At 34.2% G+C, this 119410-nt stretch overlaps 13 protein-coding genes across 32 annotated transcripts; 7 read left to right on the forward strand and 6 right to left on the reverse strand.

Annotated features, from left to right (window-relative positions):
* Positions 1-8407: 8407 nt before the first annotated feature.
* On the forward strand, positions 8408-11957 carry LOC108329400 (protein BIC1). 7 transcript variants are annotated; one of them, XM_052872454.1, is made up of 3 exons: positions 8410-9064; positions 9899-9967; positions 11274-11957. In XM_052872454.1, coding segments are annotated over exons 1-3 (567 nt in total). In that variant the 5' UTR covers positions 8410-8567; the 3' UTR covers positions 11275-11957. The 7 variants fall into 7 exon arrangements, with proteins under 7 accessions (XP_017419067.1, XP_052728411.1, XP_052728414.1 ...); XM_052872452.1 differs by lacking the exon at positions 9899-9967 and adding an exon at positions 9300-9412 and having other exon boundaries at positions 8411-9064; XM_052872453.1 differs by lacking the exons at positions 9899-9967; positions 11274-11957 and adding exons at positions 9300-9412; positions 9803-9817 and having other exon boundaries at positions 8411-9064.
* Positions 10046-16186, reverse strand: LOC108329399 (protein CIA1). The gene is made up of 10 exons (XM_017563577.2): positions 15652-16186; positions 15383-15529; positions 15065-15283; positions 14869-14933; positions 14622-14687; positions 14458-14529; positions 12998-13060; positions 12442-12511; positions 11029-11112; positions 10046-10359 (listed from the first exon to the last, which is right to left on the reverse strand). Exons 1-10 carry the CDS (start codon positions 15823-15825, stop codon positions 10294-10296), a joined length of 1026 nt encoding a protein of 341 aa, XP_017419066.1. The 5' UTR covers positions 15826-16186; the 3' UTR covers positions 10046-10293.
* A 10974-nt stretch (positions 16187-27160) lies between these two features.
* LOC108327962 (ribonucleoside-diphosphate reductase small chain) lies at positions 27161-28688 on the forward strand. The gene has a single exon (XM_017561714.2). The coding sequence runs from the start codon at positions 27578-27580 to the stop codon at positions 28565-28567; it is 990 nt and encodes a 329-aa protein (XP_017417203.1). The 5' UTR covers positions 27161-27577; the 3' UTR covers positions 28568-28688.
* A 1023-nt stretch (positions 28689-29711) lies between these two features.
* Positions 29712-33080, forward strand: LOC108328931 (cytochrome b-c1 complex subunit 9, mitochondrial). The gene is made up of 3 exons (XM_017562842.2): positions 29712-30659; positions 30744-30791; positions 32816-33080. The coding sequence occupies exons 1-3, from the start codon at positions 30540-30542 to the stop codon at positions 32864-32866; spliced, it is 219 nt and encodes a 72-aa protein (XP_017418331.1). The 5' UTR covers positions 29712-30539; the 3' UTR covers positions 32867-33080.
* A 134-nt stretch (positions 33081-33214) lies between these two features.
* On the forward strand, positions 33215-35788 carry LOC108328929 (glucosamine 6-phosphate N-acetyltransferase). 3 transcript variants are annotated; one of them, XM_017562840.2, is made up of 2 exons: positions 33215-33349; positions 34467-35100. In XM_017562840.2, exon 2 carries the CDS (start codon positions 34473-34475, stop codon positions 34938-34940), a length of 468 nt encoding a protein of 155 aa, XP_017418329.1. In that variant the 5' UTR covers positions 33215-33349; positions 34467-34472; the 3' UTR covers positions 34941-35100. The 3 variants fall into 3 exon arrangements, with proteins under 3 accessions (XP_017418329.1, XP_017418330.1, XP_017418328.1); XM_017562841.2 differs by lacking the exon at positions 33215-33349 and adding an exon at positions 33837-34379; XM_017562839.2 differs by lacking the exon at positions 33215-33349 and adding an exon at positions 35501-35788 and having other exon boundaries at positions 33845-34967.
* LOC108328927 (pentatricopeptide repeat-containing protein At2g36240) lies at positions 35381-38514 on the reverse strand. 3 transcript variants are annotated; one of them, XM_052873426.1, is made up of 2 exons: positions 36462-38514; positions 35381-35655 (listed from the first exon to the last, which is right to left on the reverse strand). In XM_052873426.1, exon 1 carries the CDS (start codon positions 38390-38392, stop codon positions 36944-36946), a length of 1449 nt encoding a protein of 482 aa, XP_052729386.1. In that variant the 5' UTR covers positions 38393-38514; the 3' UTR covers positions 35381-35655; positions 36462-36943. The 3 variants fall into 3 exon arrangements, with proteins under 3 accessions (XP_052729386.1, XP_052729387.1, XP_017418326.1); XM_052873427.1 differs by lacking the exon at positions 35381-35655 and adding an exon at positions 35926-36145; XM_017562837.2 differs by lacking the exon at positions 35381-35655 and adding an exon at positions 35926-36247.
* A 39-nt stretch (positions 38515-38553) lies between these two features.
* Positions 38554-47011, forward strand: LOC108328928 (heme-binding-like protein At3g10130, chloroplastic). Its single transcript, XM_017562838.2, has 8 exons — positions 38554-38938; positions 39030-39116; positions 39215-39285; positions 39950-40051; positions 40193-40297; positions 41027-41162; positions 46420-46529; positions 46625-47011. The coding sequence occupies exons 1-8, from the start codon at positions 38719-38721 to the stop codon at positions 46697-46699; spliced, it is 906 nt and encodes a 301-aa protein (XP_017418327.2). The 5' UTR covers positions 38554-38718; the 3' UTR covers positions 46700-47011.
* A 4854-nt stretch (positions 47012-51865) lies between these two features.
* LOC108328728 (uncharacterized) lies at positions 51866-52546 on the reverse strand. The gene has a single exon (XM_017562622.2). The coding sequence runs from the start codon at positions 52452-52454 to the stop codon at positions 51987-51989; it is 468 nt and encodes a 155-aa protein (XP_017418111.1). The 5' UTR covers positions 52455-52546; the 3' UTR covers positions 51866-51986.
* An 11206-nt stretch (positions 52547-63752) lies between these two features.
* LOC108328046 (uncharacterized protein At3g28850) lies at positions 63753-65304 on the forward strand. Its single transcript, XM_017561822.2, has one exon. The coding sequence runs from the start codon at positions 63878-63880 to the stop codon at positions 65057-65059; it is 1182 nt and encodes a 393-aa protein (XP_017417311.1). The 5' UTR covers positions 63753-63877; the 3' UTR covers positions 65060-65304.
* Positions 65305-68390: 3086 nt separating this feature from the next.
* LOC108328230 (uncharacterized) lies at positions 68391-69729 on the reverse strand. Its single transcript, XM_017562063.2, has one exon. It carries the CDS (start codon positions 69602-69604, stop codon positions 68738-68740), a length of 867 nt encoding a protein of 288 aa, XP_017417552.1. The 5' UTR covers positions 69605-69729; the 3' UTR covers positions 68391-68737.
* A 13511-nt stretch (positions 69730-83240) lies between these two features.
* On the forward strand, positions 83241-87132 carry LOC108329320 (F-box/kelch-repeat protein At1g57790). Of its 4 annotated transcripts, XM_052872827.1 has the most exons (4): positions 83259-83399; positions 83501-83558; positions 84339-85455; positions 86676-87132. In XM_052872827.1, the coding sequence occupies exon 3, from the start codon at positions 84382-84384 to the stop codon at positions 85435-85437; it is 1056 nt and encodes a 351-aa protein (XP_052728787.1). In that variant the 5' UTR covers positions 83259-83399; positions 83501-83558; positions 84339-84381; the 3' UTR covers positions 85438-85455; positions 86676-87132. The 4 variants fall into 4 exon arrangements, with proteins under 4 accessions (XP_017418975.1, XP_052728785.1, XP_052728787.1 ...); XM_017563486.2 differs by lacking the exon at positions 83501-83558 and having other exon boundaries at positions 83241-83399; XM_052872825.1 differs by lacking the exon at positions 83501-83558 and having other exon boundaries at positions 83254-83399; positions 84311-85455.
* A 1571-nt stretch (positions 87133-88703) lies between these two features.
* Positions 88704-93984, reverse strand: LOC108329773 (heterogeneous nuclear ribonucleoprotein Q). Of its 4 annotated transcripts, none has more exons than XM_017564143.2 (10): positions 93852-93984; positions 92557-93020; positions 92360-92476; positions 92005-92145; positions 91682-91855; positions 90271-90478; positions 90002-90168; positions 89439-89524; positions 89134-89300; positions 88704-88920 (listed from the first exon to the last, which is right to left on the reverse strand). In XM_017564143.2, exons 2-9 carry the CDS (start codon positions 92992-92994, stop codon positions 89162-89164), a joined length of 1470 nt encoding a protein of 489 aa, XP_017419632.1. In that variant the 5' UTR covers positions 92995-93020; positions 93852-93984; the 3' UTR covers positions 88704-88920; positions 89134-89161. The 4 variants fall into 4 exon arrangements, with proteins under 4 accessions (XP_017419632.1, XP_017419633.1, XP_017419630.1 ...); XM_017564144.2 differs by having other exon boundaries at positions 92557-92994; positions 93852-93972; XM_017564141.2 differs by having other exon boundaries at positions 92557-93378; positions 93852-93866.
* A 2801-nt stretch (positions 93985-96785) lies between these two features.
* Positions 96786-114449, reverse strand: LOC108329116 (replication protein A 14 kDa subunit B). 4 transcript variants are annotated; one of them, XM_052872828.1, is made up of 7 exons: positions 114184-114437; positions 111816-112632; positions 111420-111706; positions 111218-111287; positions 111076-111138; positions 97254-97511; positions 96786-97104 (listed from the first exon to the last, which is right to left on the reverse strand). In XM_052872828.1, the coding sequence occupies exons 6-7, from the start codon at positions 97507-97509 to the stop codon at positions 97040-97042; spliced, it is 321 nt and encodes a 106-aa protein (XP_052728788.1). In that variant the 5' UTR covers positions 97510-97511; positions 111076-111138; positions 111218-111287; positions 111420-111706; positions 111816-112632; positions 114184-114437; the 3' UTR covers positions 96786-97039. The 4 variants fall into 4 exon arrangements, 3 of the variants coding, with proteins under 3 accessions (XP_052728788.1, XP_017418640.1, XP_017418639.1); XR_008246865.1 differs by lacking the exons at positions 96786-97104; positions 97254-97511 and adding an exon at positions 110355-110671 and having other exon boundaries at positions 111218-111706; positions 114184-114449; XM_017563151.2 differs by lacking the exons at positions 111076-111138; positions 111218-111287; positions 111420-111706; positions 111816-112632; positions 114184-114437 and adding an exon at positions 98625-99231 and having other exon boundaries at positions 96786-96931; positions 97044-97104.
* Between the last annotated feature and the right edge of the window lie 4961 nt (positions 114450-119410).

Consider the following 119410-nt stretch of genomic DNA (forward strand, 5'->3'; position numbering starts at 1 on the left):
CGACACACATCCTCAACCAGAATTCTTCCCAAATGAAAGAGTTCAACTATTTCAAAGGAGTTACTGAAAATACCGATCGGTCAAAGACCGTTTCGATAACAAACGTTTATTATCATAGAATTTCATATTTAAATTCAACTTACAGTAACACATTTTCAGTATAAACTTTCATACATTAAATTACTCATATCATAGCACAATCCATACGTTTCGTACATTATCTCATCATCAAAATCATATAGTAAAGTCTGATACCATAGATCATACTCAATAAATTCACAGAACATGCATCCGACACAGTATAACTCACAGAACAGTCATGCATCACAGTATAACTCAAGAATTAAATTTAATAAGCTTCCCTTACCTGGATCAGAAGTGAACGTCCTAACTCAAGATGTTTGGTTCGTACGCTAACAGTTCTCTACTCTCACAGGATCACTTAACTCTTCCAACCCGATCTATCCATAAAAACCAAGAAATATTAAGAACTTAACCCTTCATGCGACCAGGATCTGGCTTTGCATGAGACAGAAAACGTTCGACAAGAAGAGAGACTTACCAGTATCAGAACGTTGAGGTGATCGGTTCAAAACGAAGCTCACGACACCAGGAATGGTTCTACGGTTTCTGAAACGTGAACGGAGAAGAGAAAGAAGAAGTTTCAGTAGAGAGAAGGTAGATGTTTCTAGAGAGAAGGTGAAGAATATGAAAAGTTAGAATCTGAGGAAGAAGAAGAGTGCATGCAAAGAGTGATGCGGACTTCAGAAAAAGTCATTTTTGTTTAAAAACCAACGTCCGTTCTCTTGCTGCCACTTGTCTTCCACTACTGATTTAGGAACATTCCATCACGACACCTGGCAGGAAGGCAGTGAGTCTAGAAGTGTGTTTTTAATGCACACAGAAGGATTTTTTAGGGCAACTAATAAAGATGAGACAGGGAATTAATGGTGCTCGTTTTTCTAGGGTCTTACAAAGGCCGACTGGTACATTCCTAATAATCGGAGGTCAGCTGAAGTGTGAACCTAGCAAAATTGATTAAACTATATATTTATGATATCTGTCACATTTCATTTGCGTTTTATAACCAAGAGTCGGTCAAAATTGTTCCATTAAGCCTTAATCCAGGTGAGCTAAGGTAAGAAAAAAAACATGCTGAGCTAAAACCTAAATCATTTTGAAAATACTTTTTAATCGAAGTTGGGTGACTGATAATATAATTTAAGTTGAGTTGAAGAGATGTTGGTTTACGTCAAGTTAAATATATTTTTATCAAGTTGTTTGAGATTGACATGAAGATGATTTAATCAATAATGTCCTAATAAAAAATTACTTGTTTGCGATTGAAGTGGAGGTTATTTAGTCAATAAAGTCCAAGTCAAAACCAACTCAAGTAAAGTAAAACTCAAATTTGACCGGATTAAGAATAAAGTAAAAAATAATATGTTGAGGTGAATTAATAATTTAGTGAAGTTGAAATAATAGGCTTATATAAAATAAAAACTATTTTAGTGAAGCGGAATTAAAATTATTTCGGATGATTGCAAATTGAAATTTTAAAATTACTTTGATTAAAATCTTATTAAAATTAGTTTGATCAAATTGAGTTTAAAATTATTTTTAAGAACTTGAAATAAATACTGTGAAAAGTGAATAAATATAGGATTTATATGTTTTATGTTGAAGGAATAAAAAAAATTATATATTTTAAAGGGAGTGAAATTGAACTTTTCTTTATTTAAAAACTAATATAGAATTTCTATTCAAAGGTAATATTCAATTCAGAGAAAGAAAATAATGAATAATATTTCAAGATAACTTAACAAGAAACTTACCATTAAAGAACATTCCATCACACCATTGAAATCTTGAATTTTCAATCATCAAATGTAATAATAATGATTATTCTTCTTTTGAGATTACTTGATGCTTTTTCATTCATAACATATTCATTCTTAATTGAAAACTTGGACGATCTAACTTTTATCCCTCTTCGACAAGAATAATGTTGAAGTTTTTTTTTACTTCAAAATAAATATAAATATTTTTTTTACTTCTTTATAAATGATTTTGAAATTAAATGAAAGTTTACTTTTTTATTAAAATTAATTTAACCTTTCAATGTCAATTCTTGAAATTTTATGGGAAGTATTTTTTTTCTTCTATTTAGTTGTTGGTTTTAACTTACATATTTAAATTCTTCTATATTTTTCTTATTCTAAACTATCTTGTTGCTTTCTTTTACATTTCGTCTAATGAAAATAGGTTTTTCTTAAAGATTTTCGTTATCTTTACTTTTATTAGGAAAAAAAATTAAATGTTGTATTAGAATTCTCTCAATTCATTGACACATGTTTCTAGGACATCTCTTTAAAATGATGACGAATATGACTTTGAAAAAGAGGGGACTAGGTGGTTCCAATGATATATTTATCTCATTGTAAAATATACCATTAACTATATGGTGTAATCATTCACGGAGTCCCTATTTTCGCGTTAAATCTCAATTTAGTTCCTTTTTTTCTGGAAATTTCAATTGGATCCCAAATTTATGAAAATTGCAACAATTGGGTCATTTCCGTTAAATTATCTCTAACGGTCTTAGTGTGTGTTTGACATGGCACTCTGTAGTCAGTTTCTTAACTGACGTGGCTGATCGAGCAAGTGGAACCCCATCACAGTTGTCTGGCTCGGCGGTACTGGGTTCTGCCCGGTCCATGGCCGCGGCATGGTTGGCGGTCCAAACGGTGCGAATGGCGGCTCGCGCAATTTCACCAGATTCGCTTTCGGGGTCTCCGTGTAACTGAACCTGAAGTCGAACGGTGCGCCTTCGACGACGTAAGAGACTCCATCCTCACCAATTTTCACGTTTTCCGGCCCCGGTCAAAACTCAAGTCTCTCGACTCGTGAAACCACGGGATGCCAATCAAGCAAGGATTTCGGTTTTGGAGGTGGTTTAGCGCATTTCGATTTTTTCCCCAGAATCGAAGGTTGCGACGTGCAGAGGGGGTTCCGAGAGATTTAAAAGTTTCGGAAGTGGCTGAAACAGCGGCAGTGGTGACAATGTTAATGATGTTATCTGCGGCGATGTTGCGGCGAGTGCGGCAAATTTCGTCTTCGATTTCATGGAGCGTCCGGCGGCGCTGGTTGAACTTCTCTGCGTTGGCGTTGTTCCAATGCGAAAAACGTAACTCCGTGGAACAACATTCGCGGGTCGGGTTGTGGTTGACTAGTGGGCAAAATATGGGTAATTCGATTGCCACCTTCAGTAACACATCCATCTCTTCTCACGATTCTGCAGTGTCGTAGACCCTTTATAAAACTCAACCACCAAGGGTGTTTTGGGAAATAAATCTCACTTAGACGGCGATACCTCCACCCTCTCGTCCAGACCCCATTCTTCCGCCAAACCCAAGAAGCCTCAAGTCCCCAAACTCCTTAGCTTCGCCGACGACGAAGATAACGAAACCCTCGTTCACGATCCGCAAAACCTCAACGTTCCACGAAACCCTCTTCCGCTCACAAAATCACCACTCATAAAGACCGAATAGCGTCTTCTTCCCCTTCGGTTCCTTCCAATGTTCAACCCCAAGCTGGAACCTACACAAAAAAAACCCTTCGCGAGCTTCAGAAGAACACCCAAACCTTGGTCACCAGCAGCAGCTCCTCTCGGCCCGAGCCCAAACCCCCCGCCGAACCTGTCATCGTCATCAAGGGCCTCATCAAACCAGTAGCTTTGGAGCCCCAGGATCGGGAATCGGACTCCTTGGGGATCACAAAGAGGTTTCTCAATTCTGTAATTACTTCCACTTTTAATTCTTTTGCTCCATATTTTCGTTTCATTTAGCTCAAATTTACTTTCTTTTTTCATTCAAATCATGTCTTCCACTTTGTAGTGTGGTGATTTGTTTAGCCTTTGTTTGAATTTGTTTCAAGGTTGTATTTGGTTTGAAGATAGAACATGAAGCGCAAGCGTGGGCATAAGAAAGGAAAGTCAAGAGGTACCACTAACCATGGAATGAGTGCTAACGATAACCTAAGTAATGGTGGGGGTCAAAACAAGGAAGAAACCTCTGGTTTGGATGAGTTTGGTTATGATAAAGATAACTCTGGAATGGAAGTTGACATTCCTTCCCTGGGACGGATCAACATTTCAATCTTGCTAACATAAATCCTGATGGTTCCATTGCTAACATAAATCCTGATGCTTCCACGTCAGTTAAGAAACTGACTACAGAGTGCCATGTCAAACACACACTAACACCGTTAGAGATAATTTAACGGAAAGGACCCAATTGTTGCAATTTTCATAAATTTGGGACCCAATTGAGATTTCCAGAAAGAAAGAGACTAAATTGAGATTTGACGCGAAAATAGGGACTCCGTGAATGATTAAACCTAACTATATTAAACTATTCAAAATGGGTATATTATTACATCAAAAATCAAGGATATATACCAATCAATGTTTTTACATTAATGTAAAAGTGTCATCCATAACAAAACAAATTGTGTTTTTACATTAATGGAGATTGGATGGAACTTAACTTTTGAAAGTGATTTGATTTTCTTTGTTTGAAGTTGCTACCCATGCCTCGTTCTTTGCATTAGCTTTACTAGGTTCTGTATTTACAAAATGTTTTATCATTCTTTCATGGGATTAGGCAGTTTTTTTTTTCTTATCCTAATTTTGTTTTCTTAATTACTTAGGATTATGATTAGAGTAAGTAAATAAATAAGTGGTCCTCTATGTTTTATGAACATAAATGCATTCATACATTATAATACATTTCAATTATTTAGTTACAATTTTTTTTTCTTGTCACTTTTTTTCTTTCCATGTCTAAATTTCCATAATCCAATCATTTTTTTTAATTACACTCTGCTCTTTTGAGAGATGGGAGATAAAATGTGTTACTATTCCTTTAAGTCTTCTCATTTCTTTCACAACTTTCAAAGCGTCCAAAAGTTAATTTTTAGCATTATTTAGTTTTTCAAGAGTGTAAACTAAAATTGCAAACTCCCCACCTATATGCTTCTAACTTAAAACATGGATCTCTCTTATGAGATTTTTATGTTAATTTTATGCTACATACGTTTTCATACTAATATTGTGTGACTTATTTTCCAAATTTATCATGTAATTTGGTTAAAATAAGTTGAGTCTAATCACATTTAATTATTTTTTTAATAATATTATATTGTATGACTGTTTAATAATAGAGACCAAATATTTATATAGTTAAACACGTTAACAAAATAGTCATCATTATTATCTTAAGATTGAACGATTGTGATTTATAAGGACTGTGATTTATACGTCAAACTGTCAATCAACACATTTAACATCTAATGTTAATTAATTTGTGATAAATTATAATTATTATCAATTGGGTGATAATTAGATTGAACTAATTTAAAATTTATTCTGAAATTTATAATTATAAATTTGAAGTAAAAAAATGACGTTGACATTTAAGAATATATTATACAAATAACCTTTAAATTTGACCAAACAAGCTGTAACGAAAAAAGAAAACATTCATATCTTCAAAACATTTACAATGCAATAATTATTTGACTTCGACCCAAAACAAATATTAATATCAATATCTACATATTTTTAAGATTTAGGAAAAGAAATAATATCACATATTAAAATTATTCGTATACTTAATAAAATTAATACAATTTCAGATAAATATTCTTGATTTCACATAAAATAATTATGAATTTTAAGCTGAAATGGTTTTAAACAATTTAACCTTAAATAAAAATTTATATTAAATTTGGATATATATATATATATATATATATATATATATATATAAATTTAAAGTACAAATAAATGATGTGACTTATAAAGCAAAATTATTGTAAACAGAGTCATGTGATTGGGAGGATAAGATAAGGAAGGTCCACAGATTTCACCATCTCAATTTCAAGCATTCATTCATGTTGTGCCTCCTAAACTTGCTATTCTCACCTTCTTATTTCATAATCCTATTTTTTTAATTAATTATTCTTGGAAAACAAATATTAACTTTCATCATTAATTTTGAAAAACGGCGACTAATTTAAAATATTTTTTCTCTAAAACATCATACTAAGTTAAAAAACCTGTTCTATTTTGTTCCATAATAATAGTCTTTTATTAGTTTTTTAAGCTTTTGTTTTAACCATGCCTCTTAATATAATTAAAGTAATGAAAGCATTTCAATGAGAACCTTTTGTAGTTAATATTTCTTTTTTGTAATAAAAAGCATTATAAGCATTAATCCAAAACCACAATGAAACTAATTGGAGTTTTCGGGTTTTCTAGTTGATTGGATCCTAGTTGTGAATAATAAACAGACATAATTGCAGTAAAATAAATAAATAAACGAACATAATTGCAGTAAATAAACAAATAAACGAATATGATGAAACTTTTTCTGATCATACAAGGAGATCTACAAATGTACGTTGAATTGGATGAAAAGATGTCTTTGTCCATAAGCAAGCTACTGTTTTCTGATAAGGAATTTTAAGTTTCAAAGAATTTAATTATTTAAAATTTAAATAGATCTTAACTTATTATATATTTTTTTTTCTCTTAATTTGAATTACTCTTTTAATTTTTTTTCTATCTAAATTATTATAAACTTTATTGAGATAAGAAAAATTAAATTGTTTCAAAATTGAATAGTTTTTTTTTTCTGATTTTATTTTATGACATATTTTATTTTAATTCCCGGGGTGCAAATAACGAGTAAAACGAGACAAGTGTTCTACCCATGCATAAAAAAATATATTTAAATATTATTAAACTATATTATAACTTTAATTTTTTTATCATTTTACATAATTAAAAATAATAAATAATTATAAAAAAAATAATAAAATGTTATTAGTATATATAACAGGATCGATTTATTTCAATTTAATTCAAATTCGTTTATCCCACAGATTAAATTAATTAAGTTTAATTTAACTCACGTTTAAAATAATTGATTTTTTTTCAATTAAATTTCATAATGAGTCAAGTAAAATCATAAATTTAACTTATATTGACATTTAAAATCTCTAATTTAAACCCTATATAAAATAAATTATTCAGTTTTTTTATGAGATAATTATTTTGTAAGCGCTTTATAATATATTTATATCCTATTTTAAGTTTATTTTAATAAATTCTTCAAAAATAACTTAGATTTTTAAAGAGGCATCAGTCCAGAGCTCAATCCATAGTTATTTAATTTTCTTTACATTATTTGTTATATTTAAAAATTTTCTCTCTAGATCTTTTTTCTCTTACACTCATCCACAAGTACACATTAATAATTTTTTTCTGTATATTAGTCGTATCTGTCCTATATATAATTACCCTGTTGAAAAGACACAAACATGATGTGCATCTCAAATTTCACAATTGAATTGATGTTTTTCTCTTGTCAAAAAAGAAAATCACAATCAATATAAACAATATTGTGGTATAGATAGCTCAAGGTATAAATTTATTTTAATACTTTCAACATTACTTAAGTTAAAGTTAAGAATAATTTTAATTTCTAAAACTTCTTTAAACACAAATCTGAAAAAAAATCAAACTTTAAAGTGAATAATACATTGTAATCAATCTAATTCCAATAAATGAAAACATTAACTTCATAGAATACTTATCTCACCGAAAAAAATAATAATTTAAAAGCACTTAACACTTAGGAGTGGAGGCAATAATTTTATAAAGTCAATTTATAAGAACAGAAAACACAGTGTTCTTGTGAGAAGTCTGTGTTAGAATAAAAGATATTTTAATTTATGCGGTAACCATTTTTACAGTCATTATATATATATATGGTGTTTCATCTGATATTTTTGGTGTGTTGAGGAAAAGAAAAATCGTTGAATTTGTTGTGTTTTAAAACTTAATAATAAAGAAAAGGTTATTATGTGATAGGAAGAGCTGAGAATAATATTGTCGTAAGGGAAAAAGATTGAAAAGAATAAGAGAAATATCTTTTCCGGCATCTAAAGCGTATCTGTCTCATCAAAAGGACGTCAGAAGAGAGAAGTGTATAGTATAGGAGTGAATAATGATGAAAATGAAAACTATTACCATGGGAAAAAAATCAGATAGGCGAAGGTGATTGGTTGAAAGGGAAGAATGAAAGAGGCATAGGCATATGTAGATGAACGTCAACCTCACAATCCTCCAAAAATCAATCAAAGGAATGGTGCTTATAGAAGAGGCTCTTTCTTTTTCTTTTCATTCCATTTTGGCATACTTATTAACAGTGAGGGGAGTGGGAATTGAAACACCACACAAATAGAATCCCATCTCAAACAAGACACGTACGTTTGTCACTTACCATACAAAAGAAACTCTGTGGGCGACGTGTAATCTAATTTCCCACCCACTCCCTTTGCTTTATTCCCCACACAACCTTCTCCAATTTCAAATCTCTTCTACACAATTCAAACTCTCTCTCTCTCTCTCTCTCTCTCTCTCTCTCTCTCTCTCTCTCTCTCTCTCTCTCTCTCTCTCTCTCTCTCTCTCTGCATGAAAAGATAACAGCCAACCCTTCATGGCTCACCGATCCTCTGCTGAATCTCATGACCAGATTCCTTCAAAGTCATTGGACCTTAACACTCCCCATCCAAGTAAAGATATCATCAACATGGAGGAGCAACAGCAACAGCAAGACCCCTTATTCTCCCTGAGCAAAATTAACCGTGATGGTATTGATAGAGATAAGGGTGTTACAGAGGAAGACCCGTCTGCTTCAAAATCCCTTCTTTGCGAGGAGGAGAAAATGGCATTGCAGGAGGCTGCTAAGGAAAGTAGTGTAACAGAGGGTTTAGAAGAGGATAGTGGACGCGAGAGGCTGAAGCGGCATAGAGTTGAAGTGGCTGGGAGGGTTTGGATTCCTGATATGTGGGGTCAGGAGGAGCTATTGAAGGATTGGATAGATTGCACAGCATTTGATGCCCCTTTGGTTCCGAGCAGAATCTCCACTGCGCGAGAGGCTTTGGTTGAAGAGTGTACAAGAGCAAATGCTGCAGGACTAAGAATAGAGAACAGGTGTTAGATTTTTCGTTTCTGTGATTCACTTTAACGACAACCACATATTCATCACGGATTGTTTAGTAATCATATAATCTTTTATATAATCCGATTTGTTTTTTCTTTATGACAATTACGTTTTCGGGGATTTTTATGATACATGTGAAAAACTCAACCAACATTTCGGAAGTTAAAATTTGTAAACTGTCAAGTTCTTATATTTTATTCATTGTGACTGTGTTTTCGGTTTCAGCACTTGTCTTTCTTTCGAGAAAAAACAAGTCATTAGTTCAAGCAATTTCCCAAATGGTCTCTCGCTCTGAACAAACCTTGACCCTTAAGTGCCTGAGTTGAAGCTTCCAATGTGTAATGTACATAACTTTCAGCCTTCGAGAAATAATTACGCTTGTGTTTTAAAAAGTTTAGTGCATTGGAGTTAAAAGATGCATCGTTTCTAACTCAAGCATATTTTATTGCAACAAATGCCAACGATTTAAACGAACCCAATTTGGATAGAAGAAATTTTATTTACTAAAACAGAAGTGCATCTGTTTAGTCACGATTCATCAAAACTCTTTCAAATTGTATGGTCAAATGTCAAATGTTCCAGTACTCATCACAATTAATATAACAGTTCTATCTACAAAAAAAGTGAAGGAATAATTTGCATTTGGACCCTCATGTCATCTAACTCTGTAGTGTATATCTCGATATTTATGATGCTAATTTTTTTATACACTAGTCCTTCCTGTGCAGTATACATTGTTGGCCTTTACAAATGACTTACCGGGGGCATACTAGTGAAAATGTGAAATTTACGGCTAACAAAATTTAGTGAAAACTCAAATGTAGCTTTGTGACCCGTCAAGAAATTGTAGGCATGGAAATCAATTCGAACATCAAGTTGCCACACCGTTATTAGTGAGTATCCTTACTTTTCACTCTATCGTTATAACTAACGAAAGTAAAGCATATTTACGATCCCAGTTCACCCTAGAGTAAGAAAATTTTAGCAACTCTTAAGCAAAAATGTAAAGTTTAGTTGACAGTAATTACAATTTACAGTCACACTCCTGACTTCCCTAAAAAATACAATAATCAATATCTGTTTCAAATTTGTAGTAAATATAACTTATGATAATAGAAAAAGAACTATGAGGGTGCCTGGACATCTAGCACTTCTATTGGCACCAATGTAAATTTTTTGTGCTACTCATACAGCAAATGAGAAAAAACTATCATCATCATTATGATATCAACTCCCACACCTTGATTGTCCCATCATCGCTTGCAGAGGCTAGCAGCGGCTTCTCCTATTTAGTAAATAAAACTGTTACCAATTGCAGAGACAGACACAGGTAGGAAAAAATGCTAATATAGGTCACCATTCTCTAAATATGTAAACGATTGTTTGATTTAAGAAAAAATAATCGTTTCTATTTTCTGTTTACTTTTAATACAGAATTTACTTTCTAGTTTGTACTTGATTCTTTGAAAGATTTGAGCACGAAACAATGAAAAGAATAAAAAGTTATCTTCATTGCTCCTATACAAATCTTAAAAAACAGGAAACAAAGTTGTATTTATAACTAACAGTGAAAAAAGAAAACTTTTTTCTCAAATCAAATGGCCCCTAAGATTTTGTAAGTTATTAAGTTGTCCTAAGCAAACTACATTTTATTTTTAAATTTCTTTTAACACGAATGAAAATGTATTTTATCCTTCGTGATGCAAAGTCTACCAATGCCTGTCAGTTAAACACATTACTGATAATAGATGCCAACAAACCACGATTACTTCATTGATCATGCAAGTTATCACAATGATATTAAGAGGGCATATTCAGACACAGACACGATAAGCTAAGAGCATTATCTAATTTAGCAGTGAAATCCACCATTCCACCCACTCGATGTGTGTGGAAAGAGATACTCATTGCATTATCAATGCGTTTCCATTAGAGTAGCGTCTGAGAATCTTACCCCAGGGCTCCACTGCACAAAATTTACATCCATGTCATGGGCCTTCTCTTTCTTTAGCAGCAACTTGTAGAGAGGACCACCAACCTAAACAACAAAATTGTCAGTTTTGACCTTTTTTTTTCTAGATAGTGGTATGCATCTACAATCTACAAAGACATAGTCAATTATTTAAAATCCTTGTGTTCAGTTTTGGTCATTATTTTACCACACAATCATAGAATCTCATAGTAGTTTGAATTTTTCAGGGACTTGGATTTCAATGATTTATCTCTTAATAACAGCACAACTGTAGAGGTTCAAAACACCCCAACGTTCGCAGACACCGAGAAGAGCATCTAAACAAAAGGATCCGATGCAAGTACGAAAATATACATTGAAATTGAGAAGGGAGATTATTATATTAAGAAAAAATGGAAACCAGCTGCTCCAGCTTGTCAGTAAACTCAAACAGTATGCAAGAACATCATGCTAATCTCTTCAAAATAAAACACTGTTCAAATAAAAACTAGATCCAGATAAAGAAAGTTGCGAATACAGTTAATATTATGACTGAGTGACTGGGCGTTGTCTGCATCTATGTTGTAAATAAAGAAACATTTGGCATTGGTTTGTCATGTCTTTTGCTACTCTTGTCCTTGTTAGCAAGTACAAACAGATCAAGAAATTCCAGGCTAATGATATGCACAAATAACCAATAGCACTATAGAATCACGAAGTGTCTGATTTAAAGTGCGTGATTTTACAGCAGAAAGGAAACTAGTAATGGGCACAAAGAATCCGGTGCTTCTCCTTTCTGTGCAGACTCTTCCTACACTTTAGAATAAACATGCAAGGATAAAATATCGATATGCTCCCACTGGCATCCCTACTGAGTTAAAGTTACAAGTCATGATAAACAGTGACACTTGCTCTCCCCACCAGAAGTCAGAATGAGGAACAAAGAGGTCCTTAGGATGAGGGACCAACAGCCACAGTTGATCAGCAGATTAGATTTTCTTATCTTTAAAACCAGTAAATTCACAGCATAGGTTAGCTGGACATTTAAACTTTAAACCAAACAAAGTCTTTGCAATTTATTGTGCAGCACCAACTAAGTAACTGATATTCTCTTCTTAATTAGGATACCCAATATATGAGAGAATTCTCCAGTAGGAGAACACGTGCACTTTTCTGAGTTTGAGACATGAATATTCAAGTTAACATTCCCATCTTAGTTTCTAAAATATTCAATTAATAAATTAGTCCCAATCATAAATACCTAATTTTTTATAATTACACACTGCATCCTGACAACCGAATTTATCCATTAGGCAATAAGTACACAAAGTACATTAGGAATGAATAACCACAATGTGTCATTTGAACTGCTTATGTTATTGGGTAACTGCGGTAACTAGTAAACAATAGGCATACCTGACTTTCATTGTCATCCACAAAAAGGCGTATAGCATCATCAGCGGCTCCACTGGCAAAGATACCTTCTCTGTCATACCAGCACACAGGGTACATAAATGTCAGATTTATAAAAAGAAATGAAATAAGATGATACATCTCACATCTGATATCATGATAACAAACAAGAAGTAAATCATTATATTCATCTGGCTATTAATTAAGAAAATGGAAAGCAATAAGTGATGAACTAACGTTTGATCCACAGAATGTTGCATAAATAAAAAATCATTCATACACTTCTCAAAATATCAGTGACCCAAAGACTGAAAGAGGGTAATCCATCCACAATGTACGAAGAAAGTCAGCATAACTTTTAAATATGGGGGTTGACCATAACATAATAGCTCCTTTAATCCATAATAATGTTGCTTAATTTGACATCATCAACATCGGGAATAGACATAGATAAAAATAATGGCATTCTCAAAGGCACACATATATTATAGATAGAAATTTCGTTAACAAAGGCAGCAAGTTTATGTAAATGCCCAGTGAGACGCAAGTGTCATTTTACCTTGACCAATGAACTGAGAAAATTGTCCGATCATGATACCCTGTAAGAGTGCAAAGATGTCTCCTGAAATTCCAATAAGAAAAAATAAATAAAATATCCGGAAAGGAATAGAGTATATTAATATGCCTTCATTATTAAGTGATATGCTATAGTAAAAAATAGTATTATGAACATAACCAACCTATGCGATTGATTTTATAATATTTGAAAGAAACTACCGATGGTGTTTCAATCTATTCCAAACTATTATATGAATATAGCAGAATTGATAGTCAGCTATAGTAAAAATTAGTATTATGAACACAACCAACCTATGCAATTGATTTCATAATATTTGAAAGAAACTAACGATGGTGTTTCAAACTATTCCAAGCTGTTATATGAATATAGCAGAATTGACAGTCAGATTACAACTTCAAAGATCAGATATATCAAAATTAGACATTTCAAAATATTGAGTTTAAGATAAAGTAGGCAGGGGAATCGTGAGACAATAGCAAGCAAGCAATGGGTCATGATGTAGCCACTATAGTTATCAATCTCAATGGACACAGTGCAATGCCTAACTCTAAACTCGCTATAGCAGGATAACAAGATGGACACTATTTTAAATAATATAATACAAACTAAAAAGTTTATAGTGCGCATATAAATCCTCAAAAACAAAAGAAAACCCAAAACTAATGAAATTCAAAATAAATAATAGAAGTCACAGTTTAAGCAAACAACCACCATCAATCTAGGTGCAATAAAGGCATAGTAACGAAGTCAAAATTTGAAAGAAGATGACGCAATTATTAGAAAAAATAAATACAAAACTATATCAAATTATGATAATGTGAACTGGAAAGTTGAATGGGAGAATAAAGGATGAAACAAAGGAAAAAAATATATCCTTAAAAGTCTGAAGGAAGAAAGGTCAAAACAGAGGTAACTTCATAGTAGCCAGCTATGCTATTTTTGCCATTATTATGACCGAATGACAATTATTGGAAAATCTTCACTATTTGAATCCCATAGCAAACCAGGGCAGCTCCAGTCCACTACAGCGTGATATTGATTAGTGTGGAGGGATTAGAGAAGAGTTCCTAAAATCAGGATGTTAAGAAGGGAAAGAATTAAGCATTAAATATTCAAACAAAATCTGGTTTATGTACTTCTATTGTTCCACTCGAGACTGTTAAAGAGCTACAGGTTATGTCATGATACACTCTACTTCCAGTCCATACGCTTTATCCCAAAAGGTAGGTCCTCTACCACTTTACAATGTTCCTCTGGAAAAACCAGTTTCAAGATTTAAAGCAATAACCCATAACAATAACATCCGTACATAAATGTGAATGGCTAGCATCAAATAACTTCTAATAAAATATGAGATGTCAAATACATATTCTAGTGTTCTATAGAAGGGGAAAAAAATAATGTAAGAGATGCAAAAAGGAAACTAGTGAAATACTAACCAGGGTGCAAACCCACCACCAGATTGAATCTCTGTGTTTTCTGTTCCCCAGACCTTCACGGTAAGATCATCGCTGCCATGAAGGTTTGCCATAAAACAATGTCACAGAAGTTAAAGAAAATGATAAAACAATTAAACACGCGAGCAAAATAAATTTTGGCATACCTACACGAAACCATTCTGTCACCACTCGCATTGAAGGAGAGAGCCCAGACAGTGTAAGTATGTCCGCTGATAAATAACAATGTTTAAAATAAATAAATTAAATTAGAATTAACAATAACGATAATGGCCAACATATATGCAAACTACATTTTACATAACATACGGAAAAAAACACTCGTTGCTACAAAGATAAGAAAACCAAGAGTCTATAGACTTGAAGGTGATGGAAGAGATCAAGAAGTAGTACTTATTAGGCACCCCAAGGGTTTGGACGCATTGCCAATCGTCACTATCACCTTCATCCGCCCAAACCTGAAAGAAATGCAGTGTTAATTTTGTACATTGCTCAATCATTCATCCACAAAGGAAGCAACCACAAGTAACAAATAAAGAAGAAAAAAAATGAAAATAAAATGGCAGAGCGACTTTAGCCTCAGCGATACCTTAATATTATTATCATAACTACACGAAAATAAGATATCCTCTGTGGGATGCCACTTCACCATTTTCACATCCTGCGCATGTCCTTGCAGCACAGACACGCACTCAAACTCATTCCCGGGCAGAACTTCCCATATCCAAACAGACTTATCTCTACTACAAGTCGCAAGCAACGTGCCAGACGCATTCCAACACACACTCTTCACTTCATTTTCATGTCCCTGTAGTAAAATCGCATTCACCTCAAAGTAAAGTTCAACTATCAAAGAATAAACATCCTAATTCAACAAACAAAAAGGTTGAATTTAGCAATAACCTACCTCCAAAGTAGAAACACACTCAAAATCGCCACCAACATTTTCCCAAATGGCAGTGGTGGCGTCGAAACTTCCAGTGGCCAAAAGCTTCCCCGACGGTGACCAAGCACAAGATCGAACAGTTCGAGTGTGTGTTTCTTCCAAAACCGCCTACATTCCATTTCCACAATCAAAGTAAACTATAATACACACACAATTTTCTTCAATTGTAAAATACATCAGAGAATTGAATTTCACAACGATTGAGAATGAAAATTGATATGAGAAAAGACCTTGCAAGCCCATAGACCAGAGGAGAGGTTCTGCTCCCAGATTCGGACGGTTTTGTCGCCGCTGCAAGAAGCAAAGACGAGCGGAATACCGGCGTGTCCAGTGGCGGGGTTCCAATCCAAGCTCCAAACCTTATCGGTGTGACCTTCGAGTCTCTGAATCTCTTTCAACTCCATCGTCACCAATCGCCTTCACTCTCAGCATACACCGTAAACACTGACCCGTTTCTTGATTCTCAACTTTCTACTCTGCTATTTCCTACTTTCTCACTCTTCTCCACGCCACGCGTCAGAGAAAATTAGTGAAAATGATTTTAACAAACAGACAAAAACAAATCACCAATTGGGCCGCCGCAAATTCACCACGGGGTGAGCGCACGGGAAAACTAGCTACCTACTGATGCACCGTTTTTGGGTAATCCATGGGTACCGTATCAAAATTATACCGTGGTTTTAGACTTCGAATATACAATTCCTATGAATCATACAGAAAAAAAGTGCTTTGTAATACAATCGCATTCGAAACTAAAACGATAATTTCCTTTTTCTTATACTGAATTTACTTCCTATAAATAATAAAACGTGTTATTTAATCCTACTAAAATTGGGAGGGATTGAGGCAAATAATAAAATTTAATTGAGCATTTAGATGATGTTCAAATTTTGCAAAAAAATAAAGTCCATTATTTTAGAAATTTTTAAGGGATCTGTATAAATTTAGGTTGCGCTTAATCGATTTAAAGCAGCTTATATTTATTACATCTAAACTTTATATTTCAGCAAGTTTATTTAGAGAGATTAGATGCATTTTATTACTTTAAAGAGTTAACTTACAATACAGGTAGTTTCGTATTAAAACATTGTTTACTTATATAGGTGTTTTGGTTGAAAGATGATAGTAACCATTTTTTCTCTTTCTAAATTATAGCCTTTTGATATAATTGTAGATATCATTAAACAATTAGGAAAAAAAATTGTGTTGTGGAGTAAAGTAGTTGGGAGGATGGAGCTTATGATCAATAGTAGCAAAACTTATTTTGTTGTTAATATTCTCTAATTGTTTGTATCGTTCAATATAATAATTTATTAAGTGTATTACTAAGGTTAAATTCTATTTTACAACATCTCAGTTCGTATATGTGATACTTTATAAATTATGTCATAAGAGTTATAAAAATCATACATAATAATAAATAAACAAAATTAATCATAAATATATTATTGTCAATGGATTATTGATAACCGTAATTCAAAATCTTTTATTTTGTTTAGTTTTTTTATGTTCTTTTCATGTGGTTGAAAAAGACATAATGCAATGTTTTTTTAAGTTGGGTTACACCGATCAAGTTATTTATGATTTAAAATGATTAAGGATTATGTTTTACTTTTTATGATTTATATATTGTTTTAGCTAGTTTAATTGTTTTTTACACTGTGTAGTATTCTTTTGCCTTTTATATTTATTTTACTATGACTGGTGATAAAAAGATTAATTAAATGTCTTCATCTTGATGAGGTGATGAGGTGAAGGATAGAGGTGTCTCTCTTAAATGTGTTCACTTGAGAGACATGATTTGAATAATAGAGAATTGATGAATTTTAGAAAAAAAAATGTGTTGTCAATGGATTATTTGTAATTAAGAGTACATCTTTTGTTCAAATTTTATTTATCTTTTATTTTGTTTGTCTTTTTTTATGTTCTTTTCATGTGGTTGAAAAAGGCATAATGCATTGGTCTTTTGAAGTTGTGTTACACTGATCAAGCAAGTTATTTATGATTTAACATGACTGAGGATTATGTTTTACTTTTTATGATTTATATGTTGTTTCAACTAGTTTAGTTGTTTTTTACACTATGTAGTATTTTGTTGCTTTTATATTTATTTTATCACAACTGGTGATAAAAAAAATGATTAAATGTCTTCATCTTGACGAGGTGAATGATGGAATTGTTTCTCCAAACTTGATGGAGATGTTTTGAAGAATAGAAAATAGATAAATTTGAGAGAAAATTATGTGTTGTTTTTTTAGAGGGATCTAAGATGGAAAGTGGATTTGAAACTAAAGTTAATGAGGAATTTGACTGATGTAATAAATTAAAAAAAAATGGATTAAAAATTAAAATTATTAAATTATTCCTAGTTATAAAAGTAATTTAAAATGATATTTATGGTTAATATATTTTTTTAAACACAAAGTTGGTTCTCTTCTTCTCCAGACATTGAAAGATTGTTTGAAACAACTTACATATCAATGTCTTTGCATGATCTAATGTTATGATTATTTGTCTTACCTTCATATGATTCGTTCTCTTCACATTTGGTATCCAACTTAACTTCACTGCCACTTTTGTAAAATCCGCAGAAAATAAATAAAATAATATACATTTTATTTATTTATTTTATACTAAGATAAATTATTTTGGTTGTGTATTTACGTGTTAAAAGTGCTAAATTAATAGATAGAAATTAATTACAATTATATTATTTTGTCTTATCTCTATATGATGCATGAAATATGAGTTAGATATCATTGTTTGCATTTATATATCTGTCAAACTGAATTGGTTTAGTGGTGATTCAATTATGTATTATGACGTGGGACGTTCATGCCTTGTGTCCAAAAGAGAGAGAGAAGAATTGGCAAAAGTAGATGTTGGCATTAAATGAAGAAAGAAGTTTTTTTGAAGGAAGGCAACGTTTTTGGTTAAAGGTGAGATTTTTGCATGCAAGAAAAGTGAAGTGAGAGAAGAAAGAAGCCAAATTCTTCTTCTTCGTGCACGAACCAGGAGCACCGGAAAAATATGCAACAAAGGGTGACTCTTGGGCTGAGTAATGGGCACCTCTGAGGCCCATTTTTCTTCAACGTTTGGGTCTCTAAACAAACTTCTTGTGCACGTGAGGTTACAAAGATAGAAGGGGGAGTTAAATAGGGAAACCTAAACCTAGGAAGAGATACATCTTAACCTAGAAAAGAGAGGAGATAACGGCAAAGATAGAAAGAAGGAAGACCGAAAGAGATAAGAAGGGAGACCGCTGTCACGAAGGAAAGACTTTCGTCTAGGAACTATAGTAGACGCTTGCTGGAATTCCAGGTAAGGGGAACTAACTTTGCTTGTTTTGTTGGTGTGTAGGGATGATAACCATGAAGTGAATGAATGTAATCTTGGTGCTGTGATATTTGTAATATGTTTTTGTTTCGATAATTCTTATGTGTTGTTTCTTCATGTTGTTTTGGGATTGCTTTTGGTGTGAGAAACCATGGGTACACTTAAGGGTTGGGGTTTCATTCGTGGAGTTCGGAAAAGGAAGAGGGTGGCTTTGGGTTGGAGAAGAACCATGTTTATGGGCACCATAGTTAAGGAATGAAAGTCCAAGTTTTAAAGTTATAATTGTGTGTGTATGTGGTTAAGTTAATACTAGTTGAAGAGAAAGGAATAAAAGACGAAGTGATAAAACAAGGGTTGATGTTAGGGTGGTAGTAACGTGAACCTAAGTGATAAAATAAGAGTGCATGGGTGGTGAAAAGTAGGTGGGCTGCGACCCTAAACTGTGTTTGGGTTGTGATGGTTGAGATTAGGCGGAGGTAGCTTTTGGGAGTATATGGAATGTGTTTACGTGAGAGAGAGAGAGAGAGAGAGAGAGAGAGAGAGAGTTACGAGTGAAAGAGGAAGAATATGGGGTACTGGTTATGTAATTGGAGAGAGAAAAGATGCATTAAAATAGAAATGGAAGTTATATAAAAAGGAGGGAGAGATTTAATAGTATGGATGCAGTGGGTAGTCTTGAATTCACGTGAAAGAGAGAAAGGGTTTTGGAGAGAGAAAAAGAAAGGGGTTTAACTCACTTGATGTTTGATTTGCATGGGCTTCAGGAGAGGGAATGGTTTAAAATGGGTGAGAAATTAGTAGCAAAGGTTACTGGAAAGAGAATAAAGCTTACTTTATTGGGTTGTTGTAATTGAGTTTTTATTTCATGCATGGTGCATCCTTGTTCTTGCGTAACAAGGGAGTGTGTTGGCTCTTCGATTTCTCTTTGATTAAATGGGTGGACCAGGTAGGGCTGCCTACGGTTTTGTGGGAATTGAGTTTTATGTTATGTGGTGCCCGATGAAGCTCTTGGAAGAGTGATGAGAATAACATTAGTACTTATTTAGTGAAGCTCTCTTGAATAGAGTGGTGGGTATATACTTGTCCGATGAAGTCCAAGAGGGTGGTGGAAAGCATATACTTGCTCGGGGAAGCTCTAAGAGAGTGGTGGGAAGTGGTGTACTTGCCCGGTGAAGCTCCTGGAAGAGTGGTGGAAGTAGCACTGGTACTTGCCCGGTGAAGCTCTCTAAGAATAGAGTGGTGGGGTGTATACTTGTCCGGTAAAGCATAAGAGGGTGGTGGAAAGTATATACTTGTCCGGGGAAGCTCTAAGAGAGTGGTGGGAAGTGGTGTACTTGCCGGTGAAGCCTTCTAGAGAGTGGTGGGAAATGTCTTTGTGTAACAATGTCGTAAAGTGTATCGGCTGGTGAAATTCTTTAAGAGAGTGGTTGGAGGTGACAATCGACCTTATGTGTATGTGAGCAACTTGGTGATGATTCAATAGACATAGTGAATGATTTTAAATGAATTGGGAGAATGAGTTGGTGAGTGATCGAATGAGTTGAGTATGATTTGATTACGTTGACGAAATATTTGTATGATTATATGCTGGTAACTTTGAATTATGATAGTGCGGTTGTTAATGATTTGATGCAATGTCATGTGAAGATGTGTGTAGGAATATATAGATATGTACCTTTCGGAAATCTTATTTTAATTCGATGCTTAATATTTATGTATGTTTATATGACTTGTTTCTCTTAGCTCACCCTTGCATGTTGTGGTTGTGGTTTTCACCTACGATAATCGTACTTGTACGAGAGTAGATGTTGTTACAGATGTAGCTAAAGCAGAGTTGAGCAGCGAGATTTATGGGAGAACTAAGGGATTTTAATTTCAGTGCTATTAGTTTTGTAATGAGATTCCATGAACGTTTTATAGTTGCATTTGATTTATGAGGTTTTTCTTTAATTTAGTTATAATAAATAAAAGTTTTATTTAATTTGTATTTCGCAATGGTATTAGAATTAAAGTTTAAATTTTTTTTGTAAATCGTGGCATCCCAAAATTTGGGGTGTTACAACTTTCATGCTCAAGGTGCATGGAAACCATTTGAAGCTCGAACATGCAAATGGTTGAACTTAGAATCGATTACGTAAGTGTAATGGGTTGAAATTGATTACTCATCCATGGAATCGGTTACGGGCAGTGGAATACACATATTTGGAATCGATTTCATCTTTATGTGGAATCGATTACGCCTTGTGGTAGAATGAATTATGGCAACAATTGAATTGATTCCATCTACATGTAGTTGGACCATGGAATAGAATACACCCTTAGTGGAATCAATTACAACACGTATTATGTCTTCAGATTCTAAAAAAATGGAAATTATGGGAATTGTAAAGGGCAAAAGTGATATCTCATGTTAAATCCCTTCAAATCCAAGTAAATCACCCATGACTCAAAAAACCATCCATTTCGTAAATCATCGCCTTGTGTCACTTCCAAATGCCTCAAATCAAACACGAAATCCTAGCCTTTCCCCTAATCCATCGTCGGACCACCAGCCGCAAAGCTGCCGCAAATCGCCATGGGAATCTTTCATCACCTCCACCACAGATCAAAATTGTCGGACCACAACACTCATCTTCTGCACCATCAATAACTAAAATCGTTCATTTCCACTGCAGGGATTTCTCCACAAAGATAGCCATGAATCGCGCTACCTCAACGCCAACCCCAATCCTGCAAAGTCAAAACTGTGACCACCTGGTCTCCATGAACGCGGAACCCTGATCATAAAACTGCTTCGACTTTGCCTAATCGCGAAACTTAATTTGGGGATGCAAAATGAAAATGCTCACAATCTGGGTTCTCTAGGTGTCGCAATTAGGGCTTGTGAAGGTTGTTGGCTTGATTTGATTTTCCTGTAGGTTTTCATGAAAAGATGATCAGGAGGAACGAACCTGGTTCTAGATTAGGATTCCATGGTAGACTCGTGGTTGTGGTTGATGCTCGCACAACTGTTGCGACTTATACGAATTGGGTTTCAAGTGGATTTGTTTTTGGGTTTTCTTCTTTCTTTCCTCTCTAGGTTGATGAAGATGGAGAACAAGCAATGACGCAATGGAGATGAACTGCACGAGGGTTTTTCTACTTCGTGATTTTTTTGTGTGATTTGATTCACAATGGTTGCAAATGGCGAGGATTTCGCAGAGGAAGTCGATGGCATTTGCTAGACTCGCAGTGGCTGGCTAGTGGTCGTGAAGGTCTGACAAAGATGGTGGCGACACGTGGAGGAGATGACAGCAGCGCAACGATGGTTGCCAATTTCTTTTGTAAAAAAAATAAATAAAAAAGACATGTCAGAATATAATGAACTCCCGTCATCTAAAAACCAAAATGACAATGTCACGTCAACCTAACAATAATGCGGATAGGGGTGTAATTGTTGCAATTTTCACACAATAAGGACCTAATTTAGAAGTCGAAAAAGAAAATTACCAATTTAAAATTCTCACCCTAAATAGGAACCTCGTGAATGATTAAACCTAAATTTTATGTGATTTTTATTTTTTTTATTTTTTAATAAATTTTAATATAATGATAAATAATTGATAAATTTAATGAATATTAATACAATTAAGGCTTAATAGCCTCTTTTGTCCCCAGTTTTGCTCGATTATGTCAATTTGGTTCATGGTTTTAAAAAAGTGTCAACTTGGTTCTCACTTATTAAATTTTGTATCAAAATTGTCCCTTCCGTTAAATAGAAACAAACGACGTTAAGGATGGATGATCTGGCAGAAGACGTGACATTTTTAAATTGTATGCGTGGTGACGTATTTAGTATTTCCTTTAATTATAATTAATTTGGATTAATCTTTTTCTTTTAATTACTTTTAATTATAATTAATGTGACAGTTAGCGTCCCACTTCTCCTTCTCCAATCAAATCTTCTTCTTCCAAAAAGAGTGTTGCAGGCAATGGCGTCCTACTCCTCCACCCAATATCTATCCCGCTTGCTCCCTCTCTCACTTCCCCTTCTGCCCAACTCCGCCTCCCACACCCTATCACCACCCCACCCCCCAAACTCCTCTTTCTTACGCCCCTGCCAACCCAAAATTCCAAATGGTTGCGTTGCGATTTATCCATGTTCTGGTTTGGTTCTCTTGCTTTGCAGGTCTGAGGAGGCATGATGTTGATGCGCGATGAGGATTCTCGCGGTGGGGATGGTTTCTACGTGATTAGGGTTCTGCAATTTGGAGCTTTTTTCGATTGGGGTTTTGGACGACGCTATGGTTGTTGTTCTTGTGCGTCAATGGAGGTTGGGTTTTCCGCTGGCATGTACGTTGGGTTTTCCACTTCCAAAACGAACTGGATCGAGGCGTAGAGGGTTCTAGCATGGAGCTTCAGCGATCCAAGGCAAGCGATTCAGCCTGAATGCCAGGAAGCAGAGCAGAGAGCAAGAACCATTTTCTTGGATGCGAAAAGCACAACAGAGCAATGTGGGCAAGAATTTCGAGGTGCGCGATAAGTCTAGGTTTCTCGTCGACTGGTTCAGTTTCGGAGCAGCGGGAGGAGCTTCGGCGACGCTTAGAGGGAGGACAATGAGGGGAGATAGGGTTTTGTTCGAGTTGGACCCTAGAAGGTTCTCGAAGGATTGGATGGAGGCGAAGATGGAATCAGAGAGGGTGGAAGGGAGAGAGGTACACAGAGGAGAGAAGGGTTTAATGGAATGGATTAGGGTTTTGAATTAGGATTTTGAAGATTTGAGGTTTTGTTTGGTGGATAAGTAAATGAATTCTTCCGTTGCGGACGAAGTCTCTTCTCCATCGCACTTTCTCCACTCTGTTGAGGAAATGCCCTAATTTCCCACAAATCAAAATACTCTGAATCAAATTTTTCTCAATTAAAAAATTCATATCTTTAATATCCATCTCAACGTGTAATGACACGTTATCATTAAATACTGCCACGTCTTCTGCCAGATCATCCATCCTTAACACCGTTTGTTTCTATTTAACGGAAGAGACAATTTTAATGCAAAATTTAATAAGTGAGGACCAAGTTGACACTTATTTAAAACCAGGAACCAAATTGACATAATCGAGCAAAACTGAGGACAAAAGAGGCTATTAAGCCTACAATTAAAATATCAAACTTAATAATAATAAGTAATATGAATTATTTAGAACCATAAGAATAAAATACCTAAGCTTCTTTCATGTTATCTACTTACCAAATAACCTAGAAAGTATATCACTGATATCACGCCTCATTTATCTTATTAGGGGAGAAATGAAAAAAAACAAATAGATCATTACAAATCAAAAGCAAATACTTTTCAAAATGCATTGTAAGAAAAATTTTAAATTACATTTCTATCCATTTTTTTTCTTTATTTATGGTAATCAATAATTATAAGTCATTTTTCTGTGTCAACGACGTTTTTACATTTTTTTTAAGTTGCATTTAAATAAATTGTTAGTTTAAAACATCTATACTTACTAATAGATAAAAATATACAAATTCTTATCACTATTTTTATCAATAACTTTATTGTATCGTATGAATATCGGCCTGGTCAATGAACTGAACAAACAAACAAACAATTAATAATTCACAATTTTTAACCGATCGATTAAGATAGTCGTTGGGATAGTTACAACTAATTGACAGTTAATAAAATAATTTATTGGTAATGGGTCAGACCTAAGGGTAAGCCATTTTAATATATATAAATATATGTTTGACGAGAAAAGGTCAGGTAACTATTTCTGAGTACTCATTTTTCTATTAAACATTGTTACGCAAAGTCACTGACTTGTGTCTTTGGCAGGTACCCTTCCATACAACTTGGACAAAGGAGAGAGAGAGCATACAATGCAATTTGGATAATGGATGATCATCACGAAGCTTATCCAGTCTTCAGAACAACTTGGAGTGTTTTGAGTAAGGAATCTCAGTCCTTATCAACATTTACTTTTATTATTTATTAAATATTGTTGTAGATAATTGTTTTATATTTCTATACTAATATATCAATTCATAAACAGGTATAAACCTTTTTCAAACCATGCAATTGTCCTAGTTTTGTTTCCCTTAGTGTTGTGATAAATAGTGTAAACACATAAATTTAGATTTTGAAGTAAAATGAAGAAAAAAAGAGTTCCATTTTAAAATAAAAAGTTGCATTTTGTATTTTTTAATTTAATTGTATTAAATTTATGTTTTATTTCATTACTCACTAAGTTCATAAATTGAAATACGTTATATTTTTATGTTTGTATTCTTTAAATAACGAAATAATAATAATAAAAAGATTACTTGTTGTATCTTAAAGTAGAATCGCGTTTTTAAACAAGTTTTTAACTAAAATCGTGTTTGTATGTTTCTATACAAAGTTAAACACGTGTCATTTGATTCAAGATCTTGAATGTAGTAATAATAATAAAAAAAAAAATTCACACTTAATATTGTGAATTTGGACAATATGAGTAATTAAATTAATTTAATTAAAAATCACAATGAAAAGTTAAAATAAATTAATTTGTTGATGTATATACCTTGTCAAATATAAGAGATATCGATTCAATTTTACTAATATAAATTTATAAAATATTTGAGATATATTTATTTTATAAATATATAACTAAACATCGTTTAAATATATTATCATATTTTTTGATATTATATATTTATTAAATATTTGATATATAAAGTAAGTACAATATCACGTTGTTATTATTTTTTCGCTAATTATTATATATTTAATAAATTTTTATATTTGTTAATATTATTTAATATTTTTTTGACATTATTCATTTTTACATAAAAAAAACTCATAAGGTTATGAAAACTTATAAATGTAAATGGTATTGCACTAAAAAAATATATATGGTTGTCTTTTTTTTTACTCATATATTTATATAGATTTTAAAGTTCTCTTGCTAACTTAAGCTACAGAGAATCAAATAGATATTTACAACTAAAACTTTGCTACTTATCTAAAAATTTGAGGTTAAACATGTTTTTCGTCTCTTAAGTATCACACAATTTTGGTTTTAGTTCATACTCGAAACTTTGATGGTTTTTAGTCTTTATAGTTTTGAAACTTTTACTATTAGTCCTTAAAATTGGACGGCGTTAACTTTTAGTAGACGTGGCTAACGGCCAGCCCACGTGTGATGCCACCTTCCCTGACTACTTTTAATTGATGTGACAGTAAAGGTGTGGTGGTCGGTCGGCCTGGTGGGTGGTTGATCACTCGGTCTAGTGGTCGGCCGGCTTGGTGGGTTCTATTACAATCAACATAACAATGCAATAGAAGCAGACTATATAAAAGACCGAACGGTTATGGTGACGGGGGGAGTTCAATATATGAAAGACCAAACAGTGTTGGGCAAAGACCGAACGGTTATGGTGACGGATGGAGTGCAATATATGAAAGACCGAACGGTGTTGGAAAAAGACCGAACGGTTATGGGTAAAGACCACCATGTCGACCACCAAACCGAGTGGCCGACCACCCACCAGACCGACCAACCACCACACCTTTACTGCCATGTCAATTAAAAGTAGTCAGGTGACATGACACGTGGGCTGACCGTTAGCCACGTCAAACAAAAGTTAACGTCATCCAATTTTAAGGACTAATAGTAGGAGTTTCAAAATTATAAGGACTAAAAACCATCAAAATTTTGAGTAGGGACTAAAACCAAAATCGTGTGATACTTAAAGGACGAAAAACATATTTAACCCAAAAATTTGTGTTTCGAATCCTGAACCGTTGATCAAATATGATAAACAAAATATAAATAAAAAAGAAAAGACAAATATAAAATGAGAGTTTTACAAAATACATACAAATTAATGTTAATCATAATAATTTTAGTATTAACAAGAGTAATTATATTGATTATTAACTATGACAATGGATTGCATCAACACAGATAATGTTTATATATTATCTTACCTATAATAAAAAAAATTCACTTCTTACCGGTTTAAATAATACTTACGAACTAAAACTTCTAAAAATAAGTAATTTAGAAAAAAATATTTTATAAATTTTTAAAATAAAATCTAAAAAAATAAATAAAATTAAGTATAAATATAAATTAAAATTTAATGTTAATTAAATTTAATCTAATAAATTATAAATTAATTTTAATTTTCACTAAATATAATTTAATAAAATATAAATTAAATTTTAATTTTAATTTTTTTTAATAATAAATATCCACAAATAAATAATATGATATCGCTTTTCATCCATTTGTAAATAAATATTAAAATACCCATTAACCATAAATAATAAATATAAATAATTACTGAAAGCTGTATAATTATTTTTATCATCTTAATTATCATAAATTATTATATAAAGTAATAATAGTAACTATAGTAATGAAATTGAAAACAAAAATTAATAAAAATGATAATATGATAGAATTTAAAGTTTTTGCTAAATCACTTTAACCTCGGAAGACTCCTTCAACAGTTGTAACTTAAAACACTACTTTCTCTCTCCTATATTCTTCTAGTATTTGTCTTTCCAAGGGCAAGTTAGTAAAACAACGCCAGGCGGTCACGGGATTTTTCTTTTCCGGAAATACCTAAATTGCCCCGTCCCTCCTTTTAGTCCTTCTTCTCCCGCAAGATTTCTCAAAATTTTAAAATCACCCGCTGCCTCTCTTTTTTTCCTTCAAGAATTTCAAAAACTGAAACCCAAATCTCTCCCTATATAAACCCCTCAATCTCCTCCGTCAAGCGCCAATTCTCTGTTCTCTTTTCAAATTTGAAACCAGCTTCAATTCAAGAACCACGACAATGCCTGCAATCCCCGAAGAGCCACTCCTGGCCCCGAACCCCGACCGCTTCTGCATGTTCCCAATCCAATACCCCCAAATCTGGGAAATGTACAAGAAAGCCGAAGCTTCTTTCTGGACCGCCGAAGAGGTTGACCTCTCCCAAGACCTCCGCCACTGGGACTCCCTCACCGACGGCGAGCGCCACTTCATCACCCACATCCTCGCCTTCTTTGCCGCCTCCGACGGCATCGTTCTCGAAAACCTCGCTGCCCGCTTCATGAAGGAAATCCAAGCCGCCGAGGCTCGTGCTTTCTACGGCTTCCAGATCGCCATCGAGAACATCCACTCCGAGATGTACAGTCTCCTCTTGGAAACCTACATCAAAGACTCCACCGAAAAGAATCACCTGTTCCGCGCCGTCGATACCATCCCCTGTGTCGCCAAGAAGGCCCAATGGGCCTTGCGCTGGATCGATGCCACCGACTCCTTCGCCGAGCGCCTCGTCGCCTTCGCCTGCGTTGAGGGAATCTTCTTCTCCGGCAGCTTCTGCTCGATATTTTGGCTCAAGAAGCGTGGCTTGATGCCCGGTCTCACCTTCTCCAACGAACTCATCTCGCGAGATGAAGGGCTTCACTGCGACTTCGCGTGCCTCTTGTACTCTCTCCTCAGGAAGAAGCTCACCGAGGAACGCGTGAAGGAGATTGTGCGCGAAGCGGTTGACATAGAGAGGGAGTTTGTGTGCGACGCGCTTCCTTGTGCGTTGGTGGGGATGAACGGGGAATTGATGAGTCAGTATATTGAGTTTGTCGCGGATCGGCTACTGGGTGCGCTTGGATGCGGGAAGGTGTACGGTGTTCAGAATCCCTTTGATTGGATGGAGCTTATATCTCTCCAGGGGAAAACTAACTTCTTTGAAAAGCGCGTTGGGGACTATCAGAAGGCTTCTGTTATGTCTAGCTTGAACGGTAATGGAGGGGCCCATGTATTCAAGATGGACGAGGATTTTTAACTTTTTAGAATCTTTGCTAATTATTTTGTTAGTATTTTAACTTCACTCATTCTAATACTGCCTGTATTTCACTGTACCATATCTCCAGTTTACAATAAAGTTGTCGAGTTGATAAAGAAAATTGTGTTGTTGGTGCCCAAAAGGAATTTGATTCTGTTTCTTTGTCAACTTTTTACTCTGTTGATTTTTAATTTTCTTTGAATTCTTTACCATGTGATAGTTAGAGTTTTCTTCTTAGTCTTCTTTACAGTTTTGTTTCAACTCCAATGAGTGTCTTGGGCTCCTCCAATTCTATGTAGAGATGTATTTTGGATGGTGGATATATCAAAATAATTGAGTTGGTTTAACAAATATCCTTTTGTCAGCAGCTACCATGTTGTATTTTCTTGAAGTTGTATCTGGTCTCTTGAAGTGATAACTGATATGTAGGAAGCTGTTGCTGTGGTAACTGCAATTACAAGACATATACGGAGATTGTTGTCGGTATATTTCCGTGTTTAGTTTATATCAGAGTCTCATATTTCGTATAATTATTTAATCTGTGTTGTCGTTAGAATATCTGTGTAAATTCAGCTCAGCTGCAAATTGCAGGGGCAGCAGGATCACCACCACCAATGTCATGTTTGAATGTGTATGTCGGTTTGTCTCACAACGCAGCCTAATTGAATATTTATGTTTTCCTTATGCAAAAATTGTCTAATGCTTTTTAGAGGTTTTTTCATCATTATGTAAATCATAATGATATAAATTTTTTAAAAATTTCGCAGATGAAAAAGTTGTGCTGAAGTTACCGTAGATGAATTGAAATTGTGCTAAAAACAACTTTAATTTTAAAATGAAATGAATGAAAATCGTATGAGTTGTGATGACTTTTAATTTTGAATGAAAATGAATCGAAATTGTGTTAATATATCATTATTTTAATTTTAGATTATTTTTTATATAAGTGGTCGTAACTTGACACTCTTTCAGTTGATAGGATACTACTTTATTTCATGTGTAATTAAATTGTTTCGTTTAGCATGATTTCTTCTTTATGAAATTGTATTAATTTAACAAAATTCTTTTAAAACCTGTATTATTTTGATAATTTCATAATAAAATAACATTAGAAAAATTACTTTTCAATAAATAGCAATGATGAAAAGAGAAACAAGCAATATTATAATAATAATAATAATATTATTTTATTACTAGACTCTTGCGATAAAGAGTTTTGGACATGTATAAGCAGTTTTGTAATACTAATTATTTATGCAGTTCTTCTGTTTCTGTCTGTCTGTCTGTCCATGATGCATCTAATAAATTCCCTGAGGTGATAAAGATGATCACACTGCAAAAACTATTTTGTATTCTTTTGCATAACTGTTGGTGAAGTTAGCAATCCCGATTGCTAAGCTAGGAAGCTAGGCTTTTCCTCTTCTTTGAAACTTGAATGCCCTTATATAGACTTGAAACAAGCGTTGTCGTTCTTATAAAAAAATACAAACATTTTATCCAATAATTATTATTTTAAGTGCGTACTATGATAGATAATTGAGGATTTCATGATTTTTCAGTTTTAACACTGTTTTGCATGTAAAATATTGAATTATTAATTACTAAAAGAATGTTGCAAAATGATGTAATGTAAGAAGCATAACGGCAAGTAAAAGAAAAACAATACCAGAATAAAGTAATACCAGAATAAGAAAAACAATTAAAGGCATCGTGGAAGTTTAGTTGTGGGTGCAGGAAGCAGCCTGAACTGTCTAAAGGACTTCAACCCAGCCCAGCCCATTAAGAGCGAATTGGGCACACAAAGCGGTCCGAGTGGGCCCGAAAAGTCCGTGTGAAACTGGGATACCGATCTCAGCTCAGTTTTTCTTAGCGTGGTGAAGGAAGAGAAATAGAACAGCGAGAGAAAAAGAGAAAGGTAACCTAGACCTAGATTGGTGAATCGAAGTGAGGTGCATCTGCAAACTCAATCGCCATGGAAACTGTTGCTAGAAGAAGAGGTGGAGGAATTTTCGAAAGCCTTTACAAGGTTGTTATGCGTCGCAATTCTGTCTATGTTACCTTTGTCATCGCTGGCGCCTTCCTCGGAGAACGGGTCCGTTACTTCCTCTTCTTTTTTCAATTTAGGTAATTGTTGTTTTAATTTTCTTTTGCTGAGGATTTCAATACTTGGTTGCAGGCTGTTGATTATGGAATCCACAAGCTCTGGGAGGCTAATAATGTTGGGGTAATGAAGCTTCTAGATTCTATCTTTAATTTAATTGCGATCTATGTTTCATGCCCTGTGATATGCTTTTTGTTTTCTAAACCGTAAATTTGGCCGCTCAAATTTTGTTGGATTGGGTTTTGTATTATCGTAAATCTTAGGAGAGCTTTTTTTTTGGTGTTGATGTTGGTTTTAAGATATGTATAGGTGTAACGTTTTAAAAGAAACTAATCTTCTAATTTTTATAATGATTTGGTTCCCAACTTGCTATGATCATAGATAGTCCATGATATCTTTACGCTTTCTTAATAAATTTCTAGCTCCGGTTTTAAATAGTTTTCTGTAGATTTCGGATTTCCTATAGCTTCGTGTAGGATTATATGTTCGTTTTAACCTAATCAATTGTAGCCAGCATAAAATAGGGCCGATCTTTGTGCCTACCCTGGTATGGGGTTGAGACCTGGTTGTATTGTGATGTATTTCTTCTTAGACTATTGGTTATGTAGACCAGGGTTTTCGATCAACTCAGCATTTCTTCTTATTGCAAAATAATACATGATTGATTACATCATAATTGGTTTTAGAATTAGATTATGATTTATGTTGTATTTAGTTGGATATTGCTCTTAAAGGATTTTGATTAGAATTAGAGCTCTATAGGCAGATTCATAACTGGTATAATAGTGATAAAATTGGAAAGGTGTGGAAGTATTAGGAGGAATGGTTTTTATTTGACTGGTTCATATTTGGTTGTAGATTATAGTAATTACTTCTATGCCAAGTTCTAGTCAAATAATTCTGAATATGTACTTGGTCTGTTGAATTTTGGTAGTTTTTCTTACTGTCACATGTAAGTACTGCCTATTAGGCGTGACTATGTTCGCTGTTTCCTGTATTTGATGCTACTTAACATGTTGCTGTTGAATTCAATCTATATCAATACCACTCAAAGGCAATTTGAATAGAGTCTAACATCACTATTGGACAATCATAGTTTTGGTTGCACCAATCCATATCAATTGTTTTGTTCAAGTTTTGTCAGCATAATTATCAATTTACCTTTCCCCAAGAAAAAAGAGCATTTAATAAATGTTTTTCTCCCTATAATGGCAAACCCTGTCCACCTCTTAGCCTCTGGGGTTACCCTTTTTCATTTCATCTTCCTTGTCTTGAGAACTCAAAATTTATCAGAGGGCACAAGTTGGTCCTCGCTACCAATTCTGATTTCCCTCCCCTCATAGCTAGTTCTCTCTTTTTCCAGTTAGCTTTCTTCTATGTTTGACCCGTCTTAGCAAAGGGAGATGTTGTAAATGGTAAATCTATTTATCAAAATAAGGTAGCATAATAACATTTGATATATGTGCAGAACAGAATATGAGTTCTATTTCATATTTGGGTCGTTTAAAAATATTTTAGGACAACTTAAGGTTAGAAAATATTACATTTTTGTTCTGCTTAAAAGTGCACAGAACAGAATAGGATATTCTATTTTTGTTTTGTTCGTGCACCAAATGCTACGTAAGTGTTTCATTATAATAATAATAATAATTTGCTGAAACAGGCAAACTGTTTACAAATCTTGTTGCTGATCAGGATTGATGTCTCGATTAAAACATATGCTGTGGTTGATATTCCATTAATGAGAACGAGTGTTGCCACTCCCATGTTTCCGTTATCTCCAATTCAAATGATTATTAGATAAAATACATGCCGTGGTTTATATTCCATTTTTATATTTTATTAGTTATAATATGAATACTCACTATTTCTGACTTGTGTTTTGCTCTGCCTCATTTATGCAATTTCGAAGGTTAATCGTAGTTCATGATTTCACTTAAAAATAGATGGGATTCCTAACTATGTGTAATTTTGTATTGGCGATCCCATCTATGCTAGCAGTAGAAGTATGTTATTGTTTATAGTGTTAAACCAATTGCCAACCATCAGTTTTCAGGATTGTGGTTTACAATGCTATTGTGATCGCTTACTATTTAAGCTGTTTGGTATTTTATCCTTGATATATATAATTATATTTTCTTGTGCAGAAACGATATGAAGACATTCCTGTGCTAGGGCAAAAGCTGTCAGAAGAATGACCAATTTGTTAGCTTTTTTCTAGTTTTATTATATTCTTGAAATTTGAAGTGAACATTAAGAGCTGGAAGCCGTTTCCATTTTTACAATAAATACCTTATGCTTGTATCTTTCAGGCTTTAACTCTAATGCGTGGTTTCATTTTCTGGCCTTTGAACCATCGCAGAATTCTGTATTTTTTTGAAACCATTTATCTGGAAGCATTGGTTATGAAAATTGCAGACTTTCTACTTGTCCCATTCTCTGAAAGTTGAAAGATGGAAAATCTTTGATGCTCAATATATTTTTGAAAACATTAACTAAATGAGTAAACAACTGTCGAGTTTATTGTCACCAATTGGTACAAGTGGATGAAAGAAACAATGAAAAGTGCTAAGCTTACAATTACAAGTCAAACTAGCCTCGGTTAACTAAGATTCTGCGAAGCATACATTTTAGTCGTACAGAAAGATGACGACCTACTGCTAGCAGCAACATTACTCGAGGTAATAGATCACACATCTACTATCCAATTGCAATCTTAAATTTTCAATCATTGGACATAATGGTAATAATTCTCTCTAATTTTGAGATGATTTTCTTGACTTCATTTGTTTTTCATAAAAATAAATCATTATTTTCGTTAAAATAAATAATATCCCTTTGTATCTGGTAAATAATTTTGGAATTAGATGGAAGTGTTGCTACTTTCATATTTGATTATATGAAAATAAGTTATTTTCCATTTCTAAAGATATTCATTATCCTCACTCCTATTACGAAGACAGAAAAATATTTTTGTTATATTTAATTTTCTAACACTTCATTGCTAAAGTTAGCAGAAACAAGAATTCAAATTACCAACTAGAAATACTATTGAATTTTAACTATTTCTATTCTTGGTTGACAATTTTTATATTTAGATATATTTAATATTTTTGTATTTTATTTTTTATAGTGACCATTTAACATACATATGTAATTTAGTTATGTAAAAAATACTTTAACTATTTGATAGACAAATTTTTATATGTAAAATTTACATGTGAAAACAAGATCTTACCTAAACTATTATTTCAGTGCATTTTACATTTTTCAAACAATTTTGTGCTAGTAATACATGGTAAAGGGCCAACTATAAAGTAAATATTTAAGAACTAAAAAGTTATTTTTGTATTAATAGTGTACATTGAAAATGTAATTTCATTTTAATTTTATGAGATGGCTATGGTTTTCCCAATCCTAACCATTTGCTTTAATTGAAAATATAACCTTTACTAGTACAGTTTTAATCAATAAAAAAAGCTTTTTCTTATGAAAAGTAAACTAATTGTAATTGTACTTTTAGTTAAAAAAATGGAGATACCCTTACTCAATAACACTTCGTGATAGAAATTGATCTCAGGAGTTTCAAATACATATGTATAAGAGGCTTTCTATTGCTTTCCAACATAAATGGTTGAAAAGTAGAATTGAGGAGAGAAGTGAAAATCGCAGAGATAGTGTGTTCGAATATTAAAATTAAAGCGTGAGAAGGTGGGAAAGAAGCGGAATCTCTCTGTTGCGATTTGTTTTAAGTTCAGTTTTTGCATTTTGTTTTGTGATTCGGCTTGGGTCTCACAGGAGAAGATGGAAAGCGGTGAGGAACAGAAGTACGGAGTTCGGAAATTAGAGATCTCAGACAAGAGCAAAGGCTTCATCGAGTTGCTGCAGCAACTCAGCGTTTGCGATTCCGTCTCTGACAGAGACTTCGAGGATCGATTTCGAGAGCTCAGTGCCGTTGGAGATGATCACGTTATCGGCGTGATTGAAGACGAGGCTTCTGGAAAGATCATTGCGACGGGGAGCGTGTTTATTGAGAAGAAATTTTTGAGAAATTGCGGCAAAGTTGGGCACATTGAGGACGTTGTTGTGGATTCCAGCGCTCGTGGGAAGCATTTGGGAAAGAGAATCATCAGCTTCCTGACGGAGCATGCGCGTTCCATGGGATGCTATAAGGTCATTCTTGATTGCAGCCTCGATAATAAGGCGTTCTACGAGAAATGTGGCTTCCAGCATAAATCTCTTCAGATGGCTATGTATTTTGCTCACCACTAGTTTTCTACTATCTCGCCTTCTCGTTTGGTATGCAAATTTATTTCTCATATAATTCCCTACTTTTGTTTCCTTTTACCTTCAGAAAAATTCCAGACATTTCTGATTACAGTTGTCTTTGTTCTTTTTCGACCTTAAACATGTGTTTTGTTTTTGGAGTTAATTTTTTCAACTTTTGTGTGTACTTCCAAATAGGTCATAATGTAGATGGAATGGTGCATGCTTCATTTTTCATTTACAAGGTTTTAGAATTTGTATTGAAAATTGTTCGTCCTCCCGTATTGTGAATATTTTTTTAACTCAAGTCTCGTTATACATATCACGTCCAACCTTCCACCGTGCTTACAGCTCAATCTAACTTAAAATTGTTAGAAAAACTATACAAGTATAAATCCTTTTTGCCTATTACATGAATCTTTCTGTGATGATAAAACTACGCATAATACAAAACTGAAGCTATTAGCAATTTAAAAATGAACTTCCAGTAGCATACATGGAACGGACAACATATGGCAGTTCATTTGATATAAACTTAGTGATGAACATCTTTGCAATATTGACAGAAATCCCATCGACAAGATTGAAGAATCCAGCCGCATTTCACCAGGGTCACAAATGCATCCAAAGGAGGCAGCATGGAGGTTGCACTTATGGAGACAAGAATTGAGCTTATGCAGCGGCTGTCATAGGATTTGTCTCCACTAAAGCAAAAGGTGCACTTCAAAGGATAAAATATAATCATTGGTTAAAGAATTAACAAAATAATACAAATAACTTTGTCATATACGTTCATGTATTTGGTCATTATCACAACAGTTAATTTTCTAAATTTAAATTCATTATCTTCTAAAGTGTGTTCTTCACTTTATAGAAGCCAAATATGACATACAAACCAGATAATGAAGTGACAGACAGCAATTTAAACTACGCATAGCATGACCAAAATTGTCACATGAGAATATGAAGCATAAAAGAGGAAATACAAAAGGATGAAAACAACGTGGTGTATATTTAGCCTTACATCCTGCTATGTCATTTTTGGGATGATATGTTTCTGGAAAAAAAACAAAACACTAAAAAGCAAATTCCGGCCTAAAATTGGCCAAAACTGTGGGGATATCTCCGAGTTTCCCTAATAAACTACTGTCATCATACAAACTGTATATACTTTCTTTTTTCTTTCATCCTGTACGTCCGCCCTGTCGATTCTGCGAAGATGATCCAATGCTTATTAATATCTGTTAAAAAAATCTACTAAAAAATTATACATCTCTTTGATTTGTCAAAATATGTTGAAGGTGTGCAAGGATCTGCAGACAAAAAGGTTGAAAATTAAGTAATTTCTTCACTGTTGGCCCAAAACATAATACGATTTCGTAAGAACTAGAAAAAAATAGCAAATATGCAAGGGAAAAGAGTAAATGACGACTTAAAATTATTTCATGAATATGCCTTTAGAATTTGACACAATACAGTAGGCACTAAATTGACCCTTCAGAAGTTTAACATGCAAAATTTGGATACCTTTGGCCTCAACAAAAGTACTGCAATTGTCCAAGTACTCAACAACACTGCTTCCGGCTTGGTTTTGAGTTCTTAACTTTAACAACACTCCTTTCTGAACCGATCAATGGTGAATAGATCAAATGATACCACTTCTGGTATTTAATCAAGTGGCTTTAACACAGCTCCAATGGCATATGTCCCGGTCAAAATCAATGGGACAGTACTACAGCTCCCATGACACATCTCTTGGGCGAGTGCAGATTATCTACTGGTTTTTTGGTACTACCGTCTACAGTGCCTCCAATTTACACTTATTTTGCAGAGAATCCAAATTCCTCCCATCAAGAAGTTGCAGTTATGAGACAAGGAGTTTCGTCGTTTCAATCCTCCACACATGTTTCCAATTCCCTTACCAGTTCAGTTCACAATCATTTCACAATCACCTTGGCCCATCAACACTGTCAATTGAAATCCAAGTTAATTCTTAAATATTTGCATCTTCATCGATCAAATTTGTTTACTTGACGGCATGTAGAGGGCCTGCAATTAGACAATCCACTCATCAACTTATTATATGAAGCAAGATTAGGTATAAACCCCCTATCCAACATTTCATTCACCAGAAACTCTCCTTTCTCCCTCCTTCCCTCCTCCGTATACCCTATTACCAAAGTCCTATAAGTCATGTCATCCGGTTCCAAACCCTTGCTCAAAGCAAGTAACACCAATCTATTCGCCTCATCGGTTCTGCGTGCATCGCAAATATCCCGAAGAACATAATTAAAAGTCACAACATCCAGCACCATACCCTCATCAAGCATCCTTTCCACTAATCTCTGCACCTCATCGGTCTTCCCCAACCCCCGCAACCCATCAACCACAGCAATACAAGCAACCAAACTCGGAACACTCCCCCCATTCCACAACTCATAAACAACTTCCAACGCTCTCACAGCACACCCTTGCCCACACAAAACCTCCACCAAAGCAAAACAATCAAACCCCTTAGGCAAAACCCTCTTTTCAGAAAACTCCAGCAACAACTCACACGCCTGCAAAACCCTCCCTTCCTTACAAAGCCCTTGAACCAAAATCTCACAAGTAACACACGAAAGCTCACACCCTAATTGAACCATCTCGCGAGCCATCTCAATGGCGTCCTCAACCCTCCCCTCTCTAAACATTCCCCTGATCAAGGTATTGAAAGTAACCACATTGGGCTCGCACCCTATTTTCCCCATCTCTTGAAACACATCCAACGCCAACGCGAACTGCGAGTTCCGACAGTAACCACTTATCAAAATGTTGAAGGTGAAAACGTCAGGCTTAACGCGGTGGGTAGCCACCATCTCGCGGTAAAACTGGAGGGCTTGGTTTAGGTTACCGCGTTTGACGAAGGCGTGGATGAGGACGTTGAAAACGGCGACGTCTGGCTTGGAGTCGATCAGTTTGGTCATGGAGTGGAATGCGGAGAGGGCGTGGTGGAGTTGGGAGGATTTGGAGAAGGCGTGGATGGCGTGGGAGAAGATGGGTTGGGTGTGGGGGCAGCAGAAGATGGAGGGAGAGCAGGGGCAGGGGTGGGTGGCGATGAGGTGGAGGAGGGCGCGGAGCTGGGGGAGGCGGTGGGTGGCGGCAAGGGTGCGGGCCATCCAGTGGAACGTGGCGTGGGTGTGGTGGAATGAGTCGAGGGAGGAGGCCCAGGTGAAGAGGTGGAAGTCGAATTGAGAGAAGGAAGGGTGGTGGTGGAGCTTCGATTTTAGGAAGTGGAGGAGGCTGTCGGGGGTGAACGGCGGGGCCCAATGGGCCTTCAAGAAGTCCAGGAAGCGGGCATAGTGAACTTGGGACACGGGTGTGTCTGAGGGTGGAGAGGGAAGAGGGAGGTTGGGGATCGCAGAAGAAGGTTTTACTGTTGCCAATGCTCTCGCTTTCATCAACTTCTTCGTCGCCATTTTCTGTTTCTCAATCAGACCTAATAATTATCTTAAAATGTTCTTAAAGTGAAAAAAAAAATTGTCCTAATTTTTTTGTTTATTGTAAATTGTAAAAATAATTTTAAAATATTTATTAAAACATTTTCGCAAGAGGAGAAAATGACAGAAGCTTGTAGCAGCGGTTCGGGGGTAAAGTATCTGCAGAAGATGGACACGTATAAATAGTCCGTGCCGCGAAAAATCAGAAGGACAACAAGTGGACCGAAATCACGGAGAGCAACAGAAATTCAAAACGCAGAAGTAGAAGGAAGAAGAATCGTGAATCAAATTCGATTGAAGAAAAAATGTTTCCTGTTTGCAACCTTTCTCCTGTTTCTCTGCAACCGGGCATGGTGATTCCGGTTCCCGGAAAATCTACCGGACAGTCTTCGTTTCTCTCTGTCACCAACTCCTCGTCTTCCGGCGAGAGAATCAGCACGCGCCCAAGTACTATTTCGCCATTCGAATCCCGAATCTCTCTCGTTTTCGCTCTGGCTTCTCAAGCCAACTCTCTCAGCCAGCGACGTAAATGTTTTTCTCTATCCAACTTTGTGATTTCTCTCCTTCTCTTTCACTCTTGAATCTCCCTAACTAATAACTAATTTTCGTGCCGCAGTTCTAGCTGACGTTGCTGCCGAGACTGCCAAATACTTGTTTCCGAAGAGATTCGAAAGCCGTAATCTCGAGGAGGGGTTGATGAGTGGTACATAATTATTTTTTGTCCTATAAAACGCAAATTGCTGTTATAATGTTCACTTTTCTTGCGTAATTAATTGTTTCGGTGTTGGAGCTTCGTTGCAGTTCCGGACCTTGAGACTGTCGAGTTCAAAGTTTTGGGCAGAAGGGACCAGTATGAGATTCGGGAAGTTGAGGTGTGTGTGTGCTAGCTCTCTTTTCTTTGAAATAAATTTTATACTTCAATTCATTTCTTTTATAATTCTACATATATGTGCTTTCTAATATTTAATGCTAGAGTAAATTATACTTATCATCTATGAGATTTTGTGAAAATGTTTTCAAACTGCCATTCAGGACCTTGAGCCATTCGAGTTTAAACTCTTCTTACTTTTTTAACATTTACAACAACCTCTCTTGTTGGATAGCAAGGCGTAATGTTTTTCAAAGAAGTAAGAGGGTTAGTTTAATGTATAAGAAGTGTCCGTTCGCGTAATGTTTTTCAAGCAATTAAAAGATGTTATTGTAAGGGTAAAAAAACACTGAAGTTGTATAATTTCACGAAAATCCTAATAGATAGTTAGCGTATTTACGCATAATTTTTTTAAGCGTTGCACTTAGACAATTGTCAGCCAAATATAATAAGTTATTGCATTTAGTGATGGAACATTATAACGTATCACGTGCTGTATCTTGCTTCTGTATTTAAAAGACTCTCCTTTCTTGATTTTCGTAGTCTTTAGAGGTTATATGTTGTTAATTAATTCCTTACATTTCCATGCCACGCTAAGTGCGTTGCTGTCACTGACAAACCATCCGGTCTTGGTAATGTCTTCCTTGATCTGATGATTATCTTTGCAGCCTTACTTTGTGGCTGAGACAACAATGCCTGGGAAGAGGGGATTTGATTTCAATGGTGCTTCTCGGTCCTTTAATGTCTTAGCTGAGTACCTTTTCGGTAAGGTAGTTATATTTTAGAACTAACGACATTCATACATTTTAAAAATTTACTGTGTTGCATTCGATCACTACCTCCTTTTGTTTTCCCCTTTTATTTTGAGAGAAGACATAAGTTATATATGTGTGCTGTTGTTTTCATGGTAGAATACAAAGAATGAGAAAATGGAGATGACTACACCTGTTTTCACTAGTAAGAATCAATCTGATGGGGTTAAAATGGATATGACAACTCCTGTGTTAACAACAAAGGTATTATGTTTATTTTATGGATTTCGTGAAATATCTCATTGACAATCTTTATCTTATTTTTTTTTATATGCATTACCAGCAAGTTTAGCATAATTATATCCGTTTCAGCAAACATAACTTTAGCAACGTACCTTTATATAACTATAGCAAACATTGTCAATAATGGCAGTGAAATAATTGCATCTAACTTATTTTCATGGTCTGAACTTTTATATACTATAATTCACAATTTAAAATCCATGTTTCTGTAATTCAGGTTCAATTGAAATAAATCTTTCATAATGATTCAGTAATGTCTAAACTACCCTGGCATATATTTTCAAGCTGATTTTTCTTAACTTTATCCAAATACTTAGTTAAAGGTGACGCCTGAAAATTCTATCAAATTCGTATGTTCTTTTAACACATGGTCTAATTAATATGTAAAGTTTAAGTGTGTGAGATTGGATAAATTGATACTATTTTCCATTTTATGAATTACCTATATCTATCCCAATTAGACGGCGTTATAACATAACACTATTATTTTAACCATTTAGTTCACAGGTTCCTCTTTCGTTGTTTTTCCCTTTTTGCTTCTGTTATGATATAGCCAGTGTGTGGATTTTGTGATATTATTTTCTGGAAGTTCTGTATTTAATAATCAATACAACTATTCGATTAGGAGTTACTTTTTAATATATATATTTGTAATTTATGATGTTCTAATTTATCATTGTATTATCTTAGATTGAAGATCAAGACAAGTGGAGAATGTCTTTCGTCATGCCATCAAAGTATGGTGCTAACTTGCCACTGCCTAAAGATTCCTCTGTGACAATTAAAGAGGTGCCCAGAAAAATAGTTGCTGTAGTTGCCTTTTCAGGTGAGTTCTTGCCTTGGACATATTTCAGTAATTTGATTTCATTTCCCCCTGTTGTCTGTTTTTTAGGTTTTAATTGCGGAAACCCATTACTACTGTAAATATTTAACTACCGGACAATGTACAAATACAACACAATTGGTTTATTTCAATTTTTCAATCACATGTATATTTCTATGTATTTACGTGTGTATATGCATCTCGACGTGTTCCATTTTATTTTTTGAGAAAATGTGTTGCATTTTTATTTCAATTGAATAATGGTATGCCTGGGCATGAACCATAGTTGGTTAACCATAAAGTTATAAAATAGTAAACTAGACCTGTTTTTTGGAGAATTAAGAGAAAGAAACTCTCTTTTCATATTATTATCTTCACACTAAACACATACTTATACAATAATGAAAAACAGTAATCAACAATAAACAGTAAACAATAGGCTCCTACAGAGCCTATATCTAAAAACATATTACATTTCAACACTCCCCCTCAAGCTGGAGCATATAAGTCATATGCCCCAAGCTTGGAACATATGAATTGAATTCTAGGCCCCCTTAGAGATTTGGTCAACATGTCTCCGAGTTGTTCATTAGAATTGACAAATTCAGTAACCAGTTCCTTTGACAACAACTTCTCTCTAATAAAATGACAGTCAATTTCTATGTGTTTCGTCCTCTCATGAAACACAGGATTGGAGGAAATGTGTAGAGCTGCTTGATTGTCACAGTACAGTTTCATTTGCTCATTTTCACAAAACTTCAATTCTTGAAGAAGTTGTTTAATCCACACAAGTTCACATGTAGTCAGAGCCATAGATCGGTATTCAGCTTCAGCACTAGATCGAGCAACAACGTTTTGTTTCTTACTTTTCCAAGATACAAGGTTCCCACCAAGTAAAACACAATATCCTGTAGTAGATCTTCGATCAATTGGACTACCAGCCCAATCTGCATCACAATATCCTTTGATCCGAGTGTTTCCCTTGTTCTCATACAATAGTCCCTGTCCTGGACTTCCTTTTATGTATCTGAGAATGCGAAGTACTGCATTCCAATGATCAACATGTGGATTTTGCATAAATTGACTCACAACTCCAACTGGATAAGAAAGATCAGGTCTTGTTATGGTAAGATAAATGAGTTTTCCAACTAGTCTTCTATATCTCTCTGGGTCTGAGAAAGGTTCACCCTGATCTGTCATTAACTTTTGATTTGGGTCCATGGGATTGTCAATGGGCTTGCAATTTGTCAGACCTGTTTCCTCTAAAATGTCAAGAGCATATTTCCTTTGTGAAATAATGACACCTTCTTTTGACTGTGCCACTTCAATACCAAGAAAATATTTTAGACGACCCAGATCTTTAGTTTGAAAGTGATTGAACAGATGATTCTTTAACTGATTAATTCTAGTGATGTCATTCCCTGTAATAACAATATCATCAACATACACCATGAGATAAACACATTTGTCAGGAGAATAGTGACCATAAAACACTGAATGATCCGCCTCACAACGTTTCAGTCCAAATTTTTGCACCACCTGACTAAATTTACCAAACCAAGCTCGAGGTGATTGCTTTAAGCCATAAAGGGAACGACGCAACTTACAAACTAATCCAGACTCCCCCTGAGCAACAAATCCAGGAGGTTGCTCCATGTATATCTCCTCTTCCAGATCACCATGAAGGAAGGCATTTTTAATGTCTAACTGATAAAGAGGCCAATAACGAATGGCAGGCATAGCAAGAAAAATACGAACGGTACTGGTTTTAGCCACAGGAGAAAAAGTATCACAATAGTCTTGGCCATAAACTTGAGTATAGCCCTTAGCTACCAGTCGAGCTTTAAGGCGATCAATTTTACCAGTAGGACCAACTTTAACAGTATAAATCCATCTACAACCAACAGGCTTCTTATCAGGAGGAAGAGGGACAAGATCCCAAGTGCCATTGTGTTCAAGTGCCTTCATCTCATCAACCATGGCTTGTCGCCATCCAGAATGAACAAGTGCCTCATGAATATTATTAGGAACCTTAGTCGATGATAATGAGGAAACAAAGGAGAAATATGTAGGAGACAAGTTATGATAACTCACAAAATTATAAATAGGATATGGATTGCGAGTAGAACGAATACCTTTACGGAGGGCAATGGGCCAGTTATCATCTGAATCAGTAGAAGGTGAAGATGATGAAGGATCCATGGTCTGAGGATCTGATGCAGAAGGATCTGAGTCTCGAGGATCGTCAGTGTTAGGAGTTCGAGATTGGGTTCGACGTTGATATGTGATAAGAGGTGGAGGAACAATGTTATTTGGATTTTGATTTTGAGGTACTGAATCAGGAATAATTAGAGGATCACATGTTGGTAAAGGAAACATTTGTTGAACAGAGGAACGATCCTCCATGGAGGAAGAAAAAAAAGGTGTATCCTCAAAGAATGTGACATCAGCTGACATATAATATCTCTTTGTGGAGGGAGAATAACATCTATACCCTTTCTGAAGACGAGAGTATCCTAAGAAAACACACTTGATAGCTTTTGCTGAGAGCTTATCAAGACCTGGAGAAACATTATGAACAAAACACATACACCCAAATACACGTAGGGAAACATGGTATAAAGTGTCGTTGGGAAAAATGACAGAGTGAGGAATTTTATTATTAAGAGAGGAAGAAGGCATCCTATTGATAAGAAAACAGGCAGTGAGGACTGCATCGCCCCAATGATGTACAGGAACATTAGTATTCAACATTAAGGAACGTGCAGTTTCAATGAGATGTCTATTCTTTCTTTCTGCAATGCCATTTTGTTGTGGAGTGTGAGGACAGGTTGACTGGTGTAAAATTCCTTGGGAAGATAAGAATGAAGAAAATGCTAGAGAGAAGTATTCCTTAGCATTATCACTTCGAAGAATTTTAATTGTCTTCCCAAATTGGTTCTTAATTTCAATAAAAAAGGACTTGAATATGGACAAAAGTTCAGATCTCTCTTTCATTAAATAAACCCAAGTACATCGAGAGAATTCATCAATAAAGGTTACAAAATAATTAAAACCAAATGAAGTAACACGACTTGGTCCCCAAATATCTGAATGAATTATTGAGAAAGGAAAATCACACTGTGTCTCAGATCTTTTCGGATAGGAAGATCTAACATGTTTTCCTAATTGACAAGATTCACAATCTAAGACTTGGATGTTTTTGAGACTTGGAACCATCATCTTCAACTTGAACAAACTTGGATGGCCTAGACGATCATGCAGAAGTTTGGGGGATGAAGTGGTAAAGCAGGAAACTGAGGAATGAGGTTTTAAGAAATAAAGTCCTTGAGACTCATGTCCTTCTCCAATCAGACGACCTGTCCCATGTTCCTGTATAACAAAAGAATTGGCCGTAAAGGTTATGGAACAATTTAAGGTACGAGTCAACTGACTCAAAGAGATTAAATTGTATGGACAATTGGGAACATATAACACAGAATTTAAACTTAGTGAAGGAGATAAGGAAATTGTTCCAATTCCCTGAGATTTCACTTTTGATCCATTGGCAACGGTAATGAGATGAGGAATTCTTGGAGAAGACAATGAAGAAAATGAAGGAATGTTACCAGAGATATGGTATGAGGCACCTGAGTCCAGAATCCATGGATTATGACCTTCCACAGATTGAGATAGGCTGGCTATAGGCACACTAGTCATGATAGAGGATTGGCCAGGATTAGACGATTTTCCAGACTTGTAACGTAAAAATTCTTCATATTCTTCATTTGAAATTCTGGATTCTAGATCACCAGATTTAGACACATGAGCAACTTTGTCTGGATATCCATGTAGAACATAACATTTGTCTCGAGTATGGCCTAGTTTCTTACAGTATGTGCATTGAGGAGGAGGACGTATGCTACGACCACCACGTCCTCGGTTGCTTCTGCCTCCTCCTCTTCCTTGTGGCACTCCTCTTCCTTGTGGCATTATCATAGCTGATGTTCCAATAACATCGATTGAATTCTCATCTTTCACCAATGGAGGTACTCGAAGAAGTCGAGTAACCAAACCATCCATTGAAGGGATTTGATCACCAGCTAAAACTTGATCACGTACATGATCATAATCGGAGTGTAAGCTTCTCAGAATTAGGACCATGTAAAACTTGTCAAGCTTTTTATTGATCCCTTCTAATGAATCAGCTACAAAGAAGTTCTTTAATTCTTCTACAGCAGCCCGAGCCTTTGCTATATGAGAAACCATGTCATGGTTGACTTGTTTTAGAGAAGCTACTCTTTGGGTTGCATCAAAAAGACGTTGTACATCATTAGCAAAAATATCTTCTGCCCTCTTCCAGAATGATGAACATGTTTTATAGGGTCTCAAGATATCTAAAACCTCTTGCTCCACTGACTGCCACAAAATTGCGCATAACTGAAAATCCAATTTTTGCCATTGAGATTTTTCTTCATCTGGAACCATAGAGATATCTTGTTCTAGATGATCATGGTGTCCTTGACCAAGAAACCATAATTCCACTGCAGAAGACCAAGATAAATAATTTTTCCAGTTGAGTTTTGCAGATGTAATGATAGGAGTTGCAGATCGGAAAATGAACCAGACTTGGAGAGATATTCAACTATTGGGAGAGAGAAAACCCTAGGTATCAATTACACCCACTGAAACAGGGAAGTAAGATCAGATATAGGCTCAGGAGAGTGAGGCGAGCGGAACCCTAGATGCGCGGTGAAATTCCGACCAGCGTAGGGCGGCGCGTGAACAGTACGCGCGCGAGATCTGGCGGGCTTCGGCGGCGCGTGGTAGCGCGTGAGGGCGTTGCAGGGACGGCGACCACCAGGGTTGGGTCGCGCTCACGGAGGCGCACAAAACCCCTAAATTTTCCTGAGAAAATGGGGGTACCGGCGGCGGCGCCAGCGACGGCGAAAACGGCGGCGACGGCGGCAGCTGGTGGTTGATGGCGTCTACAGAAGAGAGCCCCGGTGCTTGGCTCTTGATACCATTTTGGAGAATTAAGAGAAAGAAACTCTCTTTTCATATTATTATCTTCACACTAAACACATACTTATACAATAATGAAAAACAGTAATCAACAATAAACAGTAAACAATAGGCTCCTACAGAGCCTATATCTAAAAACATATTACATTTCAACACTGTTAAATGTTTTTATTTCAGCATAAATGCATATAATTTTGTTCAAATTTAATTTAAAGTGCTCGATCAAATAAATAATTTTCTTGCCTTTGAGAATCAGGTTTTGTGAATGATGAAGAAATTAAGCAGCGCGAACTGAAACTACGAGAAGCTTTAAAAAGTGATAGTCAGTTTAAGATTAAAGAAGGAACTTCAGTAGAAGTTGCACAGGTTAGAGAATCTTAATGCAATATTGGGGTTAAAGGGAAGTTTACCCTTTGATATTTTTTTCTTCATATGTAAATTGCTTTTTTATTTGCTTGCAGTATAATCCACCATTTACTCTTCCATTTCAACGCCGTAATGAGATTGCATTGGAGGTGGAATGGAATAATAAGTAGTAATAGTATTCACCAATTTGAGGTACTTCTGAATTTCCATCACTGATGCTGTAAGCTGTAAAGGTTGACCAGTTCAATATCATGTATCGGATTGCAATAATAGATTTTTTGTTCTCAATATTGATGCATGTCTTGTATTTTATACATACACACACACAATATCAGAGTGGGAATTGTACAATCAATGATGGAGGATGTACCAATTAATGCATGTTTAAATCTAGCATTGTAAAATTACATTTGGATGTTTTCAGAGAAATTACTTATAAAATATCTGGAAATAGAAAGACCTGTCAATATTAAGATTCCCCATCTTTTTCTGTTATATATGCATACACCTTTTGCTTCTATTTCTTTTAACTATACTTCTCTGGTGGTGTGAGGCGGAAGTTATCTAATAATTTGACACCTTTGTTTTTCTCCCTTTCGTTCGTTGTTGTGCTTCTAAACTTGTGTCAAGCGGAGGTTTATTCTTCATTTGAAGCATTAATGTTCCTTGCTATGTGATGAAAGCATAAAAAGAACAGCTAAATCATCCATTCACAGTGTAGAGAAAGATTATATTCTGTCTGAAATGATCAAGAACTGTTCCGTATCTGATGCCAGACTGACACCTGTCTGATTCTCAAGCAGTGCCTAAGGGACACCTATCTTATTCCCAAATGGTTCCTTAATGCCTTTGCACACAAAAGATTAGATCAATCTACGTAGGATTAAATAGTTCATGATTTTATTGCTTCATAAAAGATGTGCTTCGAATGCTGAAGTGAGAAAGTATTTGAACTAAATCAAAGACAGTTCCTAAAACAAATCAAACTCCACCCAACTTGGCTATATATTTAGTAGGTGTATGTGTAACTCAACATTTCAATTTTCTTTTTTATCCTGGTTCTGTTCTGTTGATATTAAAACAGAGTAGAAATATGTAAGGTGGGCAGTGACAAACTCTGTGTCCACTTTTTATATAATGATGGATCTGTTGAAATTTAGCTTCAATATTCTAGATGTGTAGCTCTTTCTACGGCTAAAAAATATCTGGAAACCAATAGTTTATTATTATGTTAATGACTAAGAGGGAAGGATACCCTCTAGGAGTTAGGCATAGTGCTAAGCAATCTTTGCTCCTAGTCCTAGGGGAGGATAAAGGTTTGTGCCCTGAAGATGTAACTTCTGAAGAGGACTAAACCTTATTGCCCCGTACCTGAAAGGACTAGTCTTACACTTGAAGGATGCGTGAATACCTGTGAAACAAATAAATAACTGACAGGAAAAGAGTGTGAAATACTGCATTTTAAGAAATGGCATTTTACACAAGGCAATATGTTGGTACGCGTGTCAATTGTGCTATAACTGAGATTTGAAACATCTAAATTTTGATGGTTTTTGTAGAGTCTTTTTAGTTTGTGGATATTATATAAAGAGAAGATTTCTATTCCATTTTTGTTGCCTTTATGATGGCAGAATATAAGATTAATGAAAACTTAAATATAATGTTTGTGAAATTTCCTGGACTTCATGATCTCTTCCTTATCTCAAGTGTCATATATCAGTTTGGGAGGGTTGGATTGAATTGTTTATGTATGTATTGACAAATATCATCACACACAGTAGCAATCATTGCTGGTTTTTGTTTTTGACAATAGTACCTGTTCTAATAAAGAATTGATAATTGGTAACTTTAGAAGCCTACCACGTTGCCATGGTTGTTATGTATTAGATATTACATTTTTTTAAATTTATTTAAATTCAAATAAAGTATACTATAAAAAAGAACAACCCCTTTCCCCCAAGTGAGCTGCCTTATGACAAAATTGATTGCTCATTAACCTTCCCCACCTTTTCCTTCTCTTTGTTGTTTTCCTGTTCCTCTTAAATATATGATTCTTTATGCCTTGTCACTTCCAACTTCCTTTGTCTTTAGTGCATGACTAAAAAAAAAAACACTTCTTATTCGTCCTGAGTTCTGCTACCTTTTTAGGCTAGTGACTATTCCTCCCATAAGTGTCTAATACGGTGGCTTTAACAAGATGGTGATTGCAATGGGATTTGAACAACTGCACTGCAAATAAAGTCTACCCAGATGGTAACTTGAGTTGCCTACTAAGTCACACTAGTTGAATTTTCACAAAACCAATTTAAAATGATAACTTTATTCTATCTTTTAGAACGTGATTCTGTGTCCTCACGTTAGCTTACTGGTATCGAATCTAAACATTGCAATCTGTTGCTGCAAAACAGTAGCAGAAAATTCTATCAACTGTGTTGGTACAATGGTTATTGCCAAAACATGTCTCATGAGAAGGCAACCTTCAGTGGTCTCTGTTGTTTCTCACATAAATGTTGAGATAGATTAATTTGATACTTAAGTAGGAAATTTGATTAATATTGTACGGTTTTGATAATTTGAAATAATCATGCAGATCTAAGTGGTAGAGATTAAATATATATTCATTCACCATAAAAAATAAAATGGCTGTGGTTGAAATGAGAAGTTTTACACTTTCAACGAATATAGACGTTTTATCAGGAGTTGACCCGTCTCATCAGATTATGTATGGACTATGGAGTAGTGGCAATAATGGGAAATTGATCCAATGCAATAACAAGGAGAGCAATATAGCATCATATTTTCGCCATAAACTCCAGTGTGAATGGCAAACATAATCATATTTTCTCCATTATTTATTCCTTTCATGGAACTTGTATTTGCATTTGAAAATTCCGTGTGAATGCACACTTTACCTAGAAGGCTGGGTGGTAATAACTAATAAAAAAAAATCAGTGATTTCTAACGAATTCATCACCATACGATTTACAAGCATGCACAAAATAAAAAAAATACATTTTATATTATTTTAGTTCATATTTATCAGATTTAACTTGCTCTACACATCCAACCACCATTCCACATCTTTTCTTATTTCTTGTTGTTGATCCGTTTTTATTTTACTTTTTAATTTAATTTAAATTACCTTTTGTCCGTTTACATAATTCAATTGATATAATTAAAGTTGTAATAATTATAAATCTACATAATTATAGTAGATTACAATAACTACTCCAAGAGTTTAAAATTACATAAACATTTCATGTCATTTTATCTTTACAATTGTCTCTCTTAATTGTTTTAAAAATATTACACTTGGTATCTATTTTACATTACATAACATCCTTAATTATTTGAGAAACATTATAGTGTATCTGCAAGGAGGTTGTTATAGCTGTTAAAAAAAAGTGAAGATGTCTGTATAATTTCACGAAACTTCGACGTAGTTAGTACAATTTACTTGTATTATCAAATGTTCGTATCATTATTAGGAAACATAGTGACCATATCTTGAGAGATACTCAAACGGGTAAATATAGATTAAGAGTTGATAAAGGTGATGAATATTTTTGTACCAAAGACATAATTATAAAAAAACAAATTACACAATAGAAAGGACACTGTAGAGAAGTAGAAAATACATGCGAAAATAAAATGATCCATAGTTAATTGCAAATATTAATTTTCTTCGTGTAAATGGCCATTACCCCTTTATGTCTGTCTCTCTCTCCATCCGTAATTTTATAATTATTTTTTAATAATATTTTTATTTTAATAAATTATTATAATATCTATAATTTATTTTTATAAAAAATAGATATTCATGCTCGTGGTATGTATATATAATCTCATTTACAGGGGGATATTAAAACATAACCTTAATTTATAAAATGAATAACTGAGAGGAGTTTGAGCTTTCACTTGAGTTTGTAGTTAATTTTCAAGTTAAAAATTAGAAAGATAAGTGATTAGTCATCTCAATTTAAAGCTAGAGTAGTTTAGTTCACAAGCCATATCCTAGTCTGTGGTTATTATCAACAAAAAATTAGCCTCATCAACATTAATTGAGAAAATTTTGACAAAAATCAAGTCAGAAATATTTATAATTTGCATTAGTTGATAAATAATCTCTACAATATTAAGCCACAGATAATTCATGTCAACAACAGCTAAAAACTATGACTTAAATAAGCTGAAAATATTGTTTTCAACATTGATAAAGGTCCTGGCTTTCATAAATCAAAAAATAATTCTCTCACTGTTAGTAGAGAAAATCTTGATTAATTTTGCTTTGAGAAAAATAGTTTTGTTAATGTTGATGGATGTTGGTGGAAAACAACATTAACTGACATCAACCCTGAAAATAATAAATATTAATATTAACTAAAAAATTTATATTTAACATTAACTAAAAATCTGTAGATTTCCATAAAAACAATCATAATTTTCATCAACTAAGGAATAACAGTAACTTTGAGAATAATGACTCAAAAATAATCATTATCTTTAGAGAAATGTTCATCAACAACCGTTTAACAATTATATTGAAATAATAATACTTTAAACTAAATTGAAATGTCAACATATTTACCAAGTTCAATAAAAAATATCCTTATCGAAATTAAACTAAGACAGAATATGAAAAAAAAAAGATTCAAATATAAAATTTGGAGATCTATAATTTTAAGTAATTAAATTTTTTTCCTAAATTTAAAAAAATTAATTTGTTTTAAAATTTATATCAAAACCATATTATTTTGTCATAAAGTATTTTAATTATTTATAAAAATAGACCTTTTAAAAAAAATTCTCAGTCAAAGTTAAAATAATCAAACCACTTATTTGTCATTCATTGGATCTTAGCAGCCGAGTTGAGCCTCAAGCTTTTGCAGTACTTTACTATCTCACAATCACATATAACGTGCTTGCCTCCCTATTTTTTCTGCATATAACTGTTCTTAATTAGATTAAACTTAAGGTTAAAGATGGTCAATTAGATTTTATGTAAGAAATCAGTTATCAAGAGTGTTCACTTAAATAACATTAATTATCCAAAAACATTTGCTAATATGCGTGGACCCTTATCTGTTTCTTCATCATCATATATTTTTCTTTAATTAATCAATAAATTTAAATTACTGATAAATTTTGTTTTATTATTGACAGATAAAATCTGTCACTAACATGCGTTTTTTCTTGTATAGTGAATCTTAGTTTCTTGATTGATGATATAGTTTCCATTGGCAATATCAATCAAAAAGCTACATCTCACTGTTCTGAATTACTTACGTTTTTGGTTTGATTGTAATGAGAACAGAAAGCTAGCCTTGAGGAGAAAATACCAAAAATAAGTCTAAAGTTCTTTCCTTTTTCATCAATTGTGTGTTACACTGTATAAGGCAAGCTAGAAAAAAAGGGAAAATTGATGCATGAAACTGTATTGGAACTTGAAATACATTGCTACTTTACTTCAGGTATGCTTTCCAACGCTGGTTTCCACCCTTGTGAGACATCATCATTCTTTTGAGACAAATCTTCAACCTTAACCTCATCAACTAGAGACAACATATTACTAACAGAAAACCCTCCATTCTGCAGCATATCCTGCAGTTCTTGCTTACTAATAACAAGCTTGATCCTAACCACGTTACTTTTCTGTACATCTTGAACTTCTGGATCCGCGAACCTCACCTTCTTGTTAGTTTTTGGTGATGGTGGTGGTAGAGCCACAAGGTGGTATAACTGCCCTCTCACCAACTTTGTCTGAGGCTCCAGATACCGCACGACTGTGAGAGATTCTGATACTGCATGCCCAGAAAATTGTAGCAAAACCTCTTCCACTCTGATGGGTGTTTTGTATTCAAGAATTTTTCCATCTGTTTTCATGATTCTGACAACCTTCTCTTGCAGCACTAAGCAATTTCCCATGGCTTTTTCTGTAGTGGTTTTCTTGGTAAGCAAAGATGGTGGATTTGTAGTACCAGGCAATTTGGTTTTTGTGAATGCAAGAAAAGGAGCTCTGAAACGTGCAATATTTAAACCGATGGCTTCTGGAGAATACCCTCGTGTTGCAGCAAGTATTACGAAAATACCTTCTGCTCTTTTTCCTTTTTGTCTTCTTTTGGAGTTGCATTATCTATCTCCTACCCTCCTAGCCTGTTAGTTATTATCAGATAGCGTGTGGATTAATTAATAAGAAAAACATTTTATTTTGTTTTCTATTTAATTAGATTTCATCATTTATCTAGCCCGAGATATTCAGAGTTAACTATGATATATTAGGAGTTGATCTCAAGATGCTTGGATCTTTACTTAAATGTTCAAAAAATTCTATAAATATGTTACTATGGGTTTATATGGGTACGGTGACAAATTATGCACTTCACATGTCAGAAAGCATCTCATGATCACTCCGTTCTGATAATCGTTGAGTAAAGTTAAGGTGTAATTAATGTCACAGCGATTATTGTTAAGTAGTTAAGGTTTGCATTAATAATCATTAAGAGATAAATTAATTGGTTCCTATAAACTCTATAAATAGGGGATTAATTTCGAGGTAAACTCACTTTTTACTCACTATAAAATTATAAAAAGCCTACAGAGAAAGATTCTCACTTGAGCATCAGAATATATTCTGCAGGTCACCCCTATACCGATCAGTCGCGTGAAGCAAGAGGTCAGGAAAACACTCGGCACACAGGAGTAACACTTAGGGGACATCCTTGTCCCATTTTAGCAGAAACAAAATACAATATATAATAAAAGATAGTATTTTTACTCATTGTTTTGTATTTAATTGTGTTGTATGGCCATAGGTTAATTTAGTACGAGACTTGTTCACATGTTAACGAAACTTTTTAAGTGATTAAAGGGATGTAACATACAAATTGAATAATTATTTTTAAACAATAATTAAATTTGATAAAAAATTAATTTATTGTAAAACATGATTAATTGTCGATAATTTAAAATTTACTTCAAAATCTAAAAATAATTATTAGAAATAAAGAGATAAATAATTATATTTATTTTAGTATCCAACTCGTTAATTTTTTATTTTATTTTTAGTATTAAAGTATTTTTTATAAAGATAATGATACTTTGATAACATTTTATTTTTACAACATTTTAACATCATTGTCATTCTGTGATTGGTCCAAAATTACTCCACAATAATAAAAATTATTATAAACACCAATATGAATCAATCACATAATGAGACATAGATGGTGTTAAAATGTTGTCAAAAGAATGTTATAAAAATATCATTATCTTTTTTATAAATAAATTTTTAATAAATAATTTTTCAATTTGATCGAATGGTTTAAAGAAGGAAAAAAGACAAACATCAAAATACACAAAATTTAATAATCAGATAGCCTCAATTTTATAACTGAAATAACAACCATATACATTATTTTATAATTTGTTATTAAATTAAGCGTTAGAGGAGGTGAGATTTTGTGACATGATGAGTATAATTGTGTTGTGTTGGAAGATTTGTTTGGAGAAAATAAAAAAGAAGTGGAGTTTGGGCGGTCGAAGGTGCACTCGAGCATGTTGGATGGAAGTGGGGTCCCGAAAAGCTCAAGTGGTTGACCACTTGTGCACTATGGATTTAGTTGTGTTGACTAAATCTCTGCCACACAGACTATTTCCTCCTCTCCCATCTCTACAGATTCATCAAACAAAAAAACATGCTCAGAAAGTCGGCAACAGTGTTGAAACTTTAAAACATGTTCCAAACTTTCCTCTTTCGTCTTTTTCCAAAATAATTATCAAAATGTTGTTCATTTTCCCAAGAGATGACCATATATATTGGGTCGACAAAAACACAACAACAATGTAGTTGCTTATGTCAAACAACAAAAAGAATATAGAATATAAAAATTGCATAAACAAGAAAATTATTACAATATTTTTTTAATATTTGCACATTTTGTTCTGCAAATCTCGATGATGATTGTGAACGTTGGACATATCTCTTTCGTAAGTCAGGATTTTCTTTTTCATTTATCTATACTCTTTGTCTATCTATAAACAGGTATTCTTTCTCACCTCGAAAATAAAAATTTATATATATATATATTCTTTCAATCTCACTTATTTTTTCTTTTCTCTTTATCTTTGATTTTGGGTTTATATTTATTTTTTTTAAAAGGTTCTTCTTACTAATTCTGAATTTTTCAGTACAGAGACATTTACGTGAGATTTACACACACGCTGAATAAATTCTTAAGGATATTACTTCTCATGAAATCAATTTAAATTATGTTATTATCAAATTTTCAACAAAATTAAGTTAAACTTAACATAGCATCACATTTATAAGTTAGAGAATATTATAGCAAAATTTGTTGTTAGTTTGTCAATTAAAATCTATTTCTTCACACTTCTTAGTTCTCAATTCATAATACTTAAATTCAAAGTTTAAGAAAATTTCGGTTACTTTACAGGTTGAAATACCAAGTATTGATAACGTAAAATATCATTATGGTGTTAATAAAATAACATTTAATCTCGTAAGAAGCTAGAATGATTTTACCTTAACATAGTTGAGTCATCCTAGTACATATTAGGGGAAGTTAAGGCTAAGAACTACCACAAAATTTACAATCTTGTTTGGGTTAGCAAAATTTATTCAAATTCAAACTTCAATAAAGGTTATGATTGTTTTGTCCCAGCATTTAATCGATGCTCGTTTCAAAAACGAAATTGAAATAAAGACTATATATATACCTTCTTTATCCTCTTATTGTGATAACAGTTTCTATTGCTTGTGGTGTATATTCTTATAATGCACGTTTAAAAATAGCAACACCTTCTTCCAATAGAAACGTTGCTTTTAAGTTTTGATTTGGTATTGTTTGGAAACATTTGGTACAGGAATCTAACACCACTTTGGATTCATACACCAACGTCGTTATCTCCGTCCATTACATCGTCCTATATATATTCCTTCCTATTCATTATCATTAACATGCTTTGGTTTGGTCTTCTGTCATTTTAGCTTAGTGTGGTGGTCCAGCTCACAATTTTTTTAACCAAATTAGTCACTGCCATGCTTCAACAGGATGTTGTTCCTAAAATTTATTCGGTACTTTATAATTACAAGTTCGGATATATCTCTTAAATTGTTCGTTACTGGGTTTGGCGCATTTAGTATAAAGTGTACAACTTAAAAGATTTTTTTTTTTCTAACATAATTTTGATGCATTTCCAACAGTATTATGTTAACAAGGATAAATATCATGATTTTCTAAAAACTCATCAACTTATTCTATAAATAGGTTTTTATTATGATTATTGAAATAAGAAATAAATCCTATATAGTCTCATGAATTTAAATTACATATGATTTTAAATATGTATTCTATGTGGTCAATTACTTTTCGATCGATCCTATCAATTATAATTTTGAAATGATTATTTAAGAGACTAACATGATATTGTTTATTGGATATCTAATTTTAGATACCTTGTAACTAGTAGAACTAATAGGATGATTACCGAATACGTTACAATGGATGAACTATCTATCAAATATCGAGGGTACCGATGACCGAATATCGAATATTATGTTTTTCGAATCAAAGGTTACACTCATTCTCTTATAAGCACGCTCTTTATTAGAACAATATGTCGCCTACCAACACCTACTCCTGCTTACCAAAGACACTTTCACATTAGGTAACTTATCCAATAGTTATTGCAGTTTATCACAAATAAGTTGACTATTAGGCCTATAAGCCAATGAACCCATAACTGAGACCCGTTGGTAAACAAAACACCCATATAACTATTATTAAATAATATTTTGATGTCACTTTTACATTAATTTAAATTTGACTAAAATTTCTTATCAAAATACTAACCGTGTCAGAATATCTTGTATAGATATCTAACCATTCAATAGAAGATGAAGGAAATTTAGAGAACGAATATCAAATAATAGGAGTTCGTAGAATAAAAAAAAAACTTTACATAATACGTTCAACTCCATAAAATTAAAATACATATATCTAAATCATTAATTTAAATAATTCATAATAATCTAGATTTATATCTCATATCTTACATTTTAGAAATAACACATGTAAATATATATATATATATATATATATATATATATATATATATATATATATATATATATATATATATTTTGTGCACATCACTATATATGTATTATATAGATTATTATTATTATTTTATCCTCTCAACCAATTCTTCTATTGGTAAAAAAACATTATTTTGTACATTTCTAATTATAGTACTGAATTGAACATTTTATGAGCCAATTTTACATGTTTAAGAGAAATGTTTAATATTTTCGTGAGAGTATTTTGAAAAAAGTTAATGAAAAGGCTTAAGATATATAGAAAGCAAAAGTAAGGTAAAGTAGTGGAGTGTGATGTTGTGAAGACGCATGGTTTAGAATAATGAAACTTCTGGAGGCTGTTGTGATAGTGGAGGTAGGAAGTAGGACTATTCAAATGAAAAATCTATGGAATATTAGAATTGCATAACACAGAAAAGGAAGTGCCTTTCTTACAACCTACTTTAACATCATTACCATTCATTCATATTTATTTGTTCTTTCTTAAACAACCACCTTCCTTAAAATAACATTTAAGGATTCATACAATTTGTGTCAATTTAGCCTTTGATGGAGTGGAAACAAAAAGAATAAACAAGGGGAAAAATCTCATTTTTATCAAATTATTTCCTTTTCTATTCTCCTTTTTCTCTATTCTTTCAAAGATCTCATTTATATATTTTCTCTCTTTCATTTTTTCTATTAATAAAGCTTAATGCATAACGCTAATCCATTCCATTTAAATTATTTAATCATTTATTATTTAAAATAATAATTGGTTTGACCATTTAATTTTTTTTAGTTAGATCAACTCAATTTGAATGGATGACATGAAATAAAATACGATAAATAAAACATTTTATTTCGTTTATAAAATATTGAAGTTATTACACAGTTAAATTTAATTTTTTTTAACAAATATTGTTGCCTTTTATCAAGTAAATGGTATCTTGCAATTAAAGATGAAATATATGATGTATTTATGTACAGTATATGGCGGAGATCATCTTAATAATCTTATTCAATGATTCAAGTCAATCGAGTACATATCAATCACACAATCCGTTTTAGATTATAAACAAATAATTACTCTTTAATATAGAGTTACAAGAAGATTATGCACTTAACAAAGTTCATCTAAGATAAATAATTATAAATAAATATTTCAAAAAATTTATCATTTAATTATTATACACTTATTATCTCACTAATAATTCATTTAATTTATATTTTTTCTTTCAAACAAAAAGTTACAATTTTATTTTCTCTTTCACTCCATTATTTTCCTAAAGAAGCAATACACAATAAGGATAGAAATAATAAATTTTTTTATCTAATAATTTTTTCCTCAACCAAATAAATATATTATCCTGTTCCAACTTTTTATTATCACTAGAATTTTTTATATTCTATGGGATTTTTCTTGTAAATTTGTTATTAAATTTTTTAAGAAAGACTTTTTTTTACCATTTTTTCTAAGAGTTTTAATTAACAGGTAATTCCTTCATGGATAATTATTTCTTACAAGATTAATTTGCAAGTATTTTTTACAAAATTTCCTGTGGAAACTGTTGCGTACAAAATATTTTGCCAGATAATTGATAGAAATTTCTTTTAAACTATTTTTCATAACAAAATTTGTAATTATTTTCTATAAAAAAATTCTAAAACAAATTGTCAGAAAATACGTGTTTTTCTAGTACTGTATGTTTACATATTTATCATGAAATTAAAATAAGGAGAAATAATAAATAACAAAAGATATTACTAAATATAGGCTATAATAGAAATCTATATTTTAAAAGAGGTTATTGATTATATTTTTTTTAGCCCCATCTCACAATCTTATAAACATTACTTAAAAAGGAAATTAAATGGGAAAAAAAACTTCACAAAAAGATGAAAATTACTGAAATTCACAGAAATTGAAGCTAAAATTTATTGAACTCTAATGAAAAAGTATTACTTTAAAATACTTAAAATCCAATTTAAAAACTGATCGTGTTAACATTTTCATATATATTGAGTTGCAAAATGTTTTATGGCGTATTCCAAGTTATATGTGTGAGTGATTTAAGCAGGTGTGAAAAGAATCTGTAATTGGCATAACACTGGACCCTTTCACATGTGAAAAAATCTGACAGAATGAGATTTCTACACTCGATTGCTTAGTTACAAAGATGTTATGTGATCTATGGCAAGCTGAAAACTTTCATTATTAAACCATTGAAATTTTCCAAAAAATCTAACATGCTTTTTCCTTTTTTAGGAAAAACAAATGTGCTTTTTTGTTGATTAAATGAAGTGTAAAGTGAAAGACGCTTTGATGTCAAGCAAATTAACCAAAGATATTTATGTTTTTGATGGAAAATGATGAATATCATTCTGATAATTGTGGTAAACTTGGCAAACTTTCACTGGTATTTAGCCTGATATATGCTGCACCACTTCAAGCATTAAGGATATATATATATATATATATATATATATATATATATGGATCTATCATTTTTAGAATAAATATTTTGTTGCCATATATGTCACACAAAATAATATCTAGTAGATATTTCCAAAAAGAAATATATACTTTTAGTTGTGATGAAAATTAGGTTTGAAGATGGTGCAACCAGTTACGTTGGCCTGATGCATGCACTTTATTTTTTCTTGATCTTATCAGTGCCCCACTTTAGTTCTATTTAGAATGATTGTTGATTTATTGTAGTTGATGGCTATAGTAGAAGATGATTATTACAATAATGCTAGTACTGCAGCTTTTCTGGAAAAAAAAAATTATAAATTCAATTATGATATATTTGTGCACCATGATGTAGCAAGCAGTAAGAATTTAAAAGTGAATAACCAAGCAACTTGTGTTGAGTTGGACCATTTCTTGAATGTTTTACACATTTAATAATTTAGTATTTTTGTGTAATAGTTTTATTATTGTTTTAGTTATTAAATGAAAATGTTAGGTTTATATTGCATTAAATATGTTTGTTTTTGTTTGGTATTTTTATAAGAATATTGGTAGACTAATTTTGTGGAAAATAGTTTTAATAAATTTGTGAGAATGCTTAAGAAGCATAGTTATCTAGCAATTGTACGGGTTACTGTGAAAATATTGTAGAAAAAATACTGTTTAAAATATAATTTTAATTCAATAAGTTACTGTCTAAGGATATTTTATACAACAATAATCTATAAAGTGTTGATCATGAATCGGTTCTCTTCAAATCTGTTAAAAGTAAAAGTAGTATATTATATTGATTAGTTTAAATTATAAAGTCAAAATTAATAATCCAAAATAGATGACAAATACCATTTTACTTCATCTTTAGATAAATGAAGCTTAATTATTAGCTTTTTATGAGTAACTATTACATTTTATTTTTGCCTCGGTCATATCAATAGAAACTAAAGCAGAAAAGCAGACTTCATTATTAGATAAAAGACAAAACTAGCTGAATAAATTAGTTGGTGTAACATTTTCTTTTACTAATGTTTCAACCTTTAAAGGAAAAAGACCAAGATTTATTAGCTTTTACATATATTAGTTATTATCATGATTTTATTATTTTATATATAGTGGGTGGATTGTTTCCAGGTATTTGTATTTATACTAATTTTTATCAGATAGGTGACTCTTATAATATTTAAGAACAGGAAAAGTGAATAAAAATAGGAAAGAAATTGAGTGAAAATAAAGCTGTTTGCCTTAACAGAAACGTGAAAAAAATATAAAGAAGTGAATTTATAAATGAAATTAAGTAAATAATTGAAAGAGAATAAATAGTAAAACTCACACACTTTTTTAGTTCATCCTCACTCAGTTATTTATATATGGTAAAGTGTCTGTAATAGACAAAAATGATCATTTCATTACATTATTAGAGTGACTTATCCAACTTTATATATAACAACACAAATTTGGTATAATACAGAGATGTTGTAAGGGAATACAATGAGATTAAAATAAAATAATTATATAAGGGACAAATATTTTTATTTTAGATACAAATTTTATTCTATCACAAATAATCATATATTTTATTTGACTAAATTCATGGTAATTATTTTAAAAAATATGTGGAGGATATATATTAATTGAGAAAACATACGTGAAAAAAAACTTAGAAGAATTGTTTAGTTTGGCATGCAAGACATAATAATGAAGGAAGAAGTGAAGAAGATTGTTATAAGTATTGTGATTATCCAACCTTTTCTGTGTAGGGGAATGCAAAGTTGGGTTTTGCAGTTGGGCAGTAAAGCATGACTTTCTTCTCCATTGTTGACGTTAGAGATGAAGGAGTGAAAGGGAAATATCAGAATTTTGTAAATAAAAGCTTCATCATTTGCCACACCCAAGACATAGTTTTCTCCAAAATTCCCTCTTCGTTTGGGTCTTAATAATAATATTTTGTTTGTACATTGATTCAAGACGAAGATGGTGACACTTTCTTTTCACTGGTTAGACGGCACCACTAAATCCTTCACTCATACATTATTTTATTCTCTCTTTATGAAATTAATATAATTTAAAGTACGTGGTCACGGGGCCTATCTTTTTTTCTTTTTAATTTATTTTTTAATAATAATAAAATTAAAACATAATATATTTATATTTCTAAGGATAGGTCATCATCATGTCAGTCTAGACACTCTAGAAGTTTGCCAATTCGATCAATTTCAACAATAACGTCAATTCCATTAAGTTCGATCATCACGTCAATTTATCCATTTCGTTTAATATGATCATCTTGTCAGTTTGGTCAGCTCGTTCATTCTAGTCATTCTGTCAGCTCGTTCATTCTAGTCATCTCGTCAATCAGGTTCATCTTGTCAGTTTGTCTATCCCTGCCAACACGCTAGCATATCCATCTTGTCAACACAACCATCCCATCAGCTTGTCAATCATGGTCATCTTGTTAGCACAGCAAGTCTGACAATCTGTCTAATCTGGCCATCTAGTCCAACCTAGTCACCCCGTTTATCCTCGGTCATCCCATCAACCAATTTCATCTCGGTCATCCCAACTTTTCCATCTCAGCCAGCCTAGTTTATCCAAATCATCTTGTCAACCTCTTCATCCCATCCATCCCATTATCATGTTCATCTCAGTCATTTCGTCAATCTGTCCATCACGGCAAGTTGGGCCTACTTGATCATCCCATCAACCTGATACATCTTGATCATATTATCAACTTGGTTCATCCTCGCCATATCATCAGCCTAGTCCATCCTAACCTTCACATTAGCTTGTCCATCTTTGTCAGTCTGTCCATCCCTACAATCTCATCAGCCCGTCAATCTTGACTAACTCGATATATTCCGTCAACCCTTCCATCATGTGTATCCCTACAAGCCCGACCATCGCGTCCATCTCAATAAGACTGGCATCCTAGTTCATCTCGTCCATCATGTCCTCCTGGCTAGCTCAATCCATCTTCATAGTGTTCAATTACAATTTTAAAATATTATCATAAAACTCATCTTTACAATTTATATATGTCAATGTTGGGCACCAAAACAAAAACCCTCAATACTAGAAAATAATCCACAAAAATGAATTGAAACAAAAAGTCCACAAATTAATTGAAACAAAAAATACATATATAACCAAAACACACGCTCAATTAAATAGAAAAATAGAAGTGACTAATATTTTCGTTTCATTCATATAATCATTCCCAATAAAAGCAAAAAACACTTGCGGCCGAAGATTTTAAGTTATAAAGAAGCTTCACAATTGCTTAAATTTTGTAATTTCATAAACATGGACACGGTTAGAGAGTCAAGGTCATGTTTATAGATTTTGAAATCTAGCTCGTCCAACTGGTCACACTAGTTAGACCACTTCACCCATCCAATCAATTTTTGTATCTTTTTTTGTCATCTAAAGTATAATATTTTGGTTTTTGATATTTCTTGACTAAGCTACGAGATTATGCATTTAGATTAATGTCGAACTTTATAGAAAAAAGATTGATGTTGAATTGTTTGTTGTGGTGGTATATATTGAGCCAACAGAAATGAGATGAAAAAGATAAAATAATGGAAAATGAAAGTGAAGTAACAACCCATTTCAATTTTTTTAAAAACTCATAAATTATCCCCAATCTTTAAATAATATAAAATTATTGTAAGTTAAATTTAAAACATGTTCTTGTTTGCATTAAAAATCAATAATTCCACCAAATTACTCAATTGTAATATTATATTATATATTTAAAATAACGAATTACTAAAAGAAATACACTCTCTTTATAATTTAACTGTATTAATTTTACAATACAAACATACATATGTGCCTCTTTGGTATTGCTTTGTAACTGGAGTCTATTATTCTCACAATACATTTTTATTTATTAAAATATTATAATAAATTTTTATTAAAATATTATAACAATTTTATATTATCATTGTTAATGATAAAATTATATAGTTTGTTAAAATTACGAATATAAACTTGTTATATAAAATCTTATAACTTTTTTTTATCTCACAACTTTTTATTACAGAATATTTAATATTTTTCATTTTAAAATATTTAATAACATTTTAAGACTATCTAACACTTTTATATTAACAAAATCAGTAAAATCTTGTTTAAACAAAATCACAAAATATTGATTTGATTTAATTCTGATTTCATATTACATTACAATCAATTAAAATTGAATGTTCAACCTCTACAATAAATATATTAAAAAAAGGACGTTTAATATATTTTGGACACTAACTTTTATAAGCATTTAACATAAACGCATATTGACTATTAATGTTTTGGAGGCGTTTAAAAAAAAGTAAAATGTCTTATTAAGAAAACAAATTGATTTTTGTATTGAATAATGTAATAATTAACAGAACTAAAATGAACAATTTTGGAGACAAAAACAAATTCTTATATTTGGAAAAGAAAAATTTAAGAACATATTGAATTTCTATATTTCCATGGTCTTATTCTCATAAATGCATTGTCTGAAAACTCTCTTAAAATGGTATTTTTGTAGTTATTGAAAATAATAGAAAGTAAACTGGATGTGATGAAGGAAATGAGAGTAGAAATAGAATTGCTCCAGATTCGAATTTTTGACCGTTGGGCCCGTTGAGGACAACGTAACCGTTGGGACAAGAGAAAACTTCCAGAGCCGTTGCCTTCTTCATCTTTTCGTCTTCTCCAATACCTTAAAACCAACAAAGGAATACTGAGACAAAGAGAGAGAGAAATAACCCCACTCCCTCATCACCATCTATGGGCTGCGTCTCTTCAAAACTCGTAAAGAAAGAAATCGAGCAAGAACAAGTCACTGTCACCAATGGCGGCGGTTACACCAATCACGTGGTATCCCTCACTTCATCCACCTATGGAGCACTGATGTTGGACAAGGAGAAGGAGCAGCACCTACCCACAGATGAAGATTTCAAAACCGACAAAACATCTCCTCCCAGGAACCGCGAAGAACCGGAAGTGATCAATGCTTGGGAACTCATGGAGGGTCTCGAAGAGGGAGTGCCCATTTCAAATCACCCAAAGAAAAGCCCCAAGTCCACACCTTTCCTTCGTGGGTTCCTCGCTGCTGACACCAAAACCCCATTAAAGTTTCTCAACCAATTTGGATCACCCAAGAGTCTTAAGAAGTTCACAGGGAAGGAGAACAAGGCTCAACAAGGTCAATCCAATGGCGGTGTAAGACGCTTGGATTACAATTTTAGTCCAAAGGGGATCCTCAAACCCTCTAATTTTTCTTCTCCCTTAAAAGGGTCTCCAGTACGTCCTCGAAGAAACAGTTTCGGCAGTGATACGAAGAGGAGGAGTCCTAGCCCTCTGTTTGACCCAGAGCTTCTCGCCTCCTACGAAAAAGAACTCACAGAAGAGGAAGAACAGATCAAGAGAATGGTGTGGGCCACCCCCAAAACCAGAAGAATCAGAAAATCTTTGGACGCACAAACTTTTGTTAACACCTTTGAGGAAAAGTGTCCTCCCAAAGGGGAAAATTGCGTTGTCATTTACACCACCACACTGCGAGGGATCAGAAAGACGTTTGAGGAATGCAATAAGGTTAGGTCCATTGTTGAGTCATATTGCGTGCACGTGATTGAGCGAGACGTGTCAATGGATTCGGGGTTCAAGGAGGAGTTGCGGAAGCTGATGGAGACGAAGCAAGTTAAGGTTCCGGTTGTGTTTGTGAAAGGAAGGTTGGTTGGTGGAGCTGAGGAAGTTGTGAAGTTGGAAGAAGAGGGGAAGTTGGGTGTTCTCTTTGAGGGGATTCCTCAGAAGACTATGGGTGATTGTGAAGGGTGTGGTGGAGTGAGGTTTGTGATGTGTGTGGAGTGTAATGGAAGTTGTAAGGTTTTGGATGAGGAATGCAAGAAGAATGTGAGGTGTGGTGACTGCAATGAGAATGGACTGGTTCAATGTCCTTTGTGTCGTTAAGGTTGTGTGTTCGTTGGTTTTGGTTTTTGGTATGATTTCTTTCTGATCTTGATTTCTAGGAAAAGAGACAGAACAAACATGGTGTGCGTGTTAGTCGTCTATTTCAGTTGTCATATTTCTAGAATAGGAGTTCTAAAGAGTGTTTTAGTTCTCCCTTCTTGTTTGATTCTTTTGTTGTTGTAGTCTTTTATTTTGGGACACTGGTTGTTCCTTCTCTAATCTAATTCTAATTTACACGTTCTGCTTTTTTTTTTTCATTCATTCAATGCAAATTCTTATAGCAAATCTTTAGGGGAAAAATCCATGAGATGGATCAGACTGAAACGATTTACTTAACAGTGTGCTCAAGAATGCAGAAGATCAGAATTAGATTCATTGAAAAGAGAGTCTGAGATTTTGTATGAATGAATAACAGAACTTGTATATATGATCCCCTTATGACATTTCTTGATCAATTATCTCAGTTTCAAAGGAGTTGAAAATGGTAAGGCATGATTATTGAACATATAAAATGGTCAATCATTGAATTTTTCTTTTTTTTTTCTTCACTTGTGCCTTCTGCCTGAAGTGTTAAAATAAAATGATAGAGAAAAATACACACCAAAATATGCTTCTCATATGTTGATTTCGAGTAAGCTGACCAATTTTACATTGTGAAGTTGACCAAATTGCATCATGAGTGCATGATAACATCGACCTTGGGCCTTCTCAGGCATAGTTTGATTATACTTTTTGGGCTCTAAACTGTTACCAAAAGTTTCATAAGTATTTTTTTGTGACTTTTTCTAAGCTCTATACATTTAGCATGATATAGTAAAAACCAATAAGATGTGTTGGTATTCTGAATTTAGAGTCCAGTCGAGTTACTTTAAAACCAATGTTGAAGTTTGACTGAAAACAATTTTGCCAAAATGCTAACATGTACTTAAAATTTAGTATTTTAAATTTAATTCATTTGAAGTGAAAAATATATAAAATAAAAAAGTAAATATTTCAGTTAAAATAAAAATATTCTTATTTTCATAATTTACACGTTTCATTAATTTATTATAATGTAGAAAACATTGAAACCAACGGTAAAGTCATTAAAATCTCATAAAGGCAATGTTTAGGTTATTATTTAAGAGAATGCCGGATCTCATTGATGATATTTGTCTGTTTTCATTATTGTCCGTTGGTGGAATCATTTGCTCACATATTATAGAGAAGGAGAGAACATACCAAAGACAAAGTGAAATAAAAGCAGATGTGAATTACAATAATTTTTTTTCGAACCACCGTAGGTATGATCCATAGGACACCTGGTAGATCTCAAACAATATTTCAATTCATATATTTATATTGTCGACAACTACTAATGAACATAACAGAATAGATACAAAATGTCATCCCACAATTTATTTTATTTTATATTTATATATTTCCCTTACATGTGCTCCTTAAAAAAAATTCAAAAGAAATTTTTTTTCACAAGTTAACTTGCGTATCTGTGAAAAAAAAAACATTATCGTTTTATTGTATAATATTTCAATGACTTTCATTTTCATAGACATAAATTTTATCAACAAAGTTATAATTTTTTTTTTCACGAATCTAATATAAATGAATACGAAAACGATATTAGAATTGATACTTATTTGGGTATGGGATCAAACATGAATAATATTCTAAACATGTATGGAGAGGAATATTACCATACCTTGTCTAAAATTTTCGTATTGTCATTCCTAGATTTATTTGGTCATGTAATAATAACAAAATCACCAATAAAGATTGGGATCAATAATTTTTAAAATCACACATTTTTTCCATCTTATTTTAATTCAATTTAAAATGTTTTAATTTTTAGTGATTTCAGATTAAAAACAAGTTAGTTGGAGTGGTGAAAGCAAACCTTTGAGGCCAGGAGGAGGCAGTCCAATTTATCCAGAAGGAAAAGATTTTGGGCGTTACTTCTTGCACGCCATAAATTTCTTTCTGCACCCATAAAGATTTTGTTGGACAGCACCGCTCTTCATAGTCCACACAAAGAGTGGGTTAATTGAACAAACAGATAAGAAGTCAATCCAATTTCGAAACATTAAACACATATTTCCCAAAATTATAAGTCTGAATTGGACGAATTATGCACAAAGATTCCTTGAACTTTGAGAGCTTTAACTTGTAAAGTCAAACAAAAAGTGGAGATATATTGCAACATATTTAAACTCTGGAGACTTATTATTGGTGGACATAATAAATTGTTACAGCACCGACTACAAGTTTAATTGGAGTAGACATTTAAGATATTAATTGTAGAAGATGAAAGTCATGCTCTGGTATGAACCGCGTGTACACGCATTACAGAACATAATCTAGTCTCCGACGCTTTCGCTTTCGGTCTTGTTAATGTAATGTTACGGTTGGTTTTAACTGTTGATTTATTTTAAATAGTTTCAACAAGGGCGTCTAAAATTATCTTATTGAAGAATTGCGTGTGTGAAGGGAAGGTTTTTCAACCTTGTGGTCTTCTTCAAGGTTCTTAGTCACCCCGGTCAAAACCTGCAGAGTCTAACTTAAACAAATATAAGAAACCAAAAAGTTTGTTTTAAGGTGTAATGTAGAAAATTAGGGCAGCTACAGCTAGAAAGCATGATTGAATGGGAAGTTTGGGTGGAAAAGCGTTGAATTGAATCACGTGTTATGGGGTTTGACATTTGAGCCATTTAAGATAAGAGAGGCTTGCCAGTGCCTCACCATATCATTCTCCTTTGACGTTATTCTAACCATGTGGATCGATATTTCCAAATTCTAACTCCAGTTACACCTTCTATCACGCTCATTCTACCATAAACATTAACCTATCACTTCATGCTGAGATAAGATTTCACCTTCAACTCTCATATTTTCCGTCCCATCCAATAAAAAAATCACTACACCTATCATGCATTTGATTTCAAACGCAAATTCTAGAATTGCTACGACTCCAAACACGTTCTCTTAATAAAAAATAAACGTATTTAATAACATTCTCTTACAGGAGATCTTCTTAATCTATAGCAAGTAAAAAAGATTTAATAAATTAAAAATGGTTTCTTCCATTCGTAGTAAGGTTATTATTCAGACAGTAATAGGAAGAATTAATTAAAAACGAGAGGTAAAGATTCAAACCTTGGAATATATATCCTCCGTGGACGATGATTGAATTCAATAATTCATGAAAACTCTGCATTATGTAGCGTGTAGTCTTCCTCAACAACATGGGATTGAGAACAGTAAAGCTACACCCATGCTTAATAATTTTGTTTAATCGCAAAGTGGAGGAAGCCTCCACGCATGCACCGTTGGACGATTCATACAATTATTGAAAATATACATAATCTGCCCAATTCAAACAGACAAAACCACTCATGACTCGTGTGTATTTACAGAACTTTGTGGCTACAAAATAGAGTGAGAAAAACACCAACCAACCCAGTAAATTCATTCAACCACAGCAGTACAAAAACCAAACAGTAGAAGTAACAACTGAAAACTTTTCCACGCGCCACGTCACCCCCGGAAGCACTCTCCACACGCCTGGGTCCCGCACAAAAAGACTCACATTTTTATAACATTTTTTTCATCAATTGCTTACACCCGAGGGCATAGGGCCCCACTTCGTGGTTGCCCCCGCCGGATGGTTTACTCCGACCAATCCTATCGCGGCACGTGGCCTTCGGAATCACCTACTCCCCATGACTCAGACCTTCTTCCAGACGCGAACCGCATCATGCCACCCAAACCGGGCGGTTCGCTCTCCGACACGCTGTTTCGCGACACGGTGATTGAGTCCTCGAACGATGCGTCGTTCACGCTCGACGTGCTGTCCCGCGCTTTCAAATTAACTGCAACGCTCTTCGTCACGACATTAGTATCGGGTTTCCGGTCCGGCTTTTCCTTTCGACCGGACCGAAAAATCGCACGAAAGCTCTCGAAAAAACCGTGTTTCTTTCCGTTTCTGTTCGGTTTCTCTTTTGTAAGCGTACCCTGGGAATCCTTCCGGGGACATACCAGCTTGCGATTTCGATCGCGCTTGGATCTGACTCTTCCCATGCAAGAGACTTTCGGCGAAGACGGTTCCACGAACCCGGACTCCGACTTTCCGACGGAAACGCTGCGTTTCGGGAACAACCTGGTGTTGCCAGGTTTGTGGTTGCGGCGGTTCTTGGCGTCGACGAAGGAGGTTTTCTGAGGCTTGGGTAAGCCAATGATGGTGGAAGCCTTGGACTTGAAATTGAGAGAGAAGCGCTGAGAGTTGTTGTTAGAGCTTGTGCCAGGGTTGATGTTGAGGTTGAGGTTTGTGGAAGTTGAATTGGCCTTGGTCGATTCCTTGCGCTCGTAGACGGCGTTGCGGTTCCACCAGTCGTATTCCTCGTCCCTGGAGAGACAGAAGGACTCCGGCGGAGAATCCGGGTGGGGCTCCGGTGGATCCGTGGCGTGGTCGCCGGCGAGAGTCTCGCACGCGATTTTCCGATCGCTGGATCCGCCGGCGCACGCTGAGACCAGTGTTTCCACCTGTAGCATTTGTGAAGCCCGAAATGAAATGTTTACTGAGAGGGAGAAAAACAGAGGCGCAGGTAGTGCGGAGGAGTTAAGGAAATTGTTGAGGATGTGTTGTGACTTTGTGATGTGGTTGTGTAAAGGAGAGAGAAAATGAGTATATATAATTTGGAGGGAGAGAGTTTCAACGTGACTAGTCAGCTATTACTGTAGATGGTTTTTGTTTGGTTTTAAATTTCCTAATGCCAACTCTACATCTTCAATCATAAAAACCATTTTAAATCATTTATATCATTTTTTTATTGCATTTTATCCAACCTCATGGATAAACTCATAACATTGATCAGGTTGTTGCATTTACTGCTCCATGTTTGAATATTAAATATCAATATTACTTTCGTGTTAAGTTTTTTAGAATTTAATTGAATTTTTTTTTATATGTTTAGTTTAGTGTAAAAATTTGATTTTGAGTTTTAAAAAATTAAATAATTTATTCAAAAATCTATTACTATCTTTATCTCTTCTTTTTAAAATATTTGAACACAAATCACACTCCTTCAAAAGTATGGACTAAAATACACTGGATATTTTGAGAAGGTTCTACTACAATGATCTTACTACTGTATTTGGATAGAAGTGTATCAGTATGACACTCTTTCTAGACTTAAATATAAGTAGTAAAAATCTCATTAACAATAAATTCAAATATTTGATGATATCATCTTCCAAACATCGTTGCTTAATTGAGCTTTCATTTCTTTACGGTATGAATCACATATATTATAGGTAACATATATTTAGTGAACGTAATATAGCGGAGTCAAACTTTATATCACTTATTATACTTAAATAGCTTCATGCCATTATATTCCAGAGATATAGATTTTATTTTCCATATGAATTTAAGAAAGCCACTTTTAAAATGAAATGAGTAAATTAAACAACAGTTTAATATTTGTATTTATATTGAAGATTGCATGAGAGAAATAAAAAATGAAGAAAAAGACGAGGATGAGGAAGAAAAGCATCTTTTTTTGAGGTGGTCAAAAGTATACGAAAGCAATGGCGAAACTAAACGCAACGCAACGCATAGTCAGAGTCTACGCCCTTGGTTTTGAATTTGGTTGTTTTAAAAGAGTGGGTTACATATTTTAACTTAACCTATAACTCTTTATTTGTTTTTATTAGTTCCATAAAGTCCTACCTTCTATTCTTGCTTCTTTTCCTTTTTCACCTTCAACACCTTCATCTTCTTTCATTTCAATATATATATATATATATTGTTGTCGAAATGGGTTGTAATCTCTGACTCAATCCCGCCTACTATAGGTTTGAACCGGGTTGAATTTGAAAAAAATATAATTTTTTTATACGGGTTAATTTTCAACCTGACTCGCTTAGCACTCGGCTCACGCGGGTTGAACCCGTGGTGAGCCGAGTTAACTCACCAACCCACCTAATTTAATTTAATTATTTATTATTTTTTGTTTCAATATTATTAGTTAGCATTTTTTATTATGTTGTAGATGGGATAAAAAAAGATGTTTCAAGAGAGAAAAATATTATAAGTTTATCTATTCAAGACTATAATATTATAAATGGCCAAGTGATACAAAAATTATCAAAATTAAAAATTTATTTGTTCGTCTTTTGTGCTTATTTTTTGGATTACGCTTGGATTGTATGATATTTGTTTTTTTTAATTGTTTTGGAGTTTAACATCATTTTAGAGTGAAATTTATTTAAATTTGAATTAAAAAAATTATAATATTTTTATTTTAAAAAACTTATAATTAAGCCGGTGAGTCAACCTGTGATGGGCCGAATCAGATTCGAATTTTTTCGGTTTGCTAATAAGTGAATCAGGTTGGGTTAACTCAGTGACCAACCTATGGTAGATCGAGCCGGATTATCGTTTTGAGAGCTCTAACTATATATGAAACTTAGGTATTATAATTCTTATTCAAAATTTCATTTCTTCGATTCATCAAGCTATCTTTACAATATCAACATGTTCACATGGATATGTACGCACCTGAGAGAACACGTTACGTTATGGTTCTATTTTAAGTCATACTAATACTCATTTCTCTCTCTCATCCACCATTATTTTTATATGATCATATATACATGCTACCAACTCATTCTAATAAACCAAACAATACAAAATCAATATGTTTGTATATAATTGGATAACTATTAAATAAAAAATTGAACCAAAATCACGACTGAGATTATTACATGCATCTAGATTTCGTATGTGATATGAATTACTAATTATTTTTCTTATTTTGCTTCCGATAGGAAACTAGTTATGAGTCTTTATATATAATGGGTTCATTTCATCTTTACTTTATTTTGTTCAAATTTGGTATAGGATCGTTTAGCTCAATTCAAACCTAATCAGATTAAGACTGAAAACAACTTCGACTCAACTTTTAATTTTCCAACGCATGTTAACTTGAATATTTTCTTAAACTAAAGTTTTCGAGTATTTATATGAAATCATGTTTTACAAGTTAAATAAATAAAATCAACATCCTACAAAGTTGTTTTTATGTATTATATGTAAGTAATGGCATACATTTATATTTTTTTTATAAATGTAATCGAAACAAGATTATAAACATCTAATTAGACGTCACTGATAAGATGCCTAATTTGTTGTTTAAATGAAAGTTTCGTGTCTGCATTTAGTAACATGATGCATTTTATCATGATTTTTAAGGGTCCTTTAATTTCAAGAATAACTAATTTGAGACCTTGAACATAATGAAACCAACGTCTCATATTCAAGTGTTTATGACCTATGATAAAAATAGATTGAATAAGGTATTGTAAAAAACTACATACAAAAATCGAAACCAAAACATAATATATCTCGCTTAATAACTTATCTTTCATTTTCACTCTTCTAAGTTGTTTTTGAATTATTGTGTTTAAACGAAATTATTTGATGGAATGTAATTTGACTCATTTGAGTTGTTATGGGATGATGTTGAGACAACATGATGCGTAAAATTAGTAATTATTAGATAAATTTGCGACAAATCACTTCATTGCATATTAGATGAAATATATTAAAGGGGACAATTTTCCAACATTATGTGTGTGTGTGTGTGTGTATATATATATATATATATATATATATAATGGAGTAAAATTAGATTGAAAATTAAAATTTTACAAAGAACTATATTTTAAAAAGTTCTTGCAATAAATTTGTTTATTAAATAAATTTAACAGATTAACTACATTAACATATAGTTATATTTTAACGGATAAGGCCTGGATGATTTTTGAATTTTTTTTCCTTAAAACTCTTCAGTTTCGTTATTAAAAATTTAGTCGTTGCATTTCTTAATGAAAATGGAAATTTAAATATAAATTGGTTTGAATTTTTTTTCAAAATGAGTTCTATGGAATTTATGTAAGCAATAATGGTAAACCAACCAAACAATGATATTTAATATTAAATTTTGTACGCGAAATAATTAAAAGGAAGCGTAAGTTGCTCCTTTTGAGGGCCCAATTATGAATGATATGTGTTGTAATTTATTATAACAAGAAAAGAACATATTTTCCTTTTGAGAAATGAATTCTGTCTCTACTATTAGTCTCCAACGCTAAACCAAACGAGCATTAACTTATGGATTAGGTGAATGATGAGGTGAACCAAGACTTATATTATTATGTTAATTCCACCAAATTTTTAGTATAATATTGGCTATATACAATTGCAAGCATTTCATTAATATATATTAAATATATCTTAACAATTACCCATTATATTGACGTGCATGACGAAAGTACTTGAAGCTCTCCGTATAATAATTTAATAGTATTAAAGAGTGTCGTTGATTGAAAAAGATAACAGGGTAAAGATGTCCACAAAAATACTTATACATTTAAATCAATCTCAAGTGGGAAAAGAAAATAAATTAAATATATCGAAAATCAGATATGAGGTCGAGTTTTTTTAATGGATTTATTTACAATATAATGTTAATTTAAATTATTCTAATTTTTTTTTATTATAAATTAAAATAAGAGTCTTAATTTCATACAAGAAGTTAAATATTAAAGATTAAAATTATAAACTTATTATATTAAGATTTTAGATTGAATATTGTGTGATTTATTTATCTGTATTAGATTTATGTTTTATTTGTATTATATTTTGTCTGTGATTTTTTTTAAAAGATTCATTAATGGTATCAAATTGAATTAAGGACTTTCGTTGGTTATCAATTAAAACGAGTCTCTTTCAAAAGTCTTTCTAATAAAAAAAATAAAATGAACATATCCTTTATCATATAAAGATAATCGTGTTTAATTCAAGAGTTAGGAAGGAAGAATACAATAAATTAATTTTGTTAATGTTTTATACCTTTTAGGATCTTCTTTTAATGACTTATTACTTGTAAAGCATATTCAAAAAATATTTTTTAATGATTTTATGATTTAAAAGATATTTATATTAATTAGTATTGAAAATGTGATGGAAATATATTAAAATATGTTTCTTTCATGAAAATTATAACGGATTTATTTTTGCATGACGTGTGAAAGTCAGTTGTTAGCTGAAGAAAACAAAAATGTAACGAAACGTTATATTAGTAAAATTAAATGGTATGACTTTTATAATTTATGTTTTTAATTATTATCTTTTTTGTGCGTAAAATACAATTTAAATAAAACACAATGAACCATTACAAAATTAGCAACAGATTAATAAAAACTTGATATAACTTTGTGACTATTCTTTACATTAATAAATTCAAAATTTAAAGTAAAATATATTAACTAAAGTGGTTTAAGATCATATATAATTCAAAAATTGATGAAATGAATTTGCTTTAGGTGTCAGCACAGTTAAAATGTTAAAATTTACAGTGATATGTAACATGATTTTATTTAAAATGAAAGGGGTTAAAAATGTAAAGCAGGTTTGAGAAAATGGCAGTGTATTTTGTCTTGGTTTCTTTTATTAGGTTGGTTGGAACTTGGAACTTGATGGTTTGGGATAGTTTTGAGGTTTAAACTGTTACAGATTATGTAGTGTCACCAATTGAAAGACTGAAACCGACAACTTTCCTCAAAGTGCTCAAACGTTGCTGTGCTGTCCTTTTCCTTCTTCTTGAGTCATTTGTTCTTTAGCTTAATCAATAGCTGGGCCTCTCTTTTATTTTATAAACTATAAATTTATAATATTTTTTCTTTGTTTTCAATAATATCTTCCAACTCAAATAGAGACAAAGTTTGCAGGAAATATTTAAATAGTCCAAGTTCCTCCCAAATGTACCTTCTAGACCATCCTTACATTATTCACATTAATAAAGTAGTCAACAAATAGTATATAATTTATATTATATAAATTATCATATAGTATAAATATATGTAATTTCAAAGTTTGTTAAAACATTAGGTATGCTTGCGAATCTGTGAGTAATCAAAAGGAAGATGTGATACAAGAGTTAAAAGTGTAGAAAGAGAACACAAATACAATAATACTAACCCCAGAAGCATAGGAAGACAGATTTATAAGAGTATATGATATGATAACACGATGGATAAGTTATAATATTGTAGTACATACATTGTAACAAATTAAATAAAGATAATCATACGCTTACTTAAATGATATTTTTTTTCGTTAGAATTACATATAGTTTTCCAAAAATTAAGTTCTGATTTATAAATTTTACAAAAAACTATATATCTTATATAATTGTCTTGTAATTTATTAATTATATGTTTAATTAAGTTTTAAGTCTTTAAATTTTTGTCGTATATTAAATGCTTAAAATTTTGTATACATTCTAATTGAATATTTATTATTTAATTTCTTTCCGTTAATTAAATAATATAACTATTATTTTGTTTCTGTCATCTTATTTTATTATCTTTTCATGTTAAAAATACAATTTTTTGAATATAAAACAATAAAGTCTTTTGTCATTTTATATTAATTATAATATTTTATTTATCACAAAATTTACATTTTTTAACGAGACAAAGGAACACAATTACAGATAAAAAAATAACTGTATCATTTAAATAAACAAAAAGAAATAAAGACACTCAATTGAAAATTTCACGAAATTTTAGTACTTGGAAAAAATAAAACTTAAATTAATATTTTTTAAACATCATTATCTTTAATCATATATATTTCAAAATAAATATCTATTATTTATTACATGTTTCTAAAATATTGGATAGGACAACATAGTACGAGTCATGCTGTCTAAAAGTTCGTAAAATAAAATATAGACAAATTAAGTATTTTAGTTTTTGCTTTGTCTCGTCTCACATAACTCGCAATCTAGACTAACAACAAGTTGATCTTCATTTTATAAATTTGTATAACTTGTAATGACTTAAATTCCAAAAATTAAACACACCAATAAAATGTGTGTTTTTCTAAACAACTTCTTTATTTACATTTTTTTTTTCTAATACATCATAAAATAATTTTCTTATTAGTGTACAATACATATAAAAGTAGTTCCCTTGTTCAGGTTTCTTCCTTCTTCAAATCTAATTCAAAATCATTTATATTTTCAGTATACTTATACTTAAAAATTATAAATATTATTTATTTTAAAAAATAGACTTATAAAAATATAATTATTTATACTAATCTAATTAAATAAAAATAAAACTAGTAAGACGAGCCTACTCACAAATTCAGTAAACCAAATATTATATAAAACCAACCAAAACGAAGCAAGTTGATATATATATGTTATATGTGTAAAGTATATAAGAAAATATTTATATAATAAATATTATATGTAACATTCATTATTATATTAAAAGTTATAGTTTTGATAATATAAAATTCTATTTTTTTCTACTTAATTATATAAAGACTTAAGGTTCCATTGTTTAATTTGACTTAGTCCACATAATTTTTTATTGTAAAAATAGTTTATATGACTTGTAACAATAAAAACTAAAATTATTTGAAGAGTAAAAGTATTAATAAATTTTTTTTATTATATATTTATGTTCGAATTGGATTCAATTATAGCATTATAGGTTTTGAATATTTGGATTTAATTTGACCGAATGCACCAAACAAAACTCAACCTAATCCAATAATTCAACCCACTTTACACGAACTCAATTGGATTGAATGAGTCCGTCAACTCTATTCACAAAATTGTCACTGGACTGAATGAATTCATAATTCATATAATTTGATCCAATAACGATGGAATATTGAGTTTTATATTGTGAAAACAGTACAAGTAAATTTGGATTACGTCAAAGATACATAAGCAGTGCAAGATTTAAAATATAAGAGCACTTCAAAAATGTCACATAACGTTTTTAAAAAATAACGTAATTTATGTTATAATCTCGTTATTCATCACAACATACAATTCCTAACATTATTTTCTTATTCTCATGAGTAAATATATAAAAATTAAATAAATAATAAATTTTAATTTTTGTATTCATTAGTTTTCAATAAAAAAATTCAAAATTGTTCCTAGAACATCTCAGTGCACTTCTTTCTACACCTTACATTCTCTTTCTACACCACCAAATTTAATACATATTTACCTTTTATACTTTGATGAGAGTCACTCCCTCTACCACCTCAATTGCTTCATAGACTTTTCGAGAATTTTCCTTATTTCAAAAATATTTTAGGATAAATTTTTTTAACTTTTACCATTTAACTTTATTTAGCTTTTTTAAAACTCTAATTATGCATACTCTACCCCTAATTTTTCTCTTTATTTAATTAATCATAAATTTCACCCATCACTTTCTCTCTTCCTCTCTCCTTCACACAGAGAGCCCTCGTCCCCTCACTTTCTCTCTTTCTCTCGTCTTCACACACACATAGCCCTCGTCCCCTTCCTCTTTCTCTTGGTTTATTATTTCCTTGCACATTTTTTTGGTTAAAGCTTCATTCTTTTTGTTATTTTTATATATATGCTCTGTAAATGGATGTATGTAATGTGTTGTGTAAGAGGAGGAAGAAGAGAAACGTGAAGGCTTGAATGGATGTAAAAAATTCGTTCAGCCTTCAACGAATCTTGAGATCCGTCCACAGATGTCGAGATTCGTTGAAGGTTGAACGGATTTCCCACATCCGTTCAAGCATTCGAGTTTCAACTCTTTTAATTTTTTTTAGTTTATTCATCTTTTTGTAGATTTTAATTTCTAAACATTGTAAATGTTTATTCGTATAGATTTTACATAATTTAATAATTTTTTAAATATTTTTTATGTATAAAAAAATTGTTAAAAAATAAAACAAATCGTTAAGTGAGAGGGTGGGTGCGGCAGAATCAATCAGGGTTTTAAAAAAGTGACGGGTGAAAAATGCGTTGTTTAACCGATTACATCAATTCTCATGAAAAAAACTTTTAACTACAGGACAAAATGGAGATGAGGAGGTGCATGTGGTGATGGAGGGAGTAACCTCTACTTTGATTAGACTTCTTTTTTTTTCACCATATTTCGAAACCCGTGACTTTCTTTATTGGATTTTAAAATTTTATTAAATGTTAATTTTCTTCATTATATTTTGAAATTAGATTAAATGTCAATTTTTTTTTTCTAAATTTCAAAATCTTTAAGTGTCAAATTTTTATGTTTATTGGATTTCAAAATTTAGTTATATGAATTTTTTTTTTTCATTGAATTTTAAAATTATTTAAGTGTATTTTTTTATTTATCATATTTTGAAATTTAAATAAGTGTTAATTTTATTTTGTTTATCGGATTTTGAAATAATTATGTAAATTTTCATTAATCAGATCCCGTAATCCGGTGAGATCTTGAACTGGACTTTAGAATTTCCAATTTCATACACTCTATATCACATATATAATAATAATTTATTTATTTAATATATATTTTGTAAGGGTAAAATGGGAACTGCAACAAAAGTTGGGATGCAGGAAGAAAACAATTTGGTGAGGAAGAAATTCCAAATTTTAAATTTTGGGCCACGCCGAACCCACACCGATTGTGCAGTGATTCTGAATCTCAAGCCCAAAAAGCGGGGAAAGTAGCAAGGAAAATGCTATTTTGCACGCCCAACTTTTTATTTTATTAAAGAAAACGTTGATATTACACACCCTTTCTTCAATTTACACAATGATTACTGTTTTCACTCCCTGAAATTGGATTCAATATATTTTTTAAGTAACATCTACTTGTAGTCAAATTAGGAATTACGTTGAAAAGGATCCAAATACTATGTTTCTTATTATGTAAATGTCTTAAATTTTCTCAAACCAAAGATAAAATTATGTTTTTTTTTTCTTAAATTTTGATTCGAAATTGAAATTTATTTGTTTTAAATTTTGATACTATTTGATCTATCAACTTTAAAAAATAAGTAAACATAGTTATCGAGTTAAATTTTTTGTCAAAAATATGTAAATTGTTTACACGGTTTGAAATGTTTCACCTCTTAAATTTCACTATAAAACATTGTTTAACACGTAAAATAATCAATGTCATTGAATTAAAAAAATTATGTCAATTTTATTTTTAAACTTGGGAGAGTATATTATATTAAAGTTTTATTAAACAAGAACAAATTTTAATTTTATGTGAAAATTTAATAAATAACTACATATTAAGCCTTGAAGCTAAACTATTCTAGAGTTTGAGGAATCATGGCAGTAAGAGTTACTTGATGGGTGAAAGTAGGAGTGACAAAAATGGTCAAGTTTGACGAGCCAACCCACTAGTTCGACTAGAAAAGGTGGGTTGGGATAACATTTTCAACCCGGGAGCCCGAATTAACCTAGCCCACCAAACCCGCTAGCTCAGTAGGTCAGACTGTAGTCCAAGCCCAACAGCCTGACAAGCCAGACTGCGAGTCAAGTCGGGACAACCCAACTTCATTAAAAAAATTAAACTCACATCGCGATACTTCAACCATTCAGCTTCAATCTGTTGATTTTTCAATCTTGATAGCTCGACCTCGTTCGACCTTAAGCTCTCAACCTAGTTTGACCTCAATCAGTTGCACCTGACCTTTTGGCGTCATCATCTGTCGACTTTTCAGTCTTAACAAGTCGGCCATCGAGCCTTAACCATTATGCTCAATCATCTAGCCCTAACCATTCAACTCGCCCATTCGACCTCAACCAGTCAACCCAAACCTCTGAGAATCAATGGGTTGGTTAAGGAAGAGTTGGCCTAAGTGAACCCTTATTACACCTTTTGGGCGATAAGTCAAGGAAGAGTTCACCTAAGTGAACTCTTATCGATGGAGCACTGAGACGGTCAAGGAATAATTCTGAAAAGAACCTATGTCATCTCACAAGCGATCTTCCAAGGAAGAGTTATGAAAATAACCTTCGTTGTCTCATAAGCGATCAACCAAATTGTCTCACAAGCGATCGACCAAGGAAGAGTTTAGAAAAAAAGCCTATATTGATTGCTTGCTATCAACACACAAAGCGCACAATTAATGGTGAAGGACAAATTCCAACTAAGGAACCCTTCTCGATTAGACAACGACATTCGACATACATGAGTGACAGGTACTTGGCCTTCAGTGTAGTGAACGACTAAATCAAAATCCCTTTGTAAATGATTTAATGCTCGGGCTCGGGGAACTATATATTGTGTGTGTATCGATCATCATTGACTGACCACCCTTGGCTGATCACTTTAGGTCGACAACTTTGGACTGACCATCTTTGTCGACCTTTTGGACATATGACCCGTAGGCGACCACCCTTGATCAACCATCTTAACCGAACGACATGGCCAACTAGGTACATGATGAAGGTCAAATTAAAAAAATGATAATCATGAATCAACCTACTATTACTGATTAAGGTATGATTTATCCGTGATTAGACAAACAAAAAGATAAAAATTCATAACAACTATTATATATAAAAATTTAAGGTATGGTTTTCAAAAATCCATACACAACCCATGTATCATCGCAACTAATGTTTTCCCCTACGATCGTCTATTAACTTTAACATCAAAATTTCTTTTGCAAGTATCATCCAAACTGATTAATGTAAAAATTGTTTAAAGATTGACTAGTCAACATAAAAATTACTCGAAAACTGACCCGTTAACATAAAACCACTTAAAAATTAATTAATTGATCTTGTAAAGTTGCTTGCCCTTCACAAAATAGGAAGTCTTGTCCATATTAGTGCATTCCTCACTTGCAAAACATTTTTTTAACCAAAATGATGATATTAATTTTTTTTTCTTCCTTGTAACTTTTCATCTTGTATGGTTTTCTTTCATTTAAGTCTTCCTTATTTATTTATTTATGGTTTAATCATTTTTTAGATCCCTAATTTTGCTGAAAAGTCTTAATTATGTTCCCAGTTATTTCTTTTTCTCAATTGGGTCTCTATTTTCGAAAAATTAAAGCAATTACGTCATTGTTGTTAGTTCCGTACTAACACCATTGTTGTTAGTTCCGTACTAACACCGTTATAGGAGGTGTCACGTGTCGGTTCCTGTTTTTTTATTTTTTAATTTTGTAATTATTTTTTATTTTTTATTAATTTAAAATAAAATAAAATAAAAATGTCACGTGTCATAATGATATTGTGCCACGTGACAATTTACAGTGTGACATGGTAGTGATAGTGCCACGTGTCACTGTCAGGTCACATGTCATTGCATTAGTCTCAATTTGGTCCTTGTATTTTTATTTTATCTCAATTTAGTTCCTCTATTTTTATTTAGACATAATTTTAAAAATTAAACAATTTTGTCCCTCTCCAAATTCAAACAAAATTTAAATTGTGTATAAATCTTAACAAATATTTTTATTAAAATTGATATATTTGTTAAATATTTTTAACAAGATTAAGTTTGTTTATATTTTTATTTAATTAATTATATAAATGTTAATTATGTTCTTTAAATATACCTATAAGAGTTAAAAGAAAATAGTGACATAATATGGTTGTGTGAATTTTCGAAATGATTTAGCTCATTGAACAAATTATTGATGTGAAATTTCACTTTCTTTTTCAAATAAAAAATTGGAGAAAGTTTTCGTGAGAACAATAATTAAAGGTAGTTTCTTTTTTCATGATCTTCCATGGAAACTTTTTTCACGAAAATTCACACCAGCATCTTATGTCACTCTTTTTTTAAACTCTTATAGGTATATTTAAATAACATAATTAAATTTATATAATTAAGTAAATATAAATTTAATTAAACTTAATCTTGTTAACAATATTTAATAAAAATATCAATTTTAATAAAAATATTTGTTAAGATTTATATACAATTTAAATTTTGTTTGAATTCGAGGAGGGATAAAATTGTTTAATTTTTAAAATTAAGACTAAATTAAGTCAAAATAAAAATAGAGGGACCAAATTGAGACAAAATAAAAATACAAGGACCAAACTGAGACTAATGCAATGACACGTGGCACTGTTAGTGACACGTGGCACTGTTAGTGACACGTGACACTGTTAGTATCACGTCACAGTGTCATTGCTACGTGACACAATATGAATTTGACATGTGACATTTATATTTTATTTTTTTAAAAATATAAAAAATAAAAAAAAAACAGGAACTCACATGTGACATCTCTTTTACGAAACTAGCAAGAATGACATAATTTCTTTAATTTTTATAAAATAGGAACCCAATTAAGAAAAAATAACTAAGAATCTAATTGAGACTTCTCAACAAAATCAAGAACCTAAAAAATATTAAATCTTTATTTATTTATTATGTATGTATATTCTATTTCTCTTTATAATTGATTTTTTTTTTATAGATATTATGGACCCTTTCTCACCTCAACTTTAACTTAATGATGTACGGGAGAGAGGCTGGGGCGAGGCAAACCAAACCCTAATGGGAATGGTTATAAAGATGCAATTTTTGGTCTAAACGAGGTTCGTGTGCGAGAATGATGAATAGAATTGAAGACTGGAGTATTGTCATCACCTACCTGCGCCATGTGCTAATACCATTGGAAAACATTATACCCTTATAAATACGCCACATTTGATTTAATATCTCCTCATTCTTCATTTAACATTTATTGTAATACAAAAAAATATCAATCTTTTAATAAAAAGGTTATAATTTACTGGCAAAGGGATTATATATATGTATATATATTATCTTCAAGAATACAATAACTATTGCCGCATTGTGTAATTTTGCTTGTACATAAGACATAGAAAATACTTAAACCTTACAAAATAAAATAACTATAATTTTCAAGATTCCCATATAAATTTAGCTAGAAAAGTAACAAGGTTTGTGAACTGTTTAAATTCGTCATCGGATCATTAAATCATAATGAAATAAATATGTGTTCAAACCAAAAATATAATCCATTTACAATTAAATAAAATTTACAATTTAATTTATATATAAATTATTGGATGCGATAATTTGAGAGCAAGAGAATTGTAGAAAAAAGAAAAAGAGTGGAATAGTAAAAAGGAAAAGGGGTGAATATATTTGACTTTGACCAGAGTGAACAAAATTTTACAATGTAATCAGAAGCATGGAAGAGGTACCCACCGATCTCTGACACGTCATTATCAATCACGTGATGATTGGTGGGTGCGGCGGTGGCTGTGGAAGTGTTCACAGGGTATTATGTGTATAAGTGTGTGAGTCAGTCACACGTGTTGTTCATGTGCTCTTAACCTTTTTTGTGCAGTTGTGAAGTGTAGCAAGCAACTTCATCCTTTCTTTCTCTCTCTGGAACGCAAAATCCTCTCTTTCTCTCTCTCCAAAACGCAACTTCGGTAGCCAATTGTCTGCGGAAAATGTCGGGGAAGAGAAAGAGGAAGTTGAAATTGTAACTTCTGTTCATCCTTACTCCCAATTTGAACTTTGCATCTCTGTATATCTCTCTATCATTGTTATTATTATTATTTTATTAATTTGCATAGTTTATAGGGACATGAAGCATTTTCACACGGTTTCAATGCCGGATCAGTACGGATTTGCAGGATGTGTCGGTTTTCTTTAGTTCCTTTTTAACTATTGAGTTTGAATTTCGCAAAAAAGAAACATAAAGTTGTTTGGCCCTAATTTACTGGGGTTGTAATTGAGAATGTTTGTTAGGGTTTGTGGATCGGATCAGTATTTGGTTTAGACGATTGAGGTGAAGAATGGGTTGACCTAATTTTGAATTGCTGAGTTAGTAGCTTGTAGGTTGTCTGCAGGCTGTGTTTGATTCTCAGTTATCTAGAATGCTATTGTGCTGACTTTTAAGTGACAGTTGCTACTTTGTATGTTTTCTTATTTCCAATTTGATGGAATTTTCTTGTTTCATCTACACTTATTGCCTGTATCTGAAGTTTAGTGTTGATATTTTGTCCTTTCTCTTGGAGCTGTAATTGGTGCATCATGACTGGCCCTATGAATAACCATTTCTGGGTTTCATGGTTGTGGATTGCTCCTGTAGATCTTTAATGTAGCTGTATGATATATTGTATACTTCCCGTTACGTAAGCCCCCAAATTTTGTACCTAAGACATTTACAAGTTTTGATAAACGATACAAATTTGTTGCATGTTTATGCCATCGTTCTGTTTAAATATTTTTTCTGTTCTTTGTTTGAGATTTCCCTTAACTGCTAGAATATGGATTTGTTTACATCTTTGTTGGGATGGAAAACTGTTTCTAATTACAAAATCCTGGTTCTTTATTTATTCTTATTGCATCATAAGTTTTTTTGTTGAATTTTGTTTCACTTTTATCCAGAATGCTTTTGCTAATCCTAATTATTCAGGCTAAGCGACACAATCACAGACAATAGAAGGTCAGTTGATGAGATGAAAAGTGAACATTTGGAGCTGCAATCCTGGGCTGATCTCCCTGCTGAACTCTTAGAACTAATCTTGTCCCGATTGATCCTTGCTGATAATATCCGTGCTTCTGCTGTTTGCAAGAGATGGCATTCTGTTGCTAGTGATGTCCGTGTAGTAAGCCAATCACCATGGCTTATGTATTTTCCAAAGTTTGGTGACTGTTATGAATTCTATGATCCTGTGCAGCGTAAGACCTACACCCTTGAGTTGCCAGAGTTGAATGGATCCAGAGTTTGTTATACAAAAGATGGTTGGTTGTTGCTATACCGGCCCCGAACTCACCGAGTATTCTTCTTCAATCCCTTTACTCGGGAGCTGATAAAACTGCCAAGATTTGAGATGACATACCAGATTGTTGCCTTCTCTTGTGCCCCAACATCACCTGACTGTGTTCTGTTTACTGTTAAGCATGTTAGTCCTACTGTTGTGGCTATTAGCACTTGTTATCCTGGGGCGACAGAATGGACCACTATTAATCACCCAAATCGCTTGCCCTTTGTCAGTAGCATTTGGAATAAACTTGTGTTTTGTAATGGGTTATTTTATTGTTTGAGCCTCACAGGTTGGCTTGGGGTGTTTGACCCGGTTGAATGTATTTGGAGTGTTCTAGCAGTACCTCCACCTAAATGCCCAGAGAATTTTTTTGCCAAAAACTGGTGGAAGGGGAAATTTATGACAGAGCACGGAGGAGATATATTAGTAATCTATACATGCTGTAGTGAGAACCCCATTATTTTCAAGTTAGATCAGACATTAATGAAATGGGAAGAGATGAGAACTCTAGATGGAGTAACTCTTTTTGCTAGTTTTTTGTCTTCTCATTCCAGGACCGACCTCATTGGAGTAATGAGGAACAATGTCTACTTCTCTAAAGTTCGTTTCTATGGGAAGCGTTGCATATCATTCTCTCTTGATGACTATAGATACTATCCCCGTAAACAGTGTCATGACTGGGGAGAACAAGATCCTTTTGAGAACATCTGGATTGAACCACCAAAGGACTTTTCGGCTTGCATGTGAAGAATTTTAGTGAACCAAGTAAGCATTTACAAAGTCAGTATTGTGTATAGAATGTTTTTCTACTTCATTTTATAACCCAAGACTTTGACTGTGTATAACTGTTGGATCTGTGCTTTTGTAGCTAGTATAATGAGACATTTATGGAGCAACTAAATTTTGCTTACTAATTTAATTTATGTATATTTAAAATTTTCCTTAGTGCTCTTAATCTTCTTGATTGTTTATCAATGCTTTCCCGTAAAAGTTAATCCTGGCTGCATGCATTTTATCAGTGTTGAGTTATATGCAAATCTTAACTGGATTCCTGTGGTTACATCTCTTCTAATAGCATCTCCATTTTCAATTTTAACCACTAAGATTTTACATTTTCTGTATCTTATCCATTGAATGGCTGTAAGCAAATTTGAAATGTTTATGCTTTAGTATTATGTGCCATATGGTATGATTACAGTCAAATGTGATTGATCATTGGCTATGGAAATGAGAAAGGATCAAAGTTACAGGTAAAACTGCAAAACATAATTGTATGCCTGCATGTATTTTAAGAGCACTTGTATAATGTTGGAATGGCAGAAGGAACCAAGTCAAGTAACATCTGTGCACACTGTATACTAGATTTTATAATTCATATTTTTTACTGTTTCAATAATGATTTTACATATTTCTTTTATTGCATTCACCTTCAAATTTTGTGAAACTTTTCTAAAAGTTGGGTAGTTAATATCGTCAAATTGTGAATTTTGTATTGCTTTGTTGCCTTCTCAGCTGGTTAGAGCCACCGTATAATTAAATTTGACTGGCTTAGACAACCTATTAGTAAGAGCACCAACTGGCATCCATATTTTTCTTAATTCAGCTTGATGGTGGGATTATACATCTGCATTTCTAAAAATGTTAAGAACCTTGTCTAAGCAAGGGTCAGTGTGTGATGAAGTGGTCTGTGATGGGAAATTCAGTTGTTGAAGGGTTCTGTAGCAACTAGCAACCTCATGATTGATTTTCTTTCTTGGGTGCTTAAACTGATTAGACCAATCTGTTGTTTGATTGATCAAATATATCTTGTTTTCAAATGAATATTAAAACTTTCTGTTTCAATATTTTATTAGATTATAGATTACTCCTCTATACCTTCTCATGTGTGGAGTTTTAGCTCTCCCTCTTTTTCTTTACTGTTTGTTCCTTCTGCTTGTGAGTGGTGGATCAACATTTCCTAACATGATGTCTATGTCTGTATGCAGCATTTTGATTCAACGTCAGTTCCCAATGCAGAACATGTGAATATTCAGAAGCATGCCCTGTTTGCAGGGTGCATGTAGGAGGCTAATGTATGTGTAAAACTGAAGTTACATGTGAAGGAAGGACCTCTGTGAGAGGGAAACAAAAGACTTGCCTCCTTGGTTACCAGCTTTGCAGATCCTGGAACATCAAGATTTTTGGGCTCAGCACAGCAGAAGACGTAGTTTATGCTAATCTAGTGATTTATTAATTATTATTTTGGGCATCAGTAGTTTATAATATGTGAAGGAATGGACATCTCTAAGAGGGAAGCGAAAAAGACGTGCCCCCTTTTGTTCATTTCGTATCTGTTGATCTTTGACTATTATGAATTTTTGCCCCCAACACAGCAGTACTTATGCAGAAAATTAGTTTATATTAATAATAAAGACATTTTTTAGTTTTTGGCCATGATTCATAGTTTGTTTTTACTATGCTTATCAATATTAGTTTAGTTTGTCTACTAATTCAATTTTAGCTATATTTGTTAAGGGAAAGGAATCATATTGGTGAACTCTCAATGGATAACATTCATTATTAAACATGCAACTCTTAAAAATATCTTCTGGAAATTGAAGAGTGATTTTTTTAATCTTTATTTTCACAAAAACTGTTTTTCCTTTTCAGGAAACTTGTGAATTTAACTTGAGTTGGTAATTAAAATTTAATGATGTGAAAAATAGTAATTACTTTTGTTAGCATATTTGCTGTATTTTAGTTTGAAAATATTTTTATTGCTTGAGGATAAAAATATCAGTCGATATTTTGTGTACTTGACACAAAATTTATGTATGAAATTTTGATATTTTTTATGATTTTCAAAGTTTAAAAAATTTAATGTAATTAGTTTAAAATAGTATATCTATTTAATTTTTAAATTTGGAAAGTAAAATATATCATTTTTTAGACAAATTTTAATAAAGTGTTATAATTTTAAAATTTATTTAAAAAATCTGAGAAAAAGTTATTCTTATTGAATTTAAAAGTATATTTGCAACAATTTTTATTTTCAAAATCAATACCCGTTTTTAAAATCTCATAATAAATACCTTTTTATAAAAATATAAATTAAATAAATTCAAAAGCAATTTTTGAAAATGTATTTCAAAAAATTCAGTGGGAAATTTTTATTGGAACTATTCATAAGAATATTTAACTAAAAAAGAAATTATAAACATTTCAAAAATTGTATGCTACTAAAAAAGTTAAATATATTTTTAGAGCTCATAAATTGAATAAGTTTTGAACTCAGCCCTATAAAATTTTAGTTATTGTTTTCCGTTCTTATAAAAAAGGTAAATTTTAACTGTAGTCTCTAAATTATTTCTTTGATTTTAATTAGTCTAGAATTTGAAATCACTACTTCTATTAGACAATATTTATTTTTCATACCTTAAAGAGTATTTCTAGACGCTACATATATTTTTCATGCTTCATTTAGAATGATTACATAAATTATGGTTTATACAGACACTTAATTAGTATCATTTAATAGTGATCAAAGATAGTGAATTTTTACTTTAGACGAACAAAAGTATGTTTTTTCATTGATCCAACAAAAGAAAACTCATTCTATAGGAATTAAAACATATTTAGGTGGAAATAATTTTCAATTATTTTTTGTAAATAATGTAATATACATGACACTCGTGTACAAAAAAACAAGAAAATTCACAACTAACAAACTGCTAATTACCTAATCCGTAAACCCTAAAGAAAGATTAGAATTAAATATCACAAACTTTCTTGAGTCAAGTCTTTTCCTTCACGAAGTATCCACAACTGAAATGGAGTATATAAAAGTGGTATCATTTCTCCCTTTTATATTTTGGAACGAATCATTAAAATCCTTGAATTGACTGCAGATAAATTATATTTCGAGAGATAAAATATTGCATACAGTCACAGATAACTTCGTTCTAAATTCTATTTTTTCTACCACGATGGTTAGATTTTTTCTACCACGATGGGTAGAATCACACACACATGCATGTATGAGAGAGAGATCACAAGGCATATTCATAAACTTTCGGGAATCTAGTAACATTTGTCATGTTTTTCAGATCACTGTTGCCTATTTAGGAATTTGAGAACCAAAAAGTGTAAAAAAGAGATAAAATTATACGTAAATGCCTTTACAAATATGTAGTACTGGTACAAAAATTGTAACAACTCCATTCACAACAATTAAAGCCTCGGGTGCATCTGCTGAGGGAGACAGAATAATATCAGTAAAATCCCGTTCATAAATTGTCCATCATGCATACATAAACGAAGGAAGTGCAAATCATTATAAGTATGAATTTCAAAAAATATATATGAATCAAATTGTAATTTCATTTGGCTGGATCTTTTCTCCCCAATTTATCAAAACTAATTCAGAATTGATGGAGGTAGAGCACTAACGGAGTAGGAACAAACCTCAATTTCCTAGCTCCTTAAAGCCCATTTAGTAGGGATGATATCGGCCACGCCCACTATTGCTGTTATTATCATTACTACGTTTCCCACCACTTGAACTACCGCTGCCCCTCCTCCTATGTTGGGATTCCAGCACCGGGGCATGCTGTTGAAACCCTGGTTGTTGTCTATATGTACCACCATGGATAAAAGCAAAAATCTCAGATATAGATGTTGCCAATAGTAAATTGTTAATTACTCACTGCGGGAAAAACTTGAATGATGGATTGAATATCTAAAATTATATAAATCATGATGACACTCACAATACATATCCAATCCTTCCATCAGGTAAAAGCATCGGCATCATTGTCATACCAGGAGGGGTTGGTCCAGGACCATACATTAGTGGCTGCATATTTAAGAACATCAACATTGGTTAGAAACATATTGAGACATACACGCACCAGTATCAGCAGTTTTGCTTAAAATTACGGAGGACCGCATTTCATTTTGTTGAATGTAACTATTGACTAAAAGTAAGGAGCGAAAAAAGTGGATACAGTTAAACTGGGTATGTGTATTAATATGTATCGGTGATATATATTGTGAATCACAAGTACATCAACTAAATTAAAAAGAAATTTAACTGTTGGGGATCATTTACTGCAAGTGAAATTATGTTGGAATGATGAAAACATCAATAATCAAACTTGATAACTATACAATTACTAGAGTGCAATCCACTCCTGTAACCTCTCAAGGTGACACCACATTTGCCAGTGTTTGTGGGAGGTAAATTCCTAGCCAAACCTCCAAACATCAATTATCTTTTCCAAATATTGCAAAACTAAATAGTTGAGACCCAATCCGTCATAGAGAAACTTACTTGCGCAAAGCCAGCAGCACCATATCCTGCACCTATTGCACCACCAACCATACCATAACCAAGATGAGGTGGATAAGTGGGAAGTATAGCTGACTTCTGTTGATTAGCTGCCCCAGATGACTTCTGATCTGCTTGTGGCTTTGCTAATGAACACTCCAATGTTTGTCCTGTCCGTCCCCAAAGAAAACAACACATTCGTAACTGTCTAGTTCACTATTTTTAAAGAATATTTTAGGAAAAAAAGGATCATAAATTAATAAAAAAACTACCATCAATTTCATATTTCTCTGTGTTCTTCAATGCCTTCATGGCACTTGATCTTTCAGCAAAGTGAACAAAACCATATCTGCTCTTTTCTTGGCCAGCTTTAGCAGAAGGGACAACCACTTTTGTGATTTTTCCATGATGTTCAAACAGCTCCTTAAGACGATCCTGAGTAATGTTTCCTGGAAGGTTCTTTACATACAATGCTTTTACCTGTAAAAAGCACTAAAATTATACAACTCTATAAAGCATAACTAAAATATAAAAAGTATTTCATGAGGAAAGCCACAGGAAAATTAATCCCATTCTCACAACAGTTGCGCAGACAGTATTAACATGAAACACAACAACCAAAGATACAGGAAATTTAATCCCAGCGACAGCTCAATAATAAGACAGAAAGTCTTCACATTCAAGTCTTCCCAAAATATTTTACTCACTAATATCTTGTTTAAACCAAAAAACTCAGTAATTAATTGATGAATAATAACATTATATTAGGATTAATTAATTACATTTTTTAGGGTTTGTCTCTCTTCCTATTGTAAATCTCCCTTTTAATAAAAACAGTACCATCTGTTACTGAACAGCTAGTAATATAATGCCCAGAACACAATGCAGATGCATGAAGCAACACTGCACCAAGAAGACAGAAAATGGAGAATACAAATTATCTAAGTGTTTTTTTTTTCAGTTTTGTGTGCATTGAGCATATAAAAACAAATTGGATAAGTTGAACCACTTTTGTCTTAGCTTCAATGCCAATTAGATAGTAGTAGCAATAAAAGGGTCACCAACAACACAGTTTGAAAAATGTTACACTATGGGGCCAGAAGGGTCATCTCACCATTTAATTACTAGGTTCGATGCTTTTCTTTTGCATGAATTACCCCACCGTTTTATGTTATATTCTTTCAGTGTGTTCATTGGAGGTGTCCTATTGCAGACTCAATTTGTCTGCATTGTATCCTCTCACTGTTGACGTTATCAATATTTGCCTTTTGAATTTACCAATGGTTATCAAATTTTATTTTATGTCTATTTGCAGCTGTTATATAACTCATACTTGTTGGATTGAACCAAGGCCAAGGAGAGCCCAATGTATAATAGATATATAAAATAGATCTTTTCAAACTAATAAAAATAATCAATTATAATTATTATGAATTTATTCGAAAATCTTCTGAACTATTTCATGTTGCCATTTGAATAGTATTCAATACATCATATCTTGTTCATAAGATGAGACATTCAAATAGTTGCATTATGCTATATAACATAAACTGTAGCTATGCAACGTATCAACAAATATGATGTAGATTTATATCTCAGCACAAATTATAGCTATACTGGCCTACACATAATTTTTTCTTCAAAGTGAATTTATTCATAAAATTTAATTTTATATTAAATCACCTGAGAGTTTGCAGATGATTCATAATTCCTTGGATCGGCCCAGCTAACTGTTGGAGCATTACTGCCAAGTTTAAAGTCTGAGTTTGACATTTTCTGCCTTGAATATTCTGCACAAGCATTGTTGTAATACTCAATAAAAGCAAATCCCCGGTTACGGCCAGAAACCTGTGGGTCCTGTACAACGATACAGTTTGCCAATTCAAGGCAGAAATTACCCATTATACATCACAATTAATAGTTTTGGTGACAAGAACAAACTTTAAACATGAGTTAGCAAATTAAAATCATACTATATGACATAATAGAAATAAAGTCAACCAAACCTTCAATAGTTCCACAGAAATGACTCCAGGGCCAATCTCTGAAACAACTTTGTTCATATTTTCTTCAGTCCAATTTCTGGGAACATTACCAATGAACAACCTGTGCTTAGCTTGAGATGTTGAGCACTTTATTTTTTTTCCCTGGGAACTCAGAAAAAAGAAGTCACTTAATTCAGATCACAGTACCACAGGCTAGGGTGGCCACTGGCCAGCTAAACAGATAGGATATAGAATTTTTTTAAATTATAAGCGAAAAAAACAGAAAACAGGAGTAAAGAAGTAGATGACCTAATCAATGAACAGGATAACAACTACAGATTAGAAAAAAATAGCAACAACTACTGTACCAAAATACCTTAAGTTCAGTGTTGTTCAGCTCCTTAATAGCCTTAGATGCCAATTCCTTTGTCTTGAAGGTCACAAAAGCGTATCCTTTTGCTTCACCTGATTCTTTGCCCTTCATTATCCTAACCTGTACAAATTTAATCAGTTTCGGAAGAAATACATGAAAAAAGAAAAAGAAAAAGGATAGAAGAATTTCATGTATCTAACCGCTGAAACTTCTCCCACAGATTGACAAAATACGCTCAAATCTTCTTCAGAAACTTTTTGAGGAATGCCCCCAATGTAAACCTCGGACCCATGAGGTGGAAGTGCAAGAAGCTCAGCATGTTTCTTTTTCTCATCTTCAGTGTCTGTCACTCCTGTCTCATCTTTAACATCTGAAGGCTTAGTCTCTTCTACTTCTTCCTCCTCCCCTTCCTCCTCCTCCACCTCCTCTTCTTCTTCTTCCACTTCTACTTCTTCCTCCTCCTCTACCTCTTCATACTCAACTTCTTCTTCCTCCATTGTCTCCTCTTGATCATTTTCCCCGTCAAAGTCTACTTGCTCATCAGAATCTGTAGGTTTCTCAGGCTCACTGTTCCCCTCTGGTGACTCTGGAATTTTGACCAATACATCTTTATGTCCTGTCCCAGGCATTTTTTTCATCTAGAAAAAGCAAACTCGCAGGGGAACTGTGAAGGAAGCACATACGCCAGAAGTATTGAAGAGAGATTGCAAATATGGTAAGGTGGAAACAATATGAGAGGCCAATTGGAATAGCAGAGAAAGAATTTTGATTGAAACTGTTCCATGGGGTGTGGACTAAGGAGTAGTGATATGGTTGATTTAATCTAGGGATCATTGTAACATTGCAACAAAAGTAACAGAGACAGCCAAGAGAGAACTCTCAACTAAAAATCAAGAAGATAGCAATGCTCAAAAGGGCAATCAAAGAAAAAAAAAACATCTATGGGGAAATGAATGTCAGAATTTCTCCATACTTAGATGCCAAGAGTTGCCCGGAAAAATAGAGGCCAGTTAATTGTTTAACTATTTGTTGGAGAACAATGCACACAGAACAGAGTGGGAAAGGAACAAAAGTAAGAAATAAGAATCTGAACAACAAATATAATAAACATAAAAGTTTACATAACCGAGGGTGAGAGAGCAATTAAAAGTAAAGAACATCACATTCTGCTCCAATGCCCTCCCTACTAAACTAGGTTTAATGGGAGTCTAAGACGAGGCATATTATCTCAGTTATTTTGACATATAAAAGCAATGTTACTACTCCCTAAGAACCATAGAGTTTTCATTGTGAACATGATAATGTGTTATCTAAAAATCTACCAAGTGATTCTCATTGAACAAGTTGCTAGTAGAATAGCCATGCTAATCTCATGGATTGTCAAAGAAACTAATGGAACATCATTCGTGTATCCATTCGCAAGAATATGAAACTATATATGTAAAACAGTGTCAATTTGTGTATTAGAAAACCAGAGCGAGAGGAGAGAAAGTACCTAACTGAGGACAGGTTGAAATCAAAATCCAAACTGTTCAAAACCCTAATCAATGCACCTTATATTCATGCAGTTGTGGGGTGAAATTCACAGTGGCTAAGTGGTGTAGGGAGAGATTTTTCCTTGGGCCTTAGGACTGGGCCTTCTGAATCACATCATCTGACAACCTCTTTTATATATATATATATATACATATATATATATATATATATATATATATATATATATATATATATGTATATATATATATATATATATATATGTATATATATATATATATGTATATATATATATATATATGTATATATATATATATATGTATATATATATATGTATATATATATATATGTATATATATATATATGTATATATATATATATATATATTCACACCTTCAAAATTTGATTAATTCAAATTGAACCCACGAAGACTTTATTTGGTAGGATGGAAAAAGAATAAAAGATGGAAAAGAAAACTTGAATTGAAAAAATAAAATAAAAATTTATACATTATCTACTCTTTCATTATTTTTATTGTAGCTTCTCTTAAATCAAACATAATAAAATATATGGTTATTAATGTTTTCATTCCTTTTAATTTTATTTTCAGTTAAGTGAACAAACCACAAATACGATGTTGCCCTCGCATTAAAATATTGTATTAATGTTAATGCTAAAGAGAAGTATCATTGTTGTATTATTTACATGTTTTGTTATTGATTGAAATTTATAAAAAAATTATAATCATAATTAGTAATCATTAAATAAAAGATTAAATCTAAAACATGTTCTTAATAAATGGTGCACTTAAAAAAATGAGTTAGAAAGGAATAACGGATAAGTTTATATTAGAGATTTTTTTAAAAACATTATTTTCTTTCATTTCTAAAAAAATATTTGTTCAGTCCAAGCTTAAAAACTTGAAATTTGTTTATCATAAAATACTATGTTTTTGTACATACTATTTATTTTATTTGGATTTAAACAAATTAGAACTAGCTGATAAAATGTCTTGAGGAACAAATTAAATCATAGCTATCATTGTTTATATTTTCAAGTCTCGTTTGCTTTTTTTTTTTAGGTTTTATATCTATATAGTTTTGTTTAGATAATGCACATTTTGCTACTACAAGGTGTCCCTAGGAAATTGGTCATTTTTTCACTTAAGTTAGGTTAAATGTCATTATGTCATGATTATGTTGAATTTTATCCAATAAATTAAAATCTAGTATAAATATTTTGTTTAATAATAACAAATTCCTCATTGTAAAATTTGAATAGATAAATACATGAACTGTTTTGATATAATAAAGTAACAATCATTTCAAAATAATTCCTCCATAACTTATTGCGGAAGACTCAAATTAAATTAGTATAACTTCAGTTGAAAGCAAGCTAACCCAACTCCATTATCAAAACACTATAGTCATAGTATACTACAATTAAATGAAGGTTCTACATTTTTTTGTGTTTAAAATGGGATGACTAGCTAATCATATTACATAAAAGAGGCAGAAACAATAGGAATGTTTGACCCAGTTATTTAGGTTTGAATCTTACCATTTCAAATCTATATATATATATATATATATATATATATATATATATATAAACTCAATTTCTAACTGATTACAACGAAAAAGCATGATATCTTACCACATAATTTGTAAACATATTACTACAATATTTATACTATGTGCAATTATAAACGTATAAAATTATAATTACCACACATTTTACAAAATATTTAAAGAATAGTAATGTCAACAAAGGAAAAAATATTACTTCTCAAACTAAGTAATTCATCATTAACACAATTATTTTCAAAATTATTATTTTTGTGTAGAGAATACAAGGCATGAAACGAAATTAAGAAGACTTTTCTTGATGAAAAATTAGGATGACTCAAATATATCTCAAATCTGTCTTTAAAATATTCCAAATCTAAATTTCTAAATCTTAAACATGTAAAATTTTATCTAAACTAAATATAGTAAAATAGAACGAATAACCTAAAAAATAGTATGAGCATATATAGGGAGAGGTAGAAAATGTTTGTTTTAAGGCCGACATTAGCTTATTATATTCTTATAAATTCATTCTTATGTACATAAAACACAAAAATAAACAGAACTATCAAACTATATAGAAATAAAAACCATAAAATATATTTTATTCATATGCATATCGTGCATGCATGTAATATAAAAAAAATGTTAACAGAATAACAATTTAATTATTATTCAAGTTGAACTAAAAATAATCATGCCTTCGTAGTAGGAAATTTAGTAGTATAATTTCAACAAAAAGATTACGAAAATGTATAGTTCAAAACCATGTAACATATGAACGACTTTAACTAATAAATAAAAAATACATTGAAATTAAGTCAAGCTTCACAACTTCAAGAAAAAAAAAAAAATCAAAACTAATCAAAATTTATGTATATGCACGACTTACCGTGCATTGAAAATATGTTAGTTGACCAAACAACATATTTGATGGCAATTAAGATGTTAGATTAAAAATGAAGTTAAACAAAAATTTGTTGTGACCTTACTTGACTCTTATTTTCTAGTTTGTATTTTGTTACTAGTGAACTTGTTCACAGAAGGGATATTACTTTTTGAAACTTCCTAACAGTTTATCTTTCCCAATTCATCAATCTTCCAACTAGGTTTAGTCCTTGGCAGTGTCTTAACATCTGGCAAATGCATCTGGGACAATGCAGTCTGATAAGTTTCACACTCTTCAGTGCACAGAATTCGATGAAAAATGCTATCTCTGCACCACTATGCTGGATAGGAGCTTAAGAAAGTTCCCACAGATTCACAGACAACAGAAAAAGTAAACCAAATATGGGCTAATCATAAAAATTAAAGAGACTGACTACCTTTTTAAATACCAAATACAATCCCCATTTCACATGACTAAATGAGAAAGATTATAAGATTTTAATTATAATCAATCAAACTATTTACCAAGAAAATTAATAAATGTTTAAATTGTTACAAGTTAAGCCACTGGCATTGACCTAGTTCATAGGAGCGTGTTTTGCATGACATGACACCTCATTGTCACCTTAATATCAGAAAAAAAATGAGAAACATTATTGCCAAAATAATGGTTATGTCTCCTAGTGTTCCACATGATAGAGACCTTCATATAACCAGATAAGCTTGTTATAACTCACAGGAACAGGTATTTAAGTTCTCCATTTGCAAGCTGACAGAGTTTGTTGTAGTTGAACATATCTGGCAACAGGGGAAAAAATATATCAGAATCCACGGCTTCATAAACTTCAGAATGGCATAAAATTAATGAGTGACAAGTAATAAAAACTATTCCACATGTTTCGTTCATATCTCAAAATCTATTTGAGGAATGGGAAGGAAAACAATACCAATGGAATCACCAAAATTGGTCCATATCTCAGCAGCAATTGACTTATCACTGTTAACAATACCAAAAACTTCTACAAAAGTTGTAAGAGGAGCAGGAGGAAATCCTTTTACTACTAGCTGTTTCTCATCTGTTGATTTTCCAATTACGACTCCACCATCAGATCGCACAACCTGCATCAGGGCCCTTACCCTCCTTCCAACATAAAAGTGCAGTAGTTCTGCATTGACAAAGGCTGCAGGATTTGACATGTCCATTTCTGTTCAAGACATAAGAAGATAATTTGATTCAACTACAGAAAAGAAAGCATCAAGCCACCCACAAAATGAACAAGACAAGACTTGATGGCAAGAAAAAGTCATCTTCTTTGATCAGTTTGAAACAACTGACGTTAATTTATATAAATCCTATCTCATAATTTACTCTGGTTAAAAGTTCAAATATTCCTTTCACTAACTACAATTGTTGTTCATTAGTGATGCCAATGGTGTACATTCTGGACAGTGGACCAGTAATTTAAAGTTATGTATCAACACTAGATCACTAATACTACTGTAAGTGACAAGTCCCCATAAACCTAAGATATCTGGAACTTTCTAACACCGGCAGCAGCGCAATAATTTGGCGTTATATGAGCAGTGATAAGTTCACTGAGAAAAAAACTAATATTGAGTGCCTAATTGGAAAAAGGTTTCATAATTACAACAAACATCGCCAAATCATATTATGAAGGGTCTCATGGTTAATAATCAGCTTGAATGCAAGCATTATCAAGGAAAATACTCACTCAAAGATAACCTAATCGCAAGAGATTACAAAATTCATTAGGATTACTATGTACTAATCGTACGGGTATAAAATAAAACCTAAAAGTCACACCAAAACTATCAAGCAATTCTCTGCTCAGTTCCCTGCCAATAAGCCTATGGCGGTGGAGTTAAGTGACATATTCGATGTCTGACAGAGGGCTTCAATGAGTTAAAAGGCTTTGCTATAGCTCGGTACCTACCAGTCAACAGTCACAATGGTCAAAATAGGTGCCTAGGTAGACTCGATTCCTTACCCAAACAGAGCCCTAACCTGAAACTACCCCCTGATTCTTTATCACCCAAACAGAGCATTAGCAAGTAACAAAACAAACGCTCAATAATGTAAAAAGCAGTATTTACCCAGAAATTATGGCATGACAGAGAAACCTTCATGGATGAACGAAACAGTTAACAAACCCCGCATAAATGATACCCCAAGAACAAAACATTCAAACATCTAAACTAAATGCAGAACATATTCGGTAAAATGATTATAGCGTGATGTTTTGGTGAACATTTAGCATAGAATGAAAAGGTGTAAAAAGCACGGAAAGCAATAATACCTGGTTGACGGAGGTGGGAACGGCGGCTGTGCTCAAAGCCAAAAGAGGTGGAAGGGAGAATCGCAGTTGAGAAAAGCCAGACGTTATGCTTCTTAGAGAAGTTAAAGAGTCGCGGACGAGACTTTTGACTATTAAACCTCTCTGCCACGTCATGCATACAATTTTTATTTTGAAAATATATTCATATATATGTTTATCCATTTTGAATTCCCGCGCAAACTGATAGGGAGCAACCCACGAGATACGAACAAGAATCGAACAGACCACCTAAGCTTTTCGATCTGCTCTGCACCGTTCTGCAACGTTCAGAACCGCTCCGTACAGATCCGATTCGTTCTGTTTCGATATACTCTGCTCGGCTCCATTTTGTTCGAACCCGATCGGATCGGACTGGACGGGACAAAACCGGTTGATCTGGACCAGACCTAACTAACGCAGCCTGAGTCGAGTCAACTCTAGAATCGAGTCGAACCAAACCAAGTTGAACCGAATCAAACTGAATTAAATTAAACTAAACTCAACCTAAATAAACCGAATTCAACCTAACCGAACCGAACTCAATCCAACCCAACTTAACTAATCCAGCCAAATTGAACGCAATCGAACAAATCTAACCCAACTTAACCCAACCGCATCGAATTGAACCCAACCCAACCCAACCCGGCCGAACTGAATCCAATCGAATCCAATTGAACCCAACCGAACCTAACCGTACCCAACCGAACCCAACCCAACCCAACAAATCAAACAGAAGCCAACCCAACCCAACCCAACCCAACCCAATCGAATCGAACTGAACCCAACCCAATTGATCTTAATCGAACTGATTCGAACCGAACTAAGCCTTCTCGCACTCATCTAAGCCGATCCCACTCGAACCCAACCCAACCTAACCCAACACAATCAATGCCAACTCAACCTAACCCACTTGATCCCAACCAACCTAACCCAACCCAATTGAACCTAACCCACGCAACCTAACCCTACCCAACCACACCAAATCGAACAGAACCTAACTGAACCACACTCAATCCAACACAACCAAACCAAACCACTCTGAATCACTCTAAACCTAACCCAACTGAACCCAACCCAATACAACCCACCGAACACAACCTAATTGCACTTAACTGAGCTGCAACAATTCAAACCAAATCTGACCTAATCCAACTACACCAAACCAAACCCAACCAAGCTCACTCGCACCTCACCCAAACAAACCCACCTACATCCCACCTGAAAGCAACCTAACTCATCCCACCCACCCCAACCTAACCCACCTAAACTCAACCCAACCCAACCCACCCGAACCCAACCCACCCCACCCAAATCCAACTTACCCGAACTCAAACCAACCATGCTGATTCAAACCGAACATAAATTAACTGAATCCACTCGGACCCAATTAAACCCACCCGAACCCAACACACTCAACTCTCCTAATCGAACCCAACCCAACTGAACCACATCATACCTAGCTCAACCCAATCAACCGAACCCAAACCAATCTAACCGAACCCAATCCAACTATACCCATTCTACCCGACCTAATCCGACTCGACCCAATCAAACCCAACCAAACATAGCCCAACCCAACCCCAACTGCACCAAACCCAACCCAACTGCAACGGACCAAACCAGACCAAACCCACCCGAACCCAACCCACGCCCACCCCACCTGAACCCAACCCAACCTAACTGAAACCACCACCACCCAATCCAACCCAACCGAATTGCATCGAACCAAACTCAACCCAACCGACTTGCACCCCATCTGAACCTACATGCACCGCATTCGAAAACAATCAAACCGAATCGAACCATATTGTCTCACACCCCACCTGAACCGAACCCAACTCAACCCAATTATATCAGTTAGGTTCGGTTTGTTTGGGTTTGAGACGGTTCAATGGGTTGGGTTGGGTTGCGTTGGGTATGATGCGGTTCAATTGGGTTGGATTCGATTGGGTGCGTTGGGTTTGGTTGGTTTCAGGTGGGTTTGGTCAGGTTATGTTCGGTTCAAATGGGTTCGGTTGGGTTGGGTTCGGGTACGTTGGATTTGGGTGGGGTGGGTTGGGTTTGGATGGCTTCAGTTGAGTTGGGTTGGGTTCAGGTGGGCTACGGGTGGATTGTTTAAGGTGGGGTTGGGTGAGTTGGGTTGGGTTGAGTTAAGGTGGGGTGTAGATGGGTTTGCCTGGGTTTGGTTTGAGTGAAGTGCGGGTGAGCTTGGTTGGGTTCGGTGAGGTAAGATTGTATTTTGGGTTGGGTTCGCTTGGGTTAGGTTTAGCTTGATTCGGTGCAGTTCACTTGGGTTGTGTTGGATTCAGTGTGGTTCGGTTGGGTTTGGTTGGGTTCAGTTCAATTTGGTGTGGCTGGGTTGGGTTGGGTGGGTTAGGTTGGGATCGAGTGGGATAGGTTGAGTTGGGTTCTGGTTGGGTGCGCTTAGTTTGGGTGGGTTCGATTCAAGTAGAGCACAGGACGGTTTGACTCTGTTCGGTTCAGTTTGATTGGGTTCAGATCTAGTGTAGGTCAGTTCGGATAGGGTGCAAGTCGGTTGGGTTGGGTTTGGTTTGGTGCGATTCAATCAGGTTGGGTTTGGTTGAGTATAGTCGGGTTCGATAAGGTTCGATGCGGTTCGATGCAAATGGGTTGGGTTGGGTTAGATTATGTGGAGTTGGGTTTAATGCGGTTTGATTGGGTTGAATTGGGTTTGATGTGGTTCTGTTGGGTTAGGTTTCATTGGGTGGGTTGAGTGGATTGGGTTCAAGTGGGTTTGGCAGGGTTCGGGTGAATTTGGTTGGACTCAGGTGGATTCGATTAGGTTATGTTCGGTTCAAATCGGTTCGGTTGGGTTAGGTTGGGGTAGGCTTGATTTGGGAGGGGTGTCTTGGGTTCGGGTGGGTTTGGTTGGGTTTAGGTAGGTTGCAGGTGGATTGGGTTAGGGTGAGGTGCAAGTGGGTTTGGTTGGGTTCGGTTCGGGTGGGGTGCGATTGGGCTTGGTTGGGTTCAGTTCGGTGTGGCTGAGTTAGGTTGAGTTTGGTTCAATTTGGTTGGGTTTGTTGCAATTGGGTTGAGTTAGGTTGAGTTTGGTTGGGTTAGGTTTAGTGTGATTCAATGTGGTTCGATTGGATAGTGTTGGGTTCGGTGTAGGTCAGTTAAGTTTGATTCGATTTGGTGTTAGTGGGTTGGGTGAGTTCGATGTAGTTGGGTTCGGTTGGGTTCAGTTAAGTTGGGTTCAATATGGTTAAGTTGGGTTTCGCGTGTTTGGGCTGGGTGGGTTAGGTTTAGGTGGGTTGGGCTGGGTTGGGATCGAGTGGTTTAGGTTGGGTTCGGGTGAGTTATGTTTAGGTGGGTTGGGTTCGAGTGAGTTATGTTTAGGTGGGTTGGGTTGGGATCGAGTGGTTTAGGTTGGATTAGGTTCGAGTGGGGTTGGGTTGGGGGTTGCGTTGGGGTTCAGGTTGGGTTGGGTTTGGTTTAGTTCGGTTGGTTTGGGTTCAGTTTGGTTTGATTGGGTTATAATCGGCCTGACACGGTTGGGTTGGGTTGGGTTCTGTTCAGCTGGATTGGTTGGCTTGGGTTAAATTGAGTTGGGCTGGTTGGCTTGGGTTAGATTGAGTTGGGCTCGATTGGGACGACTTGGATTAGGTTTGGTTCAGTTGGATTGGGTTCTGTTCGGCTCGATTGGTTGACTTGGGTTAGATTGAGTTGGGCTGGTTGGATTGGGTTAGATTGAGTTGGGCTCGATTGGGATGGCTTGGGTTAGGTTTGGTTCAGTTGGGTTTGTTTTAATTGTTTTGATTCAAATCAGTTGGGTTGGGTTGGCTTTGAACCGAACCGAACTGAACTGGACCGGAACGAACCGAATCGAACCGAACCGAACCAAACCGAACCAGACCCAAATGAACCGAACCGAACCCAAGCAAACCCAACCCAACCAAACCCAACCAACAGAACCGAACCCAACCTAACCGAATCGAACCCAACCGAACCGAACCCAACCGAACCGAACACAACCGAATCCAACCGAACTGAACCCAAGCCAACCGAACCCAACCTAACCGAACCCAACCCAACCCAACCGAATCGAACCGAACCGAACCGAACCGAACCAAACCGAACCGAACCCAACCCAACCGAACCCAACCCAACCCAACTGAACCCAACCCAACCCAACCTAAACCAACCGAACCAAACCCAACCTAACCCAACCCAAACGAACCAAACCGAACCGAAACGAACCAGACCCAACTGAACTGAACCCAAGCAAACCCAACCCAACCGAACCCAATCAAAACCAACCGAACCGAACCAGACCTAACTGAACCGAACCGAACCCAACCGAACCGAACCGAACCCAACCTAACCCAACCACACCGAACCCAACCCAATCGAACCGAACTCAACCTAACCGAACCCAACCGAACCCAACCGAACACAACCGAATCCATCCGAACTGAACCCAAGCCAACCGAACCCAACCTAACCGAACCCAGCCCAACCCAACCCAACCGAATCGAACCGAACCCAATCGAACAGAATCCAACCAAACCGAACCGAACCAAACCGAACCGAGCCAAACCGAACCGAACCGAACCGAACCCAACCCAACCGAACCAAACCGAACCCAACCCAACGCAACCCAACCGAACTGAACCCAACCCAACCCAACCAAACTGAACCCAACCCAACCCAACCCAACCGAACCAAACCCAACCTAACCCAACCCAACCCAACCGAAGTGAACCCAACAGGACCCAACCCAACCAAACCGAACCAAAACCAACCGAACCGAACCAGACCCAACTGAATCGAACCCAAGCGAACCCAACCGAACCGAACCCAACCGAACCGAAACCAACCGAACCGAACCCACCCTAACCCAACCTAACCCAACCCAACCCAATCGAACCCAACCCAATCGAACCAAACCCAACCTAACCCAGCCCAACCCAACCGAACCCAACCGAACCCAACCTAACCCAAACGAACCAAACCCAACCTAACCCAACCCAAACAAACCGAACCGAACCGAAACCAACCGAACCGAACCGAAACGAACCCAACTGAACTGAATCCAAGCGAACCCAACCGAACCCAACCAGACCTAACTGAACGAACTAAACCCAACCGAACCGAACCCAACCCAACCCAATCGAACCGAACCCAACCTAACCGAACCGAACCCAACCGAACCGAACTGAACCCAACCGAACCGAAAACAACCGAATCCAACCGAACTGAACCCAAGCCAACCGAACCCAACCTAACCGAACCCAGCCCATCCCAATCCAACCGAATCGAACCGAACCCAACCGAACCGAATCCAACCAAACAAAACCGAACCAAACCGAACCGAACCGAACCGAACCGAACCGAAGCCAATCCACCCCAACTGAACCAAACCGAACCGAACCGAACCGAACCCAACTGAACTGAACCCAACCCAACCCAACCAAACCCAACCGAACCGAAACCAACCGAACCGAGCCCAACCTAACCCAACCGAACCCAACCCAACCCAACCCAACCCAAACGAACCGAACCCAACCCAATCGAACCAAAACAAACCTAACCGAACCGAACCAAACCGAACCGAACCCAATAGAACCGAACCCAACGCAACCCAACCGAACCAAACCCAACCCAACCGAATTGAACCCCAACCCAACCGAACCAAACCCAACCCAACCAAAGTGAACCCAACCAAAGTGAACCCAACAGGACCCAACCCAACCCAACCGAACCAAAACCAACCCAACCGAACCGAACCAACCCACCCGAACTGAACCAGACCCAACTGAACCGAACCGAACCGAATCCAAGCGAACCGAACCCAACCACACCGAACCCAACCGAATCGAACCAACCCCAACCTAACCCAGCCCAACCCAACCGAACCCAACCCAACCCAACCTAACCCAAACGAACCAAACCCAACCTAACCCAACCCAAACGAATCGAAACCAACCGAACCGAACCAGACACAACTGAATTGAACCCAAGCGAACCCAACCGAATCGAACCAGACCTAACTGAACCGAACTGAACCTAACCGAACCAAACCCAACCTAACCCAACCCAACCCAATCGAACCGAACCCAACCTAACCGAACCCAACCCAACCCAACCGAACTGAACCCAACCGAACCGAACACAACCGAACTGAACCCAAGCCAACCGAACCCAACCTAACCGAACCCAACCCAACCCAACCGAATCGAACCGAACCCAACCGAACCGAATCCAACCAAACCGAACCGAACCAAACCGAACCCAACCCAATCCAACCGAACCAAACCGAACCGAATCGAACCCAACCCAACCCAACCAAACGCAACCCAACCGAACCCAACCCAACCCAACCCAACCCAACCCAACCCAACCGAACCAAACCCAACCTAACCCAACCCAAGTGAACCCAACAGGACCCAACCCAACCGAACCGAACCAAAACCAACCCAACCGAACCGAACCAAAACCAACCCAACCGAACCGAACTAGACCCAACTGAACCGAACTGAACCCAACCCAACCGAACCCAACCCAACCGAACCCAACCCAACCGGAACCAACGGAACCGAACCCACCCTAACCCAACCTAACCCAACCAAACCGAACCCAACCACACCGAACCCAACCCAATCGAACCAAACCCAACCTAACCCAGCCCAACCCAACCCAACCCAACCCAACCTAACCCAACCCAAACGAATCGAAACCAACTGAACCGAACCGAACCAGACCCAACTGAACTGAACCCAAGCGAACCCAACCGAACAGAACCAAACCTAACTTAACCCAACTGAACCCAACCGAACCCAACCGAACCCAACCGGACCGAACTGAACCCAACCGAACCGAACACAACCGAATCCAACCGAACTGAACCCAACCCAACCGAACCCAACCTAACCGAACCCAACCGAACCAAACCGAACCAAACCGAACCGAACCCACACAACCCAACCCAACCGAACCCAACCCAACCGAACTGAACCCAACCCAACCAAACCCAACCCAACCCAACCGAAACCAACCGAACCGAACCCAACCTAACCCAACCCAACCCAACCGAACCGAACCCAACCCAACCCAATCGAACCAAACCCAACCTAACCGAACCTAACCCAACCGAATCCAACCCAACCCAACCGAACACAACCGAATCCAACCGAACTGAACCCAAGCCAACCGAACCCAATCGAACCGAACCCAACAGAACCCAACTGAACTGAACCCAACCCAACCTAACCGAACCCAAGCCAACCGAACCTAACCGAACGCAACCGAACCCAACTGCAACCAACCCAACCGAATCCAACCCACATGAACCGAACCCAACCAAACTGAACCCAACTGAATCGAACCAAACGAACCCAACAAAGTTGAACCCATCCGAACCCAAGCAAACCAAACCAAACCGAACCGAACCGAACCCTACCCAACAAAACCATACCGAACCCAACCAACTGGAACCCAACCTAACCCAACCGAACCGAACCCAACCGAACCCAACCTAATCGAGCCAAACCTAACCTAATCGAACCGAACCCAACCGAACCCAACCGAACCGAACACAACCGAATCCAACCGAACTGAACCCAAGCCAACCTAACCGAACCGAACCCAACCGAACAAAACCGAACCGAACCCAACCGAACTGAACCCATCCCATCCCAACCTAACCCAACCGAACCAAACCCAACAGAACCCAACCCAACCCAACCCAACCGAACCCAACCCAACCCAATCGAACCGAACTGAACCAAACCAGACCCAACTGAACTGAACCGAAGCGAACCGAACCCAAACGAACCCAACCGAAACCAACCGAACCAAACCAGACCTAACTGAACCGAACCGAACCCAACCGAACCAAACCAAACCGAACCCAAGCGAACCGAACTCAACCAAACCCAACCAACCCAACCGAACTCAACCAAACCCAACCTAACCCAACCCAACCGAACCCAGCCCAACCCAACCCGAACCGAACCCAACCTAACCCAACCCAACCCAGTCGAACCCAACCGAATCCAACCGAACCGAACACAACCGAATCCAACCGAACTGAACCCAAGCCAACCAAACCCAACCTAACCGAACCCAACCCAGCCCAACTAAACCGAACCGAATCGAACCCAACCCAACCCAACCCAACCGAACCAAACCGAACCCAACCCAACCCAACCGAACCAAACCGAACCCAACCTAACCCAACCCAACCGAACCAAACCAAACCAAACCCAACCTAACCCAACCCAACCGAACCCAATCCAACCCAACCGATTCCAACCCAACCCCAACCAAAGTGAACCCAACCGAACCAAACCCAATCGAACCGAACCGAAACCAATCGAACCGAACCAGACCCAACTGAACCGAACCCAACCGAACCGAACCGAACCCAACCCAATCGAACCCAACCGAAACCAACAGAACCGAACCCAACCTAACCCAACCCAACCCAACCCAATCGAACCAAACCCAACCTAACCGAACCCAACCCAACCCAACCCAACACAACCGAATCCAACCAAACTGAACCCATGCCAACCGAACCCAATCGAACCGAACCCAACCGAACTGAACCCAACCCAACCTAACCGAACCTAACCCAACCGAACCGAGCTGAACCCAACCCAACCGAACCCAACTTAACCGAACCTAACCCAACCCAACCCAACCCAACCCAAATGAACTGAACCTAACCGAACCGAACATAACCATCCCGAACAAAACCCAACCAAACCTAACTGAACCGAACCGAACCGAACGCAACCGCAACCAACCCAACCCAACCCACATGAACCGAACCCAAGTGAATCAAACCAAACAAACCCAACCGAGTTGAACCCATCCGAACCCAAGCAAACCGAACCGAACCGAACCGAGCCGACCCAGCCGAAAAAAGCCGAACCGAACCCAACCGAATAAAACCCAACCGAACCCAAATGAACCGAAACTAACCCAACCGAACTGAATCCAACCAAACCAAACCAAAGAACCCAACCGAGTTGAACACAACCGAACCCAACCAAAGTGAATGCAACTGAACCCAACCGAGCCAAACCCAACCGAACCGAACCGAACCCAACCCAACCCAACCCAACCCAACTCAAATGAACCGAACCTAACCGAACCAAACCGAACTTAACCAAACCGAACCTAACCCAGCCGAACCGCACACAACCAAACCGAACCCAACTAAATTGAACCAAACAAACCTAACCAAGTTGAACCCAACCGAGCAAAATTGAACTGAACCCATCCCAACCGAACAAAACCCAACCGAACTCAACCGAACCCAAATGAACCGAAACTAACCGAACCGAACCTATCCCAACCGAATCCAACCAAACCGAACCCAACTGAATCGAACCAACCGAACCCAACCGAACTGAATGCAACCGAACCCAACCAAACCCAATCGAGCCGAACCCAACCAAACAAAACCGAACCAACCCAACCGAACCCAATCGAACCGATCCCAAATGAACCGAACCCAACCGAACCCAACTGAATCGAACCCAACCAAACCCAACTGAATCAAACCCAACAGAACTGAACTCAACCCAACTGAACTGAACCGAACCAAATCGAACCCAACGTAACCCAACCCAACCCAACCCAACCCAACCGACCAAAACCCAACCGAACCAAACCGAGCCAAACCCAACCGAACACAACCGAACCTAACCGTACCTAACCCAACTGAACCGAACCCAACCAAACCTAACCGAATCGAACCCAACCGAACACAACTGAGTCGAACCCAACCCAACTGAACCGAACCGAACCTAGCCGAACCCAACCAAACCCAACCGAGTCGAACCCGACCGAACCAAACCCAACCCAACCCAACACAACCGAACCTGACCGTACCTAACCTAACTGAACCGAACCTAACCGAACTGAACCCAACCCAACCCAACTCAACCCGACCCAACCAGACCCGACCCAACCCAATCGAACCCAACCCAACCGAACCCAACCCAAATGAACCGAACCTAACCTATCCGAACCTAACCGAACCCAACCAAACCGAACCCAACTGAATCGAACCCAACAAAATCGAACCTAATCGAACTGAACCCAGCCAAACCCATCCCAACCGAACTGAACCGAGCCGAGCCGAGCTGAACCCAACCCAACCAAGCTGAACCCAACCGAACTAAACCGAACCGACCTGACCCAACCCAACCCCACCCGAACCTACCCAACCCAACCCAACCTACACAACCCAACCCACCTGAACCCACCGAACCCAACCCCACCTGAACCCACCGAACTCAACCCCACTCGAACCTACCCAACCTAACCCCACCCGAATCTACCCAACCCAACCCAACTCGAACCTACCTCCACCGCATCTGAACCCAATTGAACCAACCAAATTGTCCCGCACTCCACCTTAACCGAACCCACTCGAACCATCCCACCTAACCAGAACCTAACCCAACCCCACCCGAACCTATCCAACCCAACCCGAACCTACCTGCACCGCATCCGAACCCAATTAAACCAACCAAACTGTCCCGCACTCCACCTTAACTTGAACCACTCGAACCATCCCACCTAACCAGAACCCAACCCACCCAAACCCAACCCTACCTACCCGATCCTAACCTACTTGAACCTAACCCACTCAACCTAACCGAATCGTATTGAACCCAATCGAAGTTAACCCAACTACATCAAACTCAACCCAAGCCAACACAACCCAGCCACACAAAATCGAACGAAACCATACCCAACCCAAAACCTAACCCAACCAATCCCACCTGCACCCCACTTGAACCCAACCGAACCCAACTCACCCCACCCGAATCCAACCTACCCAACCCAACACGAACCCAACCTACCCCACCCCTATCCACTTGAAGCCAACCAAACCCAACCAAGTCCACCCGAACCTAACCAAACCCACCCAAACCCAACACACTCAACCCACCCAATCGAACCCAAGCCAACTGAATCACATCCAACCCAACTCAACCCAATCGAACTGCATCGAACCCAATTGAACTCACCCAACCCAACTGAACCCTAACGAACCTAATCGAACTCAACCCAACAAAATACAATACTATAAATAAAATAAAACAAAAATAAGATAAAATAATTTTTGATCATTATTTACATATTTAGTTACCCAAACGAAATTTGGTATTGAAGAAATCTAAACCACCCCACCAGTATCGCCCACATTTGATTTAATAAAACATTAGGCTAAATGAATGATGATGTGATTTTGGTCACCTCCAAGTTATTTGCCTATCATGTCATCGTTTGATTATCGTTTGTATATATTGATTCGATTTACAGCCTGTACAATGTTTACCAGGCTTATGAAGTACAATTTCACCCCTCTAAAATGAAGATTATTGATTATCGTTTGTATATATTGATTTGATTTACAGCCTGTACAATGTTTACCAGGCTTATGAAGTACAATTTCACCCCTCTGAAATGAAGATTATTGATGTGTATACTAGTTCAAAATTTATATACCAAATTCTCAAAAAAATCTTCTTATTGTCGCAAGCTCATCATAGGAGAACATATTCATTTCTTCAATAATTCTTAAATCTTTATATTTATCATTTTCTAATATTAATAAATTAAAGTTGTGCCTTATGTATCTTGTTTTCTACTTTATAAATTCTATCCAAATTATAATGAGTATAAACAAAAAATCACAAACTTTTTATAGCCAAACCCCTTTGGTAATCAATTACCAATCACTGGTAATTTATTACAACTTTATTGTAAACGATTACAATGTCATTTGAATTACATACACTAATAATCGATTACAATTAATATGTAATCAATTACATACCAAAGTCGTGCGATCTAACGATTTCAACATTACATAATGTGCCATATAATAGAACCAAAGATTTCAAAAGTGTGGGTGGTGCATCCTTTAGAAAAAACGTGCCCTCTAATAGAAGCAAGATTTCAATAGTAATTTACTATTGAGTATTGTCATCACTCAAACTCCTAAGGAAGTAGAGATTTAAGTGGACATGGAGAAATCCCTAATCCAAGAACAAGAAAGGATATGATACCCTCCAAAACAAAGAACGTGAAATGCAAAAGGAAACATCAAAAGCCATATTGGTAAGTAACTGAATGGAAGAAAATATAATTAATATCTGTACACCAAAGAAAAGACAAAGCACTACTCACTTGTGCTCATTGCAAAAATTTAAATTCAATAACGGTACCCAGTAGAGGGAAGTGAAAATCAAACTCCTAATAACCACTTGAGTAAAATAAATAAAAACTCAAGAACCAATTATTACGTAAAAAGATTAACCTATTTGGAAGAGGGCCAAAAATGGTTTTGACTTGTATCTCAAACTTAACCTAATTCACAATTTCTATACATACATTGCAAGCAATTTATCACTGAATAATAAAACAAAACAGAAATAATTACCTGAGTAGAGGCATGTTAAGAATGAATTGCCCGATATAAAGCTGTCAGAGTTTCCACCAACACCTGCAGGTATTCGTGATGACCATTCACTTAGATGGGTAGGAATGTACATAAAAGAAAACAGCGGAAAAATAGAACATACCAGGACCCAGGATGCGGTCAGACCATTATGCGGCCAATTAGAAATGTTCAAAAAGGCCTAGTTCACGTGACTAGTGTGGATGAAATATGAGTTGTGGTAATGACAATCAAATATACAAACTCAGAAAATGAACAGTTAAAAAACCAAACTAGAGACAAATGGGGAAAGTACAAATTGCTATTCAAAGAACTAGAAGGACCACCTGCACATTGTTAGGAGTAAGCACAACATAATCCCTCTGATCAAGTGACAGTTCTGATGGTTTTGATGCAGGAAACGGCAAAGCACTGCTAAAATCTCAAATTTAAGCTAAAATCTCCGTAATGTAAACTTGAATTGATGAAAAGCACCATAATGAAAGAAAACAAAAACTACTAATAACAGACTTAAAACATTTACCTCTTTCTTTCTGTTTCAATACGAAAATTGATTGTAAATTTGAAAAGAGATGAAGTTTAAAGGTTCTACAACTGGTAGAACCCCACAAGCCTGTCAAAGTTTTCAATCCAATATCATTTTAAGTTCAAAGTTGATTTCAAAAGTCATGCAAATAAAATAAAGTAAAAAAAAAAAGTTTTCAAGGCAGAAACTGACTTACTTGAGTAAATGCTGGTATCCCTTTAATATTTCTAAAACAATGGCCTCCCCATGTGACCTTCAAATTAACCTCAAGTCAAATGTTAAGAAATATATTGAAATCATAACAAACAATATATGGTTAATTAAGATTATTTCTAACCAGGATGGTAAAAACTGTCGTAGAGTACTAAACTATGTTTTATATGATAAATTTACTCATACAATCCAGCAGATTATCAAGATTTGACCATGTTGTTCAAATTTAAAATTTCATATGAATCAGAAAGAAGCTTAGGTGCTTTATCTATATGACTCGATACTAAAATAACACCAATCGTGCTTATTCATTTCTCATTGTTCTAAAATTTTGCATGCAAGATCAACATGATTACTTAATCAAAATGTCCATAGATGTTAAATGAATGGTGCAAGACCTTTCAACCAGTGTCGTTTTTTTTTGTCTATGCAGAAAAACAAACCTTGATAAAATAAGGGATAATGCATCACAGTGAATAAACCATTGAGATATAGAGAACTGTAGTTTTGCCATACCATATTCACAGATGGATCATTATCACATCTACGATACTCAAACTGGATGGACATAGAAGAAGTAGGTCATCGAGTAGCATATCTAAAAGAAAAAAACAATATGGAAAAGTAAAAATAGCAGAAATTATAGAGAATATCTCTCCACCATCTATGGCTTCGTCTGTTAAAGTTGCAACAGTGAAGACAACTCCTAACAGGCCTTCAACTGCCAAAGTTATGGCATGTGCTTCACTGGCAACCAGAACAGCAGCATTGGATGCATCATTATCTAGACTCCACTCTACCTGCCAGAGTAAAAACATGTCACGCATGACTTAAAACATCATTATCCAGACTCCATTCAAATTAGGGGTGGGTAAAGTATACTGAATTGCATTGTACTATAAAGATTTGCAGTTAACTTTAAAATAGTTCGGACAAACTGAACTGAACTATTTTTTAATTCACTTATAGGGTAGTGCAGCTCAGTGAACTATTTTTTAGTTTACTTACAATGCAGTTTAGTTCAGTAAACTGGTCTATTCTTCTATGCTCTGAATCTACCTTTTCACCCTTAGAATCAGTAAAGGGAAATCCTAAGTCATCCTGAGTTCCTTTCAAATGTTAGCTCTGAATCTACCTTTTCATCTTATTGAATAAATAAAAAAATGTTAGCTCCTGAAATTTATAGGCAATAGCATTAGTGTTAGAATGAAAAAAAAAAGACAAGAAAAGAAATCAAGTTTGGACCATCAAGCATTCACCCAAATGAATCCCAAGTGCAACTCAAAAAGACATTTTGAAAATTTAAGCCCACTTTGGGGTCTTATGATCTCTAATTTAGAAATCCAAATGTGGCACTTCTGATTCACTTGCTCAAATGCTGTCATGACCAACCTAGACTCCTACGCAAGAATGAAAACCACAATTGGATCATGCAAAGCAAAAACAGGAAATGAAAAATGTACATAATCTAACCTATGAAAGCTAGCTAGAAATACCTATACTAATGGATATCACCATGACTTTTCAGAACCGACAAATTGCTAAGAACTAAGATTACCTACATTAAATTCTACAGAAAGTCCAATTACAAGAACACAAACAAATTTTCATAAAGCAATGAAAAAATTCAGAACTGAAACTGACCCTAATTGACAACTTGAAGCCTAACATGTCTCAAGAAGACATCTTGAACAATTCAGGCCCACTTTGGGGTCCTGTAACATCCAATTCAGATGTAAAAAGTTGCATGTTCTCCTTCAAGTTCTCAAACAAGGTCCAAAGAAGTTCTGCATTTTTCCCTATTCTAAAACATTAAAATGTACTAAGCAAAATGTTTAAGCCAAGACAACAGAACCTAAACTCTAAAACGTGCAACAAAGGTAAATAAAACATTTTCCTAATCTAACTTCAACCAAGTAAAACAAAAACATAGCAAGCATGAACATAGGAATCAAAAATTGCAATTCCAGAACATAAATGACAATAATTAATTATTGGAAAATTAAAGAGTGTGCAAGAAAAGGGATTGCAAGGCAGAAATATAGAATTTGAACAAAGGAATCAAAAGAAACTTCAAAACTTTATTAGAATCAAGAGCTGAATTACATAATGTACAAGAAATCCTTGCAAGAACCACTCACGGCCTGTCACTGCCCGTGAGTATTCTCGACAATTTTATCAAACCTCTACTCACTACTTAGAATAGAACAGGACTAAGACTATTTACTAATCACCCTCAAACTGAAAAGAACCCAGCGTAACCAAAACAAACCCCACAGAAAAACTATTATACAACTTTTTTTATAGAATAACTAAAGGAAGGAAAAAGGGGAGGGAAAGAAAAACCCAACCCATGCTTCGCGCTCCTCTTCGAGTGACTTCGCACCAGCTTTAATGTTCGCACCCCTCAATCAGCCCCTTTTGCAGCTTCATAGGCAGCCTCTGGTCCATTGAATCGAGCCTCCTAGTGCATCTTCGGAGGAACCATGGAACTCTCTTCGCATTTCTCTCAATCCTCGAACCCTGGCTTCGAGGTTTTCAATTTGGGGGTGAAATTTTCAATTGCTCGGCTGCGAAGTTAACTGCATCACAAGGCCAGATAGTCAAATAAAAGTACTGTAACATTAATTTTAGACAATATAAAATAAATATTATGTCACAGGTATCTTACAATCTATGATTATTTTTGCTTACTAACTTTCACTTCTTAGAGTGAAACTGCATTCTTGAAACCCAAAACAAAAATTAAGATAAACAAGAAAAGAAAACCTTTTGGGTAAATAGTCATATATTTTTGTCTTTGAATTTTTGTTGACATCAATCAAATACAACAAAACAGTTATTAAATATAAAAATTTAAACAAAACATCAAAGATATTATAATATCTTAATATTTCCTTATATTAAATAAACTTTTCTATTTCAATATTATCAATGTTGTTAATTTAGTTCTCAATTTATATTTCATATTTATATTAAACTTCATTATTGTAATATCGTTATTTTAAATTGATGAAAATTATGATATTAACTCATCTTTCAAAATATAAAACAAAATTAAAAAAATTTGAAATAGTTAAATCAAATTAAAAATATCATTTTAATATTAGAATACAAAATTTCTTTACTCTAATTTTAGTGATATAGATAATTAAAAAAAAAACAATTAGAGTCTTTTTTTTTTACTCGTCCAAATATCCATACCATATATCAACCGTAATAATTGTTATGATTTATATATATATATATATATATATATATATATATATGTTTTGTTTGCAAGTAATATAAAAATATTTTCTCTTACATGATTTGGTTAAAAAGAAGTGTACTAATCACACGTTAAAAGGACATGCTTGGAGTAGAAAAGATAACATATTGAAAAGAGACCATATGAGTGCTACACTTGCAAATAGTCCACACATAGCACAGTGTCAACTTTATTTTTACCAAAATAGCATAATGTAGGTTTTATTTACACATATAACACATTTTTACTTTTTCTAGTTCATAGTTTGGTTCAATTTTAAATGTTTTTTCATTATAATTTTTTTTACCAAAAACATGTTTAAACAAATTTGGTTTCTCAATAAATAATTTATGAACTAACACAATAAAAGCATACTATATGGGTAAATAAAACCTAGAATATGTTATTTTGGTGAAAAGAAGTTGACATTGTGCTGTCCGTGTGAAAAATTCATACATTAACATGAAGAGAGAAAAAAACACTTTTTTGAATATTTGATGGGACTTATAAAAGATTTAGGGTTGTATATGTGTAGAGAGAGAGAGAAAAAACACCATTTTTTTTTAAAAACATCTTTTGAAGATTATATGGTTTTATAAAGATTTGAAAAGCATCTCATTTTTTAATTGTCCTAACTTCTAGGATGTTATTTTTCTTTGTAATTATTAGGAGATCTCTCTTTTTGTCTACTTAAGAGAGTATTTTTTGTAAGAGATTAAATATTTTTTAGGGTAAAATTAATATGTTCAACCATTTCTAAAGAAAATTTAGAGAGTCTCTTCTTGAGCTTCTTTTATCTTGAATCAAAAACTGACAGCATCACTGCTTATCTAAGGTGGCTTAGTATCCTAACTAGTGTGACCACCTTCTTCCCCTCCCTTCTTGTCTTTCTTTCCATCTTTGATTCCATTTACTTTTAGCATTTTTTGTCCATTTTATGCTTGTACAATTTATGTTGTCTTTGATATCTTATGTTATTTTCTTTGGTTATATTGAATTCGTCCTCTCATATTTTTCCTTGAGTATTTTAAAGTGAATCTTCACAACTAGATAATTTAGTTATGTTAATGTCAAATAGAAATTTTCATTATACTTTCTTAAACAAACATTAACAAAAACATTTTACCTTCTTAAAATTAACAAGATGAATGTTTATCACTTATAAAAATTATGTACTCTCTCATGTAATACTTGATCAATATCATGTATTGTTTTATAGTCATAATTTCTTATGTTCTTACTCACTTTAGCATCAAATAATTTGTTGAGCGTGAATCTTCTTACCTTTTATTCATATATCAACTATCTAATTTTTCTATATCACCTCATAGAACCAATATTCTTCCGATAAGAATGATTATATTTATCTAAATTTTACAATGTAAAACACAAACCAAGTTAATTCTTAAATCACATTATTGATTGTATTCCATCTTTGGTATTCATGCCATGCAAATTAATTTGGGAGTTCAAACAAATGTTAAAAACTTATAAGGAGAAGATGAAAGGTTAATTTATAGATTAAAAACAAAACACTTATTCTTATAATAATATTCTAATTTTTTTTTTTATTAAAATTTGAGCAATTAATCAATTAGTCATCGAATTAAACAAAATCATCATTCAATATATATATATAATAATCAAATAAAAATTTACCGATTTATACTTTGATTTCTAAAATCATAAATACAAATATAATTATAAAGTATAAATCTAAAACTAGAAAGAAAATGAACAAAATGTTAAATAATTTGCGGAAAACTAAATTGATTTTTAGCAAAGTTTATAAACTAAAACAAACAAATAAAAATTAATTATCTTAAAAAGAGTAAGAAAAATTGTCTCAACTTTAAAAAATCACAAAAAAGTGATGCTTCCTCCACCACCCCATCTCTCCCTACATCTCTCTAATGTTTTTTAAATTCTACATTTATCCTTTTTACTTTTACCAATTTTACTTTTTATTTTTTAAACTCTAATCTCAATCCCCTATCACTTTCACTTTCTCTTTCACAATTCATTCTCACTTACCTTCAAATTCACTCAAATAAACAATAACAAAATTTATCTTCAAATCCTCTCAAATTCACTCAATCACTCTCTCTTAAATCCATTCATTAAACAAAGGGTTATAGAAACTTTCCACATGGTGAAATTTTTTAAAAAGAACATTTTAATTTTCAAATCTTAAAAGATATATTATGTATATAATCTTTTTATTATTTTTATATTTATATCAAGGAAGTATGTCATCCTGTATGAAATTGGATACGGTAAAAAAAATATTGTTAAGGAAAAAACTGAGATACATAATTAAAAATTACTTAAATTTATTTATTTTTTAAAAAGATTTATAAAATAAAATTTATCCGTATTTATATACTGTTATTTAACCTCGAAAATGGAAAAGAAATATAAGATGCATAAGTGTTATCCAACTAACAATGGTGGTATGAATTACTCATTAAAAATGTGTCCATATAAATACATGTGACTTACACTCACAGGTGAATCATCAGGTACATTGCAAAAGCCATACATGATGGTCCCTTCAACGTTAAATATTGTTGGGGATGAGGATTTATCAAGTTACGTACAAAATTTATATATAAAAGGTACTCGACCAAAAAAACAACCTAAGACAATGTCTATACACTATAATCTTCACATTTCTGGTGTAAAAGAGAATAAGGATAGCATGGCACAGACGTTGACATTCATTTAACACATCTAATAAGAATAAAATAATTTGAAAAGAGTAAATTTTATAGTTTTTTAGAAAAAAAAAAACGTAAAAAGTAAGAAAAGATAAAGAAAAAAAATTATGTATATCAAGTATCATTCTTCCATAAGAAAAGCTCATTTCTCTCTTAACTTCTTGGTTACGGCAAAGGCAACACCTGCCACAGCCACGATTATGCCTGAAACTATAATGGCTGATTTTAGTGTTTGCAAAGCATCCTTCTTTTTCTCTTCCTTTTTCTCTTCTTTCGCCTTAGCTCGCTCCTTCAAACAATCAACCAAACATCAACAACAATCAGTGAAAGCCACATGTTGTCAAATCGAAGAACCCATTTGATTAATGATATGTAAGAGGTCTAAGAATGTATCCAAATAAATAATGATCAAATTATATATATAAACGACAATAAGTTTGACTTTGATATTGGATTATACATATATAGAAAAAAGAATTGTTCCAGTATTGAAGTGACATTTTCTTTAGTACCCTGGAATTTTTTTTGGCAGCCAGCTCTGATGATTCTGGGTCTACTTGAAGATGAACATTATTGCCAGATGCAGTATCAAGTTCCCCATCAATGTCTGCTGGTGGAAACGATATGTCTGAGCTCACAGGGGGGCTTCCCATTTTCTTCTCTTACTTTTTACTCAAGAATAATCTGCAAGTTGGAACCTCCGTTTTGAATTCGATAGTTGGAGACGGAGAGGAGAAAAAAAACACATGCATGATCGAAGTTTTATGGCAGATTCAATGCAAAATTATTGCTCAAATTTAATTGACAAGTGTCGGTTTTCCAAATAATAAGGTTGTTGTGAGAGTTCTATGGGTCCTCCTGTTCTCAAACTCTCCGAGATAATTGCTCAGACTCCGTTAAACTTTCGATGATTCGAACAAGAAATATACATAATGATTTCTTTAAATGATAGAAAAACGGTGCATACTGTTTTCTGTCTGCTAAATATTGCTATTATAATCATTTTAGTTCCGCGTTTTCTCAGGGAAACTAAAGTATACCTCGCTATCAAACAATAGGATATAACTCAGTCTATCATGTTACAATCCATTTTAACATTACTTAATTTAAAGGTGTCAATAACTTCAGTTATTTATAGGTTTAACAAAAAAAGACTAATTTTATATAGCATTAAAGTTTGAATTTTCACCTTATGAAAACTCCTTTTTTGCTATTTGGCATTTGAATGAATAATAGTATTGTTTCTAAAAATATTGATTATTTGTGAATGACTCAAATTTACCTTATTAATTAAATATCCATTCAACATTTGATTTGTTTAGACAAAATCAAATTTGTACTTAAACTTGATTATTTACTCAAACGTTTACTTTAAAAAAAATGTAACTTTGTTCATTATATTCTATTCTATATTTCAAATTTACTTAACACTAACTTTTTAGAATTTTATTTAGCACGAATTGTTATCTTTCTTCGAAGAAAATCATCTTCTTCATAAAAAAATGCATCTTCAATCTTAAAAACATCTTCATGAATATATCTTTTTTACCACTTTACTGAATAAACTGATGTACTAGGTCCGTAGAACACGGCAATGTTTGTGAATAA

Source organism: Vigna angularis, chromosome 2 (genome assembly GCF_016808095.1).
Source record: "Vigna angularis cultivar LongXiaoDou No.4 chromosome 2, ASM1680809v1, whole genome shotgun sequence".
NCBI classification, from domain to species: Eukaryota; Viridiplantae; Streptophyta; class Magnoliopsida; order Fabales; family Fabaceae; genus Vigna; species Vigna angularis.

Coding starts and splice junctions, on each gene's coding strand:
- LOC108329400 (XM_017563578.2), top strand. CDS start 8,568: ATGGCTCACCGATCCTCTGCTGAATCTCATGACCAGATTCCTTCAAAG. Junction 9,065..11,273: donor GGACTAAGAATAGAGAACAG/GTGTTAGATTTT, acceptor TGAATTTTTCAG/GGACTTGGATTTCAATGATT.
- LOC108329399 (XM_017563577.2), bottom strand. CDS start 15,825: ATGGAGTTGAAAGAGATTCAGAGACTCGAAGGTCACACCGATAAGGTT. Junction 11,113..12,441: donor TGGATGACAATGAAAGTCAG/GTATGCCTATTG, acceptor TTTGTTGTTTAG/GTTGGTGGTCCTCTCTACAA. Junction 10,360..11,028: donor TTGTGCAGTGGAGCCCTGGG/GTAAGATTCTCA, acceptor TTTACTAAATAG/GAGAAGCCGCTGCTAGCCTC.
- LOC108327962 (XM_017561714.2), top strand. CDS start 27,578: ATGCCTGCAATCCCCGAAGAGCCACTCCTGGCCCCGAACCCCGACCGC.
- LOC108328931 (XM_017562842.2), top strand. CDS start 30,540: ATGGAAACTGTTGCTAGAAGAAGAGGTGGAGGAATTTTCGAAAGCCTT. Junction 30,660..30,743: donor GCGCCTTCCTCGGAGAACGG/GTCCGTTACTTC, acceptor ACTTGGTTGCAG/GCTGTTGATTATGGAATCCA. Junction 30,792..32,815: donor GGGAGGCTAATAATGTTGGG/GTAATGAAGCTT, acceptor TTTCTTGTGCAG/AAACGATATGAAGACATTCC.
- LOC108328929 (XM_017562840.2), top strand. CDS start 34,473: ATGGAAAGCGGTGAGGAACAGAAGTACGGAGTTCGGAAATTAGAGATC.
- LOC108328927 (XM_052873426.1), bottom strand. CDS start 38,392: ATGGCGACGAAGAAGTTGATGAAAGCGAGAGCATTGGCAACAGTAAAA.
- LOC108328928 (XM_017562838.2), top strand. CDS start 38,719: ATGTTTCCTGTTTGCAACCTTTCTCCTGTTTCTCTGCAACCGGGCATG. Junction 39,117..39,214: donor CGAGGAGGGGTTGATGAGTG/GTACATAATTAT, acceptor GCTTCGTTGCAG/TTCCGGACCTTGAGACTGTC. Junction 41,163..46,419: donor TGCTGTAGTTGCCTTTTCAG/GTGAGTTCTTGC, acceptor TTTGAGAATCAG/GTTTTGTGAATGATGAAGAA.
- LOC108328728 (XM_017562622.2), bottom strand. CDS start 52,454: ATGGGAAATTGCTTAGTGCTGCAAGAGAAGGTTGTCAGAATCATGAAA.
- LOC108328046 (XM_017561822.2), top strand. CDS start 63,878: ATGGGCTGCGTCTCTTCAAAACTCGTAAAGAAAGAAATCGAGCAAGAA.
- LOC108328230 (XM_017562063.2), bottom strand. CDS start 69,604: ATGCTACAGGTGGAAACACTGGTCTCAGCGTGCGCCGGCGGATCCAGC.
- LOC108329320 (XM_017563486.2), top strand. CDS start 83,368: ATGTCGGGGAAGAGAAAGAGGAAGTTGAAATT. Junction 83,400..84,338: donor AGAAAGAGGAAGTTGAAATT/GTAACTTCTGTT, acceptor CTAATTATTCAG/GCTAAGCGACACAATCACAG.
- LOC108329773 (XM_017564143.2), bottom strand. CDS start 92,994: ATGAAAAAAATGCCTGGGACAGGACATAAAGATGTATTGGTCAAAATT. Junction 92,477..92,556: donor CTGTGGGAGAAGTTTCAGCG/GTTAGATACATG, acceptor AAATTTGTACAG/GTTAGGATAATGAAGGGCAA. Junction 91,856..92,004: donor TTTCTGTGGAACTATTGAAG/GTTTGGTTGACT, acceptor ATCGTTGTACAG/GACCCACAGGTTTCTGGCCG.
- LOC108329116 (XM_017563151.2), bottom strand. CDS start 98,781: ATGCATGACGTGGCAGAGAGGTTTAATAGTCAAAAGTCTCGTCCGCGA. Junction 97,512..98,624: donor TTCCCACCTCCGTCAACCAG/GTATTATTGCTT, acceptor TGTCTTGAACAG/AAATGGACATGTCAAATCCT. Junction 97,105..97,253: donor CAATTTTGGTGATTCCATTG/GTATTGTTTTCC, acceptor CCCTGTTGCCAG/ATATGTTCAACTACAACAAA.